This window comes from Hypanus sabinus, chromosome 14 (genome assembly GCF_030144855.1).
Source record: "Hypanus sabinus isolate sHypSab1 chromosome 14, sHypSab1.hap1, whole genome shotgun sequence".
Classification (NCBI taxonomy): Eukaryota; Metazoa; Chordata; class Chondrichthyes; order Myliobatiformes; family Dasyatidae; genus Hypanus; species Hypanus sabinus.
The window spans coordinates 95,365,742-95,509,920 of NC_082719.1; the positions used below are offsets into that span (position 1 = coordinate 95,365,742).

General features: G+C 42.4%; 1 protein-coding gene across 5 annotated transcripts; it reads right to left on the minus strand.

Annotated features, from left to right (window-relative positions):
- Positions 1 to 25,328: 25,328 nt before the first annotated feature.
- On the minus strand, positions 25,329 to 117,805 carry LOC132405001 (mucosa-associated lymphoid tissue lymphoma translocation protein 1-like). Of its 5 annotated transcripts, none has more exons than XM_059989663.1 (18): positions 117,757 to 117,805; positions 117,279 to 117,508; positions 111,324 to 111,490; positions 106,729 to 106,853; positions 100,197 to 100,344; positions 87,736 to 87,914; positions 86,278 to 86,374; positions 84,558 to 84,599; positions 82,001 to 82,027; positions 81,115 to 81,168; positions 75,120 to 75,323; positions 57,636 to 57,813; positions 55,400 to 55,474; positions 51,485 to 51,612; positions 48,363 to 48,512; positions 39,906 to 40,063; positions 35,407 to 35,532; positions 25,329 to 27,799 (listed from the first exon to the last, which is right to left on the minus strand). In XM_059989663.1, the coding sequence occupies exons 2-18, from the start codon at positions 117,428 to 117,430 to the stop codon at positions 27,227 to 27,229; spliced, it is 2,583 nt and encodes an 860-aa protein (XP_059845646.1). In that variant the 5' UTR covers positions 117,431 to 117,508; positions 117,757 to 117,805; the 3' UTR covers positions 25,329 to 27,226. The 5 variants fall into 5 exon arrangements, with proteins under 5 accessions (XP_059845646.1, XP_059845645.1, XP_059845648.1 ...); XM_059989662.1 differs by having other exon boundaries at positions 117,279 to 117,562; positions 117,757 to 117,797; XM_059989665.1 differs by lacking the exon at positions 117,757 to 117,805 and adding an exon at positions 117,600 to 117,748.
- Positions 117,806 to 144,179: the final 26,374 nt, after the last annotated feature.

Consider the following 144,179-nt stretch of genomic DNA (forward strand, 5'->3'; position numbering starts at 1 on the left):
GTTATCACTGCAGCTAATTCAGGAGCCCGTTAGTTGCGCAGAGACGAATTTTTGTGGAGCAGTGAACTGAAATGGCCCATACCTCATCTCTGGCTCCAGTACCCTGATCTTTACAATCTGAAGCTGGCCAGGCACTTAAATCATTCAAATCTTGGGTCATTCTTCATTGAGAAATGCTGTAGTTGTAATGTCTCTCTCATGGCTTTCTCTTTTCCAGCAGATTCACATTTTGAACTAGCATTTCTCTAGCTCTGTTCAAAGGCAACAGTCCTTTATATAGAAACCTCTTTGTGGGAAAACAGGATGAAAGGAGCAATTGATGTCACAGCAGTGTTTGATGTACCTGATGAAGTTTAATACAATGGGGGAGGGGTCTCATTGAAACCTAATGGATGTTTAAAGGCCTAGTTAAAGTGGAAATGGGGAGAACATTTCCAATAATGGGGAAGTCTAGAACCAGAGGGCACAGCCTCCAAAGAGAGTGACATCTATTTAGAACAAAGGTGCAGAGGAATTTCTTTCACCACAGGGTGGTGAATCTGTGGGATTTATCGCTACCTACGGCTGTGGAGGCCAAGTCATTGTATATATTTAAAGTGGAGCTTGCTAGGCTCTTGATTAGTAAAGACATCAAGGCATATTGGGAGAAGGCAGGAGAATGGGTTGAGAAGGATAATAAATCAGCCATGAAGGAATGTAGGAGCAGTCTCGATGGGCCAAATAGCTTAATTCTGCTCCTTTTTTTATGGTCTTATGTTGTAGAAACATTACAGGCTAATGTTAACAGACAAAAGTTGACACAGAGGTAATTAAGGAGATACTAAAGACAAAAAAGTTTCAATATCGTGTTTCATTTGATGCTGCTAATTGATAATAACTTAGGAATTCTAAATATTTAATGAAATGCTTAATTACTTTAAAGACTGGTAACCTTATAAATCTTCACGAGTAGATGTAATTTCCCACAGTTTTACTTGATTGAGAATAAATTGTTTCGTTGATGTAGTTTTTCTTAATTCATAAATCATACCGTTGCCAACAAGGATAAAAAGCAGGAAATTTGGCATTGATAATGAGAGTGTAACAAATGGCTGCTCATTGTTTCAGCAGTGGTATGGCCGAGTTTCACAAAAGCCTCAAGAAAGCATTGCTCAGAATGGAAGCATCCTTCAGAACTGCTGTTCCATTCAACGTGAACCTGACTGATGATCCACAACATGTTCCCGTTCCTCCATCCGCCCCGTATCCCTGGATCCCTTTAGCTATAACATGGAGTATAGAACATGGAGCAGTAAAGCACAGTACAGGCCCTTCAGCCTATAATGTTGTGACAATCTTTTGACCTACTCCAAGATCAATCTAACCCTTCCTGCCTACATATTCTTCCATTTTCCCTTCATCTATGTGCCTATCTATAAATTTCTCAAATGTCCCTAACATATCCACCTCTGCCACCAAACCCTGATAGAGCATTCCGCTCACTCACCACTTGTCATGTATAAACATACCTCTGACATACTGCCATACTTTCATCCAATCACCCAAACTTATGCCCCTTATAAGGAGAAGATTTGACTCCTTGAATTTCTATATACAAGGGGTGCATTCTAACTGTCTGCATCACTGTCTAGTATGGGGAGGGGCATTGCTCAGGATTGAAGTAAGCTGCAGAAATTTGTAAGCCGAGTCAGCTCCATCATGGGCACCTGCCTGCCCAACATCCAGGATATCAAGGAGCGATGCCTCAAAAAGGCAGCATCCATCATTAGTCAAGTCAAGTCAAGTCAAGTCATATTTATTGTCATTTTGACCATAATTGCTATGTACAGTACATAGTAAAAATGAGACACCGTTTTTTAGGACTATGGTGTTACATGACACAATACAAAAACTAGACTGAACTATGTAAAAAACAACACAAAGAGTAAAAAAAACAACTACACTAGACTCAGACCTACCCAGGACTGCATAAAGGACTGCACAGGCATTACAATAAATAATAAACAGGACAATAGGACAGTAAGTTGGTGTCAGTCCAGGCTCTGGGTATTGAGGAGTCTGATAGCTTAGGGGAAGAAACTGTTTCATAGTCTGGTCGTGAGAGCCTGAATGCTTCAGTGCATTTTCCCAGATGGCAGGAGGGAGAAGAGATTGTATGAGGGGTGCGTGGGGTCTTTCATAATTCTGTTTGCTTTGTGGATGCAGCGTGTAGTGTAAATGACCGTGATGGCAGGAAGAGAGACCCCGATGATCTTCTCAGCTGACCTCACTATCCGCTGCAGGGTCTTGCGATCCAAGATGGTGCAATTTCCAAACCAGGCAGTGATGCAGCTGCTCAGGATGCTGTCAGTACAACCCCTGTAGAATGTGATGAGGATGTGGGGTGGGAGATGGACTTTCCTCAGCCTTCGCATAAAGTAGAGACACTGCTGGGCTTTCTTTGAAGGACATGCCTTAACTGTAATGCTGTTCATTACTTTAATAATAAAACTCTCAATATGTCCCACTTACTACCAAATAAATTAATTCCTCTTCTTGACATTAGTCTAAACTAGTACAAGAATTGGGATGTTCCCTAATGGTACATGGTTAGACTGTAATTGGAGTATCATCTGCCTTTCCATCACCATGCTATTGGAAGGATGGCATTAAGCTAAAGAGGACACACAGAAGATTCCTGGAGCATTGCCTGGACTGTAAGAAATAGGTTACAAAGAGAAATTGTGACTGTTTACTTGGAACAGAGAAGGTTGAGGGAGAGACCTTCCAGAGGTTTGCAAACTTATGGGGGCAACAGTCAGGGTAGGCAGTCATGATCTTTATCATAGAGACGATGTAGAGGGTGCAGGTTAGAGGTGAAAGGGAAATGTTTAAAAGAGGATCTGAGGGACAGCTTCTTCACACAGAGGGTGATGAGTATAAGAAACATCCTGCCAGAGAGGGTGGCAGAGACTAAAACAAGTATTATATTTCAAAGATATTCAAACGTGTACATGAGTATAATTAGATTGAGAGGGTTATGGGCCAAACACAGGCAAATGGGATTAGTGTAGATAGGCATTTTAGTTGACATAGATGAGTTAGGCTAAAGGGCCTCTTTCTGTACTGTATAATTCTAAATGTTCTACAGTTCTGTGAAAATGTATTGGACACAGATAGAGTATATAGTGCTAAGATGCCTAAGACTTTTTGCACAGTAGTGTATTTGCCGATATGGAACAGAGAGCGAATTTGTAGATCTGGCTGGAGGAAAGGATATTGGGAATGGTGAGGGTGGAGCGCCGCGGGAGGGGTGTGGGATATGTGGCAGAGAAGGAATGCCAGGGGCATGGAGTGGCACAGGTGCAGACACACCCAGCCCTGAGACATCAGGCAAGGTCATTTGATTCCAGACAATTGGTTTATTGATCAATATAGAATGTCTGTTTGTTGCTTCGCACTCCCTCCCCCTCCCTTCTTCTTTTCACAACCATGATTCCCCTCTCCCTTCTCCTTCCCCCTCTTAGTCCACAATAGAGACCTGGTTTAACATCACTCACATATGTCATGCAATTTGTATTTTTTTGCAGCAGCAGTACAGTGCAATACATTAAATTACTACAGTACTGTGTAAAAGTCTTAGGCACTGTAGCTACAGTATATATGTATGTGCTTAAGACTTTTGGACAGCACTGTACATCCCTTATGATTAAGCTGTGATCCCTCGTTCCGAACTTTCCAGTGACAGAGATCAGGCTTGCAGGCCTGCATGGTCCTGTGAAATCCCACTCCTAAGAGAATCCTTCTTCTTCAACTCTCATCTCTTCCAGCACCACCTCCCAATTTCTTATTTCATCTCCCACCCACCCCCCGCCCCCGCCCCCCGTCTCACCCAGTAGATGGGCTACACAAGCAGAAGACTACAGATGTACAGACATATACTCAGTGGGCATTTTACTGGGTATAGGAGGTACCTAATGAAGTGTAGATAAGCAGGCAACAGTCTAGGCATATTTCAGTTCAAAGTAAGTCTATTAAGTAAGTTAAGTAAGTTATTATGGAAGTACATATATACTCAGATTCACATTCAGGTTATTGTCATTTAGAAACCACAAATGCAATGCAGTTAAAAAATGAGACAACGTTCCTCCAGAATGATATCAACAAAGCACATGACAAAACAGACTACACCAGAAAATCCACATAATGCTTGGCAATCCCCAATCCAGAGTCCGGAGAGGCTGCTGCGTATTAATATTGCGCTACCATCTTAGCACGTTCCCCAGAAAGGAACTCCAAATACAACCCTGAGATGCATTTTCTTCTGTGAATACTAAGCAAATCTAAGAGCAGTAATAGAATCAATGAAAGACTGCACCAAAAGGACAGAGAAACAACCAGAGTGCAAAAGACAGCTGTGCAAATACAAAGAAAAAAGAAATAATAGCAATAAATAAATAAAACCATAAAACCATAAGACAGAGGAGCATAACTCAGCCACTTGACCATTCAAGTCTGCTCCGCCATTTCAGAATCAGAATCGTTCATTATCACTGGCACGTGTCGTGAAATTTGTTAACCTAACAGCAACAGTTCAATGCAATACATAATATAGAAGAAGAAGAAAACAATAATAATAAATAAATAAGTAAATCAATTTACTGTATACGTATACTGAATAGATTAAAATCATGCAAAAAACAGAAATAATAGTATATTAAAAAAGTAAGGTATTGTTCACGGGTTCAATGTCCATTTAGGAATTGGATGGCAGAGGGGAAGAAGCTGTTCCTGAATCACTGAGTGTGTGCCTTCAGACTTCTGTATTTTCTGCCTGATGGTAACAGTGAGAAAAGGGCATGCCCTGGGTGATGGGGGTCCTTAATAATGGACGCTGCCTTTCTGAGACACCGCTCCTTGAAGGTGTCCTGGGAAATTTGTAGGCCAGTACCCAAGATGGATAATCCTTCTGTTGGTCCAGTGCAGTAGCACCCCACACCCATACCAGACAGTGATGCAGCCTGTCAGAATGCTCTCCATGGTACATCTATAGAAGTTTTTGAGTGTATTTGTTGACACACCAAATCTCTTCAAACTCCTAATGAAGTATAGCCGCTGTCTTACCTTCTTTATAATTGCATCAATAAGTTCGGACCAGGTTAGATCCTCAGAGATTTTAATACCCAGGAACTTGAAACTGCTCACTCTCTCCACTTCTGACCCCTCTATGAGGATTGGGATGTGCTCCTTTGTCTTACCCTTCCTGAAGTCCACAATCAGCTCTTTGGTCTAACAGATGTTGAGTGCAAGATTGTTACTGCGGCACCACTCCACTAGTTGGCATATCTCATTCCTGTATGCCCTCTCATCACCACCTGAGATTCTACCAACAATGGTTGTATCGTTAACAAATTTATAGATGGTATTTGAGCTATGCCTAGCCACACAGTCATGGGTATAGAGAGAGTAAAGCAGTGGGCTAAGCACACACACCCCTGAGGTACGCCAGTGTAGATCGTCAGTGAGGAGGAGGTATCACCAATCCGCACAGATTGTGGTCTTCCAGTTAGATCATGACTGATCCATTTCCCTCTCAATCCCATTCTCCTGCCTTCTTCTTGTAACCTTTCACACCCTGACTAATCAAGAACCTATCAACCTCATGCTTAAAGACACCCAATGACTTGTCCTCCACAGCCACCTGTGGCAATAAATTCCACAGATTCACCACCCTCTGGCTAAAGAAATTCCTCTTCATCTCTGTTTTAAAATGGAACACCCACTGTTCTGAGGCTCTGCCCTCTGTTCTTGTGAAATAAACATCGAGAACAAGAGATGAAGGGACTTTGAAAGTGAGCCCATAGGTTTTGGGAACAGTTCAATGATGGAACAAATGAAGATGAGTGAAGTTATCCCCTCTAGTTCAAGAGCCTGATGATTGAAGGGTAGTAACTGTACCATAATGTGAGCCGTATTCCATGTGACATAATAATCAATTGTATAAAGGACAATTTTCAAAAAAATATCATTAAAGAATATTTTCAATAAATGTGCGTCAGAAGTGGTATTAATAACCTCTAGGTTTTGCTTTTGGACCACAACATCATGTAATAAAATTATTGAAAGCAGTTATTATGATTCATGGCGTTTGCATTGGTATAAACACAGAGTGTGATACTGAGGCTTCACTTGGAGTACTGTGAGTGGTTTTGGGCCCCTTATCTAAAAAAAGATCTGTTCACATTGGAGAGGGTTCAAGGGAAGTTCATGCAAATTTTCTGGGATTGAAAGTTTTATCATATGAGGAATGTTTGATGGTTCTGGGACTGAACTTGCTGGAATTTAAAAGAATGAGGGGGGGGATCTCATTGAAAAACTTACTGAATTTGAAAGGCCTAAATAGAGTGGATGTGGAGAGGACGTTTCCTATAATGGGGGAAGTCTTAGACCAGAGGACACAGTCTCAGAATAGAGAGACATCCATTTTGAAGAGGCAGAAGAAAGGAAACAATAGGCCAGTGAATCTGATGTCAGTGGTTGGAAGAGATTGGAGTTGATTACTAAGGATGAGGTCTAGGTGTCTTGGAGGTACATGATAAAACAGGCCCTAGTTAGCATGGAGAATTGGTTGCTGTTGTGTACTCGGATTTTCAGAAGGCCTTTGGCAAGGTGCCACACATGAGGCTGCTTAACAAGCTACGAGCTCATGATATTACAGAAAGGATTCTAGCATGGAGTGGCTGATTGGCAGGAGGTAAAAAGTGGGAATAAAGGGAGCCTTTTATGTTTGTCTGCCGGTGACTAGTGGTGTTCCACAGGGGTTTGTATTGGGACGGATTCTTTTTACATTATATATTAATGATTTGGATGATGAAATTGGTGGCTTTGATGCAAAGTTTTCAGATGATATGAAGATAGGTGGAGGGGCAGGTAGTGTTGAGGAAGCAGAGAGGCTACAGAAGGACAGACAGATTAGGAGAATGGGCAGAAAAAAGGCAGATGGAATATTGTGTCAGCAGTTGCATAGTCATGTACTTCAGTAGAATAAATGAAAGGGTTGGATATTTTCTAAATGGAGAGAAAATACAAAAAGCTGAGATGCACTGGTATTTGGGAGTCCTTGTGCAGGATTTGTAGGTTGAATCTGTGGTATGGAATGCAAACCCAATGCTATCATTCATTTCAAGAGGATTAGATTATAAGAGCAAGGATGTAATGTTGAGAGTTTATAAAGCTCTGGTAAGGCCTCACTTGGAGTATTGCGAGTAGGTTTGGGCCCCTTTACTGAGAAAGGATGTGCTGAAACTGGAGAGGGTTCAAAGGAGGTTCACGTAAATGATTCCAGGATTGAATGGCTTGTCATATGAGGAGCATCTGATGGCTCTGGGCCTGTATTTCACTAGAATCCAGAAAAATGAGGGGTGACCTCATAGGAGCCTACCAAATGGTGAAAGGCCTTGATAGAGTGCATGTGGAGAGGATGTTTCCCATGGTGGGAGAGTATAAGACCAGAGGACACAGACTCAGAATAGAGGGTCATCGTTTTAGAATGGAGATGAGGAATTTCTTTAGTCAGAGAGTGGTGTATCTATAGAATTCTTTGCCACTGGCAGCTGTGGGTGCAAAGTGTCTATGTAGGTTTAAGGCAGAGGTTGACAGATTCTTGATTGGTCAGGGCATGGGATATGGGGAGAAGGCAGGAGATTGGGGCTGAGAGGAAAATTGTGTTACGAACCCCGTAACTGGGTTACTTACCAGCAAAGATAGAGGCGTCTGTTGGAGTCTGGTGATACTATTTTTAAGTATTTATTAGTAAAAATACACAAAAATAATATCAATGCAAATATACAGATAATATACGTCAACAATACTAAACCTAAAAGTGTGGGTATAATAATAATCAATAAGAAATAAGCTCTATCATTGTCTAGGGGATAATGAATTGTCCAATGGAAGTATAAAGTTTGTTTCAGTTCACACAGGCTCCAGGGTTTGTTTGTCGCTGTGTTGCAATTGTTGGAGAGAGAGAGAGAAATAGAAGAATGGGAACAGTTACCGCTATTGTTTTTGCCAACCTTCTTTTATGATTTCGATCCGTCAGTGTCTCGTTGGTGTGGCCGTTCAAGTATGACCTCTCCTTTAGCTAAACCATTCTTCTGTGCTGAGCCCGCCACCCAGGCAAGGGAGGATGCACACGAACTCTCATCAGCTTTCGCTATAAAACGCTGTCACTGGATTTCTAGCGTTTCTCCTGGTGTGTCTGAGGGAAGTTCCCCAGACCTGTCTTTCATCCTCACTCATGGGGTCTCAGATGTCAGTCAGGTTGGGATGATGCAATCCCTCAACCAGACCACTCTGGTTGTCCCCTGAGGAGTTTCAATGAATAGTACAGTACTCAATATACAATTCCTTCTCCAAGAGACAATAGCAGAAATCAATGGTTCCGTTCCACTTTTGTTAGGAGACATTCCACCTTGTTGTGTATTCTGTGTTGTCTATAACAACTGCCTTTGCTGTGATCCTGCGTCTCTCTCTCTCTCTCTCATTTCCTGGGTCTCAGACCCGAAATAATAGCGATTTTGCGATTCTCAAAAAGGGGGGGGGGGGGACTTTGCTCCCTTCATTCGTAACAATTGGATCAGCCATGACAAAATGGGGAGTGGAGCAGACTCAATGGGCCAGATGGTCTAATTCTGCTCCTATATCTTATGGTCTAGGGTCTAAGGACTCACACAACCAGGTTCAAGAACAGTTACAATCTCACAACCATCAGGCTCTTGAACAAAAGGGGATAATGACACTCACTTGCCCATCCATTGAGATGCTCCCACTCTTTATCTCATTATTTCATGTCCTCATTATTTATTACTATTTATTTACATCTTCATTTGCAGTTTTTTGTCTTCTGCACTCTACTTGATCTTCCATTGATCCTGTTACAATTACTATTCTATGGATGAGCTGAGTATGCCTGCAGGAAAATGAATCTTAGGGTTGTATGTGATGACATGTATGTAGTCTGATAAAAAAATGTTCTTGTACTTTGTTTTTGCCAGCCTATTATTCAAAAGCCAAAAAACAGTTTATTATTGTCTGTGAGGCAAACTCTGAGCTAATTGATGTTCAGAAATACAAAAATTGGGTTAAATTTTTAAAAGATTTTAAGAAAAGAGTTAAATTCATTCTTGGTAAATTCTAAAATGTGTTACACAAAATGGAATTTTGTAAGACAAAATGGTGTCGGCTTGAAATGTGATCTCAAGCTGGAAATGTGCATGAATGCACATCCTTCAGATTCAATAGTGGTGAAGAATGCTTTTCTTCTTTCAAGCCCATTGCCTGTTTCTAAATTATGTGTCTAGGCTGAAGGCTCCAAAAGATAAGATGGTGCAGGCTGGTACCACTAAGGATGGAAAAGTACTGGAGTAAAAGTTTGGTTAAAATTTTAAAGGGATCTTGAAGGGTATAAAAAGTGACATTTTTTTCCATGCAAGTGGGGATCTTCTCTTAGGCTTGGTCACAACTAGTGCAAAGAGTTGGAGATCGAGACAAGGACTTTGAGATATAAAGGGAAAGAGGGGGAGAGGGACAAGAGGGAGAGAGAGTGAGAAAGAGAGAGAGATCTTAGTGACTGGTTGACAAGCATTATTTGAATCTCATACTACTTTATTAACCATTTTTATTTCCTTCTATATTTTCTGTATTTTATTCTTTATATACTCTAAATAAAGTAATTTCCTATCACCTTTTACACCTGTACAGTGCTCCTTTGTGGATATACAACTTTGTACTTTGCTGCTAAACCTGAAGTGAAACAAGGAACAAATTTTCAAATTTTCCATTAAAAGATGTCAGCAAGTTAATCACTGAAGAAATGTGTCCTTATCTGTAAAGCTGTGCCTCTTATGGTTAACTTAACATTTTCATTACCAGTGGCCTAATGATGTCTGGACAAAATAAGTGATTGTGGTTTGCAGTTTCTTCAGGAGTCTGCATCACCTAACGAGAGCTATATACACTTCAGCGATTTACAGGGTAATATTCTTCACGACAATGAGAGAGTCGAGATTCAAGACGGCTTCAGAGCTCTTTCCAGGGCTTCATGGAGAACTCTTACTTTAGTGAGAGATTATATGACGCAGAAATTAGTTGATGGTGGATGACTCTGTGCCACACGATGACAGTCTATTTTTATTCCTAGCACAGAGAAATAGAACAACACCATAATGAATGAAAAAAAATCACTCCAATACCTCAATAAGTCACACGTCATCCTGACTTGGGCATATGTCACTATTCTTCACTCATTGTAAACAGCAGAAGCAGGATGTTATTGCTAGGTGATTACCAGCAAGGGGATCAACTCTCCACAGTCCTGCCATATCAGATCAGGAATGATGGGAAGAGTTCAAAGTTCAAAGTAAATTTATTATCCAACTACTATCTGTAGCACCAAAGACTGTCGTGGGATTAATTTCCTTGCAGGCTTTCATGGAATATAGACCATGGAAGAGTACAGCATTCGAACAGGCCATTCAGCCCACAATGTTGTGCCAAACCAGCTAAAAAGCAAATCAAACATTAATCCCTCCAACCTACACCGTGTCAATATTCCCTCCATCTTCTCCCATGTGTCCATCTGAATGTCTCTTAAAAGTCTCCATTGTATTTGCCTCTACCACCATACCAGGGAGCACATTCCAGGCATCCACGACCCTCTGAGTAAAAAAGCTCACCCCTCACATTCACAATAGATGGTGGGCAGCTAATCTGATGAGGATGATCTGCAAACAACCATATCCACAATATGACGAGAAGTTTACCAGGATGCTGCCGGGTTAGAGGGCACGTCTTTTGAGGGTTTGTTGAGCAAGCGAAGGCTTTTCTCTATGGAGCAAAGGAAGGGTGAGAGGTGACTTGGTAGAGGTGTACAATGAGAAGAGGCATAGATAGAATGGACAGCCAGATACTTTTTCCCAGGATGGAAATGGCTAATAGGAAGGGGCATGATTTTAAGGTGAGGTATAAGGGGAATGTTAGAGGTATGCGTTTTGTACTGTGCTGGATGTGTGGAAAGCACTGCCAGGTGAGGTGCTAGAGGCAGATACATAAGGGACATTTAAGAGATTTGTAGATGGGCACATGGATGAAAGAAAAATGGAGAACTAAATGGGAGGGAACAGCTAAATTGATCTTGTAGAAGGTTTCAGAGGATATTGCCTGGATTAGAGAGCATGCTTTATGAGGTTTGGCAGAGCAAGCCTGGGTCTTCTCTGAAGTGAAGGAGGATGAGAAGAGACTTGATAGGGGTAGACAATATGATAAGAGGCAGCGACAGAGTGGACAGCTAGAGACATTCTCAGTTATCAGCGGATCACCGGATTTTCATCAGAGACATCAGCGGATGTTGGAAAGTATTTTCCAGTAGGACCATACAAAATTTAATAAATATTTGTGCGTTGATAGTCAGCTTAGGTAGTTTGTGAAAAATAAAGACAGGCTGGCTTTACTTGTCACACGTACATTGAAACATACAGTGAAATGCCTCATTTTCATCAGCAGTGAGGATTGTGCTGGACAGTCTGCAAGTGTCAACACACCCCCAGAGCCAACATAACATACCCAAACTCACTAACCCTCGCCCTATGCCTTTGGGAACCTGTGTGGCCACGGGGATCAGGTGTAATCTGCCCTTCCAACTTCCATGAAGGGATATAACAGATTCCTGGGGCTTAATGCTCTCTCGTTGTTTCGATGTTCTTTGACAATGAAGTTCACTAAAAGAACAATCTGTTATGTTTTGTAACTCCAAAACCTAAAAACTAATTGAAAGGAAAGCGAGTGAGCCGGGAAATACCTTGTGTGCTTTTGTAGTTTACTTTAGCTGGGCGCGTGGGTATCACATGGTGGTGTGGTGACATACGCCATACATGTACTTGGTATATATACCCGTAATGGATGATTTAAACAACAAAAATACTTAATCAAACAATATGTTTACAATATTATTCAGACTGGTGGGTGCCACAGAAGTGTTTAGTGAGACGCTATTGTACCTTGGAGTGTTGGAGTTCAATTCTGACTGCCTCTGTCCATCCTCTGTGTGAGTGTATGGGTTTTCTCCGGGTGCTCTGGTTTCCTCCCACAGTCCAAAGACGTACCAGTTAGATGGTTAATCAGTCATTGTAAATTGCCCTGTGATTAGGCTGGGGGTAAGTAGGGGGCTGCTGGGTGCTGTGGCTCGAAGAGCAGGAAAACCCTGTTCTGCACTGTATCTCACTAAATATCAATAAACAAATAAATACTCCTGATATATTAAAAACACAACACAAGTGGCAAAGCCCTTTTCCTGAGCATGTCTTGCATTGCATTGATCACCAATTTTATAAGTCTGCACTTTGCCATAATTTTATTAAATCAGAATTTTTTTCTTATTCAAGCATTCTTCTTTTGCACTTAGAATCTGTTTTACAAGTACTAAAAGAAGGCAAAAACATCAGAAAAGATTTAAATCAGGAATGCTTAAAATTCAAAGTAAACTTGTCAACGTATGTTACCTTGAGATTCATTTTTCTGCAGGTGCACGCAATAAATACAGAGAAATAGAATAGAATCAACGAAAAATGGAAAATTACACACAAAAATTGGCAAATATCCAATGTGCAGAAGACAAACTGCGCAAATCTAAAATTAAATAACTAACATACAGAGAACCTGAGTTGTAGTGCTATAAGATCATAAGATATAGGAACAGGATTAGGCCATTTGGCCGATCGAATCTGCTCCACCATTTCATCATGGATTACCATTTCCTTCTCAGCCCCAATTTCTTGCTTTCTCCTTGCATCCCTTCATGCTCTGACTAATCAAAAATCTATCAACCTCTGCCTTAAATATACCCAATGACTTGACCTCCACAACCCTCTGTGGCAACAAATTCCACAGATTCACCACTCTCTAACTAAAGAACTCCTTGAAAGTGAGTCCATCAGTCGTGGAATCAGTTTGTATTTGGGGGTGAGTGAAAGTACCCAACCCGATGGCTGGAGGGTAATAACTGTTTCTGAACCTTGTGGTGTGGGACCTCAGTCCTGTACCTCCTTCATGATGGCAGAAGCAAGACCACAGCATATTGCATGTTGCTTAAATAATTCATAAATTCAGATATGTGACTCTGCGTGTGTGTGATTTCATAGAGAAATAGATCTGTGACTCCGTAAATATATCTGATTAAGTGATTTCTCATATTTTGTGATAACATTTCCTTTATGAGCTGTAGTTTTGATTTGAGGAACTGAACTTGATAAAAAAAATCCTATGAATAATAACCCTGTGGTTATTAATAGACAGTGGATGGATAAATTAGATAAAATATACAACCAAAAAAAAATCTGCATTTTTTCATTAAGACGCTAAGCCAAATTATTGTTTTTCAAAAGTCATGAAATGTCAGAGCAGTTTGTTTAAATATTGAATCGTTGCTGCCACCTTGTGGGCATCATCACTGCCAGGGGGGATACCACGTGTTGGCATACTCCGTGGATTCCTGCTGAAGTTTTTTTACAGCTCGGAATAACGAAGTATTTTTACTGACAGTTCTAGAGCAATCAGGTACGAAACAAAAAATGCTTTTAAATTATTGAACAGGCAGTTGTCCAACTTTTCTCCCCTGTTATCCATAACGTAGATTTGATACGAGCGTCAGGCAAAAACAATGAGATTGAAATTCTGTCTCTGCATCTGCAAGATTGTGATGTCATTCTCCATTCACTAATGTTAGTAAACAAATATGATGCAAAAGGTGATGAATAAACTTTACTATCGTGCATGCTATGAGTGGCAAACACAAGAAGCTGTATGCCTCTTTACATCAATGCAAGTGGTATTCCTAAACACATCTATTCCCCCCCTCTAGATGCCGTCTGACTTGCTGAGTTTTCTGTGTGTGTAAATGCATTCAATCATTTTCCTCACTGGGAGCAAACGACCTCCCACCCTCCTTATTCAGCATTCTGTTCACCGGACACAGTCCTTCAAATAAGCTCTCTTTCTGTGGGTGAGTTTGATATTCCAAAATACTGCCATATAGTGTGGGCAGGATGAGAATCAGGTTTAACATCACTGGCATATGTCGAGAGATGTGTTAGGTTGTGCTAGCAGTGCAAAGCAATACATAATGATTCAAACTATAAATTATAATAATAAAATTACAATCACAATAAAAGAATTAAAATATAATAATAAACCAAATAAAATAATAATAAAATAATTAAAATTACAATAATAAAAAATAAACAAGTCATGCAACAAGAAGAGGGACAGTAGGAGGAAATGTTCACGGGTTCAATGTTCATTCAGAAATCTGATGGCAGAGGGGAAGAAACTATTCCTGAATCATTGAATGTGTATCTTTGGGCTCCTGTACCTGCTCCCTAACGGGAGCAATGAGAAGAGGGCACGTCCTGGGTGATGTGGTCCTTAATGAAGGATGCCACCTTTTTGAGACATTGTCTTTTGAAGGTGTCCTGGATGCTTGGGAGGCAAGTGCACATGGAGCTGGCTGAGCTTACAAATGTCTGCAGCTTTTTCCGATCCTGTGCAGTGGCGTTGCACCTCCAGACCAGGTGGCAGTACAACCAGATAGAATGCTCTCCACAGTACATCTGCACTGTGGCATATTGAAGACTGTCTGGATAAATTAAATAATGAAGACTGAATAAATAAGAAGGATCTATTTCTCTTATCCAAGAAGTGAAATAACAGGGGTCATTGATTAAAAGCAATTGGTTGAAGAGATACAAGTGAAATAACGATCTTACACCGGAGGTGACAGATACCAGGAACTCATTCCCTGAAAGGATGGTAGAGAAATCTTAATCACAGTTAGAAAATGATGGATGGGACAGGTTGTTTTCCAGCAAAGGGATGCATGGTAAGTGGGAGGCCTTCAAAAGTGAAATTTTGAAAGTATATGTTCCTGTCAGAATAAAAGGCAAGGACAACAGGTTTAGGGACCCTGGTGAAGAAGAAGAAGGAAGTGCATAGCAGGTGTAGGCAGGAAGGCACGAGGAGTGTAAGGAATGCCCAGTGTAAGAAGGAAATCGAGAGGGCTAAAATAGAAATGAAGATACATGAAGGAGAATCCTAAGGGCTTCTACAGATATATTAAGAGGAAAAAGATAGCAGGGGACAAAATTCATCCTCTTGAAGGTCAATGTGGTCATCTATGTATGCAGCTGAGAGAGATGAGGGTGATCTTAAATAGATTGTTTGCACCTGTATTGCTCTGGAGATGGACATAGGGTCTATAGAAGTGAGGCAAAGTGGTACTGAGGGCATGGTTTACAGAAGAGGAGGTGCTTGCTATTTTGAGGCAAATTAAAGAGGATAAATCCTCAGGGCTTGAGAAGGTATCCCTCAGACATTGTGTGAGGCCAGTGCAGAAGCTGCAGGGCCCTGACAAAAGTATGTAAAATGTCCTTAGCCACAAGTGAGGTGCTGGAAGATTAGAGGATAGCTAAAGTTGCTCCATTGTTTAAGAAAGGCTGTAAGAATAAGCTGGGAAATAATCGGCTAGTGAGCCTGATATCATAGTTGGAAAGTTATTGGAAGGTATTCTAAGGGACCACATATTTGGATTTGGTCTAACAGGACATTTGGATGAACAGGGTTTGATTAGGTTAGTCAACATGACTTTGTGCACAGTGGGTCTTGACTAACAAATCTTACAGAATTTTTCGAAAATGTTACCGGAATAATTAAGGAAGGAAGGAAATTAAGTGGCAACATGAGTGAATCTGCAGATGCTGGAAATTCAAACAACTTCACTCCTGATGAAGGGTTTCGGCCCGAAACATCGACAGTGCTTCTCCTTATAGATGCTGCCTGGCCTGCTGTGTTCCACCAGCATTTTGTGTGTGTTGAAGGAAATTAAGTGGATGTTGTCTATATGGACTTCAGCAAGGCCTTCGACAAGGTATTTCCTGGGAGGTTGATTAAGAAGATTCAGTCGCTCGGCATTCAGGATGAAGTAGTAAAATGGATTAGACATTGGCTTTGTGGGAGAAGCCAGAGAGTGGTAGTAGAAGGTTGCTGCTCTGATTGGAGGCTTGTGTGCCACAAGGATTAGTGCCGTTGTTTGTGGTCTGTATTCCGGAGGCAGAAGCAGAGCACAGCAAGGAGGTTTTTTGCATTGTCGGCACATTTGTTCAAAAGGAGAGCTTAGATTCCAGAGGCCCAATCAGCAGCAGGAGCAAAGCACAGTGAATTAAATAAAAGTACAGAAGGGACAAGCGGAGTAGTCAATATTGGGAGTAATGTTGGTGAAATCAGGAGTGTCAGGCTTTGGCTCCAGGGAGGCTTCGGCTCAGAAGAAGTGTCCCCTTTTCTCTCCCTCTTGCTGTATTTCGTGTAGAAAATTGCCGTTGTGTGTTCTTCATGCCAGATGTTGGAATCCTGAGAGACCCAGAGTCTCCAAGGGAACTATATCTGCATGAAGTGCATCCAGCAGCAGCTTCTTGGAGACCGTGTTAGGGATGTGGAGCAGGAGATGGATGACCTTCGGCCTGTACGGGAGAGTGAGGAGATAATTGGTCAGAGTTACAGGGAAGGAGTCACCCCGAAGTTGCAGGAGGTGAGTAGCAGGGTAACTGTCAGGAGAAATGGAAATGTGAAGAGGCAGATAGTGCAGAGCACCCCTCAATAATAATTATACTGTTTTGGTTACCTTTGTGGGGGGTGACCTCCCAGGGGAATGCTACAGAGACAAGGTTACTGGCACTGAGCATGGGTCCATGGTATAGAAGATAAAGAGGGAGCTGGTAGTGATAGGGAACTGGTGTGAAGGGACTCAGGATTGAACAATAGGATGAGAAGTTAAAAAAAAGCAAAGATAGCGTGCAGTCAGACTGTCACAAAGAGCAGGTGGATAATAGGACAAAATTGCAGCCGGCAGGGTGAGTATTGGTGTGTTAGGGATGCAGAATCAAAAAGGGGAGCAAATACAGCACTCAAAATGTTATACCTCACTGCATTGAGTATACGAGATAGGGTGGATGATCTTGTTGCACTATCACAGATTGTCAGGAATGATGTTGTGGCCATCACTGAATCATGGCTGAAGGATGGTTGTAGTTGGGAGCTGAATGTCCAAGGTTACACGTTGTATCGGAGGGATAGGAAGGTAGGCAGAGGGGGTGCCATAGCTCTGCTGGTAAAGAATGACATCAAACCAGGGGAAAGATGTGACGTAGGATCAGAAGATGTTGAATCCTTGTGGGTTGTGTTAAGAAACTACAAGGGTAGAAGGATCTTGATGGCAATTATATACAGGCCTCCCAAGAGCAGCTGAGCTGTGGACCACAGATTACAACAGGAAATAGAAGAGGCACGTCAAAAGGGCAATGTTATGATAGTCATGGGATATTTTAACATGCAGGACGATTGGAGGCAGTGAGTGGGAATAAAAGAATCCTTGTCTGGTTGGCTGCCAGTGACTAGTAGTATTCCGCAGGGGTCGGTGTTGGGACCACTTCTTTTTATGCTGTATATAAATGATTTAGATGATGGAATAGATGGCTTTGTTGCCATGTTTGCAGGTGATACAAAGATTGGTGGAGGGGCTGGTCGTGTTGAGGAAACAGGTAGGCTGCAGAAGGACTTAGACAGATTAGCAGAATGGGCAAGAAAGTGGCAAATGATATACAATGTTGGAAAATTCATGGTCATACACTTTGGTAATAGAAATAACTGAGTACACTATTTTCTAAATGGGGAGAAAATCCAAAAATCTAAGGTGCAAAGGGACTTGGGAGTCCTTGTACAGAACACCCTGAAGGTTAACTTGCAGGTTGAGTCGGTGGTGAGGAAGGCAAATGCCATGTTAGCATCATTTTAGAGGTCTGGAGTACAAGAGCAAAGATGTGATGCTGAAGTTTTATAGGGCACTATTGAGGCCTCACCTTGAGTATTGTGAACAGTTTTGTGCTCCTCATCTAAGAAAAGATGTGCTGGCATTGGAGAGGGTCCACGGGGAGTTCACAAGGATGATTCCAGGAATGAAAGGGTTATCATATGAGGAACGCTTGATGGCTCTGGGTCTGTACTCGCTGGAATTTAGAAGGATGAAGGGGGATCTCATTGAAACCTTGCAAATGTTGAAAGGCCTTAACAGAATAGATGTGCAAAGGATGTTTCCCATGGTAGGGGAATCTAGGACAAGAACCTCAGGTTAGAGAGGTGTCCATTTAAAACAGAGATGCAGAGTAATTTCATTAGCCAGCAGGTTGTGAATTTGTGGAATTTGTTACCACAGGCAGCTGTGGAGGCCATATTGTTGGGTGTATTTAAGGCAGAGATTGAAAGGTTTTTGATTGGATACAGCACCAAAGGTTACAGGGCGAAAGCTGGGTAATGGGGTTAAGGATGGGAGAAAAGAATCAGCCATGATTGATTGGTGGAGCAGATGGGCCAAAAGGCCTAAATCTGCTCCTTTGTCTTACAGCTTTATGGTCTTATATCAATGATCTGGATGCTGATGTGATAAACTGGGTTAGCAAATTTGCAATGAAACTAAAATTAGTGGTGTAGTGGACAGTGAGGAAGACAATTAACGCTTATAGTAGGATCTGGACCAGCTGGAGAAAATGGGTTGAAGTTTGGTAAATAGAATTCATACGGACAAATGTGAGGTGTTGTACTTGGGAGGACTAACCAAGGTAGGGCTTACATGGTGAGCAGGAAGACACAGAGGAGTGTGGTAGAACAGAGGGATATGGGATACTGATCCATACTTCCTTGAAAGTGCTGTCACAGGGTCGTAAAGGAAGCTTCCGGAACATGGGCCTTCACAAATCAATGCACTGAGTACAGGAGTTATGATGGTGTGTTGAAATTGTATAAGATGCTGGTGGGGACAAATTTGGAGTATTTAATGCAGTTCCGATTACCAACTATAGAAAAGATACCAACAGATTGAAAGAGTGCAGAGAAAATTTACAAGATTGTAGCTGAAACTTAAGAACATGAATTATCTGGAAAGGCTGAGCAGGTTAGGGTTTTATTCCCTCGAACGTAGAAGATTGAGGGGAGGTTTGATAGAGGTATATACAATTATGAGGTATATAGACAGGGCAAATGCAAGCAGGCTTTTCCCACTGAGGTTGGTGGAAACTGGAACTAAAGGTCATCGGTTAAGGGTGAAAGGCGAAATATTTAAGGGGAACTTCACTCAGAGGTCGCTGTGAGTGTGAAATGGGCTGCCAGATGAAGTGGTGGATGCAGGTATAATTTTAACACTTAAGAGAAATTTGGCTAGGTAAATGGTTGGGAGGGGTATGGAGGGCTATGGTCCAGGAGCAGGTCGATGGGACTGGGCAGAGTAATAGTTTGGCACTGATTAAATGGACTGAAGGGCCTGTTTTTGTACTGTAGTGCTCTATGACTCTATAACAACTTCTTCCCCTTCATCATCAGACTTCTGAACAGTCCTTGAACTCATGAACACAGCTTTGTTATTCCAATTTTGTAAGTCTAGTGATGCTTGTGCCTTGCAGTGTACTGATGCCGAAAAACGACACATTTTACAACGGACGTCAGTGATAATAAACCTGGTTCTGATTTTGCGTCTGAACATCATTTTTAAAAGGAACAGAATTAAGAGCTCAGGGGCATCTCAACCACCAATAAAATAAACTTCTCATTTTTGATGCTGTTACATTTTGTATCTTCAATATTAAATTCGGTAACAATATTTTTATGGAAATGACAACCAGCAGCAATGCTAAATTCTCCCTGATGTAAGTGTTGAGCTGTTGGATGTCTCTGCTCCCGGCACTTGTGGTATATTATTAATACAATAGGCTGTCTGTACAAATTACATCAACTAAATGAAAGGGTTAACATATGAGGAGTGTTTGATGGCTCTGCTCTCTGACTGAAGTTTAGAGGAATGGTGGGGGGAGGGGAGGTTTCATTGAAACCTACCGGATATTGAAAGGCCTAGATAGAGTGGATGTGGAGAGGACATTTCCTGTAGGTGGGGAGTCTAGGACCTGAGAATAGACGGACGTTCCTTTAGATGTGATGGAATTTCTTGAGCCAGTGGGTTGTGAATCTGTGGAACGCTTTGCTGCATACAGCTTTAGAGGCCAAGTCATTGGGTGTATTCAAAGGGGATGTTGATAGATTCTTGATTAGTAAGGGCATCAAAGATTACGGGGAGAAGATAGGAGAATGAGGCTGAGAGGGATAATAAATCAGCCATGATGGAATGGCGGAGCAGAATTAATGGTCTCAGTAGCTTAATTCTGTCTTATGGCCTTATAAATATTGCTTGTTATGCAAAGTAGGATCTGTAGACCCGCAATTGTCTGTGCTGTATTGATCTCTGATGGAAATATCAGGACTTGAATCAAGGCAGTACAGTAGCGTGGCATTTAGTGCGATGTATTACCCATGTTGAATCCCTGCCTCTGTCTGTAAGGTATTTGTACCTCCTCCCCGTGACGGCATAGATTTCCTCCGGGCACATCGGTCTCTTCCCACATTCCAAAGCCGTACGGGTTGGGGTTAGTAAATTGTGGTCAGTGCCAAAAGCACGGCAACACTTGCAGGCTGCCCCCAGCGTGTCCTCGGACTGTGTTGGTCACTTATACACAAGACACACTTCACTGCATGCTTTGAGGTTTCGATGTACATGTGACGAATAAAGGTAAACTTCAGTGAGATAACTGGCAAGAAGGAATAACTTACTCTGAAGAGAAAGGAACGTGGAACAGAAAACATCGAGCAGTACAGGCCTTTCAGAATAGGGTAGAATAGAATAAGACCATGAGGTATAGGAGCAGAATTAGGCCATTTGGCCTATCGAGTCTGCTGTGCCATTACATCATGGCTGATCCACTTTTCCTCTCAGCCCCAGTATCCTGCCTTCTCCCCCAAATCCCTTCATACTCTGACTAATCAAGAATCTATCAACTTCTGCCTTAATTATAGATTAAAAACTTGGCCTCCACACTGCCGGTGGCAAAGAATTCCACAGATTCACCACCCTCTGGCTAAGGAAATTTCTCTGAAAAGAATGCACCCCTATTCTAAGACTGTGTCTTCTTGTCTTAGACTCTCCCATCATAGGAAACATCCTCTCCACATCCACTCTATCAAGGCTTTTCACCATTTGATAGGTTTTAATGAGGTTACCCCTCATTCTTCTGAATTCTAGTGAATACAGGCCCAGAGCCATCAGACACTCTTCATATGACAAGCCATTCAATCCTGGAATCATTTTCATGAACTTCCTTTGAGCCCTCTCCAGTTTCAGCTCATCCTTTCTAAGATAAGGGGCCCAAAACTGTTCACAATACTCCAAGTGAGGCCTCACCAGTGCTTTATAAAGTCTCCACATTACATCCTTATTTTTATATTCTAGTTTTCTTGAAATGAATGCATTTGCCTTCCTCGCCACAGGCTCAGCCTACAAAATAACCTTTAGGGAATCCTGCACAAGGACTCCCAAGCCCCTTTATTGTCATTGCTTAAGCCAACGAGATAGCGGTGCTACTGCAGTCTGTGCAAAACAGATATTTACAATACATGTGGTACGCTTTAATCAAAAAAAATTCACATATATACCTGGAACAAGTGACTTTGATAGACCATGACACTCAAAGGCCATTGGCAAGCTGGGTGTAGCAATATTCAGCTGCACAACAGCCCTCGGGAAAAAGCTGTTTTTCAGCCTGACTGTCTTGGCTATGCGTGGTGGGGTAGAGATACATCTCTACTAAAGAAGGTGTAAGGCACTCCTTCCCTCCGCTAGCCTGCAGGTCACTCTAGGACAAGGTGTAGCACCTGCTTAGCCCCCCCCCATCAGGGTCACATGAAGCCACAGCAGGTAGTGTATCGTCCTATGAGCAGCTGGTGCATATCACAAGTCCTGGATATGCGACCACTGACACCAGGAAGACAATCTCTGAAGAGTATTGATAATGGGTGAGGTTACCGACCTTGTAAAGACACTGCCCAGAAGAAGGCGATGGCAAACCACTTTGGTAGAAAAATTTGCCAAAAGCAATCATGGTCATGGAGACCATAATCGCCCATATAATGATGATGATGTTTCTGAATCTCCTACCAGATGGAATGAGGTTGAACAGACAGTGTCCGGGATGGGATGGGTCTTCAATGATGCTACGAGTATGCCACAGACATCAAGAGTTGTAGATTGTCTCCAGGTCTGCTAGTTGAGTCCCAGTGATGTGCTGAGCCTTGCTAATCACCCATTGGAGTGCTTTGTGATCTGTCTTGCTACAGCTCGAATACCACTCTGTCCATCCATATGTCAGTACGCTCTCTATCACACATAGGCCAGCCATTTTTGGGACATATTAGCTCTCCGTAACCACCTCAGGTAGTACAGTCATTGTTAACGCCTTTCTTACTATTGAGGTTGTCTTGATGGACCAAGAGAACTCCTTGGTGATGTTCATCCCCAAAAACTTGAAACTATGAATTCAGTCTTCAGTCTATGATTTTGCCGACCTGATAAACTATTACAAAGATCAATCTAGCATTACCCGCCCACATAGCCTTCCATTTTTCTTTCATTGTCCATGTGCCTATCTGTCTGTTAAATGTCCCTAATGTATCTGCCTCAACAAAATCAAGATCTTGTCATTCCCAACATGCTTTGCTCCTGCCAAATTTACAAACTCTGTCTACTCCACTTTGACAAATACAGTACTGTGCAAAAGTCTTAGGCAGCCTAGCTATATATACCTGTGCCTGAGACTTTTGCACAGTACTATACATCAAGCTCAAATGCATAGAAAGCAGTATAACTTCTACAAAGTAGTGCAGCAAGTTTAATGTATCATTTTATAAGAGCACAAATAAATAGTTAATTGTTGATGTCTAACTAATTTAATTCTCACCATGATTATGTTTCATTCTTATTACACGAAAAAGATTTTGAAAACATTTCTCTCACTTAAAGTACTTCTCAGCCAATGTCTGAGCATAGGAGTTCCATATTCATTCCATCGTTAATAAAACACCGTGTAGTATGAAAAATGTTTACTCCACTATACCAAATCACAGTTTCAATTCAACTTTGTTATGCGGGGCTGGGGGCTGTCTGCTGTCAGTGCTGCCCTCCTGTGTTTAAACGGTGGAATGACAAGCTGGATTGTGTGCGTGCTTGCACAAATCCTTCTGCAAACTGCTGAGAAGTGCTTGCTCTTGCTGATAACATCATGCACTATTAATTTATATGCCATGACACTCAGGGATTTGGGCTATATTATACATATTTGTGTGACTGTATGTTTACTGCTATCTTATATATGCTATATGTGCCTTGTACTGTGTGTGACTGTTGGTACAGTGTTTTGTACCTTGGCCCTGGGGTAATGCTGTTAGTTTGACTGTATTTATGGACATTCATGTGTGGTTGAATGACAATTAAGCTTGAACTTGATTATGTTTTCAGGACTGTTTTATTGATAGATTTCCAATCCTTGAACTTTTATCTTCTAAAGCCAGCCGCTCCTCCATATGTGCAGGCTCACGGACTGTTTAGACATAAATCAGATGCCTGTAACCTGGGGAGAACCTGTTCAGCACATCAATTAAAAATGGCATCTGATTACCTGGGGATTGCCCCTTCTTTAAGAAGAGTATCAATTCGTTAACTGCAGGTAAGCTGACTCTGGTTTAAGACGATGTTGCTGAAACATGGCAACGCCTTACTGATAGGAAACAAAACTGCTAACTACTCTGTTAATCACATTTCTCCTGTGCAATGATCACTGCAATTAATAGCCCATAACTTGTTTTTCAGAATTCAGCTTTTGAACCAGCTGTACTTCCTGGCATTTTTGCAATGTGAACTGAGGTGTTGTGGTGTGGCGTGGATGGGCCGAAACGAGGTGGTGAGGCCAGGGCCCGAGAGTGAGGAATGAGCCAGTGTTCAGCCAGTGCTGGGGCATATATGGAGACGGTTCAAATCAGCAGAGCTGAGGCAAGGCAGAGTTAAGGCAGCGGAGCCTGGGCTTGAGATGGAGGAACAAGCTGGTGTTTGACCTATTTGAGCACCAGGCCAGCTGTAGGCTCAATTGAGATGCCAGGGTCTGGGTCTCTGAGTGTCTCTAAACGGCAGGACCCATATCTGACCGTAGGGAATGAGCCGATGTTTGGCCGGAATAAGCACCAGGCCAGTTTGAAAAGGTCATGGTGTTGGGTCTGGGCCAGTGACCAGCTCACTGCTCCATGAGGTTTACTCTTCTCTGTGCTGAGCTGAAGCTGTGGCCTGCAACTAATGGGCTCCTCATCCATTTGCAGCCATGACTGGCTTCATGGCTGTAATCTCATTTTCCTGAACTTTAGTTATGAATGTTATTTGCTTGCTTTTTATTGTGTGCATGGTTTGTTCTTTTTTTGTGCTCATTGGGTGTATGACGGTCTTTTTTAATGAGTTTCTTTGTTTTGTAACTGCCTGTAAGAAAATGAATCTCAAGGTTGTATATAGTATACGTACTTTGATAATAAATCTACTTTGAGCTTGCTTTTGTCTAATTTGTGACTGTAGAAGCCACTCCTGTCAGCCAGGAGGAGCCATTGGAATATACAGTCATATTCACTGGATTTCCGTAGCCCATAAGACCACAAGACCTAGGAGCAGAATAAGGCCTTTTGGCCCATTGACTCTGCTCAGCCATTTCATCATGGCCGATATATTATCCCTCTCAACCCCATTCTGTTTGCCTTCTCCCCATAAGCTTTGACATCCTTACTAATCAAGAATTTATCAGCCTCTACTAAGTGTAAAATGGCTCGGCCTCCACAGCTACTTCGGCAATGAGTTCCACAGATTCATCACTCTCTGGCTAAAGAAATTCCTCCTCATCTCTGTCCTAAAGGGACACCCTTCTATTCTGAGGTTGCGATCCTCGACTCCCCCACTGTAAGAAACACCCTTTCCATGTCCACTCTATCTAGACCTTTCAATATTCAATAGGTTGCAATGAGATCCCCCAATTCTTCTAAGCTCCAGCAAATACAGGCACAAAGCATTAGATAAGAGCATCTGTTTATCCTGAACACTTTTCCATCCGAAGATCAGTGCAACGTTTTGACAGATGTGGATTTAAGTTTACTTGCAAAACTGAGAAATGGAGACAATATAATGAAGTGTGGGTTAAAGGTTTGGGTGTGTGGTGTTCCACCATATTGTCTGTTTACTTCACTGTTGATGTCAAATATAGCCCAGGATAAACATCCTCTGCTGATGCAGGGGTAGTTATGTGAAACATAGAAACATAGCTTTGAGCCAATTCTTTGATGTTGTTTATTTATTTATTTATATTTAGAGATACAGTGTTTAAAAGGCCCTTCCGGCCCAATGGGCCACACTGACCAACAAACTACCCTTTCAACACTAGCCTAATCACAGGGGTAGAGATACATCTCTACCGAAGGAGGTGTAAGGCGCTCTTTCCCTCCGCAAGCCTGGAAGTTACCCTTGGGCGAGGTGTAGCACATGCTTAGTGCCCCTGATCAGGGTCACGTAAACTCATGGGAGCCGCTGGTACACATCACAAGTCCTGGTTATGTGACCACTGACGCCAGGCAGACGATCTCTGACGAGTATGGATAATATTTAGGGTCACTATTATAAAGACACTGCCCAGAAGAAGGCAATGGCAAGCTTCCCCTGCAGAAAAATTTGCCAAGAACAATTTTGGTCATGGAAAGACCATCATCACTTATGTCATACCTCACAGCACATAACAAACGAGTAAATCACAGGACAATTTACAGTGACCAATTAACCTACTAACCAGTACGTCGTTGGACAGTGAGAGGAAACCAGAGCACCCAGAGGAAATACACATGAACACATGGGGAATGTATAAACTCCTTACAGGCGGTGCCAGAATTGAACATTAAACTCCAGAAAGCACCGAGCTCTAGTGGCATTGTGCTGACCGCTATGCAACCAAGTTACTTCACTTTAATTGGTCACAAGAATAAGTGAGGTTGGAAATGGAAAAGCATAAGAATAAAAAATTGCAAAATATTCTGTGAAAATTTTAAGAAGTATGATTTAAAATGAAGGAAACAATTTAATGCTATTTATTAAACATGTACAAAACCTACATTTTGATGCGGTTGCGTGATTCAGTGATCCAGTCTGTTTCAATCATTACAAGCCTGTTGCATTATTTTCTTTGTCTTTCCAAAGCTCTCCTTTGTGATTCAGGCAACTTCAGGTGCTTGCCCTTCTAGGTAGCCAATGCTAGTGGAATGTATCTGCTGGGAATTCTCTATTGACTTCAGCATCAGGATCCTGAACTGATGTGAATAACTCCACTCATCTCGACTTTGAACTGATTCCACAACCTTTCAGGAATTCTGTAGCTCATGTTCTCAGATCTTTAAAGTTATTTGCATAATTGGTCAATTTTTGCATATTGGTTGTACGTATAGGCGAGCGAGGCTCCTCCGCACCCCACACTGCCCCATTCCAACCAATTTTTACAGAAGCATCATAGAGAGGGTCTGGACCAGCTGCATCATTGTCTAGTATGGGATTTGCAAGACATCCAAAAGCAAAACCCTATAAAGGATTGCGAGGACTGCTGAGAGGATCGTTGGGGGTCTCCCTCCCACCTATCTGAGATATTTATTAGGAGCACTGCGTACGCAGGGCCCTTTGCATTGTCAAGGATCCCACCTATTCATCCCTTAATCTCTTTGACCCCCTACCATCAGGCAGGATCAGAACAAGGACTGTTGGGTTGGGTGACACCCTTCTCCCCCAGGCTGTGAGACTACTGAACTCCCAGCCACCACCCCCCCACAGGTCTCATCACGTATGAAGTGCTGGTAGCGTTATACTGTTTACTTTTTTAACTTGTGTTGTAAATGAACATTATTTTGAATATCAGTCTTCTGGAATATGTTTTATTATTTGGTAACGTTACTTTCTGTGCTGTGTGTGAGTTCGATGTGCCGTGTTGTGCAGCCAGGTCTGGAGGAATGTTGTTCTGCTTGGCAGTATACATGTATGTGGTTGAATGGCAATAAATTTGAGCTAGAATGTGAACTTGATAAGTTCTATTTATATTTCTTTATTTTCCCGTAAAGGCCTGCAAGAAAATGAATCTCAGGGTAGTCAGGGTGACTTCGATAACATATTTACTTTGAACTCTATAATAAATTTACTTTGAACCTTGACGTACATATTCTACATCTTTTTTCTCCTAGTAGGGATCCAACCTTGGACGCTTGTTAAATCCTCTACAGGGTATTCAGAAGAATTTGTGCATTTCAAATCAGTGAACTGAAGATAGCTGGAGAATTCAGAAGGCAAATCATTGATATCATTCTCGACAGGGACGTTGATTTCTCTTACATGGCTACCGCAACACTGACCCCCTCCTGTCATGTAAGCATAGGAGGCATATGTACAGCTACTGGAAAGGGCAGTGCATCCCACGGCACCCATCATGGCTGGATTCGGGTTGTAAACCCCGAGGTGAGAGTTATTTTGGAAACGCTGGCTGTGGTGGTGGTAATGATCCAATTCCGAGCAACAAGCCGGGCTTCGGACTGGACTGTGTGCCGGGCTGTGCGATGGGCTGTGCGATGGGCTGTGAGGCATGGGACAGGTCACGAAACAGCTATTCCTCCTGACCACACGGTGGATGTCCAGCTTGGCGATGAGGGGCTTCCCCACATCCACCTCCTTGGCTTCTTCCACAGGCTCATCCAGTCCCTGGTACTGGTAGCGAAGGCACACTGTGAACACCAGCCGCTCCTGCAGCAGAAGAAAATGGAATGAGATTTTCACTTCCTCTCCCATTTCCACTTCAGAGTACCTAAAAACATCTTACAATTGGACAGCATTCAAAAGTTAACAGCCCAAGAAAAAAAAGGAAATCTAAAATAAAAATCCATACACTGCTTTTCACATGCGTGTTCATTCTGAGCACAGTATTGATAAGATGGTGGCATGTACAAATTGCTGGAAGAACTCAGGGGGTCTGGCAGTATCTATGGGATGGAATGAGCAGTCACCATTTCAGACTGAGACCCTTCATCAGAGTATCTTTTGTAAAAGTCTCTAATTGTATAAAATACTGGCTGAAGTATCATATACCTTTGTTTTGTAACCTGCTAGTGTAATAATACAAGCCCCCTCTAATAACACCACAGTGTGAATAGGTACACAGAACATAGAACTACACAGCATGGTACAGGCCCTTCAGCCCATGATAGTGTACTGACCTTTTAACCTACTCTGAGATCAACCTAACACCTCCCTTGCACATTGCCCTTTATTTTTCTCTCTTTCATGTACCTCTCTGCTTCTTAAACGTCCCTAATATATCTGCTTCTACTGCCACTCTTGGCAGTGCGTTCCACGTATTGAACACTCTTTAATAAAAATACTTACCTCCAAGTGCTTTAAAGTTATGTTCCCTTGCATTAGCCATTTTTGCCTTGGGAACTGTCTCTGGCTGTCCGCTTGATCTGTGCCTCCTACCATTTTGAACACCTCTATCAATTCACCTCTCAAACTCCTTCTCCCTGTATCCAAAGGTAGTTAAATCATATTGCAAAATGGAAAATCGATCAATTGTTGGTGATGTGCCACGTTTTTCAGCTTGTTAAGGGTGACATTGGATTCGATTTGTAATGGCTCAGTTGTTGACTTTGCTGACAGGAAAATAGATGTTTGTAATAGATCACAAACAAGAGGAAATGTGCACGTGCTGGAAATCTGAGCAACACACACAAAATGCTGGAGGAACTCAGTAGGCCAGGCAGCATCCATGCGTGTCCAGAGACCTGGGCCTTTCAGGGGTTGCTTCTCTGGGCCAGAGCTCGGAAAAAGCAACACTACAGACTTTTAACAGCGTAAATCAGCGAGTTGTTTGTTATGCCTCCCCTCTCACTGTGAAACGGGGACACCTCTTTTTCCCTTATTAGCGAGAGAGACAGCCTGTGGTCTGTCGAATTACCGGGTGAAGTCTGTGTCTTTATTGTTGATTTGCTGCAAGCTTTGTTGGTCGTCGGAGAGTACTGATGCTTTTTTTGCAGCTGAGGGTGGGGGGGGAGGCTCGTCGCCTTACTGCTGCTTGTGCGTGGGAGAAGGGAGTTTGGGGGGGGCTTTGGGGTTCTAATGTTTAACTGTCATTCATTAATTGGGGCACTCCTCTGTTTTCATGGATGTTTGTGAAGAAAAAGAATTTCAGGATGTATATTGTATGCATTTCTCTGACATTAAATGTACCTATTGAACCTATTGTATCTATGGAAAAACATACAGTAAATGTTTCAGGCCGAGATCATTCATCAGGATTTGCTGGCCTGGCCGGCTGAGTTCCTTCAGCATTTTGTGTGTGTTGTTTGTAATGGATGTCTGTGTGGTATGGAAACAGCACTCCAGTGCACAGGAGGGCTCTACAACGAGTATTTAAAGCTGCCCACTGCATCATGTGCATCACACTACCCGTCATATACATAGAAAGGTGTCAGAAGAAGGTCAGTTGTATCTGCTTTATTACAACTTTACTGATGCTCTTTGAATGTGAGCTCAGATTAAGTTTCTGCTACATTTAAACTTTCCTGTGAGGGCAGTTCAATTGGGAAGTCGCCTTGAGAGTAAAGGCACAGAGGGAAACAAACATTGGATGTTTTAATACCTTACTGAATGTGATATGTTGTTAAGTTTCTGCTATTCTTAAACTTCCCTGTGAGGGGAATTCCATTGGGAAGTCAGTTTGAAGAGAATGGCATTGAGGAGAAAAGAATTACAATAGATGGCTGTGGGACAGGAAAACACGGCAAAGATACATTGGAGGGTGGCACAGCAGTGGAGCAAGTAGAATGAGTGGCATGAAGCTCCAACGACACACGTTCAGTGCTGACGTCTTGCTCTGACTCACTGTAGTTTGCACATTCTTCCTGTGACTATGTGGGTTTCATCCCATATTTAGGCTTACAGGCTGTTGACCACACTAAGCTGCTCTTCAGAGGCACAGACTCTGTAGATGTTGGCAATCGTGGGCCACACTTGCAGAATGCTGGGGCAACTCCGGAGTTCAGGCAGCACCTATGGAGGGAAATAAACAGCCAACATTTCGAGGCATCTCGGCCCAAAACATTGGCTGATTATTTCCCTCCATAGATGCTGCCTGAATTGCTGAGTTTCTCCATAAGTTTCATGTGTATTACTGTCAGTTGCTCTTGGTGTGGTATTTGGAGTGGCATTATAGTGCAGCAGTTGGCATAATGCTATTACAGCACCAGCAACTTGGGTTCAATTCCCGCTAGTGCCTGTACGGAGTCTGTACGTTCTTTACTGGCTGGTCCAATTTCCTCCTACATTCCAAACATGTACAGGTGAGCAGGTTCATTGATCACACGGGGGGTAATTGGGGGGTGTGGGCTCACTGGATGGAAGGGCCTGTTACCGAGCTGTAGGTCCACCTATACATTGGATCGTTAGTGCAAATATCTAATCAGCCAAATGTATGGAACAACACAATACCTAGAAGCATGCAGACAAGGTCAAGAGGTTCAGTTGTTGGTCAGACCAAACATCAGAATGGGGAAGAAATGCGATTTAGTGACTTTGACCATGGAATGATTGTTGGTAGCTTGAGTATCTAAGAAACTGCTAGCCATAAGACACAAGACCAGAATTAGACTATTTGACCCATCTGCAATTTCATCATGGCTGATCCATTTTTCCTCTCAAACCAAATATTCTGCCTTCCCCCGTATCCTTTCATGCCCTAATACATCAAGAATCTATCAACCTCAGCCCTAAATATACATAAAGACTTGGTGTCCACAGCTACCTGTGGCAATGAATTCCACTGATTTACCACACTCTGGTTAAAGAAATTCCTCCTCATCTTTGTTGTAAAAGGATACCCTCTATTTTGAGGCTGTGTCCTTTGGTCTTAAACGCATCTACCATGGAAAACATCCTTTCCTCATCCACATTATCAAGGCCTTTCACCACTCGATAGGTTTCAATTCGGTCACTCCTGATACGTATAAATTTCTGTGGACCCTCTCCAGTTTCAGCACATCCGTTCTAAGATAAGGGGCCCAAAACAGCTCACAATATTCCAAGTGATAGCTCAGCAGTGCTTTAAAAAGTCTGCATATTACATCCCTGCTCTTATATTTTAGTCCTCTTGAAATTAATGCTAACATCACATTTGCCTTCCTCACCACTGAGTCAACCTGCAAATGAACCTTTAGGGAATCCTGCACAAGAACTCCCTAATCCCTTTGTGCCTCAGTTTTTTGTATTTTCTCTCCAGTTAGAAAATAATCAATCCTTTCATTTCTTCTACTAAAGTGCATGACCATAGACTTCCAGGACACTGTATTCCACCTGCCATTTCTTTGCCCATTTTCCTAATCTAAGTCCATCTATAGCTGCTCTACTTCCTCAAAACTACCTGCTCCTCCACCTATCTTCATATCACCTGCAAACTTTGCAACAAGGCCATCAATTCCATCATCTAAATCATTGACATATAATGTAAAAAGAATCAGTCTCAACACAGACCTCTATGGAACAACACTAGTCACTGGCAACCAACCAGAAAAGGCCCCCTTTATTCCTACTCTTTGCTTCCTGCCTATCAGCCACTGCTTTATCCATGCTAGAATCTTCCCTGTAATACTATGGGCTCATAGCTTGTTAAGCAGCCTCATGTGTGGCACCTTGCCAAAGGCCTTCTGAAAATCCAAGTGAACAACATCAACTGATTCCTCTTTGTCTATCCTGCTTGTTATTTCTTCAAAGAATCACAACAAAGCAAGATTTTCCCTTGAGGAAACCATATTGATTATGGCCTGTTGTATCATGTGCCTCTGTGTACCCTGAAACCACATCCTCAACAATCAACTCCAACATCTGACTACCTGGACTATAATTTCATTTCTTCTGTATCTCTTCCTTCTTGAAGAGCAGAGTGACATTTACAATTTTCCAGTTTTCTGGAACCACTCCAAAATCTAGTGATTCTTGAAAGATCATTACTCATGTATCCACAATCTCTTCTGCCACCTCTTTCAGAACTCTGAGGTGTACACCATCTGGTCCAGGTGACTTATCCAACTTCAGACCTTTCAGTTTCCCAAGGACCTTCTCTCTAGTAATGGTAACTTTACACACTTCATGATCCCTGACACCTGGAACTTCCACCATACCGCTAGTGTCTTCCACAGTGAACACTGATGCAAAATACTTATTCAGTTCGTCTACCATTTCTTTGACCCCCATTTCTACCTCATCAGCATCATTTTTCCGCAGTCCGGTATCCATACTCGCCTCTCTTTTACACTTTATGTAGCTGAAGAAACTCTTGATATCATCTTTAATATTATTGGCCAGCTTACTTTTGTATTCCATCTTCACCTTCTTAATAACTTTTTCAGTTGTCTTCTGTTGCTTTTTAAAGATTCCCAATCCTCTAACTTCCCACTAATTTTTGCTCTATTATATGCCCTCTCTTTGGCTTTTATGTTGACTTTGACTTTCCTGTTAGCCACGGTTGTGTCATCTTTCCTTTAGACTATATTTTCCTCTTCAGGATGAATATTTCCGAATTCCAACCATTGCTGCTCTGCTGTCATCCCTGCTGGTGTTCTTTGCCAATCAATTCTGGCCAACTCCTCTCTCATGCCTCTGTAATTTCCTTTACTCCACTGTAATACGGATACATCTGACTTTGCCTTTCCTTCCCAAATTTCAGGGTGTATTCAAACATAACATGATCACTTGACCCTTAGGGTTATTTTACTTTAAGCTCTCTAATCAATTCTCGTTCATTGCACAACACCCAATCCAGAATAGTTGATCCCCCAGTGAGCTCAACCATGTGCTGCTCTAAGACATCATTTTGTAGGCATTCTAGAAAATCTCCCTCCTGGAATCCAGCACCAACCTTATTTTGCCAATCTACCTGCATATTGAAATCCCCCATGACTATCGTAACATTGTACTTTTGGTCTTCATTTTCTGTCTCCCATTGTAACTGTAGACCATATCCTTACTACTGTTTGGTGTTCTGTATATAACTCCCACAATGATTCAATGTCTTCCGACTCTACGCCATCTCATTTCTAATGATTTAATTTCATTTTTTACTGACGGTTCCGTGCCACCCCCTCTGCCTTCCAGCCTGTCCTTTTGATATAGTTGTATCCTTGGACATTAAGCTCCCAGCTATAGTCTTCTTTCAGCCACGATTCAGTGATGCCCACAACATCATACTTGCCAATTTGTGACTAAGCTACGCATTCATCAACCTTATTCTGTAAACTGCGAGCATCCAAATATAACATCTTTAGTCCTGCATTCAACTTTTTTGATTTTATTCTCCTTTTATGTTGTAACTCATCCTTTTGACTGCAATTCTGCCCTATCACCAGCCTCTCCTTACTAGGAGTCTTACTACACATTGTCTCTAATTGCAAACCAACTACTTTATCTTCAACACTATCTTTCCGGTTCCTATCCTGCTGCCAAATTAGTTTAAACCCACCCGACTAACTCTAGCCAACCTGTCTGTAAGGATATTGGACCCCCTTGGATTCAGGTGTAACTTACCCCTTTTGTACAGTCATACCTTCCCCAGAAGAGAGCCCAATGATCCATAAATCTGAACCCCTGCATCCTGCACCAGTTTCTCAGCCACGCATTCACCTGTCAATCATCTTATTCTTACCTCACTGGCACGTGGCACAGGCAGCAATCCAGAGATTACTGCCCTGGAGGTCCTTTCAGCTCCCTAAAATCTTTCTTCAGGACCTCCTCACCTTGTCTACCTATGTCATTGGTGCCAATATGTACCTAGACTTCTGGCAGCTTGCCTTCTCCCTTGAAAATCCCATGGAGATGATTCGAGGCATCCTTGACCCTTGCACCAGGGAGGCAACATACCATCTGGTTGTCTCTATCGCGCCCACAGAACCTCGTCTCTGTTCCTCTGACTAAGTCACTGCAGTCCTCTTCACTCTCCTAAGCCACAGCACCAGATTCAGTACCAGCAATCCTGTCACAGTGGCTCCCCCCAGTAGATCATCCCCCTCAACAGTATCTACAGTTAAATACATATTATTGAGGGGAATGGCCACAGGTGTGCTCTGCACTGACTGTGCATTTCCCTCCTTCTCCTGACAGACACCCAGTTACCTGTATCCTGCAACCTAGGGGCGACTATCTCCCTGTAGCTCCTATTACCTCCTCATTCTCCCATATGAGTCGAAGGTCATCGAGCTGCAGCTCCAGTTCCTTAATACGCTCTCTCAGGAGCTGCAGCTCAGTGCTCCTGGTGTAGATTCATTTATCTGGCAGACTGGAGGTCTTCCAGACCTCCCACATCCCAAACACAGTGCAAAACACTGCCGCTGGAGCCATTCTCATTACACTATGTACTAATAGGTGAGGAATGAACAAATAAGAACAGAGAGAGTAACTTACAAGACAATTTACCTCACCCAAGTCTCATGAGCCAAAACCTGGCGCACCTACAAGAATGGTCGCTCCGCTTGCACTTGAATTATTCTTGCCGGCCCTTTCTAATGATTCCCTCTTGCTGACTGGTCACTCCTCAGCTCTGAGAAATTGCCGTGAAACTCTGCCTTCAAAACCTCGATCACCAACCTGATGAAACACAGCTCTTTTTACGCAGCCCTGGTGTGAGTTGTCCAGTTTCCTGGGATCTCCAGAACAGGAGCTCCCAATCTTCTTTATGCCACAGACCCTTACCATTAAGCGAGGGGTCTGTGGACCCCAGGTTGGGAACCCCTGTTCTAGAGTTGACAGAGAATGATGCGAAAAACACAACAACATCTACTGAGTGGCGGTGCTGTGGATGAAAACGTCTTGTTAATGACAGAGATCAGAGGAGAACAGCCAGACCAGTTTAAGCTGACAAGAAGGTGACAGTAACTCAAATAACCACACATTACAACCATGGTGTGCAGAAGAGCATCTTTGAATGCCCAGTATGTCAAGCCTTGAAGTAGATGGGCTACAGCAACAGAAGACCATGAACCTAATAAAGAGGCCACAGAGTTTACATACACTGATAATTCTATTTATTTATTGAGCCACAGCATGGAATAGGCCATGCCACCCAGCAAGTCCTCACATAACCTTAGCCTAATCAATTTACAATGACCAATTAACCTACCAAGTGGCACATCTTTAGACTATGGGAGGAAACCGGAGCACCCAGAGGAAACCCACGTCGCCATGGGGAGAATGTACAAACTCCTTAAAGGACAGCAGCGGGGATTGTACCCAGGTTGCTGGTACAGCAAAGTGTTGTGCTAACCACTATGCTACCATGCCGCCCGAAGTTACTTTGAGCTTTGAATGTTTACCTTTAGTTTCTGCAGGGCACTCAGTCTGGTGTATAGACACTGCTCTGGTAAATCCTTAGAGAGTAGGTAGCTGCCTGTTTCTTCTGGTGTTCCTTTGTTAGTCTTCTTGGGATCTATGTCCAGGTCCTATTCACAACAACAAAAATAGCATATTGTAAAGGTGAAGGTTTCTTGGCTCAACCACCGAAGTTCAATGTTAATTATCATCTATATAATCTTAATTAGTTTCATGTCTGCTTTTAATTACAAAGATAAATGGAGACATTTATAGAGCAGTTAATACTTGCCAGTACTCTATCTACCTTGTCTAATTGTGGTCATTCTGCGATCAGATATAAAGAGTAAGATTATATTCCCTCGAGCTTTGTGGGTTTACAAACACATATTGAAAGTGGAAAATGAGTTAAGATCTTTTTCTTAGAAGTGAAATTTGAGAACAGTGAACTAAATTTCACTTTACCTGAAAAAACAGAATTCTATGGTTGTTGGATATCTGAGATATAAACAGAAACGCTATAAGCACCAAGTGGTAGCTGTGTGCAAGAAGGGCCAGAGACACCTCTACTTCCTGAGGAAACTGAGATCCTTTGGAGTATGCAGGCCTCTCCTTCACAGGTTCTACCAGACTGTTGACGCCAGTGCAATCTTCTGTACGGTGGTGTGCTGGGGCAATGGCATCGACGTGGATGATGCAAACAGGCTCAATAAACTGATTATAGGAGTCAAATTGGACACACTGGGGGCTGTGGTAGAACAAAGAGTGCTCTGGAAAATCATAGCAATTCTGGACATTGTTTCTCAACCTCTGCCTGTCACCTTGGTGAACAGAGGAGCACTTTTAGTAATAGACTCTGACAACATCGCTGCTCCAAAGAGTGCGATATGAGGTCATCTGTGCACTTGTAATGCTACTGTGACACTGTAATTTACTTTGGGATCAATAAAGTATCTATCTATCTATCTGCAGAGTATGAAAATGTAATTCAAAATTAAGCTTATTATCAATTGTATATATGTGTACAGCTAAATGAAACATCATTCCTCTGGGGCCAAGGTGCCAAACACAGTACATTTAGTCATAGACAGCTCATATACTGTGCAAAAGTGTTAGGCACTTCTATATAGCTAGGGTGCCTAAAACTTTTGCACAGTGCTGTAGTTGTCAACATGGAGCAGAGAGCAAGTTGCAAGTCTGGTGGGAGCAGAGAATGTTGGGAATGGCGAGGGTGGACTACTGCAGGGGGGAATGTGGGACAGGTGGCAGAGAAGGAGTGCCAGGGATGGGGGCTGGTGCGGGTGTAGACACATCCAGCCCTGAGACACCAGGCAAGGTTGTTTGATTCTAAATAGTTGGGTTATTGATCATTAGAGAATGTCTAACTGTGCTTTCCACTCCCTCCCCTCTCCTTTCCCCCTTTCCAAACTATAATTCCTCTCTCCCCGGCCCCTTCCCACTCTTGGCCCTCAATATAGACCCATCATTACTCACTCACTTATCATCACTCATATATGTAATGATTTTTCTTTTGCAGCAGTACAGTACAATACATAAAATTACCACAGTACTCTGCAAAGGTCTTAGGCACCCTACCTATATATACACACCTAAGACTTTTGCACAGTACTATAATTACGATCCAGAATAAACAGTCAGCACTTAAGGTTTATATCCTTATACCTCAGAATCAGAATCAGAACAGATCAGATCAGAACATCTTATCTTATATTCCAGCCTCCCCTAGATCTTGTTCTCTGAATCTTAATGCCTGTATCTGACGATTCCCAGTTCTGATGTAAGATGGTGATGAAACGGTGTGCAGGAGTGAGATACACCAGCTGTTTGAGTGGTGTTACAGCAACAACCTTGCACCTACCATCAGCAAGACCAAAGAGCTGATTATGGACTTTAGAAAGGGTAAGACAAGGGAACACAAATCAATCCTCACAGAGGGATCAGAAGTGGAGAGAGTGAGCAATTTCAAGTTCCTGGATGTCAGTCTCTCCGGGGACTACCGATGTCCATTTCCGTGTGTCAACTTCTGTGGGACATACTTATCCTGCACTTCGTGAACTATTCTCAGAAACTTCAGCCACCTCTGTTCTGTCATCATCCCCACCAGTATCCCCCTCCAATCCACCTGGGCAAGCTCCTCTCTCATGCCTCTGTAATTCCCTTTATTCCATTGCAATACTGGCACATGTGACCTGTGCTTCTCCCTCTCAAATTGCAGTATGAATTCAATCATATTATGGGTTCCTTTACCTTAAGCTCCCTAATAAAATCTGGGGTATTACAAAACACCCAATCTAAGACAGCCTTTCCCTGAGTAGGCTCAATCACAAGCTACTCTAAAAACCATCTCATAGGCAGTCATAAATTCCCTCTCTTGTGAACCTGATTTTCCCGATCCCTTTGCATATTTAAGTCCCCCATTACAACTGTATCATTACCGTTGTACATACCTTTTCCAGCTCCCTTTGCAATCTCAATGCCATATCTTGGCTACTATTTGGAGGCCTATATATGATTCCTATAATGGTTTCTTGACCCTTGCCATTTCTTAAATCCACCCAGAAGGATTCGACATTCTCAGACACTATGTCACCTCTTTCTAAAGATTTAATTCCACCTCTTACCAACGGAGCCACACCACCACTTATGCCTTCCTGCCTGTCCTTTTGATACATGGTATATCCTTTGATGTTAAACTTTCAACTATGACCTTTTTCAGTCACAACTCAATGATGCCCACAATGTCATACCGACCAGTCTGAAATTGCACCACAAGTTCATCCACCTTATTCTGAATGCTACGCGCAGTTAAATACAGCACCTTCATTCCTGCATTCTTCACCCTTTTGAATTTTGCCTCTGTGGTACAATTTAACTCTTTGCTCTTTCTGCACTTTTACCCAATCATTGGCTTGTCCTTCCCTACATTCCTGTAAAACCTATAATCTACTTGTAAACCTGCTGGCTCATCCTCAGCTCTGTCATACTGGTTCCCATCCCGACTACCATATTATTTTAAGCCACTCCCAAAAGATCTAGCAAACATGCCTGCAAAGATATTGGCCCCCCTCAAGTTCAAGTGCAACCTGTCCCTTTCGTACAGGTCACACCAGCCACCAGAAGAGGTCCCAATTATCCAGAAATAAGAATCTTTGCTCCGTGCTCCAACTCTTCAGCCATGCATTTATCTGCCACCTCATTCTATTCCTATCCTCACTATCGCGTGACAAAGCCAGCAGTCCCGAGATTACTACCCTTGAGGCCATGCTTCTCAACTTCCTTCCTAACTCCCTGTATTCTGTTTTCAGTTTATTCTCCAAGTTAACAGCTCAATCTGCATTTGGTCTTCCCAGTGTACAGCAAACAAAACCATAGTCTAACTTAGAGGAGGAACAAATACATCACAGATTCGTAGTGGGAAAAGACAAGGCAAGAGGGCAGGCAATGCATCTCTTGCATAGTTACTTTTTTTCATTTCAATTTTATTTATTTCTTTAGTGACACAGCAGGGTAACTAGATGGGTTATTTATTTATTTAACGATGCACTGCGGAGTAGGCTCTTCATGCCCCACCAGCTCAGCAACCCCCAAGGACCCTGATTAACTCTAACCTTATCATGGGACAATTTACAATGACCGATTAACCTACCCGGTATGGCTTTGGACTGTGGGAAGAAATCAGAGCACCTGGGGAAAATCCGCATATTCCACAGGGAGGATGTACAGTACAGCGTTGGATTTGAACTCCGAACTCTGGAACTCCCTAAGCTGTAATAGTGCTGCGTTACTGTTGTGTGGCACTGTGGGTTCAAGGGCTTTTTCTGCGCTTTAGTGCTCTATGACTCCGTCTAAAATTAAGCAGCACTGTGCTGTTGAAGGCAACACACACAATGTGCTGGAGGTACTCAGTGGGTCAGGCCGCATCTACAGAAAAGAGTAAACAGTCGACGTTTTGAGGTCCTTCCTCAGGACTGGAAAAAAAGGGGGAAGAAATAATAAGTTGAGGGGAGAGGAGGAAGAAGGACAAGGTGGCAGTTGATCAATGAAACCAGGAGAGGGGGAGCTGGTAAAGTAAAGAGATGGGAAGTTAATTGGTGGAAGAGATAAAGGGCTGGAGAAGGGTGAACTTGATAGGAGAGGACAGAAGACTGTGGGAGAAAGAGAAGGGGAGGAGCTCCAGAGGGAGGTGATGGGCAAATAAGAAGAGAAGGTGTGAGAGGGAAACCGGAATGGGGAATGGTGAAGGGGGGGGGGGGGTCAATTACTGGAAGTTCGTGCCATCTGTTTGGAGGCTACCCATACAGAATATAATTTGTTGCTCCTCCAACCTGACTGTGGCCTCATTGTGGCAGTAGAGGAGGCCATGGACTGTCATGTTCAAATGGGAATAGGGAGCAGAATTGATATGGATAATTGAATTTCTTGGCATCTGTAATTCTTAAACAATGTTGCTGAAATTCAGCAATCGCTTTGAAGAAAGTTTTACCGGCGGGAAATCTGTGACGTAAGCTTCACACTTCATAATGTCCTTTGGCTTCTTCACAATCCGCGTGTAAATGATCATCACGTTGGAGAACTCAGCAGCAAATCCAAGCTGAATTTGGACCCCACATTCAAACTCAAGCCACATACTTTCTGGCAATTCTGAGAAGACATAAATAACAGATGGTTCTGAGACAGTGCACCTGCGTTTTGATTATACCACATTTACTGTAGCTATGTAACTATGCAAACGTTTGAAAATAAACCAGGTTAAGAAGATGAACAGGATCCAGAAGTCTACGGTATTCCATCTACAGATGAACGAAATTTGCCAGCCCTGTACCCATGTTATTTTGGAATTGGAATTGGTTTATTATTGTCACATGTACCGAGACACAGTAAAAGCTTGTCTTGCATATTGTGAAGTAGCTTCACAGCAACAACTTTGCACTCAACGTCAGTTGATTGAGAGATCAGAAAGACCACGATATCATACTAGAGAGTGGGCTAGAAGCTGTACTTGAGCCAAATGGTATGTGCTTTCAGTTTGTGGTGGGTCTTTGATGATGCTGGCTGCTTTACGGGGTCTATAGAGGAGAAGCCTGGATACTGTGATATGCTAAAGTGTGTCCACAGCTCCCTGCTGTTTCTTGCACTCAGGTGCAGAGCAGCTGCCATACTAAGATGGGATGCAGCCAGATAGCTGTCCTGATGCAGTGTCTTGAGCCTAGAACACCAAGGATCCTTTGGCCTCCACAGATGTTGCCTGACCCACTGAGTTACTCTAGCATTTTCACACAAAAAATTCTGGAGGCGCTCAGCTTGTCTGGCAGCATCTATGGAAGGAATAAGTAGACAATGTTTTGGGTCAAGACCCTTCATCAGATAACTCACGTTTATAATTTACTCCAGCAGTTTGTTATTTTTGCCCCATTGTTACTCTCTAACTGGGTTGGAGCATGGCCAAGTGGTTAAGGCATTCATCTAGTGATCTGAAGGTCATTAGTTCGAGTCTTGGCTGAGGCTGCGTGTGTGTCCTTGAACAAGGCACTTAACCACACATTGCTCTATGATGACACCAGTGCCATGCTGTATGGGTCCTAGTGTCCTTCTCTTGGACAACATCGGTGTCGTGGAGAGGAGAGACTTGCAGCTTGGGCAATTGCCGGTCTTCCATAAAAAAAAATCCTTGCCTAGGCTTGCGCCCTGGAAACTTTCCAAGGCACAAATCCATGGTCTATCAAGACTAATGGAGGCCTAAATACATACTCTCTAACTCAAGCCCCTTGCAATGAAACCCAATGTATTATTTGCCTTCCTAATGTCTTGCTTGTAAACCACACTCAATATTTCAGGAGCAGCTTCTTCCCCTCCATCATCACGTACACCACCATACTGTTTTTTTCTTGTTTTGCTCTGGTTCACTGGAACATATTGGGACCAGGATATTCTGGCTCAATTAAGCAGATGACCCAGTTGGCCATAGTTTCATGAAAATAGTTAAAAAGGCAGAAAAAAAGGACAAACTTCATTTTAACTATCATTCTACTATCATTTTGGAAATGTTGTCCTGGGCCCAGCACGTAAATGCAATTATGAAGAAAGCATGATAGTGTTTCTACTTCCTTGGGAGTAGATTCAGCATGAAATCTAAAACTTCGACAAACTTCTAAAGATATGTAGTAGAGAACATATTGACAGGTTGCAACTCAGCCTTGTATAGAAACACCAATGCCTTAGAACGGAAAATCCTACAAAAAGTAGTGGACAAGGCCCAGTCCATCACGGGTAATGCTCTCCCCACCATTGAATACACTGACATGAAATGCTCTTGCAGGAAAGCAGTATTCATCATCGGGACACCCACAACCAGCTTCTCACTGCTGCCATCAGGAAGAAGGTACAAAGGCCTCAGTATTCACACCACCAGGTTCAGGAACAGTTATTACCCCTCAGTATAAGTGGATAACTTCACTCAACTTCACTTGCCCCATCATTGAAATGTTCTCATAACCTATGGACTCACTTTCAAGAACTCTTCATCTCCTGTTCTTGATATTTATTGCTTTTTTATTTGGTATTATTATTATTGTTATTATTTCTTTTTTTCATATTTGCACAGTTTCTTGTCTTTTGCACACTGGTTTTCTGCTCAGTTGGGGGTTATTGTATTTATTGGGTATGCCCGCAAGGAAATTAATCTCAGTGTTGTAGATGGTGACATATATGTACTTTGATAATGAATTTACTTTTGAACTGTTTTTTGATTTTCACAATAGTTTAATAATTAATTATCTGCTTGTATTTTAAGTAGTACTTTATGAAAACTAAAGTTGAAATTAAAGTTTAATTTGACTCAAGTCCATCACCAGCAGGACTACATGCCATTCTGAGACTTCCTTCCTGCAGCTATCCAGCTTCTCTGCAAAGCTCACTCAGGTGTAATATCTGCACAACATCCGTTAAATGGTGTTTCCTGCTCTCCTTGTTCAGGTGATAATTATTTAATCTGTTCATATGTTCACGTTTATTTAAGCTTGGTTATAGACGTTTGTACATGTGACCACTCTGCTAATTGTTGATTGCCATTGGAAGAATGTGATTCACCAGGATATTGCCTGGGCTGGAACTTTTCGCTTATGAGGAGGCTCTGGATAGATTAGATTTGTTTTTCTTGGAGGGAAGGGAACTGGGGAGTGGGGCTATGTCTGAAGTATTTTGAAATTAAAGAAGACAGAAATTTTTATTTGGTGCACAGGTGCACAAAATTAAATAGCATGGGCTTAACACAAGAGTTTCTACAGATGCTGGAACTCCAGAGTAACATATACAAAATGCTGGAGGAGCTCAGCATGTCAGGAAGTATCTACGAAAAGGAATAAACTGTTGACATTTTTGGGCTGAGACCCTTCCTCTTGGCCTGAAACATTGACTGTTTAATCCTTTCCATAGATACTGTCTGACCTGCGGAGTTCCTTCAGCATTTTTTATGTGTTAACATAGGTTTAAGACAAGGCATAAAAGGTTAAGAGGGAATCCAAGAAAGATATTTTTCCCGGGGTGGTTGGAATGTAGAACACATGACCTGAGCCGATGGTGGAGATGGAGACTTTTACAACATTTTATAAGTATTGTGAGGAACGCTTGAATAACTAAAGCATAGAAGACTATAGAGCATGTGCTGGAAAATACATCTGGTATAGATGGGTATTTGCTCGCTAGCATGAATATGGTGAGCTGCAGGACCTATTTCCATGTTACATGACTCTACACTTAGAGTCATAGAGACATACAGCACAGAAATAAGCCCCTCAGCCCATCTAGTCCATGCTGAACTATTTAAACTGCCTACTCCTATCAACCTCCACCAGGACCACAACCCTCCATACCCCTACCATCCATGTATCTATCCAAACTTCTCTCAAACGTTGAAATCAAGCCCGCTTGCACCACTTGTGCTGGCAGCTCATTCCCCACACTCTCAAGAAGCCTCTGACTGTAGAAGACGTTCCCCTTAAACTTTTCCCCTTTCACCCTTAACCCATACATCTAGTTGTAGTCCCACCCAACTTCAGTGGAAAAAGCCTGGTTGCATTTACCTGAGCTATACCCTCATAATTGTGTATACCTCTAGCAAATCTCCTCTCAATCTTCTACATTTCAAGGAGTAAAGTCCCAACCTATTCAATCTTTCCTTACAGCTCAGATCCTCTGGACCTGAACACTTCTTTGTAAATTTTCTCTGTACACTTTCAAGCTTATTTACAACTTTCCTGTAGGTAGATGACCAAAACTACACCCAATACTCCAAATTAGGCCTCACCAACATATTAAACAACTTCAACATAACATCCAGTACCCAATACTTTGATTTATGAAGGTCAATGTGCCGAAAGCTTTCCTTACAAACTAACAACTTGTGACACCACTTTCAATGAATTATGGCCCTGTATTCCCAGATTCCCTTGCTCTACCGCACTCCTCAGTGCCCTACCATTCACTGTGTTGGTCCCACCAAAGGGCAAGACCTAGCACTTGTCTGCATTAAATTCCTACTTCTACACCTCATGTGTAGCATGAAGTTCAAAACCCTTCTTTTACAAAGACAAGAACCATGAAAAGCCTAAGCACAGTAATCATTAACACAGTGCAGAGCAACACACACAAAATGCTGGAGGGACTCAGCAGGTCAGGCAGCCTCTATGGAGAAAAATAAACAGACGATATTATTCATAGTCAGTGCTTTGCACTCAATGTAAATTGGTTTCTTTGCTTATGTGTCTTCAAACACTAACAATAATCACCTTAAATAATTCTCTTTGCATTAACAGATAGACTTGGATATCATGCAATTGGCTCAAATGCCCCATGCTATGCTTGTCCGCTTTAGATCTGATCACTCACTCATCGCTCCATTTACTTGTCTGAATCAATTTGCAATCCCATGATTATCCCAACAGAATTATCTTTACCAGTCATTAGTGTAACTGCCTCACATAAATTTGACCTGATTAATAAGACAGAAATGGAGTTTAAATAAGATGTCACACTAAGAACCACTTCCCTTTAACCAGCATCAAAGGCACAAGGCTATAAATACCAGGATCTGATTTCTGACCCTTCTAAATTATTGCAACAACATAAACTATACTCTAGCCGACCAAGTTCAATCCAGAACTTCATTAGCCATTAAATACTTGAGACAGTAGCTCACACATATTTCATTTAATACCCTGTGAAAATTGAACTGGACTAGCAATGCTAATATCAGATTCATAGGAACAGCCTCTTTCCCTCCGCCAGCAGATTTCCCAGTGGTCAATCAACTGCACGCTAATGGCAATATGCCATAGCCAATTATTCTACCAATCTGCAGATCACTGGGATGTCAGAGGAAAACTGACACCTGGAGAACATGTAGGCTCCACAGAGACATCACCAAGAGTCGGGATTGAAAGCTGGTCACTCCTACCCTGTTGTTAAAATACTATTAAATGGTTCCCTAGTATGATAAGATGGACTGCTGTCCTCACAGTCCATCTTGTTATGATCTTGCAGCTTAATGTCTACCTGCTCCCCACTTTCTCTGTCGCTGTTGCACTTTATTTTGCATTGCTATTGTACTACCGGTACTCAATGCACTGCGAAATGTTTTGATCTGTATGTACGGCTTGCAAGACAAGATTTTCACTGAATCTCAGTACATGTAACAATAATAAACCAACACTAACATCAGTACCTATTAGCATTGGTACACAGAATCGGAAATAGCTGCAGAGGGTTTGTAAACTCAGCCAGCTCCATCATGGGCACCAGCCTCCCCAGCAGCGAGGGCATCTTCAAAAAGGCGAAGCCTCAAAAAGGCGGCATCCTTCATTAAGGACCCCCATCACCCAGGACATGCCCTCTTCTCATTGCTACCATCAGAGAGGAGATACACACTCAAGGCTTTAGGAACATCTTCTTCTCCTCCACCATCAAATTTCTGAATGGAAAATGAACCAATGAGCACTACTTCAATTTTGCTCTCTTTTTGCACCTCATTTAATTCAATGTTTTAATATGATTTTCTTGTTGTAATTTATTGTATCTTTTTATGTATTGCACTGTATTGCTGCCGCAGAACAACAAATTTCACAGCACATGGTAGTGATATTGAATCTGATTCTGGTACCATTTTGGTTTATTTCTCTTGGTCTCTTTGACCTTCTTCTTCTGTTGGTCAATGGGCAATGATCCAGCATGTACAGGGTGGGAGACTGGGAGAAATAAGCCTGGCATCTGGGTGAGAGGAAGTTGGCATGTCTCACCAGTGGGACTGGGAACAGAGATGTGGCACAGCTGTGGGTAAGAGATCAGCAGCTAGGGTGTTGGATAAAAATCACAAGGTAGGGGAGCACTGATCAGGGCCTAGGGGCAAAGTGGGAAGTTACAGGGTTGTTTCATGCCTGGGGGGAAGGATTGAGGTAAGATCCTTTCCAATTCAGTGCTGGATTTTTAGGAGTGACTGATGGCAGACACATCCTAACAAAGCAATCCCAGTGCGTTTGGAAGGCTCCTGATGAAGTGGTGCATTAGGCTGATGTCATTTTGTATATCAGTGACACAAATACTGTGTCAGGAAGGAGGTAGAGGAGCTGTAAGTCCTACACCACCAAATTCAGTAACAGTTATCAGCCTACAAACATCAGGCACCTAAGCCACAGTGGATAACTTCACTCACCACGACTCTGAACTGATTCCTCAAACTACTGACTCACTTTCTAAGGTTCTAAAACTCATGTCTTCAGATAGATTGATTGACTGGTTACTAAGCACAAAGTACACTGCAGATGCTGTGGTCAAATCAAGATGTACAAAAAAGCTGGATGAACTCTGCAGGTCGGGCAGCATCCGTTGAAAGAAGCAGTCAATATTTCGGGTTGAGACCCTTCGTCAGGACTAAAGAAGGAGGGGGCAAGGGGCCTATAAAGAAGGTGGGGGGAGGGTGGAAAACCAATCAGAGGAAAGATCAAGGGGTGAGGGAGGGGAAAGGCAAGAGAGGCGAAGAAGGAGTCTAAGGGGAAAGCACTATGGGTAGTAGAAGAAGGCAGAGTCATGAGAGGTGATAGGAAGCTAGAAGAGGAGACAGAGTGAAGATGGAATGGGGGAAGGGAGAGGGAGGGATTTACCAGAAGTTGGAGAATTTGATGTTCATACCAAGGGGCTGGAGGCTACCCAGATGGTATATGAAATGTTGTTCCTCCAGCCGAAGTTTGGCCTCATCATGGCAGTAGAGGAGCCATGTATGGACATATCCGAATGGGAATGTGAAGGAGAGTTTAAGTGAATGGCAACCGGGAGCTCCTATCTTTTGTGGCGGATGGAGCGTAGGTGCTCGACGAAGCGGTCCCCCAATCTGTGTCATGTCTCGCCGATGTAGAGGAGGCCGCACCGGGAGCACCGGATGCAATAGATTACCCCAACAGGCTCACAGTGAAGTGTTGCCTCACCTGGAAGGACTGTTTGGGGCCCTGAATGGTGGTAAGGGGGGAGGTGTGGGGACAGGTGTAGCACTTACGCTTGCAGGGATAAGTGCCAGGTGGGAGATCTGTGGAGAGGGACGTTTGGACCAGGCAGTTGCGGAGAGAACGATCCCTGTGAAAAGTGGAGAGGGGTAGAGAGGGAAAGATGTGCTTGGTGGTGGGGTCCTGTTGAAGGTGGCGGAAGTTGCGGAGGATAATATGCTGGATCCGGAGGCCGGTGGGGTGATAGGTGAGGACAAGGGGGACACGGTCCCTGTTGTGGTGACGGGAGGATGGGGTGAGGGCTGAAGTGCATGAAATGGAGGAGATGCGGGTGAGGGCATCATTGATGACGGTGTCCCCCTTGTCCTCACCTATCACCCCACTAGCTTCTGGATCCAGCGGATTATCCTCCGTATTTCCTGTTCATTTCAACGGATGCTGCCCGACCTGCTGAGTTCATCCAGCTTTTTTGTACGCCTTGATTGATTAATTGATTGATTGATTATTTCTTTTTTTTCATTTGCAGTTTGTCTTCTTGTGCACATTGGCTGTTTGTCAGTTTTTGTAGTTTTTTTCATTGATTCTATTGGGTTTCTTTGATGTACTGTGAATGCCTGCAAGAAAATGAATCTCAGGGTAGCAGATGGTGACATGCATACGCACTTTGATAATTCTAATGACTGGGAAAAAACTGTTTGTATGCAGATTTTCATTGACAGTACAACAAATTAAATTTGTTGCGGCAGGGCAGCGTAGTGGTTAGCACAACGCTTTACAGTACCACCAAAACGGGTTGAATTCACGCTGCTGTCCATAAAGAGCTTGTACGTTCTCCCCATGACCGCATGGGTTTCCTCCGGGTTCTCTGGTCTCCTCCCACAGTCCAAAGCTGCACTGGTTGGTAGGTTAATTGGTCATTGTAAATTGGCTAGGGTTAAATTGGGGGCTGCTGGGCAGCGTGGTTCAATGGGCCATAAGGGCCTATCGCACGCTGTATCTTAATAAAATAATATAAAAAATTTTAAAATTCTGTTCTTGACAGGAAATGTCTGGTCAAGTTTCGCAATTGGGGGAGATTTGAACCAGGAATAATCATGACCACAATTTTCTTTGAATTAAATCAATTTTCAATTTCATTCTTCAATTTTCAGTCGAGCATTTTCCCATGCATTAAAATTAACGAAGAACATCCCTAATTGTCACCTTGCGGTTTCAGTTGCAAAGCTTACACTCTTCTCACGTACACATTGATCAGTGATGTCAGCGGCCACTCCCTCCCCTGTCATTGACTTTTACTGCCAGAATTCCTGCCCCGTATCTGGTTTCACTTTCACTGCATGGTTGAAATAACTCCACAAGAACTAGCGCAGTCAGTGGCCAAGTCTGTGTCCACATCCCTTAACACCCCCCCCCCCCCACCTCCCAGCCAATGCCAGATCGTGACAGTACTTTACCATGAGCCTTGGCCCACTGCAGGTTCCGAGCCAGTGATTCTACAGAGCAGCCAGAAGATTGGATGGGGTCTGTCAAGGCTCGCTTCTCACACAGGCTGCTGCGGATTTCCAGAGCTTGCTTTCCTTTAGTGAGATCGCATTTTCCCATATCTGCCATTAAAGCACCAATATTACAATAAAGCAAAAACAGTATCTGATCACCGAACACAAGCTCTGGACTCGCTTTCAAGGACTCTACAACTCATGTTCTCAGCATTACTTACTTACTTCTGTGTTGATTATTATTTGTTCTTTTGTATTTGCAGTCTCTCTTCTCACATTGGTTGTTTGTCAGTCTTTGCAGTTTTTCATTGATTCTATTGTATTTCCTCGTTCCCAATGACCTGGCCACCAAAGCCATCTGTAGCAATGAATTCCACAGATTCACCACTCACTGGCTAAAAGAAATTCCTCCTCACCTCTGTTCTGAAGGGATGTCCTTCTATTCTGAGGCTGTGTCCTCTAGTCCTAATCACTCCCCCTATTTGAAACATCCTCTCCATGTCCACTCTGTCCAGGCTTTTTATTACTCAGTAATTTTCGATGAGTTCTACCCTTTATACTTCTAAACTTCAGAGTGAACAGACCCAGAATCATCAAGTGCTCCACGTACGTTAACCCTTTCATTCCCAGGCTCATTTTCGTAAATCTCCCCTGGACCCTTTTCACACCCTTTCTCAGGTAGGAAGTCCAAAAGTGCCCATAAATGCAATTAAACCATTGCCTAATAAAGCCCCAGTATAATGTCCTTGCTGTTATATTCTATTCTTCTCAAAATGAATGCTCACATTTAATTTGCCTTCTTTACTACTGACTCAAACTCCAAGTTAACCTTTAGGGAACCTTGCACGAGGACTCCTAAGTCTCTCTCACCTTGGATTTGCTCCCCATTTGGAAAACCTGGACATCGGAATCCCAGCGTTCCAAAGGAGGTGATGAGGATGGGATTGCCACACTTACATATGAGAAGGTCCTACATTTTTATCAACTTTATCCTAGCTATGGGTCAGGTACATACAGTGTCATACGAGTAAACTTCTGAGTCAAAGTAGACCCTGAGAAAATCAGATACACAGAGTCTGTAAGCAGCTGCTACAATATCTCAAACTCATTTCCAGCTGTCAGTTACAAGTGATTTAGGTGCAGGGTTGGCAGGGGTTACTTGAATCTTTGAGCCTGCTTCACCATTCAATATCATCATGGCTAATCTGCTTTTAACTCCAACTCTACACTCAGTGGCCACTTTGTTAGGTGCACCTGTACACCTGCTCATTGTTGCAAATATCTAACCAGCCAAACATGTGGCAGTGACTTAATGCATAAAACCACGCAGACATTCAGTTGTTGTCGGACCAGTCATCAGAATGGGGAAGAAATGTGATCCAAGTGACTCAGACTGTGGAAGGCAGATAGGGTGTTTGAGTATCTCAGAAACTGCTGATCTCCTGGGATTTTCATGCACAACTGTCTCTAGAGACTGGTGCAGAAAAGTAGAATCAGTGAGGACTGTGCTAGTCAGCCCACGAGGGTCACCACACGTCCAGTGCCAAAATAGCACGCGTATAACTCACTAACCCTACCTCTATGTCTTTGGAATGTGAGAGGCAATCAGAGAACCCAGAGGAAACCCACTGTATGTGGTTATGGGGTGAATGTACAAACTCCTTACCAACAGTGACGGGAATTGAACCCTTCTTATAGTTAGTGCAGTAAAGCGTTGTGATATGGTGCTACCTCTACAAGCTATTCTCAGTTAATTAATGAAAATGGGGACTACACAGCAAGACAGCATTAGGAATCATGTTTGGCTAGTGAAGGGAAATACTTGCACTGATGCAGAGGGGAGATTGTTATCCGAACACAACATGGACAAACGCAATCAAGAACCTGTTGGCTGACTGGACAATCTGTTATTTTACCTATTGATTATGAAAGGAGCTTTGGCCAAAAAACTCACTGGACATCTTTAGTTAATGTAATGCCTGCATCCAAGGGGGAAACAGGCTCTTTGCTTAGAAGGTAAGTAAAAATTGTCCTTAAATTACATGTGATTCCTGCGCAGATAATGTTCTTAAGTCAATGACTGTCACAAGCTAGGTGGTGTCAGATTAGGGCAAAAATTAAAGATTTTTTTTAAAGATTAGCTTTATTTGTTACAGGTACATCATAACATATAGTGATAAGTGACCGACACAGCCTGGAGATGTGCTGGGGCAGTCTGCAGATGTCGCTGTGCCTCCAGTGCCAACATACCACGCCCACAACTTACTCACCCTAACCCATACATCTAATCCTCAATGTGGGAGGAAACCGGAGCTCCCGGAGGAAACCCACACAGTCACAGAGAAAATGTACAAACCCCTCACAGACAGAAAAATTGTCACTTTCTTCTTGTAGTTTAGCATTCAAAGTTCAAAGTAAGTAAAGTTATTATCAAAGTACTATACATATATTTCACTATATACCCCCCTCAGATTCATCTTTCTTTCTATAAATCCATAATAGAATAATAAAATAACTGTAGTAGAATCAATGAAAGACCGCACCAACTTGGGCATTCAACCAATGTGCAAAATACACCAAACTGTGCAAATACAAAAGGAAAGAAATAATAATGATAAATTAGTAAGCAATAACTATCGAGAACATGAGATGAAGAGCCCTTGAAAACGAGCCCATAGGTTGTGGCAACACTTCAATGATGGGGAAATATTTTTTATGCTTGCATACATGTTTACAGTCTATAATCACCTGTTTACATATTTCAGTGGAATTTCAGAAATTTGTCATATAACTGGTCCTGAATTTTTGTAGTTCCTTTGTCTGCAAGTCTGTGTCATGAATTAATGTGTCTCAAAATTAAATGAATTTTCTTATCTGCCTAGTTTAAGCTAATTTTCAGTATAAAGACGACCACAAGGCAAGATTTGTTTTTCTTTCTTTGGTTCTTCTGTTGTTCTTGGCTTACATTAGGGTGGCAAGGTATACATTATCATTCACTTTGTATGAAGACTCAAAATCACGGTGAAGACAACGTCACATGTTGACGAAAAATATCTTCACTATCAAAATGAAGTAATTACCTTCTGCAACTTTGTCAAGCATCACCGTGACCTTTTCATCCTCCAACAGACGTTCCTTCAGGAATTTCATAAAAATACCATTTGCTAATCCAAAATGTTGAATTTCAAAGGCTTCTGCTCCCTGGCACCTTGAGATATACAAAAGAAGCATTTTAATCATCAAGTCACCTCAAAGTTTTCCTTTTATCACTTTTGGCCTGCTTACATCAGAGACATTACTGTATCTAAAGCAGGAGGTCCCAACCTGCTATCCATGGACACCTCGGTAGGGGTGCATGACATTACAAAGGCTGGGAACCCCAATCTAAAGACTGGGCAGAATGCTGAGCTTTAAGTTTCACTGTGTAACTCCCTACTGTGAGGGAGGGGGATAGAAATAACAGGAAAAATAGGATCAATTATTTACATTGCCTTACTGATTTTACTTTGCTTAAAACGACAGTGCTGGGGCACCGTGGTAGCATAGCGGTAGACGCGACGCTATTACAACTCAGGGCATTGGAGTTCAGAGTTCAGTTCCAACGCTGTTTGTAAGAAGTCTGTATGTCCATCCTGTGAGGGTGCAAGTTTCCTCCTGGTGCTCCAATTTCCTCCCATAATCCAAAGTCGTACCGGTTGGAAGTTTCATTGTAAAATTGTCCTGTGGTTAGGCTACGGGTTAGGTGGTTACTGAGCAGTGTGGCTTGTTGGGACGGAAGGCCTGTTCTGTGCTGTACCAATGAATAATTATGCTGAAATTGGAAATATGAAGATGGGACAGTGTAGAGATGTGTTATTTCACAGCTTGCTTCCTCTGCCACTTTGGCCAGTTCTGTCTAGCTGTACTCTGACAAGAAGTGTGTGGTAAACATCTGGATTCACACATTCCCTTCCTCCACCATCAATACAGCCCTCACTCGCACCTCCACCATTTCCCGCACCATTCACCCCCCAGCCATTACATCTCCTTGTCCTTACCTACCACCCCAGGAGCATCTGTATTTATTGAGACACTGCATGCGGCAGGCCCTTCCGGCCCTTTGCTGGGTGCTGCCCAGCAACCCTCGATTTAACCCCAGCCTAATTACAGGACAATTTACAATGTCCAGTAACCTACCAGTATGTCTTTGGACTGTGGGAGGAAACAGGAGCAACTGGAGAAAACCCATGACAAATGACGTCAGAATTGAACTCCAACTCCCCAAGCTGTAATAGTGTAGCACTAACCACTACCTCACCGTGGTGCTCTTGTAGAAACTACAAACCTATGATGAAATGATTGATTAGTTATCCTGTTATCACCTCTGATGAATCACAATAAAATTTTACTATTGAATGCTCTGAGTGAAAAGTCTTGTGTGTTTTATTGTCTTAAAGGGAATTGGAATTGGTTTATTATTGTCACATGTACTGAGGTGGAGTGGCTCTACCTCAAGACGAGTCTCTACCAAAGGAGGTGTAAGGTGCTCCTTCCCTCCACTAGCCTGCAGGTCACCCTTATGCAAGGTGTAGCACCTGCTTAGCCCACCCACCACCTACCCAATCAGGGTCATGTGAAGCCATGGGAGCAGGTGGTGGATGGTTGTACGAGCAGCTGGCGCATTTCACAAGTCCTGGATTTGCGACCACTGACCCCAAGTAGACAATTTATGAAAAGTATGGATAATGGCTGTGGTCACCCATCCTGTGAAGACACTGTCCACAAAAAGGCAATGGCAAACTACTTCTGCAGAAAAAATTTGCCAGGAACAATCATGGTCATGAGACCATGACCACCCACGTCATATGACATGGCACATAATGAGGACAATGGATTCTCTTGCACACTGTCACAGAGATTAAATCGTTACACAGTGAATTGAGGTAGAACAAAGTAAAACAATAACAGAATGTAGAATAAAGTGTAACAGCCACAGAGAAAGTGCAGTACAACTAAACAATAAGGTACAAGATCAGAATGAGCTAGATTGTGATGGCAAGAGTCCATTTTATTGTACTAGTTGTTCAATAGTCCAACAGCAGGGTACAAGCTGTCCTTGAGCCTGCTGGTATGTGCTTTCAGACTTTGTATCTCCTGCCCAAAGGGAGAGGGGAGAGAGTCTAACCTAGCTTTTTAATTCTGAACCCTCTGCATTTCTATAATCACAACATTACAAATAGATTTGGTCATCACAAGATGCAAAAGACAGAAATAAACTATAGATTAGACTTCGGAATTTCATACTACTCTTGCTGAGACACCTCAAAAAGGACCACAACCTTGTTGTAGGGTTTGGAGGCTTGCGTGCCTCAATGACCCGGAGAACAATGTTGGCTGGAGTCAGGGCCTTGTGCTTTGGCTCTTGGTAGGGTCACCCATGCCAAAGAACTCAAAGAGTAGAGCAGTAGAGACCAGACTAAGAGTGGTCCACCTGTCCTCCAGGTACGGGGGTTTAGCTCAGGGCTAACAACCCTGGTTAATGAACAAATGTTGCAGAAACAGCAATGAAGAGTCCTATACAGGCAGAGATGGAGGACCTCCATTTACTGCCCTAAACGCCAGCGGTGTATTGAGCAGTAAGTAAGTGTGTTGTTTAGAAAAGGTTTCCGAATTACGTGTACGAATGCATGGCAGTATGGAGATATCCCAAGAATCTAAAAAACTGTTTATTTCCCAGAGTGGGGGAGTCTAGGACCAAAGGACACAGCCTCAGAAAAGAGGGACATCTCTTTAGAACAGAGATAATGAGGAATTTCTTTAGCTGGTGGTGGGGAGTTGAGGAGCAGAGGGCACAGCCTCAGAATATAATGACCCTTTAGAACTGAGATTAGGAGGAATTTCTTTAGACCGAGGGTGTAGAATCTGTGGAATTCTTTGCCACAGATGGCTATGGAGGCCAAGCCATTGGGTATATTTAAAAGGGAGGTTGATATGTTCTTGATTAGTAAGGTCGTCAAAGGTTACAGGGAAAAAACAAGAGAATGGGGTTAGGAGGGATAATAAATCTGCCATGATGGAATGGCAGAGCAGACTTGATGGGCCAAATGGCCTAATACCGCTCCTATGTCTTACCGTCTTATGGTCAATCGTGAATGTTGTCAGTGACAAGAGATCTATTTTGCCGAATTCCAAAGATTGCCCACCCTGTTTTTCCACCTCTGTCTGAATGGCTAATTCCTCCTTTCTGAACCACCTGCATTTCTATCATCATGACTTTATACATAGATTTGGTAATCACAATACTTATATCTCCATTTCCAGATCATTGCACAACAACACCTCTTTTACCTCAGACAGTTGAGGAAGTTTGGTATGGGCCCTGAAATTCTAAGAACTTTCTACAGGGGCACAATTGAGAATATCCTGACTGGCTGCATCACTGCCTGGTATGGGAACTGTACCTCTCTCAATGGCAGGACTCTGCAGAGAGTGGTGCAGACAGCCCAGCGCATCTGTAGTTCTGACTTCCCATGATTCAGGACACTTACAAAGACTGGTGTGAAAAAAGGGCCCGGAGTATCATTGGGGATCCAAGTCACCCCAACCACAATCTATTCCAGCTGCTACCATTTAGGAAACGGTACCGCAGCATAAAAGGCAGGACCAACAGGCTCTGGGACAGCTTCTTCCACCAGGCCATCAGACTGATTAACTCACACTGACTTGAGTGTATTTCTATGTTACATTGACTGTTCTATTTATTATAAAGTATTATAAATTACTATGATTGCACATTGCACATTTAGATGGACACATAACGTAATGATTTTTACTCTTCATGTATGTGAAGGATGTAAGAAATAAAGTCAATTCAATTCAATAAAGTCATGGAACAAGTAATCTAAGAGTAAATATTGAGACTTATCAGGCACTTGGATTAATTTGACTTTGATTTGCCCAAATTTAGCACGCCTTGAGGTTTTGAGTATAGAAGCCTTTCATCAGGATAGACTTACGTTGCATAACCAAACACAATATTGGCTGTCACTCGCAAGGCTTCCATATTTGGGATCGTATCATCATGGACGTTCCTGCAAACAAAGAATCAGGGTGTTTACTGCACACAGTATGTGATATCCATGTCAACCACTCCCACAGTTTGAACAGCCACATGTCCCACTCACACCCAGGTTCCCTCTCGAGCCAGTGCTGATACTTACTGTACGGGCTGCTATAACTAGGCCATTGATCTGGATGGTAATGTGGTTAACTGGACCAGCAAAGTGGATGACACCAAGTTTGGAGGTGTAGTGGACAGTGAGGAAGGCTGCCATAGCTTGCAGAGGGATCTGCAACAGCTGGAAAAATTTGCTAAAAAATGGAAAGTGGAACTTAATGCAGACAAGTGTGAGGTTTTGCACTTTGGTAGGACCAACCAAGGTAGGTCTTACACAATGGACAGTAGGGCTCTGGGGACTATAGTAGAACAAAGGGATCTGAGAATACAGGTCCATCATTTGTTGAAAGTGGTGTCACAGTTAGAGAGAGTCATAAAGAAAGCTTTTGGCACACTGGCCTTCATAGATCAATGCATTGAGTGCAGGAGATGGGATGTTATGTTGAAGCTGCATTGGTGAGACATAATTTGGAGTATTGTGTGTAGTTTTGGTCATCTACCTACAGGATAATCTAAACAAGGTTGAAAGAGTGCAGAGACCATTTAACAGGATGGTGCTGGGTCTGGAAGACCTGAGTTATAAGGAAAGATTGAATAGGTTAGGACTATTTTCTTTAGAATGTAGAAGACTGAAGAGATTTGATAGAGGTATACAAAACTATGAGGGGCAGAGATAGGGTAAATGCAAGCAGGCTTTCTCCACTGAGGTTTGGTGGAACTACACCCAGTGGTCATGAGTTAAGGGTGAAAGATGAGAAAGGTTAAGGGGAATGGAAGGGAAGCATTTTCCCTCAGAGGGTTGTGAGAGTGTGGAATGAGCTGCATTGCAAACTCGATTCCAATGTTTAAGAGAAGTTTGGATAGGTACATGGATGGTCAGGATATGGAGGGCTATGGTCCCACTGCAGGTCACTGGGAGTAGTCAGTTTAAATGACTTTCAGCATGGAATAGATGGGCTGAAGGGCCTGTTTCTGTGCTGTACTTCTCTATGACTCTATGCAATAGTGAGAAACATTTCCTTATAACAGTACAGTGGCAGATGGAATACAGTGCAGGCAAGTGTGTGGTCAAACATTTTGATAGAAGGAATCAAGGCATAGAATCCTTTCTAAACAGACAGCAAGTTAAGAAAATGGAGATATAAAGGCCTTGGGAGTCCTTATGCAGGATTCCCTAAAGGTAAACTTGGTTGATTCAGCGGTAAGGAAGGCAAATGCAATGTTAGCACTCATTTCGAAAGGACCAGAATATAAAACAAGGATGTAATGCTGAGGCTTTATAAGGCATTGGTCAGACTGCACTTGGAACATTGTGAACAACTTAGGGACCCTTATCAAAGGAAGGATGTGCTGGCATTGGAGAGCGTCCAGATGAGGGTCACAAGATCATTTCGGGAATGAAAGGGATAATGCGTGAAGACTGTTTGATGGTTCTGGGCCTGTACTCACAACTTACTGAATATCAAAAGGCCTAGATAGGGTTGACATAGAGTGGACGTTTCCAGTGCTAGGAGAGTCTAGCACAAGAGAGAATAGTCTCAATATAGAAGGACATTCCCTTAAACAGAGATGAGGAGGAAATTCCTTAGCCAGAGTGTGTTGAATCTATGGCATTCATTGCTACAGGTGGCTGTGGCCATGGAGGTTGATAGGCTCTTGATTAGAAAGAGGGTTAAAGGTTATGGGGAGAAGGCAGGAGAATGCAGTTGAGTGGGAAAATAAATTAGTCATGATTGAATGACAGAGCAGATATCTAGACTCCCCTACTATAGGAAACATTCTCTGTATGGCCTTTTTGTCCAGGTCTTTCTGTATTTGGTAGAGTTCAACAAGATCCTCTTCATTCTTCTAAACTCCAGTGAGTACAGGCCTTGAGCCTTTAAACAATCATCATACACATACCCTTTCATTCCTAGGATTGTCTAACACTAACTGTATTGGAACTCTTTGGTTGTCAACATTTTCCAGATCTTTGAATGTTCTCCAAATTTGGAGATCAATGGGTGGATGATAACAATGAACCCAATATCATTATTGGCATCAAATGAAAATTTGAAATTTTCTCTGAGATTTACCTTTTCCTGCACATGTCCAGTAGAAATACATTCAATCCCGTCTCCTTCTCTTGCATTAGCTTTAAGATACTCTGCACGCATAAGCAGTTTGCTGACCTGTAGGGATTTGGTGCATTAATTGGCACCATAAAACTGTTTCCGTAGTTTTCGTATCCATGTCCAGCATAGTACAACAGCCCTGTGGTAATCAAGGCAGACATACGTTGTCAAATGCTCCATTCACTATGTGCAAATACTTTCACTGAACGCCAGGAAGAAAGAAAATCCCAGCTGTTTTTTAAGGACTTTCTATCTATACTGTTTGTTTTCCTCTGATTCAAGACAACATCAGTCATTCACATTGCTGACAAACTCCTCACATATTTCTACAAATGGAAGCCATGGAAAATACGTTAAGAATATTTAAATTAAGTTCCATTCCAGCTCGCAATCCAGATTTAAAATTGTTTCTTCCATTTTAAATCAAGGTCGTGTGTACTATCATTTGCACAAGTATATGTACGCACAAATGCGATAAAAATACTAACTTGTAGCAGCATCACAGGCACATAACATCATACAGGCAGCATTCACAAGAAAAACATCAATATAAATTATGCACAATTTCTAAAAGGGGAAAACACAACTAAAATGACAAACATAAGAAATTCTGCAGATGCTGGAAATCCAGATCAGCACACACTAAATGCTGGGGGGGACTCAGCAGGTCAGGCAGCATTGATGAAGAGAAATGAACTGTAAATGTTTCAGGCTGATACCCTTTATCAAGACTCAACTAGAATGAATAAGAACAAAGTCTCTTTTAATGCAAAGTTATCAGAGAGGCCATAGTGGTGACTGAGGCTATGTCCACACTAGACTGGATAAAGCTGTAACCAAAGCTTTTTCTCTTCATTTTGACCCCCCGTACACACTGAAATGGCACTTTCGTCCTCCGAAAATGGAGCTTTTCTAACACACCCCCCAGAGTGTGTAAATTTGAAAATGCCGATTGGGCAGAGTAATGTGGACTGGGTAACCAAAGCTTTTTAAAAACGCTATCATGACATGCCAGAACCGATGATGGCAGCAGCACAGCATTTCATTGTTTTCTTGAACGCAACCTAACAATTTCAGAACAGACAGCATGAGACTGAAGCCAGAGGAGTTAGAAATGTACTCACCAAATACTTTCACCCATAACTTACTGAATAAATAAGTATAGTCACTTTGCCTTGTTTTCTGTCCTTGCTTGTATTTATGCAAGCACTTCTCTGACAATAGATGTCTAACAGCCTAATGTAACATTGTATAGAAATACAGGATAACACTGATACAGACATGTTTTATACATTTAACAAGGTGCTTTATTAATTCAACAAAGTTAGTCAGTTTTTCAATGTTCGTCGTCAGTTGGGTAATACTGTCTGTGAACTCCCTGTCGGTTGCCTCCATACGTTCCAGTATTTGTTTTTTTAAGTTTTAAGTCCTCCTGCGAAACTTAAATTTCCTTTTAAGTTTTTCTAGTCTGTAACTGCACAAACGCGCACTTTCACAGCAAGATTCAACAGCAAACATGTTGCTTGTTTTCTGTAGATGAGACCTGCGTATGTCCAGTAGGAGGAGATTCGCCCAAATACCCGTTTTAATGTGGACGGAGGTATTTTCAAAAATGCTTGGTGTAGAGGCCATCATTTTAATGCGAAACTGGCGTTTTCAAAATTATCCAGTCTAGTGTGGACGTAGCCTGAGGCAGTGATTTAGGTTTATAAAAATTATGGTCCCACTGATTTGTACTGGTGGACATTAAAAATCATTTTAGCTCCATTAAGTGCCAAAAAAAAACTCCATTTAAAAAGACATTAGAGCAGAGAGTCATAGAATACTACTACACTTTGGCCCATCTAGTCCATGCTGAACTATTTACCTGTCTGGTCCCATTAACCTGAACCCTCACCAGAGCCCTCCATACCCCCCCCCCGCCCCCCCATCCAGGAACCTATCCAAATTTCTCTTAAATGTTGAAATCGACCCTTTCATCACTTCCACTAGCAGCTCATTCCACACTCACACTACCCTCTGAGTGAAGAAGTTCATCCTCACGTTCCCCTTAAATATTTCACCTTTAACCCTTAGTACATGACCTCTAGTTCTACTCTCACCCTACCGCAGCGGAAAAAGCTTGCATATAGGTAGCACTGACTAAATAAGCCACAGAGTGAAGTGTGAAGATGTAAATCATCATAAATTAAACCTTTCATTTAGTAATACAGATAAACATATTAAAACTCAGACGACAAAGAACTGAATTCAAAGCGGCAATATCTTCATACATCAATTGGAGTTTCCGAATACGTGCATACAAGTCAGTTACTTGATAGGCATATGAATCATACTGTTGTTGACAAGTGACTCTTTACTGATGTAGATATCAGTGAGCTCTGTAAATAGATGCAGAGTTCACCTTCTTGACAAACTATTGATACGTGGGAACAAAATGCCTTTATAGATTCCACAAGGTCATTCATCGCTATTTATACCTCTTGCTTCAACTTTGCACCTGTTCAGATTGGAATGTAACAACGTGAAGAGTTTGAGACTTCTTCAATATAAATATCAAGATCAAGACCAGAGACGCCACAGTCTTAGAACTCTGCTTAGACTTAAAAGGCAAAAGCTTGTCCTTGTCTACTTTGTGTGATTATTTTATTCACTGTAGTATTCCTTATGGTTCAAGTTCAAGTGTCATTCAGTCATACATGAATACAGTCAAACCAAATAGCGTGACTCCAGGGCCAAGGTCCAAAATACAGAACCAACAGACATACACAGCACAAGATACCAAGGTACACATAGCATGTATAAGATATGAGTAAAATACCGTCACACAAAGAAAAATCACCCAGACCCAAGTATATGAATGTTGCAACAATCTGCAGTCGAACACAATATGGCTTGTCTTCTACCAAGCCACACTTGGGGACAGCACCCACTCCAGCTTGGATGCTGCACTACTCCGCTGCTGGCGGAGCACACCAACTCTGACGTCTCTCTCCTGGGCAGCTGGCCACCGGTGACACTGCAGCTTGAGGCCTGGTCCTCCCTACGACCGAGGCCACACAGCTCCCCCACCATCTGGCCCTGCCATCCACCAATAAATCAGTGAATCAGACTTGAAGCGTTCCACATTAACAATGTCCAACAGGGTCTTGCAATTATAAGTAACTAATACAATCACTCGCTGTTAGACTGCACACCACCTTGAAACACCAACTCCTCTGACAACACAAGCAGCAGCACGGCCCGCACCAAGACCAGCTACTTCAATGTCTGTGTCAACGAGCGATTCACTGATAGGGTAGGCCAGCAGTAACTTAAGTTTGTAATGTCCAGTAGAGTCTTGTAATCGCAAAAAATACGTTTAAAAAAACATTACCACCTTTGGTTGACCCAGTAGTGTGACCGGGTACACTGCCACCTTACCAGAAATCTTACCTTAAGGTTGTCATAGCCTGTGTGGTGGTAGAGTTCCCACTACCTATTAAATGCTTCCAATGGCGTGTGTCTCAAATGGCCTCTGACAACCAAATCCAGCTCCTCGTCTTCACGTGTGGCTTAGCTACTAAGCCCAGCAGAACCTTTTTCTACCGACAGGAGAAGGAGCAAAGGTGGGTTACTGGCACCTTAAAACCAGTCACTTCGGGAGGCTGGGCTCATCAGCTATAGTTGGCAGCTCACCGAGGAAAAATGCGGAACTGGAGTCCCTAAGGCAGTCCTGCACTGAGTTCAACGCTGACCGGCAACTCCTGCGATGCCAATGGTGCCAAACTGTATCGGCCTCTGCCATTCCTTTGAAATCATCAGCTGCATGGAGAGGGGGAGCTGCTTGGGCAACAGCTTGGATATCGTATCGACTTCAACAGCTAGGATACAAAATCCATGGTTGTTCCCAACCAACGGAGGCCATCAATATTCTTTACATTTCCCTCTTTCATACATACACATTAGGATACACATCTTTAAACTAAAGGCCTGCAACAAACAATTCACTTAGAAATCTCAGCGTTAGAGGAAACTGCCTGTCTGGCTTTCTTGATTATTGTGATGCCACTCAAATTGCTGCTTCGCCATTTTCACACAGAAAATGCCAGAGGAACTCAGCAAGTCAGGCAGTATTTATCAAAGGGAATAAAAAGCTAACATTTCAAACCAGTAAAACTGCACTCAGTAGCCACTTTAATAGGTACACCTGTAACCCTGCTCGTTAATGCAAATATTTATCTGCCAATGTGGCAGCAACTCAATACATAAAAACATGCAGACATGGTCAAGAGGTTCAGTTGTCTTTCAGACCAAACCTCAGAATGAGGAAGAAATGTGATCTATGTGACTTTCATTGTGGAATGATTGTTGGTGCCAGATGGGGTGGTTTGAGTATCTGAGAAACTGCTGATCTCCTGGGATTTTCACACACAACAGTCTTTAGAGTTTACAGAAAAGGATACAAAAAAAAGAGGAAATAATGTGTTTTCACCTATTGTGGGCACAAATGCTTTGTTACTGAGAGAGATCAAATGAGAAAGGCCAGACTAGTTTAGCTGACAGGAATCTGATAATAACACAAATAACCACGCACTGTAGCAGTGGTGTACGGAAATACATCTCTGAACCCACAACATGTTGAACCATGAAGTGGATGGACAACAGAAGACCACAAACATGCACTCAATGGCCACGTTGTTAGGTACACTCCCATACCTAATAGAGTGGCCAGTAATTGTATATTGTTTGTAAATTATTTAAATCAAATAACTTCAGCAGGATATTTCAGAAAATTGAGTTTAGCAGCTTTTTTTGGAAATCAGAAACATTCAAATGGAAATAATGATGATGCTGTAACTTGTTCACTGCTGGTGCATAGGGCAGCAATGAAGACCCTCCCTCCACCTCTGTCTAAGCATACTGTCATGCACATCCTGGTTTTCACAACTGTCAGCCATGCACTAAGTCCCGGAGAACGCTCAGGAATACCGTCGCACTCAGATGTAGGAGGATTCGTCCTTGCTGTTTCCATAACAGTTTTGTTTGACCAGTCGGGGTTGTTATCCCTGAGCTGAACCCCTGAGTCTGGAGGACTGCTGGACCACTCTTAGTCTGGCCTCTACCCTTTGACCTGTTTGGCATGGGTGACCCTACCAGGAGTCTTCACAAGGGGAGTTGAGTATAGGAGCAAAGAGGTCCTTCTGCGTTTGTACAGGGCCCTGGTGAGACCACACCTGGAGTATTGTGTTCAGTTTTGGTCTCCAAATTTAAGGAAAGACATTCTTGCTATTGAGGGAGTGCAGCATAGGTTCACAAGGTTGATTTCTGGGATGGCGGGACTGTCATATATTGAAAGATTGGAGCGACTGGGCTTCTATACACTGGAATTTAGAAGGATGAGAGGGGAACTGATTGGAACATATAAGATTATTAAGGGATTGGACACGTTAGAGGCAGGAAACATGTTCCCGATGTTGGGAGAGTCCAGAACCAGAGGCCACAGTTTAAGAATAAGGGGTAGGCCATTTAGAACAGAGTTGAGGAAAAACTTTTTCACCCAGAGAGCTGTGGATCTATGGAATGCTCTGCCTCAGAAGGCAGTGGAGGCCAATTCTCTGGATGCTTTCAAGAAAGAGTTAGATAGAGCTCTTAAGATAGCTGAGTCAAGGGATATGGGGAGAGGGCAGGAACAGGGTACTGATTGTGGATGATCAGTCATGATCACATTGAATGGTGGTGCTGGCTCGAAGGGCCGAATGGCCTACTCCTGTACCTACTGTCTATTGTCTATAAAGGCACAAGGTCTCGCCAACACAGCTCTCCAGGTCATTGAAGCGCATAAGCCTCCAAACCCTACACGTCACAGGATCCTTCTTCAATGTTGGAAAGAAATGCACAATATATTATATCTGTAATTAATATTCCCAAATCATATGAACTAGTTTAAGACAGATTTCAGATTTAGTGTGGTGACTGTGAATGTGACTGTAAATCTGACATTAAAGGCTCATTTGCCATTCTTAAAGTAAAGCTTAGCATCTAAAATTCTTAACAGAAATGCTGGCACACCCAGCTCTCGGCTGAGATTGTTAAGAGCACATACCTGCCCAATAAATGTGTCTCTACATGTGTATCTTTTATATTAGCAACATGCAGAACTGTGCAAGTCTTAAACACGTAGAAAGAGTTAGGGAGGCCAAGATTTTTGTACAGTACTGTAGTAATTTTATACATTGCACTGTACTGCTGCTACAAAAAAAAACAAATTTCCTGACATACGTGAGTGATGATAAACCTGATTCTGATATGAGTCGCTATAGTGGACTGAGAGTGGAAGGGGGCAGAGAGAGGGAAGGGAGCGGGAAGTCTTAGCGAGTCAATAAACCAATTGTATGGAATCAAATAACCTTGCTTGTTGTCCCAGGTCTGAGTGTGCCACCACCTGCACACCCCCCCCCCCCCGCAGGCCCTAGTACACCTTTACTGCCCCCCCCCCCCGTCCCACATCCCTACCGCTGTGCTCCACCACGCCATTCCTAACACCCTTTGCTCCTTCCAGACCTACAAACACGCTCTGCCGTCCACATTGACAAATACAGTGCTGTGCAGAAGTCTTAGGCACACTAGATGTGTGTGTGTGTATGTGTGTGTGTGTGTGTGTGTGTGTGTGTGGACTTTTGCACAGTACTGTAGACATGAAATCAGAGGAAAAACAAATAGAAATGCACATGAGTTTATAACAGATAGTTTGATGAATCTTTAAAGGTCACAGACCTGAAAGGTCAATTTCCCCACAGAACCCGTCCCACCTTCTAGGTATTTCCAGCATTTCTTGTTTGATCACCTTTATCTTCTGCTATATTATCATGATTTTCAACAAGTGGCAGCTGAAAGTAACACTGAGAAAATTTTTTCTAGATTTTTAAAGCCAGAAGTCTTGCCTTCTCCATGTATTCCTTACAATATAAAAGGCTACTGATTCTATGCCGGTTCTCAGTGCAATTCCTTTCCTGCACTTACTCCCAATATCTTACTCTCTTTCATGCATGGGGGAAACATGCTGAAGCCAGTTAATGAATGTAACTCGGAATGCGTTATCTGGCCATATGCCCACTGCAGGAAGGGAAGCTCCTCATCAATCACCTGAACTCAGGAATGATACTTCACAGAACTCAGCAAGATACTTGGCACAACATTGTGGGTTGAAGGATCTGCGCTGTGCTGTGAGGTTTAATGCTCTGTGTGTAGTGTGTGTAGTGTAGGCTTCTGTTAGTCTTGATAGCCCATGGATTTGTGCCTTGGTAAGTTTCCAGGGTGCAACCATGGGCAAGGTTTTTTTTTGGAAGACCAGTAGTTGCCCAAGCTGCAAGTCTCCCCTCTCCATGCCACCGATGTTGTCCAAGGGAAGGACATTAAGACCCATACAGCACAGCATGGCACCGGTGTCATCACAAAGCAATGTGTGGTCAAGTGCCTTGCTCAAGGACACACACGCAGCCTCAGCCAAGGCTCGAACTAGAGACCTTCAAGTCACTAGACGAACGCCTTAACCACTTAGCCACGCGCCAACACAATGCTCTGTGTACTCCTTACTCAAAGTGGAAAGTAAATTTATTATCAGATATATGTCACCATATACTACCCAGAGATTCAGTTTCTTCCAGATGTTTCCAGTAAATACAAAAATAAAAACAATATATATATATCTATAGAGAGAGAGAGAGAGAGAGAGAGAGAGAGAGAGAGAGAGGGAGAACAATGATGTGGAGTGTAGACAACAGATAAATATGCATACGTAGACAACAGTCCATACGTAGTGCTAAGGGGAGTCATTGCTCTAAAAGAAATAGATCCATACATTACACTTCCTCCCCCTTGAGATTAATGCAACATAAAACTGTATATGTACAAATAATTCAATTTCCTTTTCGTAACCCGTATTCCAAATAAACATGCTTTCACAATAACGGTACATAACTAATTTCACTATACTAAAGATCCAGTCTTTTGGGTAGCGCTCTGCTTCTTTCAGGATGGTGGCTCCAGACCTGTTGAGCAGCAGCAGGTTTGGTGGGTGTCTTGTCTAAATGCTGATTTATACTTGTGCGTATGGGCTACGCCGCAGCCTAAGCCATAGCCCTCATTTTCACTTCTGCGTTGCTCTAAGCCATAGCAAGCAAGCATTGGTGTGCGCCAAAACATTAGTTGGCGGTGGGGCTTTTATGCCACCATGTTGAGTTTCTTCGTGACAGACATGGAGGAGGAAATGCATTTCAAACATTTTTGCATGTCGGCAGGTAGATTTGACAATTTGGTTCATCTATTTCACATCGATATACAGACATGGCGGAGAAGAAGCCACCGGAAATGCGATGCTACCAAGCGGACCAATCACAGTTTTTGTGGTCTGCGTCGCCACGACATGTAGATACTTTTTTAGGGAGTTGCACATCAGGTTATGGCGTAGGTTAAATGGTACCTATGGCGAAGATTCAACGCAGAAGTATAAATCAGGCTTGAGACAACCTTCTCAGTTTCCAGTGTCACGTTGTTGTCAGTGACATGGTCTTCACTGAAAGGAAAGTCCGGTGACTGTAATATGTCCATCTCATTGGATGAAATCAACTCAGGTGTGTTCTTCGGTAGAGTATCCAGAATCTGGTCCACATGACGTCTCCATGTATGATCTCCAACATCCACTGTGTACCCCAGTGGTCCAGTTCTTGTAGCTATCCTACTGGGTGTCCACTTGTCCTCTTGGTAATTGCATGCTAGCACTTCCCATCCAATCTCGGAGCGCTTTGCTGATTCACTTGGCAACTGGCTGAACTGCTTATTCTGCACTACCCTCTGTAGATCTGATTTCAGGAGGTCCATGCAAGATCTCAGATTCCTGCTCACGAACAGCATTGCATGTGTTTGATTTGTCATTGCATGAGCAAAGTTCCAATACACAAAAAGGAACTGTCCTCCTTGTCCTTAGCTTTAATGGACTTCCTGAAAGTTTGAATAAACTTTTCAGCCAATCCATCCACTGGTGGGTGGTGTGGAGCTGACTTGCAATGTTTGATGCCTATGTTTGTGAATAGTCTGAGTTCTTCTGACATGTATTGTTATCACTCACAATTTGTTCTGGTAAGCCGTTTCTGGTGAAGATGGTCCTCAGGGCAGAGACAGTCTTTCCTGAGATGGTTGACTTCATTGACATAACCTCCGGCCACTTTGAATGAGCACCAGGAACATGGAATCCATGAATGGCCCAGCAAAATCAATATGTACTGTTTGCCATGGTGAAAACGGCCACTCCCGCGGGTGTAACGGTGCCTGTGGGGGTTCACTTTGAACTTTTTGGCATCCCGACCAACTTTTGGCGTAATCTTCGATTTGTGTATCTATTCCTGGTCTCTGTTTAGTGCTACCATTTGGGCTGCAGTTGCCTGTTGATGCCACATTGCGAGCTTTGATTGAGTGCCCGTCTATTTGTATTTATCTGAACTACTCACATCCAGTAAGTGCTGGCCCTCCACTTTTCAATACATAAAGCTCTAAACTGCTGTTTTTGTCCACCATGCATCATATTCACCTTCTGTATGCCTTTGGGAGACGCTTTTTTGCCTGTGTAGGTCTTTAGCATCACTGAGGTCTTCTCTAATGCTATCTCAGAAAACAGTCTGTTGTAGTCAGCCTCTGAACTTACAGACAAAACTGACACTATGGCCAGTTCCATTTTCAGACACACCAGTTGTGATCCATATGATTTTGTGATCTGATTCAGTAATACAATGAGTTCCAGGCATGACAGTTCACCTTTGTCAGTCTCTGTGTTGCCTGTTTCATGTTCGGTCACTTTATGCATTTGCTTAGTTTTGTATGTGATCCTCGTCTTTCCGTGTGGTTCATATGACCTTGCTTGTGACACTTTCTGCACACTTCTTCCTTGAACCAAGTCTTCTGCATCACGGGAGGATTTGCCTCATCGATAACATCTTTGGCTTTTTGTACCATTCTGATATGTTCTGTGCATTTCACATTTTAACCTCCTTTTCCATAGTTCTGATGCATCCTTTGCTGCAGTCTCTAATGATATTGCAACGGTCAATTCCCGTTTTAAGATTAGGTCATTTTCAGACAGTAGCCTCTTTTGATTGTTTTGACTGTGTATATCACATACAAGCCTGTCTTTTAATCCATCAGAAAGTCCTTCTCTAAAGTCATCATACTGGGAAAGTTTGTGCAGTTCTGCAATGTATTCAGAAATGCTTTCATTTCCTGACTGGTTCTTTTAGTAAAATCTAAATCTCTTAGTTATTACCAGCAGTTCCAGGCTCAGGTGATTTTGTAAAATTGTGACAATTTCACTGAAAACAGCCACTCCCGCAAGTGTAGCGGCGCCTGCGGGGGTTTATTTTGAACTTATAATTTTGTGGGGGTTATATTTGAATATAAAATGATATTGGAAATCTTCCAGATGATGTATTAAACCAGAGCTTGATCTGCTCTCTGACAAACAACATTTTCACATTTGAGCAACACACACAAAATGTTGGATGAACTCAGTGGGTCAGGCAGCATCTGTGGAGCCAAATAAACAGCTGATGTTAAAGACCAAGACCCATCAGGACTAGAAAGAAAGGGGACAAAAATCAGAATAAGCATGAGGAGGGACTCCTCTGTTAGAGGCTGGCTAGTACTCCAACCCCTCCCTCCACCTTATTCTGGCATCTGAAGAGTGCCTTTTGTGCCTAGGGAATGCTGGGGTCTGCCTGCGAGTACTGTCATGCTTCTGACACCAAAATAGCATGCCCACAACTTAATAACCCTAACCTGTACATCATTGGAGTGTGGAAGGAAACCAGTGCAGTCATGGAGAGAGCATAGAAACTCTCTCTCTTACAGACAGCAGCAGGAATTGAACCCCAATCTTACAACTGGTGCTATATGGTGTTCTGTTAACCGCTATGCTAAACGGGAGATCATCAGGTGTTTCTCAGCCACATTTTTTCACTGAGGTCAACAAGAATAATTTTAAATTTTATGCTTGTGCAGTAGGTTTTTAGCCCATTTTGTCTATAATAAAGACAAAGGCAACTTGGTGATAAGGTATGCATTTTTAAAGTGAATCTCTTTATCTCCAACGTATGTAAACTGCAGCAGCTGCCCATTGTAAAGTGGTGTGGAGAGAATGTGGTTCCTGCTGTGAAAAGCATAAAAAGAAGAGATATGTTCTGATTGCTACTTGGGCTGTGGCACACAAACAAAGTCAGTGATGGATCATTTTGAGAATACTACAGAATATATTAATTTCACTGAAAAGATAAATCGGAAATAACTTTGCAGTCTAGTAAACAATACACTCATTGTCAATACAAGAGATTTTGCAGATACTGGAAATCCAGAAGAACATACACAAAATAGTGGAAGAACTGAACAGGTCAGGCAGCACCTATGGAGGGGAAAAACAGTAAATATTTCAGGCTGAGACCCTTCATTGGAACCCTTCCAGATGATGAGTTTCGGCCCGAAATGCCGGCTCTTTATTCCTCTCCACAGACAGTTCTTGTCTTGCTGAGTTCCTCCAGCAGTTTGTAAACCAAAACGTCAGCTCTCTACTCCTCTCCATAGATGCTGCCTGAGCGTCTGAGTTCTTCCACCATTTTGTGTGTTCTACCTTGTCTGTTTTCTTCCTTTTTCTCACAGCTCTCATTTACCTACCGAACAGAAAACTTCAACACTTTATCCCTTACAGCAACCCTGGCCTCGCCCTCTTGCCAATTCTCCTTTTTATTTTCTCTTCGTTCCTTCCCCCATATTCTCAATAGAAAGGGGTGTGTTTTTACATAAACACAAGAGATAGTGCAGATGCTGGAAACACACACAAAATGCTGGAGAAACTCAGTAGGTCAGGCAGTATCAACGGAAGAGAATGAACAGTCAGCGTTTTGGGTTGAGACCATTTATTTGGACTGCAAAGAAAGAACTATTGTTGCTCAGTCTATGCTGTAAAGAGCTAGTTTTCATTTCTGATGTCAAAAGTGAACAGATTTTTATCAAACTGTTATCAGTAGCAGGAAAAGCCTTTTCAGCAACAACCACAGGATGTGTGGGTGGGCACTTGCCATCTCAAGTTCAGTTTCAGTTGTTCAGCTATCTTACTTGCAAACACTCATTGCGGGGCCTTCACATCTGGCTCTGCTTAGAAAAGATCTTGATGACACAGTAAGAACTTTTGCTGCAACATGCATCACGACCCTTGAATTGGCTTGTTCGGAGATTGACGCTTTCTCACATATACCCCAATCGATGCTGACGCAGTTTGCCTTCTGTTGTTTTTAAGAGGAAAATGCCCTCAGTCCAAATGCAAACATTAAAAGTAAATCAAATAGTTAAAAGCTTTGCATTTCAGAATACATCCCATTTCTTCAAAAGTCTTTTTTTTCACAAAAACTACTAATAAGTTGGTGCCTTGTAGACCCTCTGAAACTTATTAGCCATTGTTAATAAGCTTGACAAATTATACAACCTGCCTAATTTTTTATTTACACCAGCTTGTCTTCTTTCGCGCATAGATTGTTTGTCAGTCTTTGTTCCTGAGTAGATTTTCACAAATTCTATTGTATTTCTTTATTTTTTCCATAAATGCCTCAAGAAAATGATTCTAAAGATAATATATGGTAACATATATGTACCTTAAAAAAAATTACTTTGAACTTTGAACCATGAATGAGAAGAATGAGGTGATCCATCCAAGAAGGCTGGACTGTTGGCCTGAGTGATCCAGAAATGGAGGGATGAACATTAAGATACGGGTCTTTGTACAAAAATGGGTCCTTTCTTGTAAAAAAATATGTGTAATTTATAAGACCATAAAACGCAGGAGCAAATTGGGCCAGCCCATCAAGTCTGTTCCACCATTCATTGGCCCATTTATTTTCCCTCTCAACACCAATCTCCTGCCTTCTCCTTGTAACCCTTGATGCCCTTACTAATCAAGAAACTGTCAACCTCTGCTATAAATACCCAACAACTTGACCTCCACAACCACTTCTGGCAATGGATTCCACAAATTCTCCATCTTCTGGCTTAAGAAGTTCTTCACCATCTCTGTTTTAAAGGGATATCCTTCTATGCTGCGGTGATGCCCTCTAGTCCTAGACTACCCCACTGCAGGATACATCCTTTCCAATGTTTATCCTACCTAGACTTATCAATATTCGACAGGTTTCAATGAGATACCCCCTCATTCTTCTAAACTCCAATAAGTACAGGCCCATAGCTATCAAACGCTCCTCATATGTTCACAATTTCACCCCTGGGATCATTCTATAAATCTCCTCTGGACCCTCTCCAATGGCAGCACATCTTTTCTTAGATATGGGCCCAAAACTGCTGACAATACTCCGTGTGGTCTGACCAATGCCTTATACAGCCTCAGCATGACATCCCTGCTTTTATTTTCTAGTCCTTTTGAAATACACGTTAACATTGCATATGCCTTCCTCACCATCAACTCAATCAGCAAGTTAACCTTCAGCGAATCCTGCACGAGGACTCCGAAGTCCCCCTGCAGCTCCAATTTCTGAATTTGATTCCCACTTAGAAAATAGCCTACCCCTTTATTCCTTCTACCAAAGTGCATGAACATACTGTACGCTTTCCTGAACTATACTAGGACTATTAAAAGCCACTGCTATGGAAAGTGATAGTTTCCACCTCCAGTTTACTTTCAACACTTATTAATTTCAAATCAGGCTGAGTACTTTTTTAGGTATCTCCTTTACCCAATACAATGGCCACTGAGTGTACGTTCATGGTCTTCTGCTGCTGTAGCCCATCCACTACAAAGTTTGATGTATTGTACATTCAGAGATGCTCTTCTGCACACCACCATTGTAATGCGTGGTTATGTTAGTTACTGTTGCCTTCCTGTCAGCTTGAACCAGTCTGGCCATTATCCTCTGACCTCTCTCATTAACAAGGCATTTTTGCAAAATAAGTGACATTCACTGGATTTTTAATTTACTTTTCTCACAATCTCTGTAAACTCTAGAGACTGTTGAGCATGGAAATCTCTGGGGATGAGAAGTTTCTGAGATACTCAAACAACCCCATCTGGCACCAACATACTGTCCACAGTCAAGGTCACTTAGATCACATTTCGCCCCATTCTGATGTTTGGTCTGAACAACAACTGATTCTCTTAACCACGGCTGCATGCTTTTATGCATTGAGTTACTGCCATATGATTGGCTGATTAGATATTTGCATTAATAAGGTGTACAGGTGTCCTAATAAAGTGGCCAAAAAGTGTTTCAAACTTCTATCTCACACTCTTAAAATACTGCCTAAGAATAACATTTCTTATTTTTTGCTGTTTTTCTATCTGTGAGAATTCTTTAATGTGACAGGTTGTTTAACAGATGCTTGAAGCCAGAAATCACTGGTTAGACCATATGACATAGGAGCAGAATTAGATCATTCAGCCCATCGAGTCTGTTCTGACATTCCAGCATGGCTGATTTATTATCGCTCTCAAACCCAATCTCCTGCCTTCTCCCCATAACCTTTAACACCCTGACTAATCAAGAACCTATCAACCTCCATTTTAAATATATCCAATGACTTGGCCTCCATAGACATCTGTGGAAATGAATTGCACAGATTCACAACCCTCTGGCTTGTCTCTATTCTGAGGCTGTGCCCTTTGGTCCTAGCTTCCAGGTGTTTTTGCTAAAAGACAGCCGCTCCCTGGATAGTTTTTAAAATTTTTTTATTACCATTCTCTGTAAACTCTAAAGACTGTTGTGCATGAAAATCTCAGGAGACCAACAGCTTCTGAGATACTCAAACCACCCTGTCTGGCACCAACACAATCATTCCACAATTGAATCTCTTGACCATGTCTGCATGCTTTTATGCATTGAGTCATTGCCACATGATTGGCTGATTAGATATTGACAGTAACGAGCATGTATACCTAATGAAGTGGCCACTGAATGCCTTTTACGTGTTAACCACCAGATCTCTTCCATCTAGTTTGACTGGTTTCAATATCAAGGCCAAAGAGTCAACAAGGACAGCATGGAAAGCAGAACATACAGGCAGTTCTAATGCTGTTGCACATGTACGTTCTCTGAGGGGACACAGGATATGAATCTCTTGCAAAGAACCTTCACCCAACTTTCTGTGGTCAATTAACTTCACCCAGTTCATTAAACACATTTAACACCCAACATCTTTACCTCTAATGCCACCAAACAGCTCTCTGCAAAATGAGAAATTTGTTGATATGTTGGCACCCAACAACAACAAGGCAGCTCTGACTTCAAGTCATGGTGGAAAACATAGTTCACAGAACAAAGAACAGCACAGTACAGGCCCTTTTTCCCACATTGTTGTGCCAAACTTTTAACCTACCTTAAGATCAATTTAACCCTTCCCTCAAACTTCAAAGTTCAAAGTATATTTATTATTAAAGTATGTATGCAGAATACAACCCTGAGATTCTTCTTCTCACAGACAGCCACAAAACAAAGGAACATCATGGAACCTGCTCAAAGAAAGCATCAAACACTCCACACCACAAAAAAGAACAAATGGCAAACAATGAGCAAAAAAATACACAGAAAACAAAACATCAAACCACAGAGACCTTGAAACAGTCTAGTTCAGTTCAATTTAACCCTGTGTCATTCAGTAACTGCAGGGCACAGAGCCAGTCTGCCCCGATGAAAATCACACAATAAAAGGAGTAACCAGTCACACGTATAACATGTGTCAATGCAAACTGCGTCAATTCAACTTTGCCCAAGACCCAAGAACCCAGCACCTTCCTCTGGCAGCAATGAGTGAGAGAGAGAGAGAGAGAGAGAGAGAGAGAGAGAGAGAGAGAGAGAGAGAGAGAGAGAGAGAGAGAGAGAGAGAGAGCCGTCAAACACAGCTGACGGCGCTGACCACCAACAGCAACACCTCCCCCTCCACTCTCTGCTTTTATCCTCATTGATCTCAAAGTTGCTCGCGCATTAATCAGCACGATTGGTGAGAAATCAAGTTGATCATGGGCTCATGCTGTGTCTCCAGGCTTCCTGCGCTCCAGGCCACATACTCCACTCCAAACCTCACTGAACTTCCTCAGAAACAGCAAAGCGCCCGATCGCTCAATTCCCTGAAAACACGCAATCAGGATGTAAATGACGGGTTCCAATCACATGCAGGTTAGTAGTGGAATCATATTTGAAGGAAGAAGAAGTAAAAGAAGTAGTTTTGTGGACAGTCTGAAGGGCATGACCCTCCATTTTACTTTCATCCAGGTGCCACAGAGTCTCTTCAATGTCTCTGGTGTATCTGACTCTACCACTACCCCCAGCAGCATGTTCCACATACCCTCACTCTCCCTGTAAAAAACCTACCTCTGACATTCCCCCCCCCCCCAACCTTGTATGTTCCTCCAGTCACCTTAAAATTATCGTCATCTTCATCATAATTACATGCCACGTCATATGACGTGGGCAGTCATGGTCTCATGACCATGATTGCACTTGGCAAATTTTTCCACAGAACTGGCTTGCCTTTACTTTCTTCTGGGCAGTGTCTTTACAAGACGGGTGACTCCAGCCATTATCAATACTCCAGAGATTGTCTGCCTGGCGTCAGTGGTCACATAAACAGGACTTGTGATCTGCATCAGCTGCTCATTTGACTGTCCACCACCTGCTCCCGTGGCTTCATATGACCCTGATCCCGGGTGGGGGGGGGTTTGCAAGCAGGTGTTGCACTTTGCCATAAGGGGACCTCCAGGCTAGCAGAGGGAAGGAGCACCTTACACCTCCTTTGGTAGAGACATATCTCTACCCCTCCACTCATTTACGCCCCCTCATAATTGGCAACATATCTATTATTGCTGTCCGCAGTAACAATGAAAAAAACTGAGATCAGTTTAGTCTATGCAGCCAAAGAGTGCAATTATGGGATATTTTTAAAGATTAGCTTTATTTTATGTCACATGTACAACAAACCATACAGTGAGGTCTGTCGTTTAGTAAAAACATGAATTAAATCAACAAGAATTGTCCTCGGCAGCCTGCAAGTGTCAGCATTTTTACCTTCTATAATGCAAATTCACACTTCATCAGGTTCCCAAGTAGGGTCTCGGTCTGAAAAGTTTATTCCATGGCATAAATGTGCTGCCTGACCTGTTCAGTTTCTCCAGCATTTTGTGTGTGTTACTCTGGATTTCCAGCATCTGCAGAATTTCATGTTTATGATTCATTGCATTTAAAACTTAGTAACAGCATACTCAGAGATATTAATTCAATCCAATCCTTCTTTTCTTTAATCACACTATGACCAAATACATTTTTAAATACAATAAATTTGATACCTTAAGTCAGATATAAAGACCAGTATCATCAGATCCATTTCATTCAAAAATGCCGAATATCCAAAATAAATCAAAAATGTGCATACCATACACTCCCTTGTCCAGCAAGAGCAGGAATTCATACACGGCGTTGCGCATCTCTGATTCAGTGAGGTCCAACAGAGATACAACTTTAAAATCGAGCTGTCGTAGCAAATTGGTCAGTTCATATACATCCACCATCGGTGCCTTCAGCTTAGGATGGTTGTGATAGGACATATTGCCAATCAGAAGAGCCACCTTGTCTGTAGCTACAAACATAATGGTTTAAAACAATGTCACTTTAAAAGCATATGAAGGTACCCTCTTGTAATTATCAGCAATTAATACAGAGGGTTCTTTAAGGTTGTTAGAGCTGGGGGTGGTAATGGGGATAAGCTCCCACTACCTGTTTGCAAAGAAAAAGAATTTCAGGATGTATATTGTATACATTTCTCTGACATTAAATATACCTATTGAACCACCTATTAAATGCTTCCAATGGTGTGTGTCTGGAATAGCCTCTGTCATCCAAGTTCGGCTCCTGGTCTTCATGCTATTAGGCTATTCAAGCTATTAAGCAACTAAGTACGGTGGAATATGTACACAATGCTGATGAAGGGTCTCGGCCCGAAACGTTGGCTACTCTTTTCTCACAGATGCTGCCTGACCTGCTGAGTTCTTCCAGCGTCATGTACATATTCTTTGATCCACAGCATCTGCAGTTGTATTTTTGTGTTAAGTACGGTGGAGCCTTTTCTACTGACACAAGAATGAGAAAATTCAGATTACTGCCACCTTAGAACCACACTTCAGGCAGAGGGGAATTGTCAGCCATGGTTGCATCCAGAGGAAGGAAAACTCTGATCTCAAACCTCTGCTGCCTTGTGGCTATACCCACCCATGGGGAAAACTTTGAGAGTAAATTTTGAGGAAAAATCTGAAGCTGGAGTCCCTGCATTGAGTGCAATGCTGAACTGCAACTCCTCTGAGACTGCTGGTACCAAACAGTTTCAGTCTTTGCCATTCATTTGAGTTCATCAGCTGTGTGGAGAGTGAGAGCTTGCTATATGGGCAACAGCTTGCTCTCCATACCATACTGCTGTACCTTGCATATCTAGACAGCTGGGATGCAACACTCATGGTCAACCCTGACCAACAGAGGCCTAAGAGATTAAGGATGGAAAACAATCCTTGGTCAAAATTTGTCTTCCATTACATAAACGTTTTTCATTAAAATCCCATTGTCACTACTCCATGGTTTTTGCACATCTCTGCAAATTACCATCCTACCCACATGGTATTTTATAGATCACTCCTAGCTCTGCTTTATAGAACATAGATCATTATAGCACATTATAGGCAATTTGCCCCTTGATCTTGTGCTAAACTCTCAACCTACTCCAAGATCAATCTCACCCTTCTTTCCTACATACCTCTCCATTTTTCTTTCATCCATGGGCCTATCTAGTAGTCTCTTAAATATCCATAATGTATCTGACTCTACCATCATCCCTAGCACTGCATTCCATGCATCCAGCTTGTTGTGGTTCGGTGGCTTGCATGCCTGAATGACCCAGAGAACTATGTTGGTTGGAGTCAGGGCTTTATGCTTTGGCTCTTGGTGGATTCACCCATGCCAAACAAGTCAAAGGGTAGTAGTCAGACTAAGAGAAGTCCACCTTTCTTCCAGGTTCTGGGGTTCAACTCAGGAAGCTACTGACGTGATGAAGGAAGTCATGAGCATCACCAATGGAGGATCTCCATTGTTGCCCCAAATGCCAGCAACATAATGGACAAAAGAGAGTAGATGGACATCTCCCCATACTTCTCTCAACTCCTTGGGATAAATGTCCTCTCATTATTTATATATCTCTAACAAGTCGCCTCTCACCCTTCTCAAACCATTCTGGTCCTCTTTCACTCCTCACGATGTAGTTCACTTTGTGTGTATTTCAGTCAGATTTTGCTAAACTTCATATCATGAAACAACCAAAAGGGGACAAAAGTTAAACCTACCATTAGTTTTTAATTTAGAAATACAGAGCAGAATAGGCCCTTCCACGCAATGCCCCACAGCCCAGCAACCCACTCATTTAACCTGAGCCTCATCACAGGACAACTTACAATGACCAATTAACCTACTAACCGGTATTTGAATAGTGGGGCGGTGGGGAGCATCAGTGCTTCTGCTAGCGTGAGTGGGGGGGGGTGTGTTTTGATGTTTTTGCTGCTGCTGCTTCTAATAAAGGAGAGGGGTCTTCAGAGTTTCAGTGTTGCTACCACACCTTCTATGGGGTTTCTTTGTTTTGTGAATATCTGTGAAGGGGATGTATGGTGTATCGGAAAGATGGGTTAGTTGCCAGAAGGGGTGGTGTGGCTCTGTACATAAAAAATATTATTAAATCATTGGAAAGAGATGACATAGGATTAGAAGGTGTAGAGTCTCTATGGGTTGAGTTAAGAAATGGCAAGGGTAAAAGGACCCTTATGGCAGGCTTCCAAACAGCAGCTGGGATATGGATTACAAATTACAGCAGGAGATAGGAAAGGCGTGTCAGAAGGGCAAAGTCATGATAATCGTTGGGGATTTTAACATGAAAGTGGATTGGGAAGACCAGGCCAGTACTGGATCTCAAGAAAGAGAATTTGTAGAATGTCTAAGGGATGACTTTTTAGAACAGCTTGTTGTTGAGCCCACGAGGGGATCAGCTGTGCTGGACTGGGTATTGCGCAATGATCCCGAGGTGATAAGAGAGCTTGAGGTTAAGGAACCCTTAGGGAACAGTGATCACAACATGATCGAGTTCTCTTTGAAATTTGAGAGGGAAAAAAACAAAACCTGACATGTCAGTATTTCAGTGGAATAAAGGAAATTACAATGGCATAAGAGGGGAACTGGTTAAGGTTAACTGGAAAGGGACATTTGCAGGAAGGACAGCAGAGCAGCAATGGCTGGAGTTTCTGTGAAAAGTGAGGGAAGTGTAAGACAGATATATTCCAAATAAGAAGAAATTTTCAAAGGGAAGAAGGACACTATTGTGGCTGACAAGTGAAGTCAGAGCCAAAGTAAAAGCAAAAGAGAAGGCATACAAGGAAGCCAGAGCTAGTGGAAAGAGGATTGGGAAGCTTTTAAAAACTTGCAGAAGAAAACTAAGAAGGTCATTCGGAAGGAAAAGATGAATTATGAATGGAAGCTGGCAACTAATATCAAAGAATATACTAAAAGCTTTTTTAAGTACATAAAGCATAATAGAGAGTCGAGGATAGATATAGAACCAACACAAAATGACACTGGAAATATTGTAATGAGAGACGCAGAGATGGCAGAGGAACTGAATGCGTATTTTGCATCAGTCTTCACAGTGGACATTTAGGAGTGTCAGGGAAGTAAGGTTTGTGCAGTGAAAATTACAACTGAGAAGGTGCTCAGGAAGCTTAATGTTCTGACGTTGGATAAATCTCCTGGAACTGATGGAATGCATCTTTGGGTTCTGAAAGAAGTAGCTGGAGAGATTGTGGAGGCATTAATGATGATCTTTCAAGAATCGATAGATTCTGGCATTATACTGGATGACTGGAAAATTGCAAATGTTACTCTGCTACTTAAGGAGGGTGGGAGGCAGCAGAAAGGAAACTATAGACCTGTTAGCCTGACATCAGTGGCTGGGAAGTTGTTGGAGTCGATTGTTAGGGATGAGATTATGGCGTACCTGGAGGCACATGACAAAATAGGCCAAAGCCAGCATGGTTTCCTGAAAGGAAGATCCTGCCTGACAAACCTACTGCAATTCTTTGAGGAAATTACAAGCAGGGTAGACAAAGGAGATGCAGTAGATGTGGTGTACTTGGATTTTCAGAAGGCCTTTGACAAGGTGCCGCACATGAGGCTGCTTAGCAAGGTAAGAGTCCATGGAATTACAGGGAAGTTACTAGCATGGATGGAACATTAGCTGATTGGCAGAAAACAGAGAGTGGGAATAAAGAGATCCTGTTCAGGCTGGCTGCCGGTTACCAGTGGTGTTCCATAGGGGTTGGTGTTGGGACCGTTACTTTTTACAAAGTATGTCAATGATTTGGACTATGGTATTAAGGGCTAAATTTGCCAATGATACAAACATAGGTGGAGGAGCGGGTAGTGTTGAGGAAACAGAGAGCCTGCAGAGATACTTAGATAGCTTAGGGGAGTGGGCAAAGAAGTGGTAAATAAAATACAAACTTGGGAAGTGTATGGTCATGTACTTTGGTGGAAGAAATAAATGGGAAGACCATTACTTAGATGGTGGGAGAATTCAAAACGCAGAGATGCAAAGAGACTTGGAAGTCCTTGCGCAAGATACCCTAAAGGCTAACCTGCAGGTTGAGTTGGTTGTGAAGAAGGTGAATGTAATGTTGGCATTCATTTCTAGAACTATAGAACATAAGAACTGGGATGTGATGTTGAGGCTCCATAAGGCACTCGTGAGACCACACTTGGAGTATTGTGTGCAGTTTTGGGCTCCTTATTTTAGAAAGGATATATTGACATTGGAGAGGAGTCAGAGAAGATTCACGACAATTATTCCAGGAATGAGAGGGTTAGTGTATGAGGAACATCTGGTAGCTCTTGGGCTGTATTCCCTGTGATGAAGGGAAAGGTAAACTTAGGTAGAGGGATAGGTAGATGGGGGAATGGATTAAGGGGTATGATTAGCTTATGATCAATTGTCTTATAGGTGTCTTATGTTACTGGGTGATCAACCTGATGCAATAGCGCAAGGTACCACGAATTCAATAAAACCATAAAACAAGCGATACTTCATCAAACTTTACTTTTTATTCATTGCATGCTATGGGGGAAGTTAAGGACTGATCTCCCAAAGAGACAGTCCGGACACTGCCCACCCCCGAACACAATTCCACTTAATTTATTACATTGATCATTACAGGAAATATTATAATTATGCGAGTTAATACAGTTTTTCAATAGTTTCGATCACATGCTAAGATACAATTCGATGTAAGGTCATTATTGGTTAGTTATAATTATTTCTGCCAAGATTAGCCTGGTTACAACTTAACTTCCTCATATTGGCACCTCCCCCTGACACTCCCCCCTTCTCTCGATGTTATGTCCCATATTTAGTTATGCCTTAAGATGCCCCTTCAATCATATCATAACCATATTTCGTTATGCTTAGCACTTTTAGAGAACAATGCCTAATGCATCACCTGTTGCTGGGTAGAGTTTCTTTCTGACTGCCGGTAACATAAGGAACTTATAAGACAATTGATCATAAGCTAATCATACCCCTTAATCCATATGCCTATCCCTCTATCTAAGTTTACCTTTCCCTTCATCACCTGGAGTTCAGGAGAATGAGGGGAGATCTCATAGAAACATTCCAAATGTTAAAGGCCTGAACAGATTAGATACGGCAAAGTTATTTCCCTTGGTAGGGGATTCTAGAACAAGAGAGTACGACTTGAGGATTGAAGGACGTCCTTTTAGAACTGGGAAGTGGAAAAATTACTTTAGTCAGAGGGAGGTAAATCTGTGGAATTTGTTGACACGAGAAGCTATGGAGGCTAAGTCATTGGGTGTATTAAGGCAGAGATAGATAAGTTCTTGATTAGCCAGGACATCAAAGGTTACGGGGTGAAAGCAAGGGACTGGGGATGACTGGAAGAATTGGATCAGCCCATGATTGAATGGCTGAGCAGACTCAATGGGCTGAATGGCCTACTTCTGCTCCTAAATCGTATGGTCTTATGGTCTAAGAGGATGAATTTTAGGTTATATACTGTATACATACTCTGATGTCAAATGAACCTTTGAAGCATCACGACTTTGGACTGTGGGAGGAAACCGGAGCACCCGGATGAAACCCATGCACTCTCGGGAAGAACGTGCAAGCTTTCTGCAAGGATGCTGGAATTGAACTCCAAACTCCGGACTGCTCTGAGCTATAACGGCTTCACACTAACCACCACACCACCATGGCGCTTCACTAGTTTGGTTCATTGCAGTTGCATCATATCTACATGTAACATAACAAAGCAACATAAAAGGACAAAACTTACCATAATGTCTTCGGTTAGTTTCTAAGTCCAGCTGCCCAGCCTCACCAGGGTTATCTAACAGCCATGAAAAATATTAGTATTTCTGTACATCTAATCACAGTCTTACTTTCTTCTTTAGTCATATCGACTGACTAATTAACACCCACCACCACCCTCGCCCAGACAAAAAACATTGTTTCATTTGGGGATATACATGGTTGAATGATAATAAACTTGAACTCACACCACCAGGTTCAGGAACAGTTATTACCCCTCAACCATTAGGCTCCTGAACCAGAGGGAATAACTTCACTCAACTTCACTTGCCCCATCATTGAAATGTTTCCAAAACCTACTGACTCATTTTCAAGAACTCTTCATTTCATGTTCTCGATATTTTTTCATTTTTATTTATTATCATTATTTCATTCTTTTTGTATTTGTACAGTTTGTTGTCTCTTACACTCTGGTTGAATGCCCAGGTTGGTGAGTTGATTCTGTTATAGTTATTATACTATGGATCTATTGAGTACACCCACAAGAAAATGAATCTTACGGGTGTATAAGGTGACATATATGTACTTCAGTAAACAAACTTACTTTGAACTTCTAAACTTTGAACTTTCCCACCCTGGGAAAAGGTCTCTGGCTGTCAACTCAATCTACGTCTTTTAACATCTTGTATACCTCCAACGTCTCGTCTCGTCTCATCCTCCTTCACTCCAAAGTGAAAAGCCCTAGCTTGCCTAACTTATCCTCATAACACATAAAGTGCTGTGACAGTTTTCAATGAGAACAACAGCATAACCAAAGGGGTAACACATATCCAGGCACGTTATAGTTACATTACAGAAGCTCAAACTTTATTTTATAGAGACTGGAACACACAGTGATAAAAATCACTTACTTCTCTCTTCAGAAAACGTCAATTCATCTGAAAGAGTCATCAAACCAAAATATTGGTTGTGGTTAAAAAAACGAGCCCTTATTTTCTTTTGTTTAGAAGTCTAACAGAGATCCCGTTTGAACTACAGATTAAAATAACATCCAGAAAGGGGAAATAGAACAGCACATAATGAAGCAAGGTGGACATACATAAAAGACCATAAGGCCGTAAGATATAAAAGCAAAATTAGGCCATTTGCCCATCATGTCTTCCCTGTCATTTCATCATGGCTGATCCATTTTTCCTCTCAGCCCCAATTTCCTGCTTTCCCCTTGCATCCCTTCATGCCCTGCCCGATCAAGAATCTATCAAACTCTGCCTTAAATATACATTAAGACTTGGCCTCCACAGGTGCATGTGGCAACAAATTCAACAGATTCACCACTCGCTGGCTAAAGAAATTTCTCCTCATCTCCATTCTAAAAGGATGCCCCTCTATTTTCCCACCATAGGAAAAATCCTCTCCACATCCACACTATCAATAAAATCGCCTTCTACTCAATCTCTCTTTATATGGCAAACCTACCATCCCTGAACTATTGGGGGCAATACCCACTATGGCAAGTATATAAATTCTTATCAGAATACAGATTTATTTATCAAATATACACTACATTGAAATATACAATGAAATATGTTGTTTGTGTTAACCACCAACAAACTCAAGGATGTACTGGGAGCAGCCGCAAGGCAGTCTTGGGCGAGTTTTAATCAATGTGGTTTTGGATTGGATTCTCCAGTTCATGTTATGATGTGCTTCTGCTTTCTGGTGCTCCTTTTATCATTGCTTTTTTGAACAATTTTGATCTGGACAGCCTTCACAGAAAAGTGCTAGATTGAGCTGAACTGAATATTTCGATGCTTTCGATATTTTGTTTTATATTCTGTGTTTTTTGCTCTTTTTTGGCATTTGCACTATTTGTTTTTCTTGTACATTGGCAGGGGGGTGGGTGGGGGGGTTGATGCTTTTCTTTGAACATGTTCCATAGTGTCCTTTGTTTTGTGGCTGTCTGTGGGAAGAAGAATCTCAGAGCTGTATACTGCATACATACTTTGATAATAAATGCACTTTGAACTTTGGATCTTCAGAGGGTGGCCACACATTCTGGTGCCAAGTTAAGCTTAGACAAGTTATACAATACTGCGGGAGTGGTCTGACAAAAGCCCTATGTAACTACAGTGTTCTCCAGTGTTCAGTCCACTTATAATAAAGGCTCACATATTTTAGTCCTTTTTCATGACTTGCTGGCCCTGCATGTTGTCTTTCAGTGACTTTGAGCATCCACAAACCCAGTTTCTCACATTTTTCTACATTATATTCCACCTGCCTTGTTGTGGATAGCATTGTAGCATAGCAGACATCCCACCCTGCAAAATCTCATTTTAGGGAGGTAGCACCATCAATTTGCGGGAGACTCCTGGAACTTCTGAGAGAGATGGGATGTCTGCAGTTGAGTAGCTCCCTAGCAGCTAGCCAGCTAGTTTAAATAATGTTAGCTATGCTAATGAACGAATGACACCTGTTAAACTCACCTCAACATGTCTTTTACATTTTAATCCACCATGGGCAATAGAAAAGTCACTCTTGCAAACAGTGCAGAGGACAACACTGTCATTATGTTTGACCCCTATTAGGCAGGGGTACACTTTAGTGTAGACTGGGGTGAAGTACATTTTATATTTTCTTTTTTGGAACACTCTGCCATGGCACTCTCTCTCTCTCTCTCGCTCGTTCTCTCTCTCGCTCTCTCTTGCTCGTTTTCCCTCTCTCTCTCTCTCTCAAAAAAATCGACTTCCGGGATATTGTATATAATTTGTACGCGTCGGGGAACCGCTATCAATATGTGAGAGACTCCTGGAACTTCCAGGAGAGGTGGGATGTCTGGTATAGTGTGTTAGCAACATAGGTTCGATTCCCACTGCTGTCAGTAAGGAGTTTGCATTTGCTTCCCGTGACTATGTGGGATTCCTCCCACATTCTACTGAAGTGCGTGTAATTGGGCAGCTTGGGCTTGTTAGAACAGGAAGGACCTGTTACCGTGCTGAATCTCTAAATAAAATAAATATAAATAAAATAATGCTCCTACCCATTCACTTAATTTGTCCATATCTCCATGAAGCTTCTTTACTTCTTCCTCTATACTATGATGAATTACTGTTTATTTAGATTTACTTATTTACTTATACAGCACAGTAACAGGCCCTTCCGGCCCAACAATCTACTCAATTTCACACATGTGACCAATTAACCTATGAACCCGTTTGTATTTGGAATATAGGAGGAAACCGGAGCACCCAGAGGAAATACACGTGGTCATGGGAGAAGGCACAAACGCCTGACAGACAATGGAAAAATTGAAGCCAGGTTGCTAAACATTGCAATAGCATTACTCTAACCTCTACGCTACCGTGCTCCGATCTGACTCTGCTGAACTTCCTTTCCTTTAGGCCATCCCTGTTTCCCATGAGAAAAGTCAGTTGAAAGTGAACAAGCCACAGAGTAAACAGCATATCTTACCTTCATCACATTCCACCGCAATCGCTGCACTGTGTCTGGGCACTGACAATTAGAGTAATAAAACACAAATTTAGTATTGGCATCATATAGCCATGCCCATTTCTGAAAAGAGAAAACTAATGAAGTGCCAATCATCTTAAAGTCAAGCAAATCTTTTATTTTGCTTTAAAAATTGTTTTTTTTTTTCCCTCTAGTGATCAAAATGCTTTAAACTCGAGTACCTTGTGTGATCTAGTTACCATGTTGAGAACTATCAAAACTAATTTAAGCATTGGGGTAGAAGAATTGGTACCAACCTCATTACTTTTTGTAGAGACAATGCACAGCATTGAAAAAGGAGATCTCTGCCACATCAACACACATCTGGGAGTCTCCTTGGAGTGTGAATCAGGGCAGATGGGGTTCTGAACCTCTGAGAAACACAATACAGACCTGACATCTGATGAGCTTCGCCAACCTACAATAGACTCAATGGACCAAATGGCCTAATTCTGCTCCTATGTCTTATAAACTCTCTATAGTTTCTAGAAATTTAACGTATTTATTTATTTGTTTGTTTGTTTATTGAGATACAACATGGAGCAGGGCTTTCTGGCCCAGTGAGCTGCACTGACCGGCGACCCCTGATATAACCCTAGCCTACTGGTATGACTCTGAAAACCAGAGCACCGAGAGGAAACGAGCAGTCACAGGGAGAACGTACAAACTCCTTACAGAAGCAGTGGGAATTGAACCCGGGTCGCTGGTACTGTGAAGCATTGTGCTCACCACTACACTGCATGCTGCCCATGGTACGGAAGCTGCTCTGATATTACAGGGGAAAAAAAGCTTTAACATATGAGGTTCTGCAGATGCTGGAAATCCAGAGTAACACACACAAATTGCTGGAGGAACTCAGGAGGACAGGCAGCTTCTTAACTCAGAGGGTCATGAGAGTGTGGAATGAGCTGTCAGTGCAAGTGGTGCATGACAGCTCGATTTCAACACTTAACAGAAGTTTATGTAGGTACATGGATGGGAGTGGTATGCAGGGCTATGATCCAGGTGCAGCTTAATGGGACTAGGCAGCTTAAATGGTTCGGCATGAGCTAAATGGACTGAAGGGCCTTTTACTGCACTGACTTTTCTCTGACTATAACTCTATCTCATCATGGTTCTAGTACCTTATTGCCTGCCTGAACTGCACTGTCTGTGACGGTAACTCTTCATTCAGCATTTTGTTATCACTTTACTTTTTATTACCTGAACTCAATGTTGAACGGGAAGTGTGTGAGACAAGCTTTTCACTGTTCTGTGGTACATGTAACAATACATTCGTTGATCAAGTGCCATGTCGTATGACGATCGTGGTCTTTCCATGACAAGGATTGTTCTTGGGAAATTTTTCTACATAAGTTGTTTGTGATTGCTTTCTTCTGGGCAGCGTCTTTACAAAGCAGACAATTCCAGCCATTATCAGATTGTCTGCCAGGTGTCAGTGGTCGCATAACCAGGATTTGTGATATTCACAAGTTGCTCATATGACCATCCACTAACTGTTCCCATGGCTACATGTGACCCTGATCGAGGGGCTGAGCAGGTGCTACACCTTGTCCAAGGGTGCCTTGAAGGCTAGCAGAGGGTAGGCGTGCCTTACACCTCCTTTGGTAGAGACATATCTCCACCCCACCACCCAAAATGTAACAAAATTTAACTAATTTACTAAATTACAACTCCTTACCTATAATAACTTCTGCTTCCAAACTCCAGAGTTCTGCCCTGTCGTTGAACACACGACAACGGTACAGTCCCTGGTTGTCCATATTTATTTTATTTATCTGTTAACAAATAAAGGTGTGCTTGCGTAAGTTTCTTAAGTGAACAAAATGTAAAGCTCCACACCTGTATCAAAAACAGCTTTTTCCACTCTCACTTGTAAAAAAAACACTCACAACCCATCAGATGCATAAAGGAAATTGTGGGATTACTACTCAGAATTTTTAGGGACACATTTTTGGCAGGTGATACTCCCAAAAGCCATGCAAACATGAAACGCAAATGCTGGAAATCCAGAATAACCCCACACAGAATACTGGCGGAACTCAGCAGGTCAATCTGCATCTATGGAGAGGAATAAACAGTCGACATTTTGAGCCGAGACCCTTCATCAGGACTGAATCGTCAACTGTTTATTCATTTCCATAGATAAGGCCTCACCCACACATAGGAAAATCTACTTTAAATCCTTTATGAGGAGGTTACCAGGACAAGAGGGCTTACATTATAGACAGAAGTTAGCCAGATTAAGTCTATAATCCTTGGAGAGGAAAAGGAGGAATGAATTTATTGAATTGTTTAAGATTATGAGAAGCAGAGATAAGGTGGACAGGTCTTTTCTCTAGGATAAGATTGATCAAAACTAGGGTCATTGATGTAGTCTAAGGGGGAAAGATTTAAACAGACCTGAGAGGCAACTTTTTTTAACACAGTATACAGAACGAGCTGCCAGATGAAATGGCTGAGGATGACACAGTATTTTCATTTAAGAAACAATTAGATGGGTATATGGAGGGGTGGAGCTTTGGGGGAATGTGGACCAAACACAGGAAATTGGGATTACAGGATTAAGGCATCTTAGTTGGCAACGATTCATTGCATCAAAGGACCACTATGCATGCTATACGACCATAAGACAAGAACAGAATTAGGACATTCAGCCCATTGTGTCTACTCCACCATTCCATTATGGTTGATTTATTATCCCTCTCCACCCCATTCTCCTGCCTTCTTCCCACAACTTTTGACACCCTTACTAATCAAAAATCCACCAACTTCCACTTTAAATATACCCAATGACTTGGTCTTCAAAGCTGCCTGTGGCAAAGATTCACCAGCATCTGGCTTAAAAAATTCCTTCTCATCTCTGTTCTAAAGGGATGTCCTTGTGCTCTGAGGCTGTGACTCCTGATCCTAGACTCTCCCGCTTTCAGAAACATTCTCTCCATGTCTCCTCTATCCTGGCCTTTCAATATTCGATGGGCTTCAATGGAATCCCCACTGATCCAGGTGCAGGTAGATGAGACCAAGTCAGGATGGACTGGAAGGGCCTGATTCTGTGCTGTAGAACTCTATGAATCTATTTGAGCAGATTCTTCACAAATTTAAAAGGAGAATAAAGGCATTGGATTGTAATGTCTACCTTGTAATGCCTTTCAGAGCCATTGGTGACTGGTATGCCATTTCTCAGCCACTGATATCGTGGCATTGGGATGCCAATTGCAGTACATTCCAATATCAGTGTGTCCCCGACCATCAGTCTCTGGGTTTGTGGCTGATTTATTATCTGGAGCCTGGCCTCATTGGAAAAAAATCTTCTTCCTGAAAGATAGCAATTTTATCATTACCAGCTGTTCACCAATCGTGACTTTCAACTATAAATCCATCTGATAAAAAAGATAAATTTGCCTTATTTTACAGACATAGAGCAAAAACGTTATGAGCAAGTCAGAGTGATGGATGGCAGCGCAGGTCTGCTAAAGATAAGCCTTCAAGATGACCACCATTAACAACTCCTACAAGAGGCGTTGTCGCAGGAAAGCAGCAACCATCATCGGGGTCCCTACCTTGTTCTCTTCTCATTGCTGCCATCAGGAAGGTACAGGGGCCTCAAGTCTCACAACACCAGGTTCAGGAACAGTTATTACCCTACAACCATCAGGCTCCTGACCCAGGATGGACAACTTCACTCACGTCAGTTCTGAACTGACTTCACAACTTACACGCTCACTTTCAAGAACTTTAGGACTCACGATCTCAGTATTATTGATTTACTATTGCATAATTTGTCTTTTTTGCATATTGATTGTTTGTCAGTCAATGTTTATGCATCATCATCATTCTGTGCCCTGTTGTATGATGTGGGCTATCAGATTCTCATGACCATGATAGTTCTTGGCAATTTTTTTTAAAGAAGTGGTTTGCCATTGGCTTCTTCTGGCCAGTGTCTTTACAAGACAGGTAACCCCAGCCATTATCCATACTCTTCAGGGATTGTTTGCCTGACATCAGTGGTCACATAACCAGGACTTGTGATATGCACCATCTGCTCTCATGGCTTCATGTGACCCTGAACAGGAGTGTCAGGTTGGGGTGGGGGGGGGGAACTATGCAGGTGCTACACCTTGCCCAAGGGGTGAGCTACAGGCTAGCAGAGGGAAGGAGCACTTTATACCTCCTTGAGTAGAGACATATCTCCACACTACCACCTAATTATGTCCCCTCATAATTAGTCATTTCTGTCCTGGGAAAAAGTCTTTTGCTGCCTTTTCTATCTGTAACTCTGAACATTCTTGCTTATGTATAATATTATATAAATGTTATTGTATTTCTTTATTTTCCTGTACAATGCCTACAAGAAAATGAATCTCAAGGTAGTATATGTTTTTTTAAAAAATTTTTTTATTAGTTTTTCAAAACATTTTATAAATTAAAAACCCCAAATCCCAATGAGGAACATTAAAACAGTGCAAAATTAAGCATACAATAACAATATACTACAAAGGAAGAGAATTTAACAAAAAAGCACCTAAATTAAAGACGAGTAAGCTTAGTGTCCTCCCCAAGCCCCACAACACAAGAAAAAACAACAGCAACTCCAGACCAACCACAACACAATATAGAGAGTATAAGTCAGGACAGCCAAACTCCCAGACTGTGAATACACTCAGCAACAGAGGATAATAATGCCTTCTACCAAAAAAAAAGGAGCTGAAAGCAAGGGACCGAAAAGAAAAAGAAACCCTAGTCAAGAGGAAGATTATGAAAGTACTCGATAAAAGGTCCCCAGACCTTATGGAACTTTAGATCCGAATTGAGAACTGAATAATGAATTTTTTCGAGGTCCGAACAGGCCATGATGTCATTAAGCCATTGAGCATGAGTGGGCGGGGCAACATCTCTCCATCTAAGGAGGATCTAGTGTCTAGCCAGGAGAGAGACAAAGGATAATATTCGGCATTTGGTCGGACCCAGACATAGATCTGTCTCGCCCCAAAAACCGAACAGAGCAATTAAGGGGTTTGGTTCTAGGTGCTGATTCAGAATACACGATAACGTAGTGAAGACATCTTTCCAGAATTTCTCCAAGCTAGGACAGAACCAGTACATATGGATGAGAGAGGCAGTATATGTTAAGATATATGTACTTCAATAATAAATTGACTTTGACTTTGATAATAAACTTTGTCTATTTTGTAGATATAGAATAAAAACCTTATGAGCAAACCTGAACAACAGGTTGGGTGGCAGTGAACGTGTGCTAAAAAATATAACTCAGAGAAGACAAGCTCTGAGACATAATGGAGGAAGAGTAACCATGCTCCAATGGATGGACTTCATATGACAGACAGATTCCCCTTCCTTTTGCATAATCCATAAAACTATAGCACACTGGCGCAGAATTAGGCCTCCTGATATTGCTCCACAATTCCATGGTCAACTTATTTTTCCTCTTAACCCTTTTCTCCTGCCTTGTCCTGACATCTTTGATGCCCTTACTAACCCTTACTAATCAAGAAGCTATTACCCTCCACTTTAATTACCCTTTAATGATTTGGCCTCCACAGCTATCTGGGGCAATGTACTGCACAGATTTACCACCCTTCAGCTGATGAAATCCTGCCTCCCGCCACATCTCTATTCCATCCATGTTTTCTGACGCTGTGCCTTCTGGTCCTACACTCCTCTTCTACAGGAATCATCATCTCCACATCCACTCTACTAGGCCTTTCGTTATTTGATAGATTTCAATGAGGTCCCCCCTTATTCTTCTAAACTCCAGTGAGTACAGGCCCAGAGCCATCAAACGCTCCTCGTACATTAACCCTTTCATTCCCAGGATCATTCTCACGAACCTTGTGTGAACCCTCTCCAATGCCAGCACATCCTTTCTTGGCACCTGGAATTGCTCACCTGTGCTCACAACTGAAACTGCAGTCTGACAAATGTTTTATAAAGCCTCAGCAATACATCCTCGCTTTGATATCTAGTCCTCTCGAAACTATGCTAATCCTTAGGGTAATGAAGGCTGCTTTGAAATATGACTAAAGTTACATTAACCATTACAAAGGAGCAAGAAGACTGGAGAAACAAGACACTGCAAATGCTGGAATCAAGAGCACAAATATGAGCTGCTGGAGACTTAATAGAATACTGCCTGGATTGGAGAATATGTCTTATGATGTGATGAAGGAGGTTGAGAGGTGACTTGATAGATGATAAGATCGAGTGGGCAACAAAAATCTTTTTCCCAGGGTGGAGGTCAACATGAAAACTTCACAAGCATTTCTATAGAGGAATGCACACTATAGTTGTGCTACCCATGGCAACAGAGAGGCAAATTGTAACCTTAAAGCACTGCAGAACCTCCACTTTGCACAGATTCAGCATGTCATCTAAAACTTTGACAAACTTCTATATCTACAGAGTGGACAGTACCTTGGAAACACCAATGCACAAGAATAGAAAAGCCTGCACAATGAGGTGGACATAGCCCAGTCCTCACAGGAAAAACCCTCCCCACCACTGAGCACATCTACAAGGTGCGCTGCCACAAGAAAGCAGTGTCCATCATCAAGGACCCTTTCTAGGCCACAGCCTCTTTCCACTACCACCACTGGGGAAGGAGATATGGTTGCCTCAGGTCCCACACCACCAGGTTCAGGAACAGTTATTACGCCTCAGCCATCAGGCTCCTGAACCAGCGTGGATAACTTCACTCACCTCAACACTGAACAGATTCCACAACCAATGGACTCACTTTCAAGGACTTTGCAACTCAAGTTCACAGTATTATTTATCTATTATTTATTATTCATTTTTTAATTTTTGTCGTATTTGTAGTTTGTCTTCTTTGCACATTGGTTGTGAGCCTTCAGGTTTTCATTGATTCAATTGTATTTTTTTTTGTTCTACTGTGAATGCCCACAGGAAAATGAATCTCAGAGTAGAGGGTAGTATATGGTGACATATACATATTTGCATGATAAATTTAATTTGAACTTTGAACTTAAAGTAGATAAGTCACCAAATGAAGGACAGTTGCATATTACATTACAATTGACTGGGCATCCTGTGAACAGGCCACATCCCACTTCTGTGGTCCCACAGCCAGGACTGACTAGTTAGATGTCTCCTTAAAGATAAAGATTAGCTTGATTTGTCATGTGTACATAAAAACATAAAGTGAAATAGAGTGAAATTCCAACCTTACCCCCTCTGAACGCTCTGCTCTACATTCCCTCTGCAACAATCCCAACCTTACCATTAAACCCGCTGATAAGGGGGGTGCTGTTGTTGTCTGGCGCACCGACCTGTACATAGCAGAGGCACGAAGACAACTCGCTGACACCTCCTCTTATCTACCCCTGGAACATGACCCCACTAGGGAGCACCAGTCCATTGTCTCCCAAACCATTTCCGATCTCATCAGCTCGGGAGATCTCCCATCCACGGCCACCAAACCACACTCCACACTTCCCGTTTCTACCTCCTACCTAAGATTCACAAACCTGCCTGTCCAGGCAGACCCATTGTCTCTGCTTGCTCCTGCCCCACTGAACTCATTTCTGCCTATCTCAACTATGTTTTATCTCCCCTTGTTCAATCTCTTCCCACCTATGTCTGTGATACTTCCCATGCTTTACATCTTTTAAAGATTTCAAGTTCCCTGGCCCCCACCACCTCATTTTCACCATGGACGTCCAGTCCCTATATACCTCTATCCCCCACCAGGAAGGTCTCTGAGCTCTCCGTTTCTTCCTGGATTCCAGACCCAGCCAATCACCTTCTACCACCACTCTTCTCCGCCTCGCGGAATTAGTCCTCACCCTTAACAATTTCTCCTTTGGCTCCTCCCACTTCCTCTAAACTAAAGGTGTAGACATGGGCACCTGCATGGGTCCTAGCTATGCCTGCCTTTTTGTTGGCCATGTGGAGCAATCTATGTTCCAAGCCTACACCGGTATCTGTCCTCCTCTTTTCTTGCGTTATATCGACGACTGCATCGCTGCTGCTTCCTGCACACATGCTGAGCTCGTCGACTTCATTAACTTCGCCTCCAACTTTCACCCCGCCCTCAAATTCACCTGGTCTATTTCCGACACCTCCCTCCCCTTTCTAGATCTTTCTGTTTCTATCTCTGGAGACACCCTATCCACCGACGTCTACTACAAACTTACTAACTCCCACAGCTACCTAGACTATTCCTCTTCCCACCCTGTCTCCTGCAATAATGCTATCCCTTTCTCTCAATTCCTCTGCCTCCACTGCATCTGCTCTCAGGATGAGGCTTTTCGTTCTAGGACAAAGGAGATGTCTTCCTTTTTTAAAGAAAGGGGCTTCCCTTTGTCCACTGTCAACTCTGCCCTCCATTGCGTCTCCCGTATTTCATGCACCTCTGCCCTCACCCCATCCCCCCACCAGCCCACCAGGGATAGAGTCCCCCTGGTCCTCACCTATCACCCTACCAGCCTACAGATCCAACGCATAACCCTCTGTAACTTCCGCCACCTCCTACGTGATCCCACCACCAACCACATCTTCCCCTCCCCCCCCCCCCACTCTCGGCTTTCCACAGGGATCGCTCCCTGCACGACTCCCCTGTCCATTCATCCCCCCCATCCCTCCCCACCGACCTCCCTCTGGACACTCATCCCTGCAAACGGAAGAAGTGCTACACCTGCCCCCACACTTCTTCCCTCACCACCATCCCAGGCCCCAGACAGTCCTTTCAGGTGAGGCACCACTTCTCCTGTGAGTCAACTGGGGTGATATACTGTACCCGGTGCTCCCGATATGGCCATTTATACATTGGGGAGACCCGCCGCAGACTGGGAGACCATTTCGCTGAACACCGGCGCTCAGTCCTCCAGCAGTGGCGGGATCTCCCTGTGGCCACACACTTCAATTCCACAGACCACTCCCACTCCGACATGTCTGTCCATGGCCTCCTCTACCATCAAGATGAGGCCACACGCAGGTTGATGGAGCAATACCTTATCTCCCACCTAGGTAGCCTCCTTCCTGCTGGCATGAACATCCAACTCACTCACCTCCATTGATACCCCTGCCCCCCCACCCTTACCCCCATCCCTATCTATTATTTTAGTCTGGTTCTCTTTCTCTCTCTTTTCCCCCCCTCACTATAATCTCTCCTCCCAGCCCTACCTTTCTTTCTCTTTTATTTCTCATAATTCTCCACCTTCCCCCTAGCCCATTTCCCTCCTGCCTATCACTTCCCAGCTCTCTACTTTATCGCTCCCCCCACTTCTTACCCTCCCTCGACCGTCCCATGTTACTTCACTCCTGATGAAAGGTTTCGGCTCGAAACGTCATTATTACCTCCTCCCATAGATACTGTCTGGCCTTCTGAGTTCTGCCAGCATTTCGTGTTTTTTCATTTATTTCCAGCATCTGCAGATTCACTCGTGTTGCCATAGAGTGAAATATATCAGTTTGTGTTAGCAACTATTAGATTCTGAGGATGTGCTGGCCATGTTTCCAGTGCCAGCTTAGCATGGCTGTAATTCTCTAACCCTAACAAAACATCTTTGGACTGTGGAAGAAAACCAAAGCACCTGGAAGAATCCTACATGGTCACAGGACGAATGTACAAACTCCGAACAGACAGTGGTGGGAATTGAACACCCTGCTGGCGATGTAAAGCAATTATGCTAACCACTATGCTATTGTCCTCCAAAAGGAGCACAACCTTGTCGTTGGGTTAGGAGGCTTGCATGCCTCAATGACCGAGAGAGCTTTGTTGGCTGAGATCATGCTTTAACTCTTGGAAGGGCTCTCCATGCCAAACAGGTCAAAGGCTAGAGCTTAGACTAGAGTGGTCCACCGGTCCTCCAGGTTTTGGGGATTCAGCTCAGGGCTAACAAACCTGACTGGTCAGACAAAACTGTAACGGAAGCAGCAATGAAGAATTCTTTTATATCTGAGTGTGACGGTATTCTTGAGTCTCTTCCCGAGACTTGCATGACTGCCAATAGTGAAAACTGAGAGGAAGCTACTGACACAATGAAGGAAGCTCTGAACACCGCCAGAAAAGAAGGACCTTCAATGCTGCCCTCTACACCAGCGGCAAAACAGGCAGCAAGTAAATAAGTATGCTACTGTGCCTTGTATCATACCATGGACCGTTTCATCTGGATCCTCAAGATCTTGGAACACTATTGCACTGGTTCAGCCACAGTGGAAAGGGTGACTGCTTGTGACTCCAAAAAAAAGCTCTGGATTGATGGTGCTACACATTTACTGCATCTGATGCCATGATAAAATTCACAAATCAAGTAAAAGAGTAAAAGTGCTCTAATCAAATTCTACTGTCTTCAAGGTATTTTATCTTCCATGAAAGAAATCCTGTGTTATCTACTATGTATCCATACAGAAGCAGCTCTTGGCTATGGTAGCGGTGGGTTAATTTATTGGTATTGTTGTGGAGTTGGCATCAGAATTTAAACCAATTCTAAAAAAAAAGTTCTTGTGCAATTCTTTTAGCTTATCACTTCAGATTTCCCTTGCGACCAGAGGACAAGATAAAAGGCCTTCAATCAACTTCTTAACACTCAAGGCAAATGCTGCTCAAATTCTCCCAAAATCCAATCCACATTTTGAAATCAAACATATATATGCAAAGTTCTGAAGATGCTGGAAGTCTTGAGCAAAACATATACACAAGATGCTGGGGGAACTCAAGAGCAAGAAAACTTTTATACCAGTCCTGAAGAAGGGTCCAAAATATCGACTGTTTACTCTTTTCCATGCAGATGTTGCCTGTCCTGCTGAGTTCCTCCAGTATTTTGTGTGTGTTGCTTTGGATTTCCACCATCAGCAGAACCTCTCATAACTGAAACATTTATACTGTTTCATATACTGTATTTGTGAGCACATGGATACACCATTAGCATTCAAAGATTCAAAGTTAATTTATCATCAAAGTATGTACGCAGTATACAACCCTGAGATTTATCTTCCCCACAGACAGCCAAGGAACAAAGAAAACCATGGAAACCGTCCAAAGAAAAACACCAAGCCCCTCCCATGCACAAAAAAAATCGCACAAACAGTAACATGAAAAAGATTGAGACACACAGAATATAGAACACAAAATTGAATGAGTCCAGGCATGTTGAGTTAAGCTCAGTATTTGTTATCTGCAGGCTGCCCCAATTCCTGAAATACAGCTCAATTATGTTTCTTTCTAAGCCATTTATTATTGCAACTGAAACAGAAGAGTTAAGTAAAATAATTTAGAAGTGATTTATAAATTGATATATTATTTGAATAGTTATTCAAAAAAGCACTTGCATAATTTCATAATAAAGGCTTGCATAGTATAAGTTTGTTCTAAGTACTGTAGCTATGCAAGTTTGTTGCCTGGTTTTGAGTGTTTCAGTTATAAGGCATGTCTAGAGAAGCTGGAAATCATAAATACAAGAGATTTTGCAGATGCTGGAAACCCAGAGCAACACACACAAAATGCTGGAAGAACTCAGCGGGTCGGGCAGCATCTACGGAGAGAAATAAATATTTCACTCCTGATGAAAAGTTCTGTCCTGAACCATTGGCTGTTTATTCCTCTCTTTAGGTACTGCCTTACCTGCTGAGTTCTTCCAGCATTCAAGATTGAGAATTGTTTAATATCATTTCCAGTACAAAAGTATAAAGGAGAGTGAAATAATTGTTGCTCTAGATCCAATGCTGCATAAATAAACACAATAAATATAAAAGCAAACATATAAACACAATGTACAGTACTGTGCAAAAGTCTCCAGTACCCTAGCTATATATATGTGCCCAAGTCTTTTTGCATAGTACTGTATATTATATCTTCCAGTTACCAAAAGTAACACTTAATACGACTGAGCTAAGACAAAGTTGAGGACTCTCATTTTTGTTCCAAACCACCTTCCTATTTTACCAATGGTGGTGGCATCCGTTGGTCTCGAGAGACCATGGATCTGCGCCTGGAATTTCCAGGATGCAGGCCTGGGCAAGGTTGTATGGGAGACCAGCAGTTGCCCAAGCTGCAGGCCTTCCCCTCTCCACGCCAGCGATGTTGTCCAAGGGAAGGGCACTAGGACCCATGCAGCTTGGCACCGGTGACGTCGCAGAGCAATGTGTTGTTAAGTGCCTTGCTCAAACACGCTGCCTCAGCTGAGGCTCGAACCAGTGACCTTAAGGTTACTAGTCTGATGCCTTGCCCACTAGGCCACGCGCCAACACTTATTTTACCAATATACAGTAGTGTTCAGTGTGGACTAGTATGACAGTGTGGACTAGTACTAGTATGGACTAGTAGTGTGGAGTGTGCATTTTGAGTGTGTTGCTCTGGTGAAGCTGGGATTGATTTTGTTGGAGCAGGGCTTTCTGAAGAGTGCCTTGATGAAGATAAACACAATTAATGCAAGCAGGCTTTTTCCACTGAGGCCAGGGGAGAAAAATAACAGAGGTCATGGGTTAAGGGTGAAGGGGGAAAAGTTTCAAGGGAACATTAGTGGGGGCTTCTTCACGCAGAGAGTGGTGGGAGTGTGGAATGAGCTGCCAGGTGAAGTGGTGAATGCAGGCTCAGGGGTTTCAACATTTAAGAAAAATTTGGACAGGTACATGGATGAGAGGTGTTTGGAGGGATATGGCCCAGGTGCAGGTCAGTGGGACTAGGCAGAAAAATAATTTGGCACAGCCAAGAAGGGCCAAAAGGCCTGCTTCTGTGCTGTAATGTTCTATGGTTCTACGATAATTATAGGGAAGATAGTCGAATCTTTTTTCCTTGGTGAGGTGTTTAAGAGAACATAGATATAATAAAGAGAAATAGACAAATAGAGAAGATCTGAAAGGGAATTTTTCTCCACTCAGAATGAAACATACTGCCTGAAGAGTCGGTTGATGCTACCATTGTTGAAGATGTTCTTGGATCATTTTCCTTTAGTTATGCTCTGGGTCATGGGTTAAGACTGAAAGGTGAAATATTTAAGGGGAACCTGAGGGGGAGTGTTTTCACTCAAGAGGGTGGTGAGAGTGTGGAATAAGATGACAGTGGGACTGGTAGATGCAAGCTCAATTTGAATGTTTAAAGGAAGATTGGATAGGTACAGTGCTTGTAAGAAGTATTCATGTCCCCCTTGGAAGTTTTCATGTTTTATTGTTTCACAACATTGAATCAAATCCTAATTTGCTTTTTCTGACACTGATCAACAGAAAAAGACTCTTTGGTGTCAAAGTGAAAACAGATCTCTACAAAGTGATCAAATTAATTACAAATATAAAACACAAAATAATTGATTGCATAAATATTCACCCCCCTTTTATATGACACACCAAATCATCACTGATGCAGCCAATTGGTTTTATAAGTCACATAATTAGCTAAGGTGTCCTAGCTATATATATGAACCGGTGTGCAGTCAAGGTGTTTCAAATAATTTAGTAAAATTACACATGAACCTGGCAGGTCCAACTGCTAGTGAGTAGATCTCCTGACAAAACTACACCATGAAGACAAAAGAACACTCCAAGTAACTCTGTGAAAAGGTTATTGGAAAGCACAAATCAGGAGATGGATACACGATATTTTCCAAGTCACTGAATATCCCTTGGAGTACAGTTAAGTCAATCATCAAGAAATGTAAAGAATATGGCACAGCTGTAAATCTGTCTAGAGCAGGCCGTCCTCAAAAATGAGTGACCATGCAAGAAGGGGACTAGTGAGGGAGGTCACCAGGAGACTAATGACAACTCTGGAGGACTTAGAAACTTCAGTGGCTGAGATGGCAGAGGCTGTCATCTATTGCCTGGGTCCTTCACCAGTCACAGCTTTATGGGACAGTGGCAAAGAGAAAGCCACTGTTGAAAAAACTCACATGAAATCTCAGCTAGAGTTTGTCAGAAGGCTGTGGGAGACTCTGAAGTCAGCAGAAGAAGGCATTTTGGTCCGATGAAACCAAAATTGAGCTTTTTGGCCATCAGACTATATGCTATTGTTTGGCATAAGCCAATCAAAAACACACCATCCCTACAGTGAAGCATGGTGGTGGTTGCATCATGCTGTGGGGATGCTTCATTGCAGCTGGCCCTGGAAGGCTTGTGCTTGTGAAGGTAAAGGGTAAAATAAATGCAACTAAATACAGGGAAATCCTGGAGAAAAACCTGATGCAGACTGCAAGAGAACTGCGACTTAGGAGAAGATTTGTTTTCCTGCAAGACAATGACCCCAATCATAAAGCCAAAGCTACACAGGAACGACCTAAAAACAGCAAAGTTAATATTCTGGAGTGGCAAAGTCAGAATCCAGACCTCAATCCAAATGAGAATTTGCAGCTGAACTTGAAAAGGGATGTTCACTCACAATCCCCATGCAATCTGACAGAGCCCAAGCAGTTTTGTAAAGAAGAACAAGGAACAATTGCAGTGCCCCGATGTGCAAAGCTAGTAGAGACCTACTCACACAGACTCAAGGTTGTACTTTCTGCCAAAGGTGCATCTACTAAATACTGACTTGAAGAGGGTGAGTACTAATGCAATCAATTATTTTGTGTTTAACAATTGTAATAAATTTAGACCAATTTGAGAAATTTCTTTTCACTTTGACACAAAAGAGTGTTTACTGTTGATCAGTGTCAAAAAAGCCAAATTAAATCCACTGTGATTTACTGTTGCAAACTTCCAAGTGGGATGAATACTTTTTATAGGCATCGTACATAGATGGGATGGGTATGGAAGGCTATGATCTATGTACAGGTCAATGGGTCTAGGCAGAATAATGGTTTGTATGGACTAGTTTGGTCAAAGGATCTGTTTCTCTGCTGTAGATTTGTGTGGCTCTTTAAGTGTTCACCACCATTCACCTCTTACTTTCATCTGATCCATGGAGCTCTCTTCCACTGCAGTAACTCTATGAAGCCGAGACCTCCTCAGTCAGTATTTTCTATACACAGTGCTCTGCACTTACAAGCTGATCCCCCAAGTGAAGCTCTGTGAAATTCTCAGAACTGATACATGACACTTAATACTTACAATGAATCATATCTTGGATATGTGGATGTGGGGAGGTTGCTTCCTATACTGGGGAGTCTAGGTCCAGAGTGCGCAGCCTCAGAATACAAGGATGTTCCTTTAGAACAGAGATGAGGAGGGATTTCTTTAGCCAGAGGGTGGGGAATCTGTGGAATTCATTGCCTTAGATGGCTGTGGCGGCCAAGTCAGCAGTATATTTATAGTGGAAATTGAAAGGTTCTTCATGAGTAAAGGTGTCAAAGGTTATGGGGAGAAGGCTTAAGAATAAATCACCCATGATTCACTGCATGTCAGACCAAACAGGCTGAATAGCCTAATTCTGCTTCTGTCTTATGGCCTTTCACTGGCGGAGGTTGGTGAGTTCTGGATTAGTCAAGGTGTCAAAGGTTACAGGGGGAAGGCAGGAGAATGGGGTTGAGAGGGATAATAAATCAGTCATGATGGAATGTAGAAGACTTGGTGAGCCAAATGGCTTAAATCTGCTCCTATGTATTATGGTCTTTATGTTCTTAAACCATTCCTCTTTCAACAACAGAGTATGGATTATTTTACATTGTACATTCTACAGCAGACATAACTCACCGCAAGCAGCACTGAAGTTATAAACCTCCAGTTGGGCCCAGAGGCTGAATTCGAAAAAGCAGCCACTGTTCACTCTGCAGATGTACCATCCTGTATCAGTTATACTGACTGGATTGATCACAAGTTCTGGGGAGTTACCATTTGGAACCTGTTTGTCAACAAAAACATATATTATTAGATAATTAAGTATTTCCAAAATAATCAATTAAAGAAACATGCAGTGGGAAGTGACATTTCTGTCAAATCAAATCAGTGAGGATTGTAGTGGATGAAGCCCGAGACCATTGCCATGACTTGGGGGCCAATGCAACGTACCCACAACTTACTAACCTGTACACCTTTGGACTGTGGGGGAAACCAGGGCACCCGACGGGAACGTATGCAGACATGGGGAGAATGGACAAACTCCTGACAGACAGCGGTGGGAATCTCTCTCCAGTCGGTGGAAAAGCTGGTGGCAACTTAGTGGGCTGCTTTACCACTGATGATATGGAGCTTCATAAGTGTTGGTGGAGCTACACTCAACCAGGCAGGTGGAGAGTTCTCTATTACTTTCTTAACTTGGTCTTATTGATGGTACAACAGCTTGGTGTAACAGGAAGTGAAATACACTCAGGGTGGATGAGCAACACCTTATGTTCCACCTGGGTAGCCTCCAACCTGATGGCATGTACATCAATTTCTCCTTCCAGTAATAAAAGTTCCCTCCTCCCCTCTTCTTCCATTCTCCGCTCAGGCCTCTTTCCTTTTTTCGCCTGCCTATCACCTCCCCCTGGGTCTCCTGCTCCTTCCCATTTTCCTGTGGTCCACTCTCTTCTCCTATTAGATTCCTTCCTCTAGCCCTTTACCTTTCCCAATCACCTGGCTTCACCTATCACCTTCCAGCTATCCTCCTTCCCCTCCCCGTACCTTTTTACTCTGGCATCATCCCCCTTCCTTCCCTCATGAAGGGTATCAGCCCAAAATATGTGTGTGTGTGTGTGTGTGTGTGTGTGTGTGTGTGTGTGTGTGTGTGTGTGTGTGTGTGTGTGTGTGTGTGTGTGTGTGTGTGTGTGTGTGTGAAATACTTGTTGTTATGTGGTCTATTTCTATTTCTACTTGTGGTCACCATCCACTTTCTTTTATTAATCATTATTTCACAATATTCCCAATTAAAAACTGCCAATACCAACATACTGTCCTACTAAGTTCCAAGATGAGTTCCTTTAGTTAATATTACACAACGTATGCTGGTAGATTTTGGGATGGCCAGAAATATCCATTATACATTTATTTTAAGAACCTTTTCACTGTTCTGAACATTCATATTAACAACCTGTGTTATAAGGAAAGAATCAACAGATAGTTGCTTCCTGGAATGGAATGCCTGATAGGGAGGAGGAAGGGGAGGGGTTGGTGTATGACTTTAAACAAAGTGAAAAAATGGAACTACTAATTAAAATTAAGCTGTGGGTAGAAGGCAAATGGTCACAGAATAAAAGTTGCATTTTAATTTTGGGTTCCAACATGTTCAAACAAAAGTAATTCAGACTCTCATAAAAATAATATTCTAGCATAACAGGAATTATGACCCATTCAAGGGCAACAGAGAACACTTGGACATAACAAAAGGACATAAATGCTACGGATTTCTTCTTTTGTGGATATCTGTGAAGAGCACAAATTTCATGTTGTATATTGTATACCTTCTTTGATATCAAATGAACCTTTGACATGTAAAACTAATTAATCATACTTGAAATCGAAGCATTAAAAAAACACAAGATTTAAGGACAGTAGTAGGCAGCCAGGTTCTTTGAGCCACCTCTGCCACTTGTCAAGATCTTGGTTTATCTTCAGCCATTTCAAAGTTCAAAGTGAATTTCTTATCAAAGTACATATGCGTACATCACCATATGCAACCCTGAGATTCATTCTCTTGCAAGCATACTCAGTAAATCCAAGAAACACAATAGAATTCAAAGTAAGGCGCAACCAACAGGAGTCCTTGAACGTGAGTCCATAGGTTGTAGGAAGAGTTCAGCAATGGGGTGAGTGGAGTTATCCCCTCCGGTTTAAGAGTCCGATGGTTGTGGGCTAAACTGTTCCTGAACCTGATGGGGTGGGTCCTGAGGCTCCTGTACCTTCACTCTAATGGTTGCAGCAAGACAGCAGCATGGCCTGGGTTGTGGGGATCCTTGATGATGGATGCTGCTTATTCCTTGATTCTATTAATATCCAGATAACCATTCATTCTTGTTTTAAATGAACTCAGAGACTGAGCTACCATAGCCCTCTTGTTAGAGAATTCCAATATTTCTACCCGCTGGGTGAAGAAATACCTCCATTTTCCTTAATCGCCAACTGTAAGTCTGGGATTCTTGCTTCTAGACTCCTCAGACAGGGGAAGTATTTTCTGTGCATGCACTCTTTTGAACCCTGCAATAATTATTAACGTTTAGTATCCTCACCTTGCATTATCCTCAACTTAGGAGAATACAGGCCTGCAGATTCAATTCCATATCACACACACTCAACTTAAAAATATATTGCATCTAAACAATATATCACACATCTCAATGTATTGTATCGCAGGGACGGTGTTAAGGAACTGGAGGAGAGGGAAAGGGAAGAGGCAGCAAGTGCAGAGTACCCCTGTGGTCATTTCCCTCAGTAAAAAGTACACCACTTTGGATACTGTTAGGAACGTGATTACCTACAAGAGGGAAGCTGCAGCAACCCGGAAGGGAAAGGGGGAAGAAGTGGAGTGCTGTAATTATTGGAAATTCCACAGTCAGAGGAGCAAACAGGAGATTCTGTGGATGTGAAGGAGACACCCGGATGGTACATTGCGCCCCCCCCCACCCCACCCAAGGTGTCAGTGTTAGGGATTTCTCGGATTGGCTTCACAGCTTTCTAAAGGGGGGAGGGTGAGCAGCCAGGAGTCTGGGTACATATTGGTACCATCAACATAGGGTAGGAAAAGGGATCAGGTCCTGAAGAGAGTTTGGTAGAAAGCTGAAAAGCAGAACCTCAACGGTTGTAATCTCTGGATTGCTGACCAGGCAGGGTAAGACTAGGATAATTTGGCAGATGAATGTGTGGCTGAGGAACCGGTGCAAGAGGCAGGGTTTCAGATTTCTGGGTCATTGGGATCTCTCCTGGGAAAGGTATGACCTGCACAGGACAGGCTACACCCGAACCCAAGAGGAATGTTTGCAGGCAGGTTTAGTAGAGCTTTTGGGGATAGTTTACACTAAAGTAGCAGGGAGATGGGGAACCATAGTGATAGGGTTGAGGATGGGGCAGCTGGTATACAAGTTGATGCAGTGGGTAGTGAGACTGAGAAGAAGGGCAGGGCAGATGATAGGGCAAAATTTCAGTCAGTGGGATGAGCTGCAGTGTAACTGGGGGCAAAATTGAAAAGGGTGATAAATACAGGAATGAAGATATTCCATTTGAATCCATGCAGTGTATGGAATAAAGTAGATAATTTTGTAGTGCAGTTAGAGATTAGCAGGTATTATGTTGTGGGCACCACGGAGTGGGGTTTGAAAGAGGATCATAGATGGGAGCTTAATGTCCAAGGATATGCATATGGCATTGAACGGACAGGGAGACAGAGGAGGTAGGGTGGCTCTGTTGGTGAAAAATGAAATCAAATCTTTAGGAGGTGACATAGAATTGGAATCCTTGTGGGTAGTGCTAAGAAGCTTCAAGGGTAAGAAGTCCCTGATGGGAATTATATATGGGCCTCCAAAAAGTAGCCAGGATGTGGGGTAGAAGATACATGCCAAAAGGGTAATGTTACAATAACCATGGAGATTTCAATATGCACAATTAGGTTGGTGCTGGATCCCAAGAGAAGGAATTTGGCGAATGCCTATGAGGTAGCTTTTCAGAGCAGCTTAGGTTTAAATCCACTAAGAAAAAAGCAATTCTGGATTTGGTGTTCTGTACTGAACCAGATTTGATTAGGGAGACTAAGAGGGTGGGGTAAGGGGAGGAAGAAGTACAGGGTGGCAGGTGATAGGTGAAACTGGGAGAGGGTGAGGGGGTAAAGAGCTGGAGATTGATTGGTGAAAGAGATAAGGAGCTGGAGAAGGGGGGATCTGAACTTATTAATTGTAACCCTTAATATTAAACAAAGATTTCTTGAAAACAACATCAGAGTCAGGAGTAGGAACAATCACCCTGAGCACATGGATAGGGCTAAAGCTTGTACTTTTTCATTGAAATAGAATCTAAATAAATCCAGGTTCATATAATTGTAAAGTTCTAAAATTAGCGTGAAGCAATCTGCAACGGTACAGAAAAGGAAGGAAAACAGGAAGAGAAAAAGAGCACAAAATCAGAACATGTGAAGTCAGAGCACACTTGGAAAAACCTGAAATAGAAAATGCTGTAGGAACTCAACAGGTTGGGCAGCACCTAAAGTGGGGAATGAACAGCTCAACGTTTCCGGCCATAACCCTTCACCAGAACTGGAAAGAAAGGGGGCAGAGGCCACAATAAGAAGATAAGGGGTAGGGCACGGAGTACAAGCCATCTTCATGTACTGGAGTCTCCACACCTTCTTATTCTGGCTTCTAGACATGTCTGTGGGAAGACAAATCTCAGGGTTGCATACTGCATGCATACTTTGATAATAAATGTACTTTGCAATGCATTTTGAATTTCCTTTCCAGACCTGAACACACACAAACTACTGGAGGAACACAGCAGACCCTGTCTCAGCTCGAAACGCCGACTGCTTCTTCCCCTCTAAAGATGTGGCCTGACCTGCTGGGTTCCTCTAGCATTTTGCGCATGTTCCTCTGGATTTCCAGAGCAGTGGACACAAGAATCTCTTGTGTTTATGGAATTAGTCAGTAGATTTTAAAATTCAGAAACCTCCCACAAATACTTTCTGTCCTTCACTGTACTGCATTCCTTTTCATGGGTGTGCCATGTAGAATGGTTTATGGAGATACTACATGTCTCATTTACAACAATGGAAGTGACAGTTCAATAAAGAATCATGTTTCATCCTGTGAATGTACTTCAGCAGTATGCACTTCCTTGCACTGACGTGTTGTGTGAAAAAAGAGCAGATAGTGTGCAGAGACAAAATGTGGTTACCCATCGGTGAAGATTAATGGGTCATAGTGGAAATCAGACTATTTAGCGCAAAGAAAGCATACAGGAGTGAGATAGACTGGCTGGTTGAGTAGACTCACAACAACATCCTTGCACTCAATGTCAGCGAAACCAAGGAAATGATTGTGGACTTCAGCAAGGAGAACTTGAGAGAACATGCACCAGTATTCATTGAAGGGCCAGCGGTAGAAAGGGTGAGCAGCTTTGGGTTTTGGGGTTTCAGCATCTCAGAGTATTTGTCTTGGGTCTAAGATATTGTTGCAATCACGAAGAAGACATGCCAGCAGCTCTACTTTGTTAGGACTTTGATGAGATTTGTAATGTCGCTGAACTTAGATATAGTGGGCAGAGTATTCTGACTACTGGCATCAGAGTTTGGCATGGAGGCTCCCGTGCACAGATCACAAGAGGCTGCAGAAAGGTGTAGACTCAGCCAGCACAACCATCTCCACCATGAAGGACAACTTCACCAGGCAGTACCTCAAGGAGTCAACATCCACGATCCAGGTATTACTGTACGTTGCACCAGCCTCCGGGGTTAGACGCTCCAATTGCCGGACTAACTCAGGCCCGCCCCGCTAATTCATAGCCATGTTTTGGTGTCAAGATTTGGATTTTTAAAGAGCACCCGAACTCAGGTTCGGTGTTCAATCGTCACCTCAACCATGGTTCAGTCTGCGATTCTGTTTAGGATTTCCATTTCCTTGGATTCTCGTCTAGCACCTAGTCACAAATCCTTCTCTCAGCTCAGCCTCAAAATCATGTCTCGATTCTAATCTCAGATACTCCAGCAATTGGCTCCTTACCATGCTCACCTCGGCCCCTCATCACACCAGGGACATGCTCTCTTCTCAGTCCTACCATCAGGTACAGGGGCCTGAAGGCCCACACTCAACATTTTAGGAATAGCTTCTTCCTCTCCACCATCAAATTTCTCAATGGACATTGAACAGTAACTATTTATTCCATTTTTGTACTATTTATTTATTTTGCTATTTATAGTAATATCTTGTCTTTGCTGTTGCCATAAGACAGCAAACTTGATGTCATATAAGATGGTGATAATGAACTTGATTGTGATCCTGATCAAAAAAAATATAAAGATTAGCTTTATTTGTCACATGTGCACCGAAACATACAGAGAAATGCGTCATTTGTGCCAAATTAAAACAGCTGGGGGCAATCTGCAAGCGTCGCTACACTCCCAATGCCAAAATAGCATGTCAACAATTCACTAACCTTAACTCTAATTGTATGTCATTGGAACATGGGAGAAGGCTGGAGCACCCAAAGGAAAGACATGTGGTCATGGGGAAGTGTACAAGCTCCTTACAGAACAGGGAAGTAAATCACAAATCTATGGTTAAATTAATCAACGCCTATGTTTATGTGAAATGTAGTCTGTGTGCATCACCTCCGCACTCTTTCTGAACCACTGGTATTCAACATTAGGATGTCCTGTTGCTTCGCAATACAATCTCACTGCCTGGCCAGCCAGCACTGCCTGGGAAACTGGCTGCACGACAATCTTCAATGATGCTGAAAAAAATGAAGATTCACAATCGTTATCCCAAATAGTAAGCTGCATCCTAAATTAACATAATTAAACCAGAAAATATATGCAGGAGATTCAGCAGATGCTGGAAATCCAGAATATCCTCCATTCTGGCTCCCCTCTTACCTCTTCTCTTCTGCTCACCATCCCATCACCTCCCACTGGTGCCTCCCCTTCCCCTTCTCACATAATCCACTGGCCCCTCCTATCAGATTCCTTCATCTTCAGCCCTTTACCTACTCCACCTATCATCTCCCAGTTTCTTACATCATTCCCCCCCCTTCCCCTTTCCCTTCCTGTTTTTTCTGGCTTATTGCCCCTTCCGTTCCAGACCTGATGAAAGTTCTGGACTGCTTATTCCTCTCCATCGATGCTGCCTGACATGCTGAGTTCCTCCAGTATTGTGTGTGTGTGTGTGCGCGCGACTAAAAGAGATTCAGAAGTATTTAAAAGAAAGACAGCATCAGTGGGAGAAAAAAGGAGTCAATATTTCAGGCCAATAACCCTTCATTGGTGGGACACGTCATCACCACTCATCGGAACTGGTAAAATATGAAGACAAGCATTTTGTGAGTGCCTGCAAGGTAGTATATGGTGACATGTACATTCTTTGATAAAAAAAAATTTTGAACTTTGTGTTACAGAGAGAGAGGGAGAAAGTAAGAAAGATTGAGTGAGGGGAGAGAGAGAGAGAATGAACAGGTTTGTTCGTGTGTAGTTTTTCACTGATTCTATGTATTTCCTTGTTCTACTGTGAATGCCTGCAAGAAAATTAATCTCGGGATAGTATCACAAACATAAGAAAATCTGCAGTTGCTGGAAATCCAAGCAACACACACAAAATGCTGGAGGAACTCAGCAGGCCTGACAGCATCTATAGGAAAAAATAATCAGTCGACGTTTCGGGCTGATGAAGGATCTTGGCCGGAAATGTCAAATGTTTACTCTTTTACATTGACGCTGCCAGCATTTTGTGTGTGTTGCTTAGGATAGTATATGGTGATATATACAGTGTGTACTTTGATATTAAATTTACTTTGATCTTCAATTTTAAGTTGGAGAGAACAGAGGGAACATCTGTGACAGGCTGCAAGAGAAAGAGATAGAGAGCAAGAGTGAATTAAAGCTTGCTTGTGTGTAATTTTTCACTAATTCTGTTGGATTTCTTTGTTCTGCCATGAATGCCTGCAAGAAAATGAATTGCCTTGTGGAGGACACAAAATCACCAGCACTGAATGTAATGCACTAAATTGAAAGAAATGCAAGAGAATTGTTGTTTCACCTGCAAGGACTCTTTGAGTCCCTGGAGAGTGGGAAGGAAAAAGATGAAAAAGACAGGTGTTAGACTATAAAATATAGGAGCAGAATTAGGCTATTTGGCCCATCGAGTCTGCTCTGCCATTTCATCATGGCTGATCCATTTTTCATCTCAGCCCCAGTTTCCTGCCTTCCCCCCCACCCCATATCCCATCATGCCCTGACAAATCAAGAATCTATCAACCTCTGTCTTAAATATACATAAAGATATGGCTTCTACAGATTCACTACTCTCTAGCTAAAAAAATTCCTCCTCATCTCCATGCTAAAAGGATGTCCCTCTATTCTGAGGCTGTGTCCTCTGCTTTTCGACTCTTCCACCATAGGAAACATCCTCTCCAAATCCACTCTATCAAGGCCTTTCACCATTCGATAGATTTCAAAGGGGTCACCCCTCATTCTTCTAAATTCCAGTGAATACAGGCTCAGAGCCACCAAATGCTCCTCATATGATATTGTTGTATTTCCAACGGTTGTTATGAGAAGTGGAGTGGTTGGTGAAGATGGGAGATGGAAGAGTTGCTGTGAGAAGTTCAGTGGCTGGTGAAGGTGGAAGGTGGGAGATGGAAGAGTTGCTGTAAGAAGTGGAGTGGTCGGTGAAGATGAAAGATGGGAGGTGGAAGAATTGCTGTGAGAAGTGGAATGGTTGGTTTGGATGGTTGCTGTGAGAAGTAAAATGGTAAAGGTGGAAGAATACAGAGAGTACAGCAGGCAGACACAGAGGGAATAATGCATTCAGAATGCTGAAAAAGGATTAAAAGTGAAGCATAAATTCACTTGCACTTCTGATTTGATTCATTGGTATTCAATGTTTTGGTTCCTTCAGGTTGTTATAGACTGGGGGAGTAATGGGAACAAGCTTCCAGGACTTATTAAATGCTCCCAATGATGTATGCCTCAATAGCCTTTGACAACCAAGTCCAGCTCCTGGTCTTCACATGTGGCTTAGCTACTAAGCCTGGCGGATTTGCTTCTATTCACAGGAGAAGGATCAAAGGCAGGTTATTGTTGCCTTAAAACCACTCACTTTTGGCAGATGGGGTTCATCAGCCATGGCTGGAAGCTCATCTCGGAGAAGAAAAACTCCAGCCTGAAACCTCTGCTGCCTTGCACTATACTCACTCGTGGGGAAGGCTTTGGGAGTAAATCCTGAGGAAAAATCCAGAGCTGAAGTCTCTAAGGCCGTCCTATATTGAGTTAATTGCTGAATGGTAATTTCTGCAATGCTGATGGTGCCAAACTGTATCAGTCTATGCCATGTCTTTGGAGTCATCAGCTACAGGGAGAGGGGGAGCCTGCTGCATGGCCAACAGCTTGCTCTCCATATCATACTGGCCCGGCTTGCAGATCTAAACAGCTAGGACACAACATCCATGGTCAACCCTGATTAACAGAGGGCTTAATTCAATGTTTTACATGGAGTATTGTATTCAGTTCTAGTTGCCTCATTATAGGAAATATATGGAAGCTTTAGAGACGGTAGAGAGAAGATTTACCAGACTGCTGCCTGGATTAGAGAGCATGTCTTATGAGGATAGGTTGAGCAAGCTAGATGTTTTCTCTTTGTAATGAAGGAGGATGAAAAGTGACTTTACAGAGGTGTATAAGATGATGAGAGGCAATTTTAGAGTGAACAGCCAGTACCTTTCTCCCAGGACGGAAGTGGCTAATACGAGAGGGCATAATTTTGGGGGATGTTTTACACAGAAAGTGATAGGTATGTGGAACTGCCTCCAAGGGAGGGCAGCAGAGGCAGATATATTAAAGACATTCAAGAGACTTTTAGTTAGGCTTTTTTGATGAAAGAAAAATGTAGGACTACGTGGGAGGAAAGGGGTTAGATTGATCTTTGAGTAGGTTAAGAGGTTGGCACAGCAACGTGGGGTGAAGGGCCTGTACTGTTCTGTACTGTGCGCTCAGTGTTCTATTTTCAATTTTCTATGTGGGAATCCTCTACATCAGAGAAACCAAACACAAGTTGGATGATAAATTTGTAGAATAATTCCAGCATTCTGCCACAGCCATATTTTATCCCAAGGTTGTTTACTCACTACATTAATCCAAAATCTGTTACGCTCTCAAACTGATCTTTTGAAAGCAATCAATGAAATCTGAAAACTTCTAATGAAGACTTGAGGTCAGTAACCAACAGTTAATATCAGAGATACTGAAGGGTTTGAGTAAGCTTTCACTTTGGAAATAATATTAATGATGTAGCCAAGTCAGAAATGAACTGGAATACTTACACTCAGTGGCCATTTTATTAGGTACACCCAATCTTTCATGCAAATATCTAATCAGCCAATGCTGTGGCAGCAACTCAATGCATAAAAACATGCAGACATGGCCGGAAAAATCAGTTGTTACTCAGACCAAATATCATAATAGGGAAGAAATGTGATCTAACTGACTCTGATCGTGGAACGATTGTTGGTGCCAGACAGGGTGGTTTGAGTATCTTAGAAACTACTGGAATTTTCACGTACGACAGTCTCTAGAGTTTACAGAGAATGATGCATAAAACAGAAGTCAGCTAGTGAGCGGCAGTTCTGAGGATAAGAACGCCTCGTTGAAGAGAAAGGTCAGAGGAGAATAGCCGGAGTGGTTCGAGCTGGCAGGAAGACAAGGGTAACTCAAATAACCACACATTACATGCTGTGCAAAGCACAACACACCAAACCTTGAAGTGGATGAGCTATAGCAGCAAAAGACTACTACCTAGCCTCGGTGGCTATTTTATTAGGTACAGGAGATACCTAATAAAGTGACCACTGAGTGTATATCTGAACCCACACAAAACTCTCACTCTTTTGTCAGCTTTTAAAGATCTCAGGGTTGAGCTAATTAATATTTAATAGCACACACAGAGCCAACACTATCCCCATACCTTAAAATAGAACCAACTCCTGCACCCTATGTAGGGCATCAATTCCCACATTAAAGGCAACTTCTCACCTTAAGTACATGTATATTCTAACCACCCATTTACACAATGGTTCCGAATAAGCAACTGCAGACAGTATATGCACTGACAGTCTCTCTCCACAAATGTTTTGTTCAGTTGGAAGGCTCTAACTATCAGCATAATTCAGCAAATGTTCCACTCTAGTCACTGTGAGCACACAACTGAAACCAACCTGAAGCTCTCAGAAGCTGGAAAGCCTCAGTGTGCCCCATAGCTTGAAGGAAATCCAAGAGGTCTCTCACGGTCACACCCCTGCTTCCCATCAGGTGGAGTAAACTTCGGCTGGGGCTTCCATCTGCTTCCAGCGTTTTCAGTGAACATTTGTCTAGGTCGTCGGAACTGGAAAGAGAATATTAACATCTTTGTGACATCTATGAGCCGGCGAACGAAATCGACAGAGTGGAGCAATTATTTTTAATGTTTGCAAAAGATGTATTTTAATGTTTGATGTTAACTACTTCGATATATTGATGAAACCAGGATGGAAAAGTAGGGCTCCACAGCTCATGTTCTCAGAGTTATTTATTTACTGATACTTTTTATTTGCACAATTTGCCTTCTTTTGTATATTTGTTTTTGCTAGTACTTGCTTATGCATAGTTTTTCATAAATCCTATTATATTTCTTTATTTTCCTGTAAATGCCTGCAAGAAAATGGATCTCAAGATGGTAAATGGTGGCACAATGCTCAGTGGTCACTTTATGGGGTATGTCAGTGGTGTTCCGCTGATGGAGCCCATCCACCTCAAGGTTTGACATGTTGTGCATTCAGAGATGTTCTTCTGCACACCACTGTTGTAACATGTGGTTAATTGAGTTTCTGTCACCTTCCTGTCAGCTTGAACCAGTCTGGCCATTCTCCTCTGGCCTCTCTCATTAACGGGGTGCTTTCACCCACAGAAGTGCTCTTAATGGATGCTTTTTCTTTCTCACACCGTTCTCTGTAAACTCTAAAAGCTGTTGTGCATGAAAATTCAAAGAGTTCCTGAGACACCTAAACCACCCTATCTGGCACCAACAATTATTCCATGGTCAAAGTCACTAAGATCCCATTTCTTCCCCTCACCAATGTTTGGTCTGCACAATAACTGAACCTCTTGACCAGGTCTGCAAACTTTTTATGCAGTGAGTTGCTGCCATGCTCGGCTGATTAGATATTTGCATTAAAGAGCTGGTGTACTGGTGTAACTAATAAAATGGCCAATGAGTGTATATGTACTTTGAAATGTACTTTGAATTTTGAAAATGTTTTTATGTTGTATTGTAATAAAGTGAAGCAGGTCAAGACTTTGAGGTAATTAGTACAAAGTGTTTGAGATAACTGAAGTGCTTGTACAAAACAAAGGATTGCCCACATTACCTTCCGCCTCCTCCGCCTCCTCTTTCCTGAATCTCACATAGATACTGTGCTCTACAGACAGAACCTCCTACAGGTTCACACCTCAATGCTGCACAGAACAGACATCAGGAACAGGAGCTGGCCAACTCATCTTCTAAGATGTGCTCCAGCATTTAAACAGACTGTGGTCCATCGGACTGTAACCTCAACTCTGCACTGCTCTCCACCCACAGTAACCTTTCAATTCCTTCTTTATTACTTATCTATCTACCTCTGCCTCAAAAATATTCAAACTGGGTCCTGTGTCCTGTGAGGAAAAGAAAATCAGAATCAGACTTATTATCACTAACTTTTTGATGTAAACCTCGAAGTGGATCACAACCTTGATGTGGGGTTTGGAGTCTTGAGTGCCTCAGTGACCCAGAGAGCTATGTCGGCTGGAGTCAGGGCTTTATACTTTGTCTCTTGGTAAAGTCACCCATGCCAAACAGGTCAAAGGGTAGAGGACAGACTAAGAGTGGTCTACCAGCCATCCAGGGCTAACAAGCCTGACTGGTCAAAAAATTTGTTTTGGAAACAGCAATGAAGAATCCTTCCATATCTGTGTGCGACAATATTCCCGAGTTTCCACCCAGGACTTGCATGGCTGACAGTAGTGAAAACCGTGAGGAAGCTACAGGCACGATGAAGGACCCCCGAACCACACCCGGGGCACAATAGAGAAAATGGCCAAGGACAGACAGAGATGGAGGACCTTCATTGCTGCCCTAAACGCTAGTGCGTAATGGGCAGTAAGTAAGTAACATGATGTAAAATTTGCAGCATAGTGGAAAGGTTTAAAATTACTGTAAATTATTAAAAAAAATAATTAGTGCAAAAAATGAAATAGTGAGTTCCAAAGACTCAAAAAAAGAGGCTTGTCTCATCTTTGGCTGAAATGGGCATCATCTCACTTTAAACACTATCCCTTAGTTCTAGATCCTCTTTACTTCCAAACTGTCTTGAAATCTCATGATCTTCTATGGAAGATATTGTATTTCAAACAAATCTCTTCCCACTGGACTACACCCAACCTTTCTGCGTGAAACAAACCATACATTCCAATGGTTAGTTTAGTAAGCATTCTCCAAATTGCTTCCAACATCTTGGCATCTTGAAGTACAGAAACAAATAATGCGCATGGATTTCCAGAAGCTTATTTATCTATTTCTGGCCTACTGAGCCTGGGTAGCCCAATTACACCCATGTGACCAATTAACCTACCAAACTGTACATCTTTGGACTGTGGAAGGAAACCAGAGCACCTGGAGGAATCCCATACAGTCACGTGGAGAACATACAAACTCCTTATAGACAGCGATGGTATTGAATCTAGGTTGCTAATGCTCTATTAGCATTACACTAACTGTGGCATTACCATATGGTCTCACCTTTGTCCAGTATGTCTTAAACCTAACTTGTCTACTTTTAAATAAGACCATCAGACCATAAGACATAGCAGCAGAATTGAATCTGCCCCACCATTCGATCATGCCTAATTTTATATGAAATTTCCCTCACAATAAATAATGCTATTATTTTCTCAACTATTTGCTGTACCTGCATACCATGCTTTTGAGAATAATACACTGGGTCACCCAGTTCCTTCTGCATCTCAGAACTCTGCAATCTTTCAACATTTTTACAATGAGCTAAAATAGCACAGATCCTCTTCACTATTCCTGAGACCCAAAATGGTAAGCAAATCACAGGACAATTAGGGATGGACAATAATCAGTAACACCCACATTTCATTAAAAGAGCAAAAGTAAATAAAGCAACAACTTATATGAACTCTTCTTAAAATTGTTTAAGCTTTAGCACCAGATATCATTCTGATAAATGTTTGCTATACTCTGTCCAGGCCAACATATCCTATTCCCAGAAGTACAGATGATGTGACAAGTACAGTCTAGCCATGTCTTTGCATAGCTATGAAATTACACATGCATTCTTTATTCCAGTCCAAGAGTTATAAAGCATGAAAACATGCCCTTTGTCCAAACTGGGCTGTGCCAACAACGATGGCCTATCTAAACCAGTCCCATTTGGTACAAAACCCCTAAACTTTTCCTATCCATGAATCTGTTCAACTCTCCTTTAAAGCTGTTATTGTGGGGTGCTGGGGCCTCCACCAAAGGAGGTGTAAGGCGCTCCTTCCCTTCGCTAGATTACAGGTCATCCTTGGGCAAGGAGTATCACCTACTTAGCCACCCCAATCAGGTCACATGAAGCCAATGGGAGAAGGGCAGCCAGTCAATGATCATATGAGCAGCTGGTGCATATCACAAGTCCTGGTTATATGACCACTGATGCCAGGCAGACAATCTCTGAAGAGTATTGAAAATGCTGGGATCACCAGACACTGCCCAGAAGGCAGCAATGGCAAAGCACTTCTATAGAAAAATTTGCCAAGGATTTCTCATGTATGGTTGAATGATAATTAATCTTGAACTTAAACTTGTGTAACTTACTTGCCACTCAATTTCTTATTAATTTTCCCCCTCTCACCTTAAACCTATGCCCTCTGGTTCATCTTCAACCTACATCTGGACCATAGACTTCCACAACCCTCGCATCCATGTACTGGGCCAAACAAGCTTGTCTTGCATACTGTTCATACAGATCACAGTGTGTTGAGGTGTAGAAGGTAAAACAATAAAAATGCAGAATAAAGTGTAACAGCTACAGATAAGGTGCAGTGCAGGTAGACATATTTCTATGTTATATTGACTATTCTGTTCTACATACTATTTATTATAAAATGCACATTGCACATTTAGACAGAGATGTTACATAAAGATTTCTACTCCTCATGAATATGAAGGATATGAGGAATAAAGTCAATTCAATTCAATAAATTGCAAGATCATAATGTGGAAGATTGTGAGATCAAGAGTTCTTTTTATTGTACAAGAGATCTGTTCAAGAGTCTGAAAACAGTGAAATAGAAACTGTCCTTCAACCAGTGAAACATGCTGACATGCTTTCCAGCTTTCCTATGTTCTACCCAAAGAAAGATCTAAGATTTCCAGTACATAAGTGTAAATGAGAATGCACACAGCCCTGAGGGGCGGGGGTAGGGCTATATTGAGGATGATGAAGAAGATAGCAATAAGATTGAAAGAGTGCAGAGAAAATTTGCAAGAATGTTGCCAGGACTGGAGGACCTGAGATTATAAGGAAAGATTGAATAGATTAGTACTCTTTTCCCTAGAATATAGTAGAGGGGAGATTTGATAGAGGTATTCAAAACTATGAGGGGTATTGATAGGGTAAACACAAGCCTACTTTTTCCACTTAGGATGAGTGAGACTAGAACTGGAGGTCATAGGTTAAAGGTGAAAGGTGAAGTGTATAATAGGAACATGAGTGGGAAGCTCAGTTCAGGCCATCTCACTACAGGAAGGATGTGCAGGGGAGATTTACAAAAATGCTGCCTGGATTGGAGAGCATGCCTTATGAGAATAGATTGTGTGAACTTGGCCTTTTCTCTTTGGACCGATGGAGGATGAGAGGTGACCTGACAGAGCTGTAGAAGATGATGAGAGGCTTTTTCCGAGGTGTGAAATGGTTAACAGGAGGGGGCATAGTTTTAATGTGCTTGGAAGTAGGTACAAGGGGGGATGTCAGGCGTAAGTCTTTCACACAGAGCGGTGGGTGCGTGGAATGTACTGCCTGCGGCAGTGGAGGTGGATACAATAGGATCTTTTAAGAGACTCTTAGATAGATACGCAGAGCTTAGAAAAAGAGGGCTATGCGGTAGGGAAATTCCTAGCATTTTCTAGAGTAGTTACACGATTAGCACAACATTGTGGGCCGAAGGGCCTGTAACGTGCTGTAGATTTCTGCGTTCTATGTAATCTTCACTCAGAGGATGGTGAGAATGTGGAAGAAGCTGAGGGTGAAGTGTCGGATACAGTTTTGATTTCAACATTTAAGATCAGTTTGGATAACTACACGGATGGGAAGGGTTGGAGATTTATTGTCCTAGTACCTGTCAATGGGACTAGGCTGATTAATAGTTCAGCATGGACTAGATGGGCTGAAATGTCTGTTTCTGTGCTGTAGTTCTCTGTGGCTCCATGACATTTCCTTCTTAGAATCTCTGAGTCACCCTCAGCTCTTGTTAAGAAGACAGCAAATGTTGGAAGAACTCAGTGAGAGACAAGTAGTATCACACACAAAATGCTGGAGAAATTCAGCACGTCAGGCAGCATCTACGGAAAAGAATAAACAGTCGACATTTTAGCCCAAGACCCTAGAATGGAAGAGGGGAGAAGCCAGAATAAAAAAGTGTCAGTTGGGGAAGGACGACAAGCCAGCCGATGATAGATGAAACTGAGTGAAGGGTATAATCGGTGGGGGGGGGGGGGGCTGCTGAAATAAGATAGGTGGGAGAGATAAATGGCTGAAGAAGAGGGAGTCCGGTAGGAGGGGAGAGTGGACCATGGGAGAAGGGGAAGAAGGAGAGGCGCGAGAGGTGATTGGCAAGGGAAGGTGAAGAGAAGGGTGAGGGGGAAAGTAGAGTGGAGGGTGATGAACGGTCTCGAAAGATCGACTGTTTATTCCCCTCCGCCTGACCTGCTGAGTTTGCGTGTGTTGCCCAAGAGATCCAGCATCTGCAGGACCTCTTGTGTTTAGGACAGGCTGCATCTGCGGAAGTAGAGTGTAGCTTCAAATTTCCAACATGAGTGGTTTCGTTTTGAAGTTTCCTTGTGAAAGGTAGAACAAAGGTCACTATTATACCTGAGCCTGAAACGCCTGTCAGCTCCCACGACTTCCGCCAGCTTCCTCCAGCCGCGACTGTCGGTCTTGTCCAACAGGTCGCTGATCTTCCTCAGCGTGTTCTCCTTAACGCTGTTGAGGTTTGACGCCGTCACCGGTACCGACTCTGCCATCGCAGCGAGTCAGCGGAAAGGAGCCCGCCTCTACCCTCGGGGCTGCCTCTCGCCCACTCAGGAGGGAGACGGCACCACCTGGTAAACACAACACCCCCAGTCACCCTTCAAAGGCTGGCCGCGATCGTACACCTTTCAAAGCGAAAACAAAGCAATGTGTAACACTTACTGGAAACCTGGTAACTTAAAACTGCTGCTATCAAAAAAAAAACTCAAAAAGTTATTCTAATTCAAGCACTGTATCCTCTATCCCACTCCGGTCTGGCTGCTGTGTTTAACAGTATTAAAGCCCCAGCCCATTCATCTCTGTCTGCCATCGCACTCACCCTTTGACCACAGTACAGCATAGCACAGAAGCGAAACTCTCCGCGAAAGCACCTACTACCGGTGGACCACACTTCCTGGTCTCTAGCTGATTCACTTACTATTAGCATAGACCCACAGACAAAGGCAGCTGGGAATTGTAGTTCTCATATCGTTAAATGCAATCTGGTCTGGAAATTCTTCCGTTCCGTTTTTCAGGCATCAAAACAGCTTTGGCAATCTTCCTAATCGTTTCAGAACGCTTTCCAAAGCATATAATAGTAGATTTCCTCATGAAGGATCTCGGCCAGGAACAGTTTATTCATTTCCATAGATGCTGCCGGACCTGCTGAGTTCCTCCAGCAATAAGGATGTGTCACTTAACGCTGTTCTGTTTTTCAGGAACTATAGGCATTGGTGCATTTCCCACTTTAGTGGCCTAGTGCCCCATTCTTCACAGATGTGACCTCAGGAAATTATCATTGAAGGGTCACATCACAAAGCTACCCCGTTCTCTTTCAGCTGCTGGGAAGTCACAGAGCACTACAAGCCTTTCAATCCATCTAGTCCATGCCAACTTGATCTTCTGCCTCGTTCTGTCTTCCTGCACCCAGACCATATCCTTCCATGGTCCTCCCACCGATGTACCTGTCCAAAGTTCTCTTTGGTTTTATAATTGAACCCTCATCTACCACTTCCATTGCCAGCTCGTTCCAAACTTTCACCACCCTTGAAGTGAAGAAGTTCCCCCTCAGATTTCCCAGCACCAATCCCTGTAGCACACCACTAGTCTGTGTCTTTGATTCAGAGAGACAACCATCTACTACCACTCTCTGGCTTTTCCCACAAAACCAGTGTCAAATCCAATTGTCGTCACCCTGAATGACAAGTGAGCTGGGCCAGCCTCCCGTACAGTAATGTGTCAACTGATTTAACAAGGTCATGCAGATAATGTCTACCACCTTTCCTTAATTAATGTTCTTGTTAAGTCAAATGCTTCAGTGAGCTCACCACCTTTTGTTGATTTATTTATTGAAGCCCTCCACCATAAGACACAAGAGCAGAATTAAGCCATTCTGCTCTTCTATTTCATCATGACTGCTTTATTATCCCTCTCAACCCCATTCACTGCCTTCTCCCATAAACTTTAACACCCTTACTAACTACAAACACATCAACCTCAGCTTTAAGTATACCGAAAGACCCAGCCTCCACAGCTGTCTGTAGCAATGAATACCCACAGAGACCATCCCCTACCTAAAGGAATTCCTCCTCATCTCTGTTCTTTAGGGATATCTTATTCTGAGGCAGTGCTCTCTGGTCCAAGACTCCCCCACTATAGGAAACATGATTTCGATGCCCACTGTCTCTTGGCCTTCCAATATTCGAAGGTTGCAATGAGATCCCCCATCATTCTTCTAAATTCCAGTGAGTACAGGCCCAGCATTATCTATCATACCTTATGTGCACCCTTCCATTCCTGGTATTTTTCTCCTGAACCTCCTCTAGCCCCCCTCCAATGCTAGCACATTCTTTCTTAGAAAAGGGTCCTAAAACTGCTCACAGCACTCCAAGTGTGGTCTGACCAATGCCTTATATAGCCTCAGCATTACATCCTTGTGTTTAACCTCTCAAAATTTGCCTTTCTTACTGCTGACTTGTGTGTCGGTCTTCTGAAAATTGAAGTAAACAACATTCACTGGCTCTCCTTTATCTATCCTGCCTGTTGTTTCCTCAAAAAATTCCACTTGTACTTAACACCTGCACTGCAGAAGTCCTCCACTAATAAACCTTCAGCTTATATCACTACCTGCTGGTAATTGAGGTTCATGACAAGATCCTGGAAAATGTGAACCATCTCTCATATCTCAGGAAAGACTTCTCAGTGAAGGCAGATGCCAAGGATGAAATTCACAAACACCTTCACTTCAGTAACAGACATCTGGCCAACTAACGAAAAGAGCTTTTTAAATATCAAGACCTTAAGTATGGTGTAAAACAATGGTTCACCTGGGCAGGAATGGCTCCTGCCTTCCGATATGCTTTTGTGTTCTGTGTTACATTTAGTTGGCTCCTTAAGCCATTGGAAAGATCCACCAATGTTGTGTCCACAAAATACTCCAAATTCAATGTAAGACTAAGTAAATAGCATTCGTTGCCATGCCAACATTGCCTCAGTAGGCTATGCTGTTTGCATATCCAGCAGTAGGGGAGACTAGGTAGGCTACATAGCCAATGCTAGATTCCGACCTTTTTTCTGCCATAGACCCCTACCATTAACCGAGTGGTCGTGGACCCCAGGTTGGGAACCCCTGATCTATTGGTACTGCCTGGGGTGGCTGCCTGTACTTCTGGGGTTACATGCATGCCTGTGTATTGCTAGAGAAGAAGCCCACAGTATCCATGGGTACATTGAAACTGTAAGTTGTATGTATCATGAAGTTTACTTCTATAATATTGTATCTTGTGGTACTGTAATCACAGAGTAAACCATTTTTAGAAAAAGAAAAATTAAAAGCAGACATTCTACTTTGATCTTTGTAAGATATTGTGCTTGTGGGTATAGAAAATAATATAAAAATTTATAGTTGACATAGAATTTGTAAATGTGGGGAGAATATTGATAGACTTTTAAGAACAGAACAATAGTAGAGTGCAAGTAATGGATGAAGAACAATCATGTATTATGACTGATCTTTATGTTGTTAGGGCAAAGTTATTAATCAGTAAAACATTGATGTTAAATAACTGCAGACTCTTACAGCAAATTTAACTGCATTGTCCAAACTAGCAAGCACTCATAGAGGTCACATGCTCTTTCTTGCCGCTTGCACAGCTAATTTTAGTTTTTAAATTGTTTATAGGGTACATCAGAGTTTAGGCCCTGCTGGCCATTCAAACTACACCACCAGCAATCCCTTGACTTAATCCTAGCCTAATAACGGGATAATTTATTAACTACCAATGGTGCGTCTTTGGATGGTGGGAAGAAACCGGTGCACTCGGAAGAAACCCACACAGTCATGGGAAAATGTACAAACTCCTTACAGGCAGTGGCGTTAAATGAACCAGGTCACTGGTACTGTAAAGCGCTGTGCTAACCACTATGCTACTGTGCCACCATGAAGTCAGTGCAGATCCCTTTGCCCCCGGTAAGACTCTGCTTCCCTTTCCCAGTTCTCGCTGTTGGGCAGTCCCTCGGGCCTGAGGGTGACTCCAGTGCTGTGGTCCTGAGGTGGTAGATGAGCTCAGTATGGGACCACAGACTCTTATGCAAATGGGGGCGGGTGTGGTGATGTGACTCTCTCAGGAGTGTGGAAAACCAGCGATGGTGACAGGACTATGTAATACACTCAGTGTCCTCTTTAAAAAGGTAGAAAAGGTAAAGGGTTGAGGAAGAAGCAAAATGATAGGAGTGGAGAGTGGACCATGGGAGAAAGGGAAGGAGGATGGGCACCAGGTGAGGTGATTTACCTTTTCTACCTATCACTTCCCTGCTTCTTATTTCCTCCCCCACCCTCCTTCTAGCCTGTACTCATTCCCCTCCCCCCACCTTCTTCTCCTGAGCTTTCCAGTCCAGGTGAAGGTTCTCAGCCTGGAAAGTTATCTGTTTATTCATTTCCGTGGATGCTGCCTGACCTGCTGAGTTTCTCCAGCATTTTGTATGTGTTGCTCTGGATTTCCAGCCTCTACAGAATTTCATGTTTATTGTTTTCTAACATGTTTTCATTGGTCTTGTTACATGCTGGTGAGCAACTTTCTCCTACATGCAATTAGCAACTTCTGTTTCCCACAACCATTTACGTGGACTACATCCCAGTTAATATATAGGAAAGTGAAATCTTCCACTGTTGCTGTCCAAATTGTTCTGAACTTATCAGAACCTTGCTTCCAAATACCGGAGGATCTCAGCAGTATCCACGGATGGTAAGGAATTGTTGATGTTTCATGCCGACACCAGGCATTATTCATTGCATAATAATAATATTATGCAGACATAGCAGAAAGTGACCACTCATTTTAGTTCTACTTCCCATTCCCATTCTGGCACGTCGGGCCGTGGCATCCTCCATTGCAATGAGACCAACCTCAGACTGGATGAGCAATGCCTCATACTTTATCTGGCTACCCTCCAAACTGAAGGCATAAACATTCATTTCTCTAACTTCTGGTAATTTCTTCCCCCTTCCCCTTTTCTCTCTTTCCATTCCCCATTCTGGCTCCCCTGTAACCCATTCTCTTCTCCTAATGCTGCCCATTACCTCCCTCTGCTGCTCTGCTTCCCTCCAATTCTCCCATGGTCTATTATCTTCTGTCAGATTGCTTCTTCTTCAGCCTTTTACCTCTTCCACCTATCACCTCCCAGCTTCTTACTTCATCACCCCTCCACCATCCACCCACTTTCCCCTTACCTGGCTTCACTTATCATCTACTAACTTGTACCCCCGTCCTTTCCCCACCTTCTAATTCTGACTTCTTCTCTCCTTCTTTCCAGTCTTGTTGAATGGGGGTTGACCAAAAACATCAACTGTTTGTTCCCCTTCACAGAGGCTGCCTGACCTGCTCTTGTGTGTGTTGCTCTGGATTCCCAACATCTGCAAAATCTCTTGTCTTTGGGACTGCATTAAAACAAAGATCTCCACCGGTGGTCTGCCCAGTAAGTGCGGTCTTTCATTGATTTTATTATGAAATTGATTTACTAAGTATGCCCACAAGAAAATGAATCTCAGGGTTGTATATGGTGACTGATCCAATTCTTCCAGTCATCCCCACTCCCCTGCCCTCTTCCTATACCCTTTGATGCCCTGGTTAATCGAGAACCTATCTATCTCTGCCTTAAATACACCCAATGACTTGGCCTTCACAGCTGTTCGTGGTAACAAATTCCACAGATTTACCACCCTCTGACTGAAGTAATTTCTCCGCATCTCTGTTCTGACATCCTTCAATCCTGAAGTTGTGCCCTCTTGTCCTAGGATCCCCTACCATGGGAAATAACTCTGCAATATCTAATGTTTTCTATTTTACCCCTTCCCCCTCCCAGTTTCACCTATCACCTTGTGCTTCTCCCTCCCCTCCCCCCACCTTCTAACTCTGAGCCCTTATCTTTTATGCGCCACTCCTGGTGAAGTCTCGGCCTGAAACATTGACAATACTCTTTTCCAATAGATGCTACCTGGACTGCTGAGTTCCTCCAGCATTTTGTATGCATTGCTTGGATTTCTGGTGTCTGCAGATTTTCTCTTGTTAGTGAATTAGTGTTCAGGGGTTCAACGTCCATTCAGAAATCAGATGGCAGAGGAAAAGAAGCTGTTCCTGAATCATTGAGTGTGTTTCTTCAGGCTTCTGCACTCTTCCCTAATGGTAGTAATGAGAAAAAGGCATGTCCCGAGTGATAGTGGTCCTTAATGATGGATGACACCTTTTTGAGGCATCGCTCCTTGAAGATGTCCTGAATTTTACAGAAGCTAATGCTCATAATGGTGCTGACTGAGTTCACAGCTTTCTGCAGCTTCTTTCAGTCCTGTGCAATAGCCGCCACTCCCATTCCAGACAGTGATTCAGCCAGTTAGAATGGTACATCTGTAGAAATTTGCAAGTGTCTTTAGTGACAAACCAAATCTCCCCAAACTCCTAATGAGATATAGCCGCTGTCACGCCTTCTTTGTACCTGTATTGATACGTTGGGCCCAGGATAGATCCTCAGAGATGTTGACACCCAGGAACTTGAAATTGCTCAAATGGCTAATTAGAAATGAAGCTCTTTCTGTTTTTCATTACACAGATCAGAACTGTTTGCTGTTTTGTTTTAGGATAATCTTTTGCCCTTTAGAAAGTGAGGTTAATTTGTGGCAGGTTGATAAGAATGATAAGAAAGGGAATCCCACAGCACAACCAGAGCTGGCACGTTGGTAACCCGTCCGTATATGTGTACATGAGTGTGAGTGTGTGGGGGACCAGAATGTTCAGTTTCAGAGTCAGATTTATTTATCAAAATACACAGTGAAATGTGTTATTTGCATTAATAACCAGCACAAACAAGGATGTGCTGAAGGTGGGGGCAGCCACACATTCCAGCTCCAAAATAGTATGCTCACAATGTTGAACACGTCACAAAACACAGAACAAACAATACAAACAGCAGCAACAGCAATAGAATGACAAAGGGGAGGGGAGGGGAGGGGGTATCATTGCCTTGCTGCCACTTACACACGGGAGGGGGGAGCTTTGGGGTTCTCACGTTTAACTGTCATTCATTCTTTGGGGAACTTCTCTGTTTTCGTGGATGTTTTGCAAAGAAAAAGCATTTCAGGATGTATATTGTATACATTTCTCTGACATTAAACTTGACCCTTGGACCTTTGAACAAGGCAACCACAGCAAAACAAAGATATAAACAACAAAACAAAATTATGAAGTTTTGCTCATCACTACCTCCTCCCATAGATGCTGTCTGGCCTGCTGAGTTCTGCCAGCATTTTGTGTTTTTATTTATTTCCAGCATCTGCAGGCTCACTCATGTTGCCTATGAAGTCAACTATCATTTACACTCAGGTGCCGCTTTATTAGGTGTCTTCTATACAGAATAAAGTGGCCACTGAGTGTGTGTTCATGGTCTTCTGCTGCTGAAGTCCATCCACTTTAGGGTTTGATGTGTTGTACATTCAGAGATGCTCTTCTGCACAGCACTGTTGTTACTCATGTTTATTTGAGTTACTGTCGCCTTCCTGTCAGCTTGAACCAGTCTACCCATTCTCCTCCAGCTTCTCTCATTAACAAGGTATTTCTGCAGCTCACTGGATATTTTTCGCTCCGTTTTCTGTAAACTCTAGAGACTGTTGTGCATGAAAATCCCAGGAGATCAGCCATTTCTGAGAAGCTCAAACCACCCTGTCCACCACCAGCAATCACTCTGCAGTCAGTCACTTAGGTCACATTTCTTCCCCATTCTGATGTTTGTTCTGAACAACAAATGAACCTCTTGGCCATGTCTGCATGCTTTAATGCATTGAGTTGCTGCCACCTGACTGGCTGATTGGATACTTGCATTATCGAGCAGATATACAGGTGCACATAATAAAGTCACTGAGTGTAGATGGAGACGAGAAAGAATCGAGGTTCAAAATCACACGGTAGGAGCTGATTTCTTCGGAATAAGCAGCTGCTCCCGAAGTCATACTGGCAAGCGTTCTTATCCCCGCTCACCTCTTCTCACGGATCACTTTAGATCCGTGTGAGACCTCCCGAGCGCGTGTGCGGAGTGTCAATTACAAGTTCCTTAGAGGAGGGCATAAAAATAGAGTAATGCCCTTCAGCACATCGTATATGATTAAGTATGATCAGTAATTTTATTTTTCATCGCTCGGAGTGTACAAGAAGGTACGTAGAGATGTCCGGGGAGTTTAGCCACCGCTTCGCTATAGATGTAAAGATATAAACCATCCAATTCTCTGCTTGGCTGCCTGGCCTGCTGTGTTCCGCCAGCATTTTGTGTGTGTTGTTTGAATTTCCGGCATCTGCAGATTTCCTCGTGTTTGCAATTCTCTGCTTTAACCTGTTGTTATAAAATGCTACTTTTATTGCAAAATCGTACAAAACTGCGCTTACATTTCCAGAGGCTTTGCTTTAAGATATTCCACTGAGAACTACGCGTGTATTCCCGTTAGTTTAAATAACGCGTGCATATAAAATAAAGCATCATACGTTAAAGTAACAAAGTTTGAAATATTTTGCAAACGAGGATTAGCAGAACAACCTTCGTGACATTTTATGGCGAATAGGTGACAACGTAAGCAAACAAGACCAGGTCATCCAGTACTTGAATGAAGAATCGAACTGCTTTGATAATCAGCGACACACAAAATGCTGGAGGAACTCGGCAGGCCAGGCAGCTGCTATGGAAAAGAGTGCAGTCGAGGTACCGGGACGAAACCCTTCATCAAGACCTCCAACATTCAGTGTGTGTTGCTTGGATTTCCAGCATCTGCGGATTTTCTCTTGTTTGTGTCTGATAATTAGAGTGGTTTTGAAAACAGCGACTGTCCTGGCAAGTTAGCCTCCGAAATCTCGAGTGAAATCTCTGAAGCAATAGCCCCGTTGATCATGCTGCTTCTTTCCCCAACTCTGCAAACTGAAACGTTATCTAGCAAACAGATTTCTATGGTTCTAAATTTATTTAGTTCACAATTTCACCTCAGGAACTTTGCGCGCCAGGCGTGCTAATGTTTGGATTGCTACACTGCTAACTGCGCTCACCGTTAGAAGCAAGGTTACCAAGAACCTTGACAAGACATGACCGGTTTGATATATTTGTCGAAACAATCAGCAGGTCGAGCAGCATCTGTGGTGCGAGACAAGGTTCAGGTTGTCCTCCTCAGGTCTTTACCTGACACGTTGACAGCTTTCTCTACCTCTGATCATGGACCTCTGCTTTCCTTCTCCTGAAATCAATAATCAGCTTAGTCTTGCTGACATTGATTAAGAGATTGCTGTTTTGGCACCACTCAGCCAAGTTTTCAATCTCCCTCCTATATGCTGATCGGTCACTACCTCTGACTCTGCTCAGGGCAATGATGCGGTCGGCAAACTTGAATATGGCATTGGAAATGTGTAGTCGCTGGAGGACAAAGCTGAGGACCTGAGGGCAAAATTGAATATTGAAGGGAAATGAGAGATTGCTGTGTTCTATGTCTGAGTGAGATGTGGCTTTCTTCTGGCATGGCAGATACAGCAATCAAACAAGAAGACTTCTCAATATACCAAATGGACCAAACTGCTAATTTGGAAGAAGCAAAAGGTGGAGGCATGTGTTTCATGATAAACTCTTGGTGGCGCTCCGATGTGGCGGTTTTGTCAAACTCATGTTCCTCTGACCTTGAACGCCTAATGATCAATTGTCATTCATTCTAATTACCTAGGGAGTTTTCCCCCACAATCCTGACTACAGTTTCCATACCACCAGTGGCTGACTATATGTGCTTGAGATATGGCATGATGCCATCACCAATAACGAACAGTCCATCATGACACACTTCAAGTCATAGTTAGGGACTTTATTGCTGCTATTTATTGCTTACTTATCTATTTTTACTATTTCTTTCTTTTTGTATTTGCAAAGTTTGTTGTCTTTTGCATACTGGTTGAGCACCCAAGTTGGTGTGGTCTTACATTGACTCTGTGATGGTTATTATTCTATTATGGATTTATTGAGAATGCCTGCAAGAAAATGAATCTGAAGACAGCATATGGTGATATATATGTTCTTTGATAACTTGAACTTTGAACGTTTGCACATCACTTATCTGTTAGTCTTTATCTTCGTATAGTTTTTTTTTATAAATTCCATCATATTTCTTTATTTTCCTGAAAATGCTTGTAAGAAAATAAATCTTAAGGTAGTTTATGGTAACATATATGTACTTTGATAATAAGTTTACTTTGACAGGTCCTGGAGATAGTGAGAGGTTGGGAGAAGGGATTTGGAGTATGGGGGAGAGGGTTACTAATCAGAATAGAAGAGCCAATGACCAGGGGCTGTGTGGAAACAGAGTGATAATGAGCATGGCAGAAAAAAGCAAGGGAAATTATTGGGACGGGCATGGACAGGAAGCAATCAGAAGCCTAAAAGTGATTGAAAAGATTTGGCATTTAGTTCTTGCCACCCAATTCCAGGAAGGCTTTGGAACCGGTGCAGAAGATGCTTCCTGGATTAGAGGACATGTGCTATAAGGAGAGGTTGGACAAACTTGGGTTGTTTTCTCGGGAGCAGCAGAGGTTGAAGGGAGATCTAATAGAGGTTTATACAATTATGAGAGGCATAGATAGGGCAGACAGTATTTTTATTGCATTGTTGAAATTTCAAAAAATTCATTTTGTTGAAATCCTCAAATACCCCACCATTGAGGACATCTTCAAAAGGCGATGGCTCAAAAAGGCAGCATCCATCATTTAGGAACCCCATCATCTAGGACATGCCCTCTTCTCATTACTACCATCAGCAAAGAGGTACAAGAGACTGAAGGCACACACTCAATATTTTAGGAACAGGTTCTTCCCCTCTGCCATGAGATTTCCGAATGGAAAATGAACCCATGATCACTATTTCACTGTTTTTGCTCTCTTTTAGCTCTATTTTAATTTTTTGAACATATATGCCTTATGACAGGGGTGGGCAAACTTTTTGACTTGTGGGCCACAAAGGGTTCTAAAATTTGACAGGGGGGCTGGACCAGGAGCAGATGGATGGAGTGTTTTGGTAATACACCTCATAAGAGAAAATAAACTATCATGGGATATGTAGAAAACATGTGCTTTAATTTCAATTGAAAATGAACAAATGCATTACAACAAAATATCCGTCTTTGAAGTCCCATGGTATTTAGCTATTTATTGAAATGACTTTTAAAACACTGAAAATTAAATGAATAAAATACAGCTTTTTTAATAGTAACAGTTATTATTTTAAAGCACTGAAAATTCTGTTATCCTTCAAGATATTATCATCATCACTCTCCTCCTGACTGTCTTTATTTCAAAACGGTAGAAGATGCAGATCTACTTGTCCTGCTCCTTCTTATTCAATTATCCCCTGTGCCAAAACTCAACAACGACCAGCACAAGGACAGAACAGTGACAGCGCGCCAGTATGCGGAGCGCGTTATTTGATCTGGAGCGCATTTTTTATTTTGAGAACGTACGTGCACCTGCGCACTACTCATGTCCATCACTTAACAGAAATGACATGTAACATGTAAGGCTTATTGAAAAAAATATTTTCAAATGCATTTTTTACATAACACAATGAAGAAACTTATTTTTAATTTCAGTGGGAACAGTGTTGTTGGTCTCCCTTTTTAGCCAGCGCATCAAAGTCTGAATTTAGTTTTGTTGTGGTGATTCTCAGGATGGATCTGAGGTGTTGGTCAGTTAGCTTGGATCTGTGGCTGGCTTTGTTGATGTTCATGACGCTGAACGCCTGTTCACACAAATAGGTCGAGCCGAACAAAGAGTAAAGCGCAAATATGGAGTAATACGCTGCACCTCAACAAAGGTCAATGTATATAGAGTGTGTCATCTATTGGGAAAATGCCAGAATTGCGGGGAAAAAACGTTAACATGGTTTATTAATATAATTTCATCAAGTTCTGCGGGCCGGATTAAAAAGCTTAACGGGCCGTAGTTTGCCCATGCCTGCCTTATGATCATTTATAATATATTGTATTGCAATGTACTGCTCCCTCAAAACAACAAATTTCATGACACAAGAAATTCTGCAGATGCTAGAAATTCAAAGCAGCATAACACAAAATGCTGGAGAAACTCAGGCAGGATCCATGGAAATGAACAGACACGTTTCAGGGTGAGACACATTTCAGGACTGGAAAGGAAGGGGGAAGATGACAGAATAAAAAGTGCAGGAGGGGAAGAAGGATGGCTACAAAGTGATAGGTGCAGCCAGGGATGTGGGAAAGGTGAAGGCCTGAAGAGGAAGGAATCTGATAGGAGAGGAGATTGGACCTTGGGGAAAAAGGGGAGAAGGAGGCACGAGGGGGAGGTGATAGGCAGGTGAGAAGAGGTAAGAGGCCAGAGTGGGGAATAGGAGGAGGGATGAGGGGGAGGGAAAAATTCTTTTACCGGAGGGAGAAATAGATATTCGTGTCAACATGTTGGAAGCTGATTGGATGGAGTATAAGGTGTTGCTCCTCCACACCTAGGGTGGCCTCATCATGGCACAAGAGAAGGCCATGGACTGAATGTCGAACAGGAATGAGAATGGGAATTAAAATGTTGGGCCACTGGGACGTTCCACTTCAGGCAGGTGGAGCAGAGGATCACGACAAAGCGGTCACCCTATTGATTTTGGTTCTCAAAATGTGGAGGAGGCCTCATTGCAAGCACTGGATACAATAGATGACCCCAGCAGATTCACAGGCAAGTTCTTGCCTCACCTGGAAGGACTTTTCGGGGCCCTGAATGGGGGTGACTGGGCAAATGTAGCACTTTGGTCACTTGCAAGGTGTGATGAGTAAACCAGGCTGAGATGGGGTCCAGAGTCGACCCCCCCCCCCCCCCGTGAACTATGCTGCTTATGAGAGAGAGAGAGAGAGAGAGAGAGAGAGAGAGAAAGAAGAAGAGGGGGGAGGCATCCTACTGCAGATGAGAGAGAGGCATGATTTAATATTATGGCTTTAGCTGATTGTTTACCTTTGCTTCAAGGACACTTTCCTTGCCTGCTTGTGCAGATTCTTGCTGAGACAGCAAGGCGGGACCGGGTGATGGACGGCCGGTACCCTACAAGGGGAGATAAAATGCAGGTCTGTGAAGACACAAGCAGACACACTGGGGAGACACACCACGGGACACTGAAAGAGCGTTGTGCACCCACGTGAAGGTGGGGGCTTGGAGGATCGATTCGGGGAATCGATTAGAGGCTTACAGTGTGTGAAGGTGCGACTGGTGGGGACTTGTTTGTGTGTCCACCCTTGCCTGGGTGACAAGCCTACCACTGAAGAACGGTCGTGCCAGGTATGGGGTCACAGTCGGTGACCTTAACAGGACAGGAAGACAACGGGAAGATTGACGACAACTGCATCACCTCTCACTCTTTCTCTCTCTCTCTCTCCCCCCAATGGTACAACAGCAACTACCTCGACCTAAACTGAACTCTGCACCATCATAAGATTGCTCATTTACCCCGAGACTTTGAAAGAGCTTGGTTTTGATTTCTATTTCCACACTTCTGTATACATCATTGCTAACCTGTTTCATATATTTGCATTTTATAGTATAGTATTACTTAATTTACTAATAAACACTCAGTGGTGGCATCCGTCAGTCTCGAGAGACCATGGATCTGCGCCTGGAGTTTCCAGGGCACAGGCTGGGCAGGGTTGTATGGGAGACCGGCAGTTGCCCAAGCTGCAGGCCTTCCCCTCTCCACGCCACCGATGTTGTCCAAGGGATGGGCACTAGGACCCAAGCAGCTTGGCACCGGTGTCGTCACAGAGCAATGTGTGGTTAAGTGCCTTGCTCAAGGACACAAACATGCTGCCTCAGCTGAGGCTCGAACCAGCGACCTTCAGATCACTAGACCGATGCCTTATCCACTAGGCCACGCGCAGTAATACCAGACTTCAACGTGTATTCCATTTCTGCTAGTTTGGTAACCCGGTCATGGGGTGCATGACAAAGGATAAGTGCTGAGAGGAAGATTAGTGGGGAAGGAAGAACAGACAGATAAATCAGAGTGAGTGATCTCTGTGGAAAGTGGAAAATTGGGAGGAAGGTAAAGACATGCTTACTTGGTAAGATCCCTTTAGAGATTGTGAAAGTTGTTGAGAATTATATGTTGAATGTGAAGTCTCGAGGGGTAGTAGGTAAGGACAAGAGGAATTCTATCAGTGTTAAGGCGTGGATGTCCAGAAAATAGAGGAGATGCGGCTGAAGGCAGCATCAATGGTGGAGGAAGGGAAACCCCGTTCTTTGAAGAAAGAGGATATCTCTGATGTTTTGGACATAAGTCAATGATAATAATTCTGGTCTGATGAGAGATTACATCTGGAATATTGTGTACTGGTCTGATTTCCCTACCTTAAAGAAAATATTCTTGGAATCGAGGCTAAATTGTTTCTTCAAATTTGTTTGTGTTTATAACTTTCCATCATTCACTCTCCCATATTTTGTTTTTACTTACTTACCGCCCGTTACACTGCTGGAGTTTAGGACCGCAATGAAGGTCCTCCATATCTGGTGGTGTTCCTCTTGGTTTTCATTACTGTTAGTCATACAAGTTCTGGTTGGAGACCCAGGAATATCATTGCACTCAGATGTAGAAGGATTCTTCATTGCTGTTTTACTATTTAGGGGTGTTAGCCCTGAACTGAACCCCTGAACCTGGAGGACTGGTGGATAACTTTTAGTCTGTCCTCTACCCTATTACCTGTTTGGCATGGATGACCCTACCCTGTGCCCTGACTCCAGCCAACATAGTTCTCTGGGTCATTGAGGCACACAAGCCTCCAAACCATGATAAGGTTGTGGTCCATTTGGAGAATTTTTTGCTTTCATACGAATATTTTCTGTAATTTCTGTCACATGTTTTCTGTTTAAATAGATTTTCTTTTCGGGGTAACTAGGTAATATTACTGATACAACAGTTTGTTGTGAGTTCAGATCTGTCCAACTCTGAATTTTAGTCTTTCACTGACGCTTTGTTGTTAGCATCATGATGTTTCAAATTTTACCATCCAATGCCATACACGTTTAGAGATTTCAAATTAATGAAGATATTTTTTTCGATGCTGTATTGCTTAGTTTGGAAATAATTAAGATAACAATAGCAATACATTTCACACCCTACACTGAGTGGCCACTTTACTAAGTACCTCCTGTACCTAATAAAGTGGCCACATATTCATGGTCATGGTCTTCTGTGCTGTAGGCTCATCCACTTCAAGGTTTGACATATCGTACATTCAGAGATGCTGTTACACATTCTACTATTGTAACATGTGGTCATTTGAGTTATTGCCACCTTCCTTTAAGCTTGACCCAGCCTGGCCACTCTCCTCTGACCTCTCTCACTAACAAGGCATTTCTGCCCACAGAACTGCTATTCACTGGATTTTCCCACTTTTTTTTGCGCACCATTCTTTGGAAATTCTAGAAACCTTTGTGTGTGAAAATCCCAGGAGATCAGCAGTTTCTGAGATACTCAAGTCAACCTGTCTCAGACCATCGATGCACAGTCAAAGTCACTTAGATCACATTTCTTCCCATTCAGTTGTTTGTTCTGAACAACTGAACCTCCTGACCATGTCTGCACACTGTTAGGCATTGAGATGGGTGCTACATGGTCGGCTAATTAGATATTTGCATTAACAAGCAGGTGTTTTGAAGTACCTAATAAAGTAGCCTTTGAACATATGTCAGTGATAATAAACCTCGTTAACCATACTGGTTAGTAGGTTGACTGATCATTGTAAATTGTCCTGTGATTATGCTGGTGTTTAATAGGTGTGTTGCTGGGCAGTATGGCTTGTTGGGCTGGAAGGGCCTGTTCTAAATAAATAATTAAATGGAGTTTAGTGAAAGCCTCTATTAAAGGAGAAAGCGACTGAAGAGTGGGAGAGTTGGGGAGAAGACTCTGGAACTCAAGAGCTGAAGGCAGGGCCACCAGTGGAGAAAGAGATGTCAAAAGGGAGTTGAAGGAAGCTCACTGTGTTTGGCTGTAGACTTGGACTAGATTACAGGAAAAGGAAAGGATAGGCTTTGCATAAATTTGAACACAATGAAAGGGAATTTAAAATTTGGTCTGATGCTGGACCAGGAGTCAAAGCAGATGACTAATTGTAGGAGTTATGTTGAATAATATTTAATATAGTAATCTTAAATACCATTCTGTATTATTATTATTATTATTATTATAGGAGTGAGTTTGAAGATACTGTGCAGATCTGGCCCTTCTGGCTCAACAAGCTGCTCCACCTATCAACCGAGTTATTTAACCCTAGCCTGATCACAGAGCAATTTACAATGACCAATCAACCTACTAACTGGTACTTGTTTGGACTGTGGGTGGAAACTAGAGTACCTGGTGGAAATGCACGTGCTTCAGGGGAGAATGTACGAGCTCCTTAAAGACTGCACTGCAATTGAACTACAAAGTCTGGAATGCCCCCAAGGTGTAATATTGGGCATTGAACAATAATATTTTCCACTGGAGAGGACATGACTGGTCAGGTGAATATCAGAATTGTTGGCTGTGAAGGTAATTTAGGTTTAAATGAGCCTAATTATTTCTTGGTCTTTTTCCATAATTATTAAGTAGTAGAATTTTAAGTGTGCTGACTAGCTGCATTACAGCCTGGTATGGGAACACCAATGCCTTTGAGCAGAAAATCCTACAAAAGGTACTGGATTCAACCCTGTAGATCACGGATAAAACTCTCCCAACCATTGAGCACACCTACGTAAAACATTGCCTTAGAAAAGCAGCATCTTTCATCAAAGATCCTCAACACCCTGCTCTTTTCTCTCTGCTGCCATCAGGTAGAAGATACAGGTGCCCCAGGACTCTCACCACCGGGTTCAAAAATGGTTATTTCCCCTCAACTATTGGACTCAGGAATAAAATGGGGTTTACTACACTCATTTAAGGACTCTTTAATCTTGATATTTCATGATGTCATTTATTGCTATTTATTTATTATCTACATTTGGAAGGTTTGTTTACAGTTCCTGATGTTGTAGATCCAGCTTACAGTTACTGTTCTGTAGATTTGCAAAGTATGCTCACAGAAGAAGAATCTGTGTTTTTGTGGTGACATGTATGTACTCTGATAATAAATCTTACTTTGAATTTTAAATTGCTTTCTTGCAATATAAAGAAACATTATTGTCATTGATCCATAATTTTTATGCATTAAACAGCAAAAGGTAGGGTATGTGAAGAACTAAGTGTTGGGCTGACGTTATTTTGAATTTTAGCATCTCATGCCAATAGGACCTAACCTATTTCTTTTAAATTCATTTTCTTGGTAGTTTCATGCAATGTCTGCACAGGCTGTTCACAAATCATCTCCTCACTTTCTCTCTACCTTGAAGCCACAGAGAGTACCTGAGAATGCTGATGTCTACCTTTCCTGCTCAGTGTCTGGTAAATACCAAATTGTATGCTTTATTAAAGAATGCCTGTACTATATGTTACTCACTGGAAGAAATTATGGATTAACCATTGAAATTGTTTCCGTAACTTTAACAACTGTAAAAGAGAATGCTTTCTATAATTCAGAAATTTAATAGTGGCTGTTTAAAAATCTTATGATCACCAGATTAAACACAAGAGACTCTCCAGATTAACATACTATGGAGAGGAATAAACAGTACATGTATGTTTTTGGCCAAGACCCTTCATCACAGATGAAGGCTATTCAGTGGGTGAAGTTGAAGGCGACTTCAAATAGCACAGTCCCATCTCGTGTTCCTTCCCGTATACCTGTGTGGCATTTTCCGCAATGTCTGACAGATTTGCATGAATATGTCAATAGAAGTATACAGAATGAGTTATTGCAATCTGAAAATTTCTAAAACTGTGAAATGCTTGTTGCACAAATATTGTGATAGAGTAGAATATCATGCTTTTAATCTTGGTAACAGGATTCATGTTGGAATCAACAGCAAAATCCTCCATACCCCAGGGGAAATGAGTTGATATTATTACATGTCCAAAATAAACTGAATTTCACAATAAACTGGCTATGAATTGTGCAGAGTTAACCATCTGACAGAATGGTTATCACAGACCTTATTTCTGACTGTTTCCTTGTCATGAATGCTGTAATGAGCTCTTCTGGCCTGTGTTGGGCACTGGAGAGCACTGGGCTCAGAGGTTTTTAGAGCACCTGAATAGGTAAATTGTTGTTTAACAGTCATTAATTGCTTAGTCTTCCAAGTGATTTTCTTGAGCAATTTGCTCTTTGTAATACAGACCCCTGGTGCCTCCTGTTTAAACTTAAGTTTATTTTGATAGGCTCACAAATTATATTACTCATATCAGTTAAGCAGACACCCCGTTAGTGCTAATTGCAGGGTCCTAGTTTTGAGAATGTTACTCCTCCTGGTGTGGCTCTGGCAAGCCACCAATGTGGAATATTATGAATAAGCTCCCATCTCCACCTCTACATCAGAGACTGTCGCTCCCGCACAGTTGGGTTCTGAGACTGCCAGCGCACATCATGACAGAGCACACTGTCTCATGCTGGGAGGAGGTAGCATCAACAGAAAAATCTTCAAGTAGTTAACAATTAAAGATCAAAATTCAATGTAAATCTATTACCAAAGTACTTCCATGTCACCATATACTACCCCGAGATTCATTTTCTTGCTGACATGCACACCAGAACAAAGAAATTCAACAGAATCAATGTTCAAATCTTGGAGACTATCATGAAATTGCTTTATGTAATGAAATATATTCTCAAAACAAAATAATAAACAAATATTAATACGAAAGAGTCAATCTGAAATCTGCCAAACTATCCATTCATCCTCTTCACAAAAATACCACCTCCAGATGCTTACTTAATTGCCTCCCATAATTTATTTGCTCTGTGTGCAAAAACCTTTAATTAGACTTTGTTTTCATCTGCCTTACCTTTAAAGTAATTCTGCAGCATACAAAAAGGGAAGGAACTGAAAAACAATTTACTGAAATACATAAATATTTTCTATTCAAGATAATAAATACTATATTTAATATATTCAGTCACTGCATGGTTTATCATCTTAAGCTCATTGTTAGAGGATGAATTTTTCATGTTTTCTAAATTGGTATATGTGCAACTAAGTTTACTGTCAAATATGTAATTGTTTATTTACTACACAGGTAACCCAGAACCAGAAGTCACCTGGTACAAAGGAGACAAGCAACTTCCCAACGCCCTTGAATCGACTAAATATGAAATGTTAAAAGATGGCAAAGTTCACACCCTCAAACTCCACAGGTGAGTGGCTAAGCTGAATAAAATTTATGGAGCACATCACTCAGACCAACATGCTCATTCCTGCTAAAAATGAATTTAAGATTAATTTTCTTCCCAGCTTTTGGTCATAGATCTATAGGTTTCCATTCTCCAAGGGCTTGTCGGGGTATTTTTTTAAACAAATGAGGATTTCTGCCTCCAACTTCTTTTCTCAGAGAGTCATGGAGCACTATAGTGCAGAAACAGGCTTGTCAGCCAATGTAGTTGGTGTTGTTCTACCTAGACCCATTGACTTACACCAGGACCAAAGTCCTCCCATCCATGTACTTATCCAAATTTCTCTTGTGTTGAAATTGAACCCACATCCACCACTGTCCCTGGCAGCTCATTCCACACTCTCGCCACCTTCTGAGTGAGGAAGTTCACTTGTGTTCCTCTTAAACATTTTGCCTTTCACCCTTAACCAGTGACTCCTAGTTTTGAGTCTTTCCCAGCCTCCGTGGGGAAGGGAAATTGAGCTGTTCTGCCACAACCACCGTGACTTTATAGGGAGCTAAGGAAAGAGAAGCCGAATTGTCAGCAAGCCACAGACATTCTTTCTTCATCCCCCCCCCCCCCACCCCCAGTCAGGCAGAAGATTGAAAAACCTGAAAGAGCCTCCCACCAGACTCGAGGCAGCTCTGCTCAAAGTTATAAGACTATTAAACAGTTTCCCTGGTATGAAAAGATGGAATCTTGATCTCACAATCTACCTCATGCATCTTATTATCTACCTGCACTGCACTTTCTCTGTAGCTGTTATACTTTATTCTGCACTCGGTTATTGTTTTAACATAGAACATTACAGCACAGTACAGTACAGGCTCTTCAGCCCACAATGCTGTGCCAAACTTTTAACCTACTTTAAGATCAATCTAAACCTTCCCTCCTACATAGCCTCCATTTTTCGATTATCCATGTGCCTGTCTTAGAGTTTCTTAAATGCCACTAATGTATCTGCCTCTACCACCACAGTGCATTCCATGCACCTATCAATCTGTGTAAAGAACTTGTCTCTGACAACAACCCCCATACCCTTTTCCAATTACTTTAAACTTATTCCCCCCTTGTATCAGCTACTTTAACCTAGGAAAAATTTCTAGGGACATGTGACAATAACCAGCCAATTCCAATTCCAGCTCTGGATGCTGGCCCATTCTAAGCCTCTTCTCTGGCAGCAAACTAGAACAGGCCAATGTCACCTTCAGACCATAAGATGACAAAACCGTAAGACACAGGAGCAGAACTGGCCATTTAGCATATTGAGTCTGCTCTGCTAACATGGCTGAATTATTATTCTCCTGCCTGGTTCTTGTAACTTTTGTCCCTGGTTCCTATTACATGCCAAGCCCGTACTCCCATTAATGGAGACCTGACCTCATCCATATACATAAGTATGTGATTGAAGTGTTAGTGGTCTAATGATTGCTGAACCATAAAGATTTTCAAACAATTGAGTGTTACATTATCACAACTTTACTGTAATTAGGAGTTTTTTGCGCTAATTTTGCATGTTCTTTTTTAGAGATAGAGCACAGTAACAGGTCCATCTGGCCCAACAAGCTCATGCCACCCAATTACACCTATGTAACCAAATTATCTATTAACACACTTCTTTGGAATGTGGGGGGAAGCTGGAGCACCTTGCAGTCATAAGGAGAATGTACAAACTCCTTACTGACAGTAGTAGGAATTGATCCCGGTCACTGGTGATGTAATGACATTATGCTAACCACCATGCTACCATGCCACCCCTTTGCTTTATCTGCAAGTTTTAGCAAACTTTTTTGTCATCTATTTTTGCAAACTATTCTCCACACTATTTACTGTTTTCCAAGCTTGGTGCATTCTGCACTTGTTGAAAATGGTGATTTCTGTACAAGACCAAAGCTAGAAATAAACTGCACAGACAAGATGGTGAGGCATTGGCCAACAGCACTCAGAGCATTGTGAGTAGTTTTGGGCCCCTAGTCTAAAGAAGGATGTGCTGTTCATGGAGAAAGCCCAAAGGAGATTCATAAGAATGGTCTAGTGAATAAGGGTTAACATACCAGGAGCGTTTGATGGCTCTTGGTCTGTAGTATACATGAGCGAAGGGAGAGAACCTATCAAATATTGAAAAGTCTAAAAAGAGTGGATGTGCAGTATGTTTCCTAGAGTGGGGTATCTAGGACCAGGCAGCACAGCCTCAGAATGCAAGGACGTCCCTTTAGAACGGTGATGACAGGGTGGTCAGTCTGTGGAATTCATTGCTACAAATACCTTTGGAGGCCAAATTATTGGGTATATTTACAGCAGAGGTTGACAGGTTCTTGATGAGTTTCCTCCAGGTGTTCCTGTTTACTCTCACAGTCCAAGGATGTAGCAGTTGGGAAGTTAATTGGTCAATGTAACTTGTCCCATGATTAGGCTTGGATTAAATCAGGGGACTACAGGGTGGTGTGGCTCAAAGGGCCAGAAGGGTTTGTTCCACTCTGCATCTCAATAAATAAAATAAAGTAAGCACATCAATGATTACAGGGAGAAGGCAGGGAGAAGGGCTGAGGGGAAAAATAAATCAGCCTTAATGTAATGGCGGAACAGACTTACTGAGATGAATTCTGTCCCTATGTCTTTTTGTCTTATAGCCCCGGGCAGTGGTTTCCAGAGAGCAATAGAGAATTTCACCTTGCTATACATCACACATTAGTGACCACCAAATTACATTGATGTTGAATGAAGTCAGATATCAACTTACTGGTCGGATAAAAATATATTCCTTCCTCACTCCTGTTTGCAGCCAATGAGTCTCTGCTCTTAAGTGGCTACTTGTGGACGTCTAGTGAACTGTTGATCTTGCTCCACTCCACAGTACAACAGCTTTCCAAAATTCATTGTCTACCAATAGCCAGGCCTAAATTCAAAGTGGTTTATCAAGGAAGGTGCTGCTCATTCACTGCTCCTATGACCCAGGGTTGACCCTAAGGGTTACCTGTGCTGAGTTTGTATGCTCTGCCTGTGACTGCATAGATTTCCCTTGGGTGCTCTGGTTTCCTTCCAGATCCCAAATAAGTCCTCGTTCATAGGTTAATATTGCTACATATAAGGCCATCCACTTTGGAAGGGAAAACAGAAGATCAGATGATCATTTAAATGGTGAAAGATTGCAGCATGCTGTTGGGCAGAGGGACTTGGGAGTGCTTGTGCATGAATCACAAAAAGCTGGTTTGCAGGTACAACAGATTATCAATAAGGCAAAGGGAATTTTGGCCTTCATTTCTAGAGGTCTTGAATTTAAGACAGAGGTTGTGATACAACTGCAGGGTACTCGTGAGACTGAACCTAGAGCACCATGTACAGTTCTGGTCTGGGGAACTAATGGTTATAAGGAAAGGCAGATTGATGGACCTGAGTCAACAGACAGATCAGCCATAATCTTATTGAATGGTGGAACAGGCTTGATGGCCAACTGGCCACTTCCTGCTCCTATTTCTCCCTTTCCAGTCCTGTTGTAGGGTCTCAGCCTGAAATGCTGATTGTTCCCCTCCATAGATGCTGCCTGAACATTTTGTCTGGAATTTCAGCATCTACATAATCTCTTCAGTTCCTATTTCTTTATATTTTATGCTAATTGGTGACTGTGAATTGCATCTGATGTCGGTGTATGGGGAATTGAGGAGGGCAGTTGAAAATAGGACCAACTCAGACAGACATCCTGGTCAGCGAGGACGATTTGGGCCGAAGAGCCTGATTCCATGCTGTATAACACGTAACTCTTTGAAGTTATGAAGGATTTAAAAGAATAACAATTTTGAATAGGCTTTGAAGGACACTAATCTGAAATGGCAATTGGTAACTGGTGAGCTGGACTCAAAGCAGAGTATGATAACAGTTTTTTAATTGAGCAGAAGAGAAGATTACAAGGGCATATTACTATATTAGAACCATTGGGTCAGGTCTGGGGGTGGTAAACTCCTAGATAAAAGTTTTACCACCAGACAGACTGTAATTGAGACCTGGTATGGAAACACCAATGTGCATGAATGAAAAGCAGACTCATTAGACTAGGGTTAAATAGGTGGGTCATTGGGCCAGAAGGACTTAATCTGTGATGTTTCTCCAAGTAATATAAATACATAAATAAATATAGCCCATTTTATCACATACAAAACCCTCCCCACCACTGAGCACAAGAAAGTAGCATCCATTATCAAGAGCCCCCACCACCTAGGCGGTGCTCTCTTCTCACTTCTGCCATCGGGCAGGAGGTACAGGAGCCTCGGGACCCACACCACCAGGTTCAGAAACAGTTATTACCCCTTAACCATCTGGCTCCTGAACCAGTGTGGATAACTTCACTCAACTCAACACTGAACTGACTCCACAACCTATGGACTCTCTTTTAAGGACTCTACAACTTACATTTCCAGTATTATCGATTTATTTATTTAATTTATCTTTCTATTTATGTATGTATTATTTTATTTTGTTGCATCTGCAGTTGTACTCTTTTGTGCATTGATTCTTTGTCTATATTTGCTTATGTGCAGTTTTGAATTGATTCTATAGTATTTCTTTGTTTTGCTGTGAATTCCCACAAGAAAATGAATCTTAGGCTTCACATGGCTTCATATCATTAGGCTTCATATAATATGGTGGTATACTATATATGTACTTAATTTAATTTGAACTTAGAAGGTTTACAAGCAACGAATTTCATGGCATATGCCAGAGGTATTAAACCTAATTCTGTTAGAAGTGAAATGATGTGGTATTTGAAGAATAGATTAGATTATATATTTCAGTGTTACACCAACATTGCAGATAAATTATGCTGACAGATCATTGATGAGAATGGAATCCACTACAAGATTTCAGAGAAATGGTGATGGTTGAAGAATTCTCCAGTGTAAAATGGAGAAATTGCAACTCTTCATGGTCAATGTTCCCTCTGATTTGTTATGACTAGTATGCGCAAAAATCTTGTCCTGTGCAATTTTTTGGCCAATGACATCTACATGTGTGCGCTGAATTTTATATATAGAGGTTTTCATTATAACAGATAGCAAAACACTGTCAATAAGAACTTTGATCTCCTCTGGGCTTTATCATTTTCGCTCTCATTTACCTGCACTATCACCAAACATACTACCAGGCCTGTAGCGGATAATGAAAGATTTTCTCACTGGAGCTTTTGCCTACCATCCATTTGTGATTTACCTGCTAAATGATACTTTAAAAGGTCAAGTTTCCAAATATCACTCCACTTCGTCTCACTTGCAAATTCTCCAGCAACTTTTGTATCGCAACAATACATGCAGTTAACACCAACTTCTGCATTGTACATAAATATTTCTCATACCTCCACATTCCTGACCTCATGAGCTTTCAGTGTAGCAGTATATACTGTTTCATTAAGCTATTCCACTTTAAGTGAACCAGCAATCCGTTTGCATGTCACACCCTTTGTTTCTTTGGAATTTGACAGTGAGTCAATAATTTCTTCAATAAAAACAGTATAAATAAGCCAGTTTTAAAATCTGCAGACCAATCATCGCAAACTCCAAGTTGTCAACACCTTCCACATCAGAAACCGGAAAACGAAATTTGATTGTGCATGATCGTAAGATATACTTACATGCCAACAAGGTAGATGGTGACAATCTTCTGTGCCATTTAAATTCCTTTGTGCGCTAGTAGCAAAAGATGTGTGTGTGCACACACATTAGAAGGAACATTATTTATGGTAATTCTGAGTTCAGAGAAAGGAACATTGGCTTGAAATGCTGAAATGTCCTTTATTCCACATCAGCTGCCAAACTTACTGAGTGTTACCAATATTTTAACTTTTAATTCATTTTCAATTTAGGGAATTTTCAAAATTCAGAATCTGTCTTACATCTTTGGGCTGTTTCTATGTATGATTCTATGACTATCTTAAGCAGAGTAGAAACAATTAGAATGGTTTGGAGCTGCATAATTTCCTCTGAGAAGCTGAAGGCATTCTCTTTAAAATAGTCATAGATTCATGGACCACTACAGCACAGAAACAGGCTCTTCGGCCCACCTAGTCCATTCCTGTCTATTATTTTGCCTAGTCCCATCAACCCCCATCTGGAGCATAGCCCTCCCATCCATTTACTTAATCAAATTTCACTTGCAGTGGCACAGTAGCATAGTAGTTAGCATAATCTTTTACAGTGCCAGTAGCCCAGGTTCAGTGTTCCTGCTGCTGTCTGTAAAGTTTGTACATTTTTCCCTTGCCTGCATGGACTTCCTCTTGGTGCTCCAGTTTCCTCCCCTATTCAAGAGGTCTATGGGCTAGTAAGTCAATTGGTCACGGGTGTAATTGGGCGGCGCGGGCATGTTAGGCCAGAAGAGACTGCTACTGTGCTGTATCTCTAAATAAATCCAATAAAATGTTCTAATCAAACCTGCTTCCATCACTTGCGCTGGCAGCTTGTTCCACACTCTCACCTCCCTCTGAGGGAAGAAGTTCCCCAGCAGGTTCCCTTATCTTTAACCTATCACTTAGATTCATCGAACAACACAGCACAAGGACAGACCCTTTGGCCTATCTAGCCCATGGCAACCAAATGTACCTCGAGATAGGGAAGCGGAGGTACATTCAGAAACTTTTAACTCTTTTAGGTAAACATGGAGAAGCATTTCAACTGACACAATGAATATTAATCATAGATTTACTGGCAGTACAGAAAAAAACTGACACAAAGCCTTTTTTTTAATATCGAGAATTGCCATGAGGCCAAATTCACATTCATGTCAGGTGGCACAGTAGCGTAACCCTATTACAGTGCCAGCAATGAAAGTTCAATTTGACCAGTGTCTGTAAGAAGTTAGTGTGTCTTCCCCATCACCGGATGCTCCAGTTTCCTCTCACATTTCAAAGACTTATGGGCTAGTAGGTTTTTTGTTCACGTGGCTGTAACTGAACAGCAGCAGCCAATTAGGCCAGAAGAACCTGTTACCACTCTATCTGTACAATAAATAGTTCGATAAATAAATGAAAAAATAAGCAAATGGATAAATTAATGGATATATAACTGAATAAATGAGTGGATAAATATATCAATAAGTAAGTTGTACAAGCAGATTCTTTTGTAACATTGAAGTTCTGAAAAATGACAAGGCCTTGGCAAATTGGATGAGAGACTGAATAACTGATTAGCCCTCAACCAAGACTGTCACCACAATGATAGGCTGAATGACCTCCTTCTATGGTGTACCATTCTATGACTTTGGGTTTGAGTCACCTTTCTCTCTCTAACCTGACGATAAAGAGTCTGCTCTCAAATTTTGTTTGCTCTTCAATTTCATCTGCAAACAGGTGTCCAAGTAAAGGTCGACTATTACACAAGAACCTCTTGCAATTTTTTCACCCAGTGTAATTCTCAGAATGTATCCAAGCATCTTTGCATGTGAAAAATTCCTAAGACAGGATTGGCTTCCCTTTTAAATACATCAACTAGCAATGGTGTCTGATTTCCAGTCACGGCAAGTGCTATAAATGGAGCTCCTTCAACACACTTGTTGGATAAGCCAGCTGTTGGCTTTAGACTTACACACTTTTCAGTTGAAAGTCACAAGAAAGTTGTAAATCCTAGATATTTGTATCAGCTTGTTTTTTCAGCAGAGAAAGGTCGCATGCTGAGAGTACATGTTAGAATTAAGTGAAGTTACACAAATTTGAGTTTCAGGTTTTACTTGCCTGGGCCAATGAGTTGCAGCTATCAATCAAAGTTCAAAGTAAATTTGTTATCAAAGTACATATATATCACCATATACCACTCAGATTTATTTTCTTGTGGGCATTCATAGTCAATATAAAGAAATGCAATATAATCAATGAAAAACTGCACACAAAGACAATCTGTAAAAGACAACAAGTAGTGTAAATTCAAAAATGTTCAAGTTTAATTGTCATT

What these genes read in the sequence shown, in the direction of transcription:
- LOC132405001 (XM_059989663.1), bottom strand. Translation starts at nt 117,430, where the DNA reads ATGGCAGAGTCGGTACCGGTGACGGCGTCAAACCTCAACAGCGTTAAG. An exon ending in TAACTTCAGTGCTGCTTGCG is followed by an intron (nt 87,915 to 100,196) that starts GTGAGTTATGTC and finishes GCTATCTTTCAG; the next exon opens with GAAGAAGATTTTTTTCCAAT. An exon ending in GCTGGACAAGGGAGTGTATG is followed by an intron (nt 57,814 to 75,119) that starts GTATGCACATTT and finishes TGATTACCACAG; the next exon opens with GGCTGTTGTACTATGCTGGA.